The sequence below is a fragment of the Callorhinchus milii genome, unplaced genomic scaffold, assembly GCF_018977255.1.
Source record: "Callorhinchus milii isolate IMCB2004 unplaced genomic scaffold, IMCB_Cmil_1.0 Scaffold5, whole genome shotgun sequence".
NCBI classification, from domain to species: Eukaryota; Metazoa; Chordata; class Chondrichthyes; order Chimaeriformes; family Callorhinchidae; genus Callorhinchus; species Callorhinchus milii.
The window spans coordinates 12541860-12686038 of NW_024704746.1; the positions used below are offsets into that span (position 1 = coordinate 12541860).

Here is a 144179-nt window from a genome sequence, read left to right on the forward strand (position 1 = left end):
GGAAACTTATTTGTGAGTTAGAAAGTCCAGCACCACTAGTCTATATTCACACTCAGAGGAAAAAAATGTAATCCAACATTGTACAATGGGATTTTCATTGATCCATGCTCCAAATTAGGTGAGTTTTAAAGCCTAGTGAAAAAGTGCCACATATTATAAGCCTTAAAGTGTTCTTTCAGTTTTTTTTACACACACACACACTGTAATGCATTGCACTACCTGAAGCAATGGTTCTTGGGAACTGTTTTACTCGCCAATTCTATTGCCAGATTCAATTGATTACCTGATTGTGCAAAGTTAGCATTGCAGTTTCTCAGACCATTTATAAGATGGAACTCAGCGACCAGATGTGCATGTGAGGAAATGCGACGTCTCTATCGTCTCCATCAATTCTATACTTCTTAAATATTCAATTTGACAAATAGCAAATACTGCACATCACAAAACTTGAACCCATATATTTTGAAGTCGTAAATGCAAACCTATTCTCTTATGAAGCTTTTACAGAAATCCTGTTTTAGGCATGATCTCCCTGGCATGTGATAACAGTGCTGTACATTGCGAAGTTACAGTTGTTAATGAAGAAAATCTCATGCAGGTTAGAATTCAGACCATCCAACACCATATTTGGGATTCTTCCCCTAGAAAGCAATAAACAATTAATTCGTTTTTATAAGACCCTTTTGAAGTCTGAACACTATCCGTTTTTTTTCTTAATTCATGAACAAGCCCACTGGATATCACTCCAAAATAAACATTACAGCTTTGTAATTCCTCTCTTTCACAGACAGAATTATTTGGTTTTAAACATAAAACCTATTTTAACTCTGATGTCCATGAAGCCTATCTGGAAGTGGACATTCACCGTTTTGGCCCATGAAACAGTTGCCAGAGGACAGGGAAACAGCCTTCTTCAATATACACCAACTCCAAAGATTTTTATTTTTTCAAAGAACTTTCTGTTCATGGATTAGATCTAGTCCACATCAACCAAGGCTACCGATTTATAAACTATTCAAAATAGCCACATTTTCAGAATTCACTGCCTATCCCTTTCTTCCCAATATGCATCTTGAACAGCACTCAGTTATCAAACCCACAGGGATATATTTAAGGGCAAATGTTTAGGTTTGTTTTTCTAGTTTTTGCTATCCATTTTTACATCAACATGGACTGTTTTCATTGAAGTCACATAGGTGATTACATGATCATAATTCTACTCTGTGCAAGATTCTTCCTACCCTTCTATCCACCCACTGGATCTGCCTACATTTCCAGGATAGCTCGGCTCTATGCCCAGCACCACAGGAGGATGTATCTGGGATGCGCGTAAGAGACCTGCCAACAACAAGATGTCCCTGCATGCGAGGAGAAGCAGATCGTCCAACCTCTTCATCATGAGTACAACAAAGTGTTTGTTACAGTGGCTCAGATGAGAGTGACATGTCCTGAGTTCTGACCCATTTGGCATTGCTGTGTGGAAGTTGTGTTGGAGATAAGAAACGTAGACTTGAATTTTGCTCTCTGCACTTACCGAAGATGCTAACTCATAAACAGTTGTGTTTTGAACGCAGCTTTCATGGTTTGGCAAATACGTTTCAGATGCCAGTAAGTCGCCTGAAGTTTATATTTCTTGCATTTTTTTTAAAAAAATTGCCAGTGGAAGGAATGCACGTTCCTCCCCACTGACAATCACCTACTAAAAAATATCTGATCCCAAATGTAGAATAAATAGAGTAGAAATGTAGACCTTCCGACAGTACACGTGTCAAAGAAATTGCATCCCTATGTTGCCATCCAGCTGCAGTCTAACCTGTCGTCCCCCCCCCCACCCCAGTGGTTGGTGTGGAGGCAGATGTTAGGGGGTATCATTGCTAATATTCCAGTTGTTGTGTTCAATCGGACTGGACCAAGAAATCAACAACACAAATGCTCGCCCCTCTCTCGCATGGTTCGGCATGTAATATATATTAATATAGAAACTGCAGCCTTAATAATAATAATAATAATAATCCTTGCATTTGATATGTTGATCTGCTGCGCTCGTCACACATTCATTCCTATTTCCCATTCCACTCTCAAGCCAAGACAACTTCCACTCGAGCACTTTTACTTTCACGATCGTTAAGAAAGTCAAGTTGTCCAATATAATCACTGAAGTCTGAGGTCAAGCCCAACTCAACTCTGCACTCAACATCAGAAGAGATGAGAAAGAAAGTCCATGCTAAACTTTTCTCTTTTCTCTCTTTCTTTCGGGGTGGGTGGGGTGGGTGGGGGGAGATTTCCTCTGCAACTTGATGTGAGATTAAAATCGTCTCCACTGTAGTTTTAATTAAAAAAAAACACCCAACAGCAAACAAGAAATCCACCTGAGAGTGAGGGAGAGTCCGGACACTTACCCTTCTTAGCCTCCTCTAACCTCTCTTTGGCTCGTTTCTCTGCTTGCAGCAGCTGATGGATCCCCAGGGACTGACTGGTCATGTTCTCCAGGGTGCAGAGCCCTGATCTGCTGTCCTCTGGTGGGTGGGGTGGTGGGTGGGGGGGGGGGGTTTAGAGTCAGCAACCACCCCCACCCCCACCCCCACACCCACCCACTCCCACCCCCATCACCTCCCCGGCTTCTGCTGTGTTGGCACAGGCACTCCATCCCCTCTCCACATTGCAGCTGTAACCTGCAGATTGCAGTCCTCAGCCGCTCGAGTCGGTTTCCCAACACCCAACGCCTTCCCTCCAACGTTGTTTTGCAATTTTGCAATTTTACGCACTGCACAATCTGAACCCTCCGCTTCTTTTTTTATATATAAAAAAAAGTCAATCAAATCAAATCATATCGAATCAAAGTCTGCGCCTTTATCTTTCGGTCGTTCTTATTCCCTCGTTACATCGAGATCTCTCCCTCTGTAGCGCTGCATCTATCTATTTGCAGATGTTTTTTTCCTAACGTGTGTTTTTCTCTCTCTCTCTCTCTCTCTCTCTGGCTTTGCTTGTGGGCAAAAAAAAATCTTGTTCATTTTTTTTCCCCAAAAAAAATAAGCGGATGAATTATACTTTCTATTCTCTGTCGAGTTATGTCATCATTGTGTGTGTGTGGTGGTTGTATTAGGAGCATATTTGCTGGGGTGTAAGATTACTTTGCTAAGGGGATGTGTGGGATTTAAATATATATATATATATGAAGGTAATTAACACGTGAAATCTCAATTCATTTTCAGACATTGTGATTTTTCACCTAAAGAGAGCCCAGGACGACTCACACTGGATTAGTTTTCAAACAATTCAGCACCTAGTAATGTAAGGTTTCTTGAAAAGAACATCACTGAGATAGATCATAGCTGTTTCATAACAAATGCCATTCGAAATAATAGCATCGGTTTCTTACAAGGCCGCCTTCACGGATCAGTATTAACGCCTTGGCAGATTTGTGAGGCTTCATCTACTTTTTTTTAATATAAAAAAAATATTTCCGTCAGTCTGCGGTTGTTGGGACAAGACTCCAGCTGTGTGCGAACTCGGATGACATTGGAGGAAACCTCATTGCAAATTGGCCCCTGTCTGCAGCTTGGGCTGACTTCTGTTCTCCAACTCGAATACTTCAGCATTATAATCTGGTGTGTACCAGAGCATTGCTTAATATCTGTCACTCTTCCTTTCTAAACCCTCTAAATGTTCCACCGAACACATTTGAACGGCAAAGAAAAAAGATGACCACGGAATGAATAGTAGCCTTTAAATCATTTTATGTCTGAAGGAGAGTTGAAGAAATGTTCAGTCTTCAGAATGTTAACATTTTCTGTTCTGCACTTGAACTGCGTTCAATCCCTGCTATGCCAAGTGTTTGAATATTGTCAAGACACTGTGTTTGATGTTGTATGTCATGGTATTATGGTGGTAAGAGAAGGAAGAGGAATGGAATAAATAAAAGTTTTAATATGCTTTTTGCTGTAGAATGAGAAAAGTCATTGATGCTATAATGTACAATCTATGCAAAACTTACCCGACCATGCATCTTACTGCAATGACTCTATATCCCAGGGGCAAGGTTTGCATGCAGACTCTGAGGTCCAAAGGTACTCAAATCCACTTCAAATACAGTCACTACACTTTACAGTAAATTCTGTGAAGCGCTTTGGGACTTCCTCCCAATGTGAAAGGCGCTATACCAACTGCAAGGATTATTATTATCTCCACTATTCATATTTCTCTGTGGCTCCCTCCCTCATGGCTCTGACTGTTTATTGGCTTCATGGTGGCAGCTTGCTACTGTTCTCACTTTGGATCACAATGTTGTGAGTTCAAGCCTCTCTCTCTCATGACTTGAAGTTACAACTTGTACATTAACACTCCAGTACACGCAGGAAGTAATAACCAAAATGGTTGCCAGGCCTTTTGTAAGGAATAGCTTGATGCTGTGAGGGAGCACAGTAGATTAGGTATTCTGGAAGAGTGTGATAAAATGAGTTGAAGGGCTTTCTTCACCAACCAAAGCTCCCACTCTGATGGTTTATCTGCTGACTGTTTGGGACACCAGGCGAGATCAGAATTGGCTCAAATATTCCACTTATATCAACCTCATTTGTTCCTTCCATCACTTCAATGACCTGCATCAATCCTCAAACATCATTTTATCATTGAGAACAAGTACCGATCTATGAGACATCTTGCCACGAATTAGAGCTCAGTTACTCCTCTTTGAACTTTACAAATGGTTCAATGTCCTTTGGAAGATAAGATGCCAAAGCCTGCATAACAATGTTGCAATTAAAACCCATGGTTAGAATAACTTATTTTATCTGATACAGTTTGCACTTACATAGTGCCTTTCATGTCGGGAGGACATCCCATTGCGCTTAAAAATTCTGTCTGGGCACCAGAGCTGAGGATGAGACCTGAGGAGAGTGACAGGCTGTCACTGACAGCTGAGGAGGGTGAGGAATGGAAAGGTGACTAAAAGGTATGTTTTGAAATGCACCAGTTCAACTCTTTCAGCTCTGATATAGGCTGTGATTGTGTCTGATTTAGATTCTTATGTAACTTTATTTACATTTCTTCTGCTCCTCTACCAGCATCAATTTGTTTATTCCCTTTAGGATTATACAAGTCCTTGCACATTTTTATTAACCCAGATTGTAGTGCACTGGAATTGGGAGCTTTGATCGTAGAAGAATGAGTGGGCAGCCATTACATCATCTTTTAGTTGTGCTATGAACACAAGATGATGCAGGATTGGAAACGACCATCACGGTCTTCCTGTCATTCCATTTTTAACTGTGTGTGTATTTCGATACATTCATGCAATTGTTTGTTGATTGCTGATTTCCAGTGAAATATTTAATGTTAGAAAGAATTGATGGGAGAATCAGGGAGCTATTTTCTAAACGTGTGTGTGTTTAGCTCCACAGTTGTATTACAGTAAATGTGCAGCATTAAGCCATTAGTTTTAATTTAATTTTGGTCATAATGTGTAGATTAGACTAGTACGCAATGGAACATCATATTAGCTTTAGAACATTACATAAGTAATACAAAACATTAAATTAAAGGTGTTTCAATACCGGGGATGTATCAAAAATACATGTATTGTACTGGGAAATTGCTTAAGAAACAGACAAGAAAAAACTGTAGTGTTTGTACACAAAAACGTGTTTCGCCCACAAAATATAGTCACCTTACAGTATATTCTATGAAGCACTTTGAGACCTGATATGATCAGGAGCTATATCTAATATCTAAAGTATTATTATAAAAACATGTCTCACCGTGTGTGTATATGAGTACGTACATATACATAAGATGCCTAAAACTCAATTGTCATCAGGCAGTTGAAAGTCACCAAAAGAAGAAGCTCCTATGTATTTGTAGTGTAAATATTTACTGAGCTCAGTATTTAACACAAGCCTAGTGTGAATCTAGGTGCAGATAGGAAAATGTGAGTGGCATTTAAGTTGCTCCTTTCTTTCTACCTTACTGCTGGCTCTACCTGACTAACTGATGAATCAAGTGATTCCATAGGATACCTGCCTAGACATTGGGTCTCACCACTGATAATGGTTGTAGGGCACTATGTCTGAACACTATTGAAATCAGGCAAAAAATAAAGGCAACAAAAAAACTCTGCAGTGCAGAAAGGTTTGTAGTTTTGTGAATTAGGATGAGAGAGGAAAAGCATCATCATAACAAACAACTGTCTGTATATGCATGGTAGCTGTTTCAGAACATTTTCAGTGTGTATAAGTAATTTTGTGCCTACACTGGGATGAATGTATATTCACCACATTTAATTAAAAAAACTAATCAATCATTAGCAGCATTTTCATAACACTATACTTGGTTTGGGTGTAAACTGATGCCTTTACTTGTGTCACAAGAGCAACTTCTAACAATACAGCACAAATTGTAAAATCTGTGCTGATAAACCAATTACTCATGAACCCCATTGGGTACAATGAATGACTTCTGACCTGTTAAAATCATTCACTTGCAATCTAAACAGAAAAGCACCATTTGGTTCACAGTTTCTTCCAACTTAATTGTTGCAGTTCAGAAGACATTGTCCATAGCTTGGATCACAAATGGGTTTCTGTGAATGCTGTTCCACTGTTTCACCTTTGTAGTCCTATTGATTCTGTTGTTGCTGCCCATTCTTTTGGATCTTGGTGGTGTGTGAAGTTGCTTCTCTTTATTCTGCAGCCTAGCAGTTGGATTCTTTCTGTTGATTTTTCTCTTGATGTTATGCTTCATCATTATTGCTTGTCTTGTGGCATTCAATGTTTCTCATTTAGGTCTGCTCCCTTTGCAAATTGTCACTTACCAACTTCTGTTCAGCTTTTAATCTCTGTTTTGTCAGTTCTGTTTCAGCTGTCAGGCTGTCCAGCATCCAATAACCTAAAGAGCTTTTACTGTATTAATTTTATCTTTTCCAGACCTATCACACCCTTATCTTTGTGTTGTCTTTTCATATCATGTGTGCATATGTTACACACCACCTCATTAAAGCTGCCTTTGCAGGATTTTATCAAACCTTATGTTTAAAGTTTTGTGTCTTTTCATTAATTATTCTGTCTTCGTGTTGCCTTTGCCTTATTTTTTCTGTAGTACTTCAGCATTTACTTCCATTTTAACATCCCAACTTCTGTATTTATTTCATTCCCTCCAATTTGAGTTCTCTGTAAAGCGTTCTGACCATAATTTCCTGCTTCTAAACAACTTGTAGCTTTGCTAATAACCATAAAAATTTACATCTCAGAAGGAAGACATTTGGCCCATCATGCATGTGCTGGATTTCTGAAAGAGTTATCAGTTTAGTCACATTTTCCAACCCTTTCCCCAAACACTTTTAAGGATGTTATACCTCCTTTTTCAGGAGGTATAACATTTACACCAATGATAATTTATGAATGATATACTACTAAGAAATCAGAGCACTTGTAATAATCCTTGCACTTGATATAGCACCTTTCAAGTTGGAAAGACGCTTCAGGATTTCCAGTAGAGTGGAGTGACTGCATTTTGAGGATGAATACAGAAGCCAAATTAAACACATCGATATCACACTTCATGTTCCATGAAGTCAATAACCATTTTATTGGGGGGGATTGTTGTCCAGGAGAAACTCTCTTCCCTTTTCAAATTGTGACACGGAATCCTTAACATCTACCTGAATAGATAGATACGACCTTGGCTCAATGTCTTATCCAAAGGGCACAGCCCACAACACAGCATCCCCTTAGCACTGCATTAGAGTGTCACAGCAGACTGTAGAAGTTCAAAGCCATGAGTGGGGCTTGAAACTACAACCTTCTCACACAGAGGCGAGGGTGCTACCAACTGAGCTGCCATAGAGTTTTTACAGGGAATGTCATTATTAAATACCTTTTCAGTTTGAGTCATAGATGGAACCAAACGATATGATTCATCTGCCACAAATCAGCAGATGTTGAAGAATGGAACATGGAATGTCGATTATACGAAGCAGCATAGTTAGATAGCATTAACAATCTCTTTGGTCTGTATTTAATACATTGCTGAATGAAATATGACTCTGAAAGAGAGTAGCTTTGTTAGAGCACTCGCCTCGCAAGCATAAGAACCTGGGTTTGATTTCTAGGCAGGGTGAAATGTTAGGAAAGTTTCTTTACTCCACACGCCCCCGTTTACTTAGCAGCAAGTAGGAACCCAGTTGTGAGTTGATTGGCGGATTGCTTTTCCGGGAGTAATAATCCTTTCAAAACAATTTAATTATAAAAATAATTGGGTCACTCAATTGAGTGAGACCCTGCTGTGCACAATTGGCTGCTGCGTTTCGCCCACAAGATACACAGTCAATTCACTTTACAATATATTCTGTGAAGCACTTTGAAATATCTCGATGACATGATAAGGCATGATGTCAAATGCAAGGATTATTATTATTATTGTTAACTACATGGGCAAATAACACGAAAGCAAATGTCCTGCAGTGATCTTCCTTGCCGCTATGCCCTCTTGATCAATTCAATGTTTTAGGAACTACGGAGGAGCTACTTATAATTAGTTTGTTGCATGATGAGAACCATCTGGAACACAGTGAGTAATCATTCCTTTCCATGTACAAATGATTACCTTTACATTTCTCAATATGGGAGTGTTTTTAAGCAGAAAATGAATCAATTTGCATTGCCTACGTTTATACGTTTATACTTTAGAGATATGAAAAGACAGTACAAAGATAAGGGTGTGATAGGGCTGGAAAAGATAAAATTAATACAGTATCTATGGAGATTTATTCCTCACACAGACCCACTACAGTATATTCCGTGAAGCACTTTGGGATATCTAGAAGACATGAAAAGCGCTATATCAAATGCAAGGATTATTATTATTATTTCTCAATTCCCTCACTGCTCTTCCTTTTAGCTTCTCTATTATTACTCATTATAATCCTTGCATTTATTATAGCATCTTATCAAGTCATCAAAACATCTCAAAGAGCTTCACAGGATTTACACATAATTGTTGAGTGGAGTGACTGTGTATATTTGTAGGTAAACTATTGTTTACCTGAGTTATACGTTCCACTATCCCTTCCCTGAGTTCTTGGATCTCCATCATTAATCTTGCTGTTATAATGTCCGATGTCAAATAACACAACTAATTTCTTTTGCAGGTCCAGGAACAGAAATAAGATGGAACGGCACTTGGTTCATGTCACATACAGTGAGCGATGCACAAGAAGGTTATTTAAGTTCAAGTTCTTGACAGAGTGGTGGATATGAAGATATGGTGTACTTCAGTTAAAGCTAAATGGCTTAAAAAAAAAGCCCTTCACTTCATATTTTAGGCTGAATAAATAAAAATAAATTTGGCAATTTCCCTCTCAAAAGAAGTTTTCATTAAGCAAATATTTAGTTCTACTTCATAAGCAGAATTAATTTTACTTCCTTAATCGTGTGAATGTTCAAGAAGTCAATGCAATAAAATTGCATGCAATAAAATTCCTATGCCAGATAGCAACAGAGAAGATAATTACCTTAGAATACGTTAGAATATGCAGCACAGAAACAGGCCATTCGGTGCAACTGGTGTATGCCCGTGTTTAGGCTCCACATGAGCCTCCTCCTGCCCTTCCTCAACTAAACCTTCCTTTCAAGCAATACCTTTCTCCCTCATGTCTAGCTATCTAGCTTCCCCTTTGCTATTTACTATGCTATTTGCCTCAACAACCCCTTGTGGTAGGTAGCATGTTTCACATTCCCACTACTCTCTGTGTGAAGAAATGTCTTCTAACTTCCCTATTTGATCTATTTATGACTATTTTATATTGATGGCTCCTGGTTTTGGTCTCCCCACAAGTGGAAACATCTTCCCTATGTCTACCCTATTAAAAATCTTCCAATTGGTTTTCACTGTGTGGGAAAAGCTGAATCTCCAAGCAATTAGGTGTAGCAATGTGGAGGAGTGGAAAGGATGTGGTCATTGGTGGTGGAGCCGAGCCTGAGGTCAGAACCATTCGAATAGATTAGAGTGAGAACATTGAAGTATCAAGTGTGCCAGATGCATGGGCAAGGCCTATTGCATTTTAAGTGAACAGCTAGGATTGTAGTATGCAAAAGAACTTGACATGTCAGTGCAGGAGTGACATTTCAGGTAAGTTGGAAAAACATAATTCAGATGCTGAGGCAGAAGTGGGCCAATAAAAGCAGAAGTTAGAAGAAAAAATGAACTTAAACTTTGGTGAGCAAAATGCTAACTTCCCATTTATAGTTGCAAATCTGCCCACTGTTAAATACCTGTGGTGTGGCTTTGACTGTTCTGTTAAAATTGTTTTTTACCAAGAAGAATTTGGATTTCTAAATTTAGAAAACAAATGCAAAGAGCATTGCAAAATGAGAAAAGTATTTACTGCCTCTTAGCCTTTCTCTTTCTCTCTCAATCACACCAAACATCATTCTATTTCAGCAGTATTGGGGAGGGCAAAAGCATTTCAGGAGTCTGCCCAATGACAAAATTTGCAGGAGGTGTGTTAGGATAAAATGACTTGTATCCTCCAAAGATATTTTGGCTTGCAAAAATTCATTTTTTGTTGTCTTATGCGTGCGTGTATGCGTTAAATAATATAACTTGACAACACTGACAGGCTGTGCGACCAGTATTTAATGCTTTCAGCACTGCACTAACATGTCTTGATTAAAATCTGAAAAAAACAATCTGAAACTGAGGAATGTTTATATTTCTGTATGTTTTTAATTCTGGTTCGTGCTTATTGTCATAAAGCTTACAGAATGTTTGCATATTATATCTATATATATATATATATATACGTTCCAAAATGTGCTTTCTACAGGCTGAGGGAGTTTTCAGTTCTCCCAGGCTGATAATGGACTGGCATCACATGTTATATACAGCTGTCTTGGAGGAATGATTTCATGGTGAGTAATACTAAACTACAATTGAAAGCGGTAACAAGATGATTCCTATACTACGGGGATGCATGTCTGGCCCAGATTATTACCTGGGTTAAATGATTCTGTTGTTTTTCAATACCTGAAGTGAAATCCTTGCTAACTAATCGTGAACAATATTGGTTTTATTAACACTAATGGCCATCCACTGATGTGCTTGTGGAAGAATGAGCTGTTGTCCATGATTGCTTTGTTTGATTGGTGGCTGCCACGATTAATTTCCACCACAATATGAGGTCAGACAGCAGTGCAAGCAGCAATTTGAAGCATGCAGTTACATCTCGGGGCATGTTCTTGTGCCGTGCTGTAGATGGCAGAACAGATTACATTTTGACCTACATAACGTGTGTGAAAGCAACATTTATCATTTCACACTATATAACGCAGGAGCCTTCAAATCCCAAAGTAAGTGTCTGACCAATGTAGAAATGAAATGTAAAATGGCTGTGGGACAATAACTTCATTCTTTGAACAGATGATGGAACAAATAAAATACAAACATTTCACTTTCTCTCTGAAACTCTTATGCAAAGGGTATCACTGGAGCTCGTGACTTAAGCCTTACCCAGTGCTCCTGTGCAGATTCCGTCTGGTAAACACTCAATTTCCTTCTTCATCTCTCTCCTGAAAGCATTCTTTATATCCTATTAGACTGCACTTTCTGGCAACATCATCATAAGGAAAAAAAAATGCATGGATTTGTTTTGCGAACTGTTATAGTATTACCGTAAAATCAAACAATATGCCCTTTCAGTAGTAACCGACTGGAAAGAACAGCTCTTGGCCTGGTACCTTGTGCATGCAGTGAAAATGTTCTCTAATTGCCATCCTTAGGAAGGTGCCTTTCCTGCTGTTAAAGTGGAGATGCCGTGGGCTTGGTGGAAGGCTGTGGTTTCAGGCTAAATTCACAGCTTTGCCACCGCTGTGATTAGACCCAAGTCTTCATTCCTGGCATGGTTATAACTTTTGGCAGTTGATTAATTTATAACATGACTAGTTAATGAGTGATAGCCACGAGCCATTGGTCCTCTTTTTGTGGTTGCGTGAGTGATTGATACTCCTCCTTTTTCTCTCTCTTTCTCTCTCTCTCTCTCTCTCTCCCTCCTCACTCCCACATTTGGGTCTCCCCAAATTGTACCTGTTCCTGATATGTTCGACCTGCCCCGTTTCCCCCCCGTTCCTGTCGTGACCTGTGTGCTTGTGATGCTGACATGTTGAAATTGAAAGCCAGTGTCACACTCTGTACAGCAAACCCGCACTTCTAAAGAGGGGAAAGGGGATCACTGCAAACTCTTTCCAGTTTGAAATTGCACGCTACAGAGAGTGGAGATTTTGTGAGACTGTCTCCCACTTGTGTTCAGCCACAAATGCAAGATGCTCTGTGAAGCTGGTTTAAGAATTTATTCTACATCTTAACTCTCCATCCCACCTCCCTGAGCGTCTCTCTGACCACCCCCCCAGTATAATAATATAATAATAATTATTGAATTTGATATAGCGCTTTTCACGTCTTCTCGACATCTCAAAGCGCTTCACAAAATGGACTGTAAAGTCAATTGACTGTATATTTGTGGGCGAAACGCGACAGCCAATTGCGCACATCAGTGTCCCACAAACAGTCGTGGATTGAAAATGACCAATTTATTATTGTTACTAAAGTAATGGTGTAAGCATCAATCTCCTGCATCTTGCTGCTGATTGCGTACAGGTTTATTTTCTCTTCAGTACTGAATGGGATTTTTCTCCCCAATGTTTCGAAAGAAAGCTTCATTAAAATATTGTTGCTATGAACTGTAAAGGAAGTTTGCTGACGTGCTGGTAACAGTATTGAACTTCATATTTTAGGAGGTGCCGTTGTTTGATGTTGAATATTATTTTGGAAATGAATTTCAACATTGTCAAAGAACTCTTTTAAAGGGGTTTAAAATGACATTTCTTACATTCTTCTTGTCTTTTTGTACCAGCAAAGGAATATGCAATGTGCTGTCATGTTGTTCCCAGTACACGTAGTACTTCTTAAAATTATTAGGTGAAACTGCTGGAGTCTCTTGTGATGGTAAAACGCAACATTTCATACTTCTGAATAAAATAATCCAAATGCAAGCCAGGAGTGGGCACAAATACACTTTGAAAGAATAAAATCCTTTTCTACGTAAGTTAAATCTCAAAGCATAACTGGTGGTAAGTAATTCAATCTCCGTTTAGCTGATGTTCCAGTTCTAAATCATCCACGCAATTACTGCCATTCAACTTCCTGACGCCCATAAAAGGACTGCAGAGAATATTGTAAACATCCAAGGGCATTCGGCCCACTGATAGTATTCCTTCCAATACTGCATCTACAATGTGCAAATTGTGAACTCTACACAATTTAGTTATCTCTTGAAGGAGGTCGCAAAGATAAGCAACACATCCAAGATGAAGCTTTGTGCAGCATCTCTCTGATCCCCTAAACTAATGATGTGAGCATCAATCTCCTGCACCTTGCTATTACATATAGGTATGTTTCCCTCTTCAGCACAGTTTGGGATTCCCCGCAACCCCACCCCAATGTTTTGAAGCATAGCTTCATGCCACTTTCACATGGGATTCCAGGAATGGTGTATCTGAAATGCAGCAGCAAGCTTTAAAACAAAGGGGTCTTTGGCCAGGAAACCAAGAGAAATTCCATTCTCTTTTCAGATGGTGCCATGGGATCTAAAACGTCCACCTGAACATCCAGATGGGATCCTAGTTTGAAGTATGGTGCGAAGGACAGTATCTCGACAATGCAGTGTTTTTCCAGCACGGTTACTAGAGTGTCAGTCCAGACTGTGTGAATTCAGGGTCCTGATGTGGGGCTTGAAGCCACAATTTTCTTACTCAGAGGTTAGAGTGCTAATGAACCTGAGTCAATAATACACGTAATGCAACTATGGAAAGCCTGCTTTAAACAAGATGAATTTTTTTAAAGAATTCAGAAAAAGAATTAATCTAGACCCAGTGGAATTTCTCTCCCTTCTTGTCTTGTAGCTCTTTTAAACAGTAGGCTCTAATCCAATAACTCCAATTTATAGCTGTAAACGGACCTCTCAGGTGTGTGATCCTGAATTATACGGAACTTTTCTGAATTATTTTCAGGTACAGTGCTCGGCACACTAGAACACTATGGATTCCACAGGGATGTTCAAATATTTCATTGTAATTTGTTATCATAAAACATGACCTAAGGATTTCAATAATCCGAGCTAACTGCTCAGAGCCTTGGCCTCCTGCTGCATGTTTAACATTTCAGGTGGTATCCTTCATCAATACCCCACATCCTTGTTTCAAATGCCAATTAACCTGCTATGCATTGTCGGCATGTTCTGCTTTTGTTTAACAAAGTGCATTGGGCTTCGAAGGTTTCTGAGATTTTCAGTATTAATAATATCAGACTTCAAAAGAAAACTGTATTGTTCATTGTTTCAAACCTCTGCAGATTGGTTGATAAAAAGAGTAATTATTGAGACAGTCTAAGGTCAGGCTGCAGAGTTCAAAATGCACGCTTGCTTTTCGTGGAAACTGTTGAGTTGGCAGGAAGTAGAACTGACAAAACTACAAGCCTTCTCCTTTCAACTGATTGCGTGATTGAAAATAACTTTTCAATGCTTGAAGCGTCCTGTTTGTTCTCAGGCTAGACAGTTATTACATTACCTGACCACTGCTTGAGTACACAGAGATCATGCTAAAACTGCCTTCTGCCTGTGCTCTATTTTCTTACACTTCAGAAAGGTGCATATTTTTCATTATGTTCAGAACACGTATATAACAGCATATAATTTACATTTATATAGCGCCTTTCACATCAGGAGGAAGTCTCAAAACCAACTCAATATCCTGTGTGAATATTGAAAAGATTGTTATTTGAAACTTAGCCTTGAAACACATTAATTACAACATTGATTCTGACACACAATCAAATCATAAACTGTTTTGAGGGCCCACAGCTCAAAGCATATTATATACATAAAAATACTGAATATCTGTATTATGTTCATAATTTACTGGTACTCTCCGAAGAACACTAAAGTTCAAATAGACATTTTTTTTAAAAAAAGGAACAAAAAAAGTTAATATTAGCTTCTTTTTTTCAGATGCTGTGGATTTCTAGCAAGTCTGCCTTTGTTACTTCAAATTTCCAATGTTTGTATTTTATTTTCATTTTAGTGAAACTGTTTGATATATCTGTGTATTTTATTTTTACTGAATTTACTGACGTTGTTCCAAGAAAAAGGAAAAGGGAGTCCATTCTGTCAGTAATTATCCTGGTTAGTCAGTTATTCTGCTTATGGCTGTTTATAGGACTTTACTGTTCAAAATGGCTGCCATGTTTACAGTCATGTGTGAGAAAGTGTTTATCTTATCAAGAGCTCTGACTTCTATTGCACAATTGGTTGATCCCAATTTACTCGTTAATTGGTCATTCACATGGTAAGCTATCCAGTTTTAGCTGGTTAGACTCCAACAGCACCCCAACACACTCTGGAGCCTTGGCTCTTGCCAAAGTGCACCTTATACTTTCCAGTAAAAAATCTGTAAAGTGTTTTGAGATGTTTTGATGGTGTGCTCAGGTGCTGTACCAATCGTGAGGATCTTTAAGGATTAAAGAAGTCCTTAAAATTGAACAGACTGAAACGAAGGACACGCCTCTTGGGTCTCAGAGCTCTTTAAACCGGATGCCCAACTATTTGTGGCAAGAGGAAATGACGGCACACGTTGCAATGTGTTGCTAAAGTTCGCAGCTACTAAGTTGTGAATAATATAGAATACGGGAATTTTGGAGGAACTTCTTTACGTAGAAGGAGGGTGAGAATGTAGAACTTAGTGCCAGAAGCTGTGGTCGACAGCAAAAAGCGTCAATGTATTTAAGGGGAAATTTGATGCATGAGTAAGCAGAAGGGGAGAGAGAGGCACAGGAAAGAGATTTAGGAAGGGTAGTGGCTCGTGTCAAGTATAGACACCACCATGAACTAGTCGGGTCTGTGCCTATTCCATGTCATATCAAAGTAAAAATAAAATGCACAAATATATCAGAGTGTGATGACAATACAACACAATACAAAATATTCAAGTAAGGAGGATATCTCAAGGCGCTGGATAGTCAGGGATTTGGATTTGAGCAGTGGGTTGGGATCAGGGAGGGTTGAGGGCAAGGAGGGTAGGAAAGTGGCCGAAGAAGCGATCGAAGAGGAGGGTCTTGAGATGTACCTTGAAGGAGGCAAGGGAATGTGGGATGGAGTTTTGATCCATCCCGTCGAGCTGAAGGCTCGACTGCTGATAGTGGGGCTGGCTGGACGGGATTGTGGAGCACGCTGAGCGAAGGGAGCGGACAGGTTGATATGGGGTTAGCAGGTCACAGAGCTAGGAAGAAGAGAGGCCGTGGAGGGCCTTGAAAGCAACCACGAGGATTTTGAACTCTATCCCTGGATAGAAAATAAAATAAACTGCTGATTCTGTGCCAGTGTTTGAGTTCTTAATGCACTAGTGTAGCAATGTGTTCTGGGTGTTGTTCATGTGTATATAAAAAGTTGTCTGCTCATCATCTTTGAAATTGCTTAAATGGGACTGAGATTCATCATTAAATTGAGAGAGCCATTTCTATTCTAAATTTTAATTCAATCCACAATGAGTTATGTAGCTGGTGATGAATGTACAAACTGAAAATGGTGCAAAAGTTGGACACTTTATACAGCACCTTATCACGTCTTTGAGACATCTTAAAGTGCTTCACAGAATATACTGTAAAGGGAATTGACTGAATATTTTGTGGGTGAAATGTGACAGTCAACTGTGCACAGAAGGGGCCCACAAGCAGTTGTTCACTGAGTGGCACAATTTTTTTTAAGGGATTATTAGCCCCAGAAAAGCGATCTGCCAATCGACTACTTACTGCTACAGAGGCATGTAGAGTAAGGAAACTTGCCTCAAGCTTTGCCCTGCCCAGGAATTGAATCTAGGTCCTCCCGCTTGCGAGTCGAGTGCTCTAACCAATATGCTACAGGACTGCACTGTTACTGAGTGGAGGGACACAATTTTATATACAGATAAATTGGTGGAAGTGAAACGTGATGAATATCTCCATCAATTAAAACAACTGCACTTTAAAGTAATAGTCCTTGCTAAGATAGAAAATAATTATCATATCCTATTTCTCTACTTGTGCCACTATCTATACAGACACTGAATCCAAGCTGATTATTTTGACAGATGAAGTCAAGGGATACAGAATGAATTAAATATAATTTATCAGTGACAAGATATCTGTCCTAGCTGAACAAGCAGTGGGAAGCTTGCCAGACACTGCTATCAATGGCAAGCTGTGCGGTTTTAGCTGGTTAGATTCCAGCAGCACCTCAACGCACACTCCAGAGTATCTTAGCCTTTGGCTCTTGCCAACTTGCCCCTAATACTCTCCGGAATTAGGTAAGCAGGGTGCATCTCTCCAGGGAGAGAATACACATTTGCAGACACAGTAACATTTCCATGTTTGAATGGCGTACATATGTGGAACTACCAGTCTGGTTGGGATACACCTAAGCATGGGATAGGTTTCTGCCTCAGACACCCAACTAACCAAAAGTAAGGTTATCTGAAAATGAAACCAATGTATATCAAATCCTCCTGTGCTGGTGAGAGCAAAAGCTGTTATGATTAAACAAAAGAAAACAACCAGGTACCACATTTAATATCAACTATTTTATATATGTGCATGGTCCAAGTGAAGTAAGAATTCAACTATAGGTTGGGATATAAAGATGGGAAGCTTTGGAGAAGCTTTAATGAAGCCTTAAGTCATCCTCCTACCCCCAACCTCCTTTTCTTTCACTCCTCCTGATCCCAACCCCCTTGGCACATTCTCCCAACTTGCTAAGGCAAAAACAGCCTTCATCACCCCCATTCTCCAAAATTCTTCCCTGGACCCATCCCTGGTCTCCAATTACTGCCCCATCTCCAACCTCCTTTTCCTTTCCAAGGTCCTGGAATGAGTCGTTGCTTCCCAGCTTTGCTCCTTCCTCTCCCATCACTCCCTCTACGAACCTCTGCCACTGCTCTTTGCTCAAGTAATTGAAACCCTCATCCACGCATTTATTACATTTAGGCTCCACTACGCTAACTCCCTGCTTGACAGCCTTCCCAACTCTTCCCTTTACAAGCTGCAGATCATCTAGAATTCTGCAGCTTGTGTCCTCTCCCACACCAGACCCTATCACCCCCACCTTTTGCATGGCTCCACTGGCTCTCCATCCCCCAGAGAATAGAGTTCAAAATCCTCATCCTCACCATCAATGCCCTCCAAGGTCTTGTTACTTCCTACCTCTGTGACCTGCTAACCACATATCAACATTTCCGATGCCCATCACCCACTCAGCAGGCTCCAGCATGCTCCATGTCCCCTGCCTGGCCTGCCCCACCATCAGCTGTCAGGGCTTCAGTCTCTCTGCCTCCAACGTTTGGATCTCCATCTCACAGTCTCTTTGCCTTGCTTCTTCCTTTGCTTCCTTCAAGGCACGCCCAAGACCCACCTCTTTGGCTGCCCTCTTTCCCCTACCCTCCCTGCCCTCCACCCATCCTGATCCCAATCCACTGCCCGGGTCCAAATCCCTCACTGTTTAGAGCCTTGGGACATCTTCCCGACTTGAAAGGTGCTGTACAAATGTAATGTTGTTGTTGGCTCAGTGTCAGGCTCTGCCATTGTTAAGTACTCCCGAGATACTACCCTGTGTGAAGGGTGTATATAAATGCAAGTTGCTGTTGAAGAATAATGTAACACCGGAGAACGTACAGTGTTGATTTGAAATGATGTTACCAGGGATGAGTGGATACAACTATCAAGATTGGACAGATGGGAACTTTTCTCTCTGGAGCTGAGACAACTGAGAGGGGAGCTGATGGAAGGATCTGATAAGGTGGTCATTTGTTGGTGAGTCCAAAATGAACGAATATAAGGTAGGTAGCAGTTGATCTAATGAAGAATTTAGGAGGAACTTCATGTAGGGTGCTGAGACTTCACAGGAAATCCTTCAAAGTGCCTTAAGATGTCCTCCTGACGAGAAAGGCGTTATACAAGGATTATTATCATTGATTTGCATAGCTTCTTAAGGACCCCCAAAATACAAAAAGTCCACTTGTGCCAAATGCATGTATTGTATCTTAAGGTTTCTTTTCATTATGATTTTTGAAAAAAAACATTATCTCACAAAGTGGAATGAAAGATTTAAAGCCTGCTTTTACAGCGCCTTTCACTGCAGGGTCCACTTAGATCTGGAGAATGAACATTTGGTGTTTGGTTAATGCAATGTTGGTAGCAGTTACCTCCTGAATGGTTCGAATTGTAATAATAAACCTTACATTTGATATAGCACTTTTCATGTGGGGGTAGCGGTTGGTATGTCTCCAAGCGTTTCATAGATAATAATAATAATAATAATAATCGTTGCATTTGATATAGCACCTTATTGCGTCTTTGAGACGCCTCAAAGCGCTTCACAGAAATAACTGTAAAATGGAATGGCTGCTCAAGTCAGCTTCAGTCAACCGGATTTCAGTGTATAACTGGGTTTACGTGTCCTAAACCCCGTAAAACATCAGGTTTACATTTGGGACTGGATGTCATCCACACTGCAAATAAAAATGTCCTTTTTTGGGGGACAGGCATTGACACTGCGGTTTCACAGCACCTGACCACCCCCTCAAGGTCAAATATCACTGGACTGAATTCACCGTTTTGTGTGTTTTTTTTCTGTTTTTTTTAAATTAAATAAAAAAGACAACTCGCAGTGAGGATCTAAATCCAGACTGACAGAATCCGGACAGTTTGCAATGGACGGGGAAACCCTCAAACCAGCGACAGAAAGCAGCGCTCGGATGCCAGGGGGGGTGGTGGGGGGGGGGGGGGGGTGTGTGTGGGGTGTGGGGGCGCAGGGAAAAGGCAGCGATGGTATCCGACCTTTGCATCGCATAGGATTTCATTTGGGGAAGTCAAAGAGAGTGGTTGTTATTTTTTTTTTGCGCAACGTGTTTCTGCTGCAGCTGCTGACTTCCTGGAGCCCAGCGATAGGGGCAAACCTGCACAGAGAGAGAGAGAGAGAGAGAGAGCGACTCAGAAAAGCGCAGGAGGTTTGCAACTTTGCATCACCGGGAGAGATAACCATTAAACCATGACAGTCGCTGAGTGGTTGAAGTTCGGGTAAAACTCTCGAAAAAAAGGAAGTTGCACTGCAAAGCTCACACACCACTCACTGTACGGCGTCCTTTTATTACCAACTCTCTCTCTCTCTTTCTCTCTCTCTCTCTGGGTGTTCAGTAGGGGATGGGATGGGATGGGATGGGAGGAGGGAGGAGGGAGCAAAGGAAAAACAAAATAGTTGAAACACTTTTTTTTTTGTTGTTGCCCCTCTCTCAACCCCCGCCCCATAAAGAATAATAGTTGTATTATTTCTCGACAGGACGCATGGTGCTGCTTCATCGAATTATTTTCGGTCACCGTTAGGAACATGGCCAAGTTGTCTTGGCTGAAATTCTGGGCTCTCGCCTCTGCTCTGTTGGGTGCAACTGTTGGCGTCCAAGGTAAAGTGACCCACGTCCATCCCCTCCCTTAAAGTTACCTGAAATGGTTCATCTTTTGTTTTTTTTGGGGTTTTTTTTTTTCTCTCTCTCTCTCGATGAAAAAAGCTCAATTCTATTTTCAATGCGAAGGTTCATGTCCTTGTGTCACTCTGTCATCATCTGTTGGAAGAAGATTGTCCAGTGGCAGAAGCTGTTAACAATGAAACAAATTGATCACCAAAAGGCTGCAACAGACTTCTGGTCACAGGGCAGTTTTTATTTGGTACTTGGTCGTACTTATTTGGGAACATCTTATCTGTGCATTTATCCATCTATCTCTCTATCTGTCTGATAGCTTCCTTGATGTGCTCTATTTTCTCACGTGAAAAATAATCTTTGCTGTAGGAAGTGTTATCTCAGTAAAACTTGGTGTATTTATTTTAGATGTGTAGATGCAACTGTGACCCCAATTTAGACTTTGAAGTTGAATAGCTTTTTTTAGAGAGAATCTGAACAAAAATCGAGAACATTTCTAATTTTCAATTCGTGGACCGTAAAGTTTTCCTTCATGTTTTCCAATTGACGTGGAAGTTTGCATTTTTATTGAATATTTGACATTTTTATTTATCTTTTTCTTAATTTATAAAATATCGAATGTTTGAAGCTTCTTGGTGGAGAGACTAAGCTAAAATCTTGATTTCGCTGAAGGTTAACTACATTTACTTTGACCTTTAAGTTAACCTGGTTCCCCAAAACATAATGTTTTATTTCGGAATTCATGATTTTTGATGGTTTTACATCTTTAAGTTTTTTTTGGTGAATATCATAATTTCCACTTAGCTAAATACGTTTAATTTCACATCTAATGTTGTCAAAATGTTGGGCTGAAAACAGAACTATTGATTATTGGAAAAGAACTGTTTCATAATGATTTTTTATAGAATTGCATAGAACGGTCCATTCAGCCCAACTAGACTGTGCCGGTATTTTATCCTCCACATCTCTTATTTTGGAGGTATGCAGTGAATGATTAAATAAGTATTTTGAACAGATGAAGCGAGTGGAAAATCTCAGGGGATTGTTTTATTCTTTTGTACCTGACATTTTGTTCTGATGTGTTCTGACATTCTCTTTCGCCTTGGTTTGATTATTCTGGTAAATAGTTAGCTTCTATTCAACTTCTTTGAATTAATGCTATATTGGTGATTTTTAAAAAAATGATTATTCCAGATAATGTTCGCTTTGGTTGAATTGTACTTTAGGTGCACTTTCGCAATATCTAAAAACACATTTCACTGGCTTCTTTTAAGAGGGGGAAGAGCATTTGAAATCTATACATTTCTGAACTTCAGAAAAGGAAGAAGTCCGTGACACACCCTAAAATCTGCTTGCACTATTACAAGAATTCTACTACACTAATACACATACATCCATTATCAAAAGATTAAGCTAAATAGATTCAGCAGTTCATTGACGCATGATTTAAATGATTAAGTTCCATTCTCATGAAACACGTTGCAGGTAGTTGAGTTGGTTGAGCACCAAATGTGGGACCAGAGATTCTGCATTTGTACCTTAATGAATTCACTAAATTCACTTTGCTCTTTTTGAGGTCAATAAAATTAGTACTACATGACATCTTTAAAACAAAGTCTGCAAAGGGAATGATAGAGGCAATTAGGATCTCACTGGAGCTGAACTGGGTCCGGGAGATATGTTTGGGAAAATCAGATAACAGCAAGAAATCCAAAGTACTGATGATGGCTCACCCACCTGTCTACTTTGTCAATGAGCCTTGGAATTATAGACCTTATCTTTAGCCTTCCAAGACAAAGATTTACTCAGTTCACGCTCGGTAAGCACTGTGTTACATGGTTGCTATTTTGCAGAGCAAACCATACTTGTGAATTCCTGCTGCTCACTACACATAATGCGGGTTGCATTATTCGAAACTATTCTTATTTGTACTGGATCTCTGTGCAATATGATGTAAGATATCAGTGAACACCTTTAGTTTTCAGTCCGTACAATGTACTCATGTTCGTAATATCGAAAGTGTTTATGTTTTGCTGTTGGTATCAGGAGTGAGTAAGAATGCACTATTGAATATCAATTAATGTCTAATCCAGTGGACTGTGCGGATATTAACAGTTCCCAGTTTTAGACCAGATACCCAAATAATTTGAAAATATTGTTGAGGAATAATAGGCCCAATACAGATTATCAGGTCTGCTTCCCCCACAGTAGAATAACCTTAGGCCAGAAATGATACCCGAACATGAGTTATGAAGTTAAGGGAGAAAAGGCTAAATTGGTGTAAAATAATATCAGTTACACACCAATGTTAGCAGCTTTCTATTTCTATCTTTCTTGTATTTTGTAATAAATTTAGTTTGGGTTCTTATTTCTGCAGCAACGAACTGCAAAATATATTATTTCTGGACCGACTGAATTCCAACTCTCTCATCTCCTACCGAGAGACCACTTGAAAGACGTTAAATGTCTTTACATTGATCAGGTTTAATTTGTGACTATTTCTTATGGGATTCTTTAATTAAAGAAGCTGGAAGTAGGTTACATCAACTAGAAGGAAGTGTATAGTAAAGTAGAATAAAATTCACATTTATATTGTGCCTTTCATGTCAGGAGGATGTCTCAAACGCTTGATACTGCGGGCTGGGCACTTGAGCTGGGTATGGAGATAAAACGTGATCAAAGAAGTAAGTCCTGAGGCAGGCCTTGAATAAGGGGAGGGAGGGCAAGAGTCCAGGATGGAGTTCCAGAGAGCGGGGCAGATTGACTGAAAGATGCCTGCCGATGGTGGGGCGGATAGAGCAGGGGCATGAAGCAGGCCAGTGTTCGCTGAGCGAAAGGAGTAGTCCGATCAGAAGAATTAATGCTCAAGGGTGATAGGCTCACAGAACCTGGTGTGGGAGAGGACACAGGTTGCAGAGTTCTGGACAGTCTGCAGCTTGTGTAGCAAATAGCTGGAGAGTCTGGTGAGCAGAGCATTAGCACTATCAAGCATGGATGTGATGAAAGCGAGTATGAGGATCTCGGGGTCGGGCAGTGGCGAAGGCGAGCAGCATTATTGATCAAATTGAAAGAAGAATTCCACAGATGAAGTAACTTACATCTGTACTTGAAGGAATTCCTACAAAGATTCCTTAATTCAGAAATCCTGTTAGAATTTGATAGGTGTCGCTCATGACATCGATGTGTTCACCTGTCTTTTATTGTACAGTTACTGTATATAATGCACTAATGCTGCAAATTCACATTGCAGAATACAGTGAGAAAACTCTACTTAGTTCACCCATGAGATGGTCTACTGTGATTCACTGCATAACCTGCTAATATTGATTGTGGATCACTAGTTATCATATAAATGCTGGTGAAATCCTCCATATTTGTCACACAAACTTAGCAGAGGCCTTAGATTACCCCGGCACTGTGCTCCGAGGCCTTACGTTACCCCAGTATTGATTTATATCAAAAAGAGCACTCAAAATAATAGTTTTTATATTCTATTAAATACATTAGATGCCCATCATAGGATTTCTAATGCTAATTCACAGTTCAACTGAGAAACAAGATAAGGTGCAACTTCTTTTTGTACTCCATTTTGTAACCAGGCAGTTTGCTTTCAGAGCCTTTTAATAATTTAATGTGGCCTTTATTTCGGCTTTATTAATGTGCTTTACACAGGCTTAGTTTAATGAGTTGTTTACTCCAGGGAACACTGTCCTGCAATAGAGCTCCTAGTGATGTGAAAGGCGATTTACAAATGTAATTTGTTGTTGTTGTAGTGTACTTTTAAATACGGAGCTGCCAGTTTTGAAGTGAGCTCCGTGAGCTGTTTGTGTAAACTTTTGTTTCAGGTTCAATTTGCTGCCTAGAATACTTGTGATAGAGTAAAGCCCTTTTGTCAGCTCATAATCTTGTTTTCAAGTGATTTCTTGTAAGTTGTCAGGAGTGAGTGTTAGCGATATCCTCCGCAAGACACAACGTTACAAAGTCTACACAGAAGAAAATGAGTCACTTCTGCATTTTCGCTGCTGTTCCTTTGTGATTGAGAAAAGAGAAGTAACTAATTTTAAGAAGAATTAAGTCATTTTAGAATTTTAGATAAAGGTAGGTCTGCTTATGTGCCTTATTGTCACTGACAAGCTAATCGTTGAGGGATTGGTAAGGTAAAAGTATTTTATCTGTTTGGTGTTTTTTCCCCCAAAATTTAATAGGAATAAAATAAGTAAAAGAGAATATATTGCTTTTTTACTGGTTAAGTAAATTCATTGAACTTTCTACTTATTTCAAATAGTTCTTGTTTTCTTCAATTATTTTCAAACCTTTGTGTGTTTTGTGTGTAAAAATCCATTTTTTCAATTTTATTTACTTTCTATTCCTAGTCGTTGAGCCACAGGAAGTCTTCACTTCACCACTGTTTTTAATGCATCACACAATTAGGTGGTGGGAGCTGGACTTGCAACAAGAACACTCAGTGTTAATTTCTCCGTCTCTGTGCAGTGCAGCTTGCATGCTATTTAGAGGCTGCATGAGAACCAATAACAACGCTTCCTCTTGTTTGCGGCAGGCCCATGTGAGTTGAGGCATGGGTTATACTGGAAATATCAGACCCTGTGAATTTCTGTCATTCCTTCCCCTTATCATTACTCTTTTTTTTCTGAAAAAAATGTTTGAATACGAGCTAACTGAATAGAGAATTAATGTCTAAGAATTGTGGGCAGATGGGGTGATGAAGCACTTACCCCACTCTGTCTATTCGCTGTGACCACTCTGTGCTACCAACGGCATTAAACTCCTATTGGATCTCAGGAACTCCCTGCCAGCCTCTCCGCTTTGCCCCCTTTTTGCCCATCTTTAGATCACACCTGAAAACCTTCTTCTTCAACAGCCCCTATAGTCACCTCCTTTTCTCACTCCAGCTTGGTGTCAAACCATGCCATTGTTTAGTGCTCTGAGATCCTGCATGAAGGGAGCAATATTCATACTACTTGAAGATGTTGTAGACACACTGTCAAGATCACTATGCCAAGCGATACCTTTGTCATGCTCAAATGCAAAATACAGAAAAATATTGTGCATGTTTAAATGGCAGAATGTAAAAAATAAAGCATTATAATTTTGTAGAAAGCCCAAGGAATTGTAATATTCTAAATGTAATATAAATAAATAACACACAAAAAGGTCCAGATTTCAGTTGTTAGCTGTCTTGAGGCTACATTGCTTCAATGCTGCTCCTTAATAGTTGAGTTGTTGATTGACAGAAAGCCAACTTGATGCAGTCAGTAACGGGAGGAGGGTAAGTGGGTTTTCTGGAGTAATGAGATCAGATGATCTGATTCTTCATCCAAACCAATGTTATGATCTTGCATGTAGCTGGAAGGGACCAACACTGAAATAATCAGGTGCAGTTAACAATCCATTTGTAACGTGTATATTTTTGCATTGGATATTGATTTCAGGGAGCACACATGTCACTTACCATTTCGCTTTGCTCTGGAAATCCAAAGTGACTGCAGAGGGAAAGCTAGTGCAAGAGAACTGCCAATTTTCTCCATTGTTAATACTCAGTGGCTTTAACTTTAATTTGTTAATTTATGCAAGGAACAAGTTGGATGATATTGGGTGTGAATATCCTACAAGGGCATTGCACAGTATCAGCGTCCTCTTGCATTGGTGTAACTAGTGGAACTGTTCCTATTTTCAGGTCTCTGCTGAAGACCTTTCTTTTCGACCGCGCCTTTGGTCACCTTCCTCCCCCTCCCCCTGGCTACTGTGAAGTGCTCTGAGATGCCATCAGGCGTGGAGGGCGCTATATAAATCCAAGTTGTTGTAATGGAATTGTATGATTGTGTTTTACCTTTTGATACCCAGTGCAGTAATTGTATTCCCATGACTTTTGCTTAACTGGCAAGATTCTCCCTTGCATAAAAGTTCTTAAATGTTCAAATCACAAACCTTCCAATGCCACAGCAAGCCACATTTGACCAGTTATCGTATTCTCTGCCTCCAGCTTCACCAGTACCAAACCACAAAGCGCACCATTGAACCAGTCTTACTTAACTTTTTGCCTAATTCGTCACCAAATCATGTGTCTAATGTGTAGTTAAAAAACAAAATATACTTGTCGACTAAAAATTATGTCCCATGAGCCATTTTAATGTGCTCTTTTCAATGAGAATTACAGATTTGTTCTGTGTGACGAAACGGCACAAAACTACTACAAAGAGTATTAAGGATCCTGATAAAGATTAGAATAATAATGATAATCCTTGCATTTGATATAGCGCCTCATTAAGTCTTCGAGACGTCTCAAAGCGCTTCACAGAATAAACTGTAAAGTGAATTGACTGTATATTTTGTGAGCGAAATGTGATAGCCAATTTCGCACAGCAGTGTCCCCCAAATTACAACAAAATTACATTTGTATAGCGCCTTTCACATCAGGGTAGTCGTCCCAAGTGAGGACGTCCCAATATGCTGGACAATCTGTTATCCAGACCCAAGTTGGGGGTCGGGATCAGGGACTGAGTAACCAAATTATTTTTATTTTGGAGGAATTATTACCTACTGAAGTTCTAAACTGTTGTTGGATGGAGAGTTTGCACAACAAGCTACAACTATACTTGCTATTTAACCACTAAATACTGAACACTATGTACTCCTGACTCATCTGATGTAACAGATTTATCTTCAAGAGCGTAAATGCGTAAATGGGAGAAGTTTGCACTGAGTATTTCGGTCTGCTCCACGTCCCCCCGCACCGTTCTACACCCACCCACCCCCACCGCCTGATATATTAAACAGCAAAGCATTCTGCTGCAGTGGTGATATAAATACAACATATGTAGACTTCCCCGATATATTGGCTGACGTTATGTTGGTTCCCATCTGTAGCATTTTACAAGTGCTGTGAAGCCTGTTGAGTGGGTGCTATTATAATACAATTCAACACAATAAGACACCCATATGCCTTTGACAGACATTTTATCTGGCGCTGTGTAACCACCTGCTTTGTCAGCACAGTCACTGGTATAAAGATACCAACGTGCTCTATAGAATGCAGTGTGGCCTGCACTCGCATTCAGGAACTTGAAACATTATTGTTAGTACTTTTATGGTTTAATGTACTTTGTATGTCTTAAGTACATTATCTACTATTATGGATCCGTGAGGGGTGGGAGGAAACTGCCTGGTGGAAAATTTAAATTGGGAGATGATCAATTTTTTTTGTGAATATCTAAGCAAAAGCAAATAGGATATTTGTCAAAGTAGCACAAAAGAGAACCTGATAAATTAGAATGAAATCACATCGAACAGGACCAAAAACCACACCTATATTATGCTTGGGACTAGGGCAGGGATATTTTTCTTTTTGTCAGTCAGGTATCTGACCAAAAACTACCTGGGATCCTTTACTCCAGGTATCTCCAGGGAAATCCATCACCATGTTTAAGTACACACAGACACCACTTTACATTATATCCTCCAGAGCGCTTTGAGATGTCTCAATAACATGATAAGGCACTATATCAAATGCAAGGATGATTATTATTATGTCATTGTTAAGAATTTACAAACTAAACAACAGAGAGTTCCATGTACAGTATGTATGATTTCCCCTTGTTTGATATGCAGTGTGCATTCTCTTCAGGAGGGATTTACTCCATTTTACCTAATGCCAGAGAATTTAGGCAAGAGTCAAGGTTATGGGACCACAGAGTATGCACTGGTGGACTGCTGGAGTGCCAGTGAAAACCACGCAACTTACCATTGTGAACATTGGCACGCTTCCTGCTGTTTATCTGAGACTATCCCTACCTGGCCTATATGATTAACAAGAGAAGAATGGGAAGAACCCCAGCACCCAGTGCCGGGGGTAGAGTTGAGAAAGGGAAGTGAGTATAGAATCAGCAGAGCACAGTGTTAGGAAGATGAGAGTAAACTGAATGCGAGCTGGGAGCTGAGTTCGGGATTTTGAGTTTTGCAGGAGCTGATGGAATTGGATTTGAATCTGCATTGAGGAGATGTGTGGAGCGAGAACCGGGGGAGATGAGGCTGAGCTTCATCAAGGAGATGTTGGTGTGGCATGTGAAATGGAGGGAAAATCTAACTTTAAGTAACAAGATGAGTCAAGAAGTAATGGTTGTTTGATGCCAAGCGTAGGTTTCGAAAGCCTGTAGTTGTAGATAATTGTTGGAGGCAAGGAGTTCCAAAGCTTGAAAGACTGAGTTAAGAGACGATCTTTGATTTCAGTGGTGAAGTTTGAGGGGTGGAGGAAGAGCATGGGACATGGCATATTTGTACAGTGGAGGAGCAAAATGGAAAGGTTCAAAGGAGCAATAGCCTTAAGTGGCATTAATAAAAGAGAGGAACCAGAAAGGTTGTGATGGAGAAAGGGAAGGAAACCAGAGCTGAGAGGGAACGTACGACCAGCCTTCTATTGCATTCTGTCAAGCAATGTGAGGGGGGTGCGACAGGATCCTCCCCAAAAATAAAATAAGGTAGAATAGAACATCACCTCTGCAATGTTCATTTAATTCCTGTGGGGACATTTACTCCGAGTATTAACTTAGCTTTCTCTTTGAATGCCGATTGACCTTTCCAGCATTTTTATGCTTTTTCAGCTTTTTCACCTGCAATTCTTTTTACTTGGTCAATTTAATCCATTGTTTAATCACAAGGCATTCAATGGTTAGTTCAGCAGAGCAAGGTGTTAAGCAGTAAAAAGGGAATCTCTCAGCCTATTCCCAGATGGTCCTGTACTTTCAGTCAGTTGATAACAGCAGTGGTATTTCAATCTGGTGTTTGACATTCAAAGTATTTATTACCATGTTGTCAAAATGTCCAAAAGGCTGGAATATATGCCTCTGAGCTGTGTGAAAATGACATCAGCTGTCATCCACTGGGGTTTGTATACATGTTTGCTTTGGGGGCAGCAGAAGAAAAAGCCAGGATCCTTCAGAACACAACAAAAGTACAGAATTTGATTGACCAAAAACAAGTTTATGTTCAATTTTTATGGGATATTGACATGCAGTACATTTTGATGCATTGGCAATAGGTATCAGTCTGGTTCATTTAGTAACATTCTTGCTTCAGAGTTAGAATATTGTGGGTTGAAGCTCCACATTGGGATTTTGAGCTCACAGTCCAAGCTGACACTCCAAAAGCAGGGTTGAGGGAGTGCTGCATTGACTGAAATGTGGTCCTTCAGAAGAAGTGCTAAACTGCTATCCTGTCTTCCCAGTCAGGTGATCGTTATTTAGTCTAGGCTATTTAGCACTAGGCTCCGTGACCCTATCACCCTCATCGTTGGCCAACTCCACTGGCTTCCCATCACACAGAGGATACAGTTCAAGATCCTGGTCCTCACCTTCAAAGCCCTCCATGGTCTTGCTACCCCCTACCTCTGCAACCTCCTAACCCCCTACCATCCTGTTCGCTCCCTCCGCTCAGCAGTTCTGGCCTGCTTCACGTCCCCCACCTTGCTTGCTCCACTATCGGTCCGCGGGCCTTCCGCCACTCTGCACCCACCCTTTAGAACTCCATCCCGCAGTCCCTCCGTCTCGCCCCCTCTCTCGCCATCTTCAAGACACACTTCAAGACCCTCCTCTTCGACTATGCTTTTGATCTCCTTGCTTTCCCCCCTGCCCTCCCCCCTCCCCCACCCCAACCCTCAGCTCAGGTCTGAAACTCTGTCTGTCCAGCGCCTTTGGACATCCTCCCGGCGTGAAAGGCGCTAGACACATGTCATTTTGTTCTTGTTGTTATTAGTCTATTCGGACTATATTGAAAGAGAAAAGAATTTCTTCCAGTCTCCTGGCCAACCATCCTGATTGATAATGCTAATTAAATTAATTTGACAGATTTTGTTTCTTGTGGGTATTCACAAGTATTATTTCTAATAGAATTGTTTTTGGTGCAGTAGAGACCTTAATGATTATAATTATTCTTTCTGACTTTGTACAATAAAAGTGTCACTTATGGATTGTCCAGATCATGATCTTTGGTGCGATTCCCTGACTGTCCAGCGCCTTGAGGCATCCTCCTGATGTGAAAGACACTATACAAATGTAATTTGTTGTTGGTGTCATACAGTACCTGTCAGTGATGCTGAAGCAGCACTGTATCAGTGGGTGACATGCATTCGTACAATCTCTATGCTTTACATCTTCAAACATGTTTGCAACCTGTTGGATTGTACCCCATTACAAGGAGGCTTTCCCTTAAACTCAGAGCAAAGACAATAATAACTTATGTCAGGAAGCATTTCTTCACAGAGAATGTGATATGGAATGCTCTGCCTCAGAAAGCTGTAGAGGCAGAATCAATAGGGATTTTAAAAGAAAGATAAATACAATACTTGGGTGGTGGAGCTATAAAGGCATTTAGCGAAAGAGCAGGGCATTAGGATTAAAAGACCTACCAAGATCTTATAAAATGGTGAAACAGGTTCAATGGGCTGAATAGCCTCTTCCTGTTTACCTGCTCTAGAAACACATGGAGTTCTCACTGTTGTTGCTAGTGTCACAAAAGTTGATTTTTCCCCTCATTTTTTAATGTGTCCACAGTTCATTTCTATTGTTCTCCCCCTCTGCAGCTGGTACCCTGCCTTCTCATGCTGGGGTTTGGGTCTGTGGAGCCTGGTTGGCCTCTGGCACCCCAGACAATAGACCATTGTTCATTTGTCACTGGGAGTAAGTCTCAGAAGACTTGCATTACTTCTCCTTACGTCCTACTTACCAGTAGAGGATGCTGAAGATGGACTGGAAACACGAACCCTGGATGGGTTCCTTCTACACTAATCCTGGGAAGACTGGGGCCACTTTCACCTCCCCACTCAGTACAGCAAACTCAACAAAGACCTGATTTGAACAACAAGTTTACAACAGTTTACAACCAGCAAGCTCCCAATCTGTGAATTGCAGCTTTATCTACTACTCCATCAGGACAGCCCAGAAGTTTAATTTTAAAATACAGTCAGAGTTGTCTTTCAGATACCTTTTTCTTTTCGACGTCTTTTTGCTGCTGCCTACCAATTCCCACCTTCAGGAAGTATTTTAATATTGCGGCTGAACCAAAAGGACGCAGCAAAGTGTAGTGGTGGAATAGATTGGAAAGCAGAAGTAATGATGCTCTGTGGATGATTTATCACAGAACTCCTTTGACTTTGACTCCAGAGATGCTTGTGGCCCAAAGTGTGCTGCTTTCTTGGTTGGAAGAGGAAGTATGGTAATGTACATCCATTACATTAATGGGGGAAGGAAAAAGAAAATTAAAAAATGGTATTTTTATACTTGCTGAGTATCAATACACAAAGAGCCAGTGACGTGTACATTGTGGGTTGCAAGTTGTTCAAAATCAAAGCAATTGCAGGGAGTAAAGAAAATCTTTTATCATACAAATCTTCCATTAATATACAGGGCGGTTTTAGCCATGTTGCAAAATATTAATCATCGTGGAAACAATGACTTTGTTTTTACATTTTAGGGCAGTGGTTAACCACGAGTAATCATTTGCACCTTTACCAGCAAAGACAATGACAGCCAGCTCCTGGGTGAAGGCACGTTGCCTTCAAAGAGTATATGAAAGTGCGCACAAAAGGTTTGAGTCCTAACTGGATCTTGGATAATGGATTGAATCAATCTTTGCAGATATTTCATCATGTGCTCAGTTGCAATTTGTATGTGGAAACTTAACTGATCCAGCCAGCAGTATTGCAGGGTTTATCAGAGTTTTGCTTGGGCAAAACAAAGGAATAAAGATAATAATAATAATCGTTGAATTTGATATAGTGCCTTTTCCACATTTGCCCTTCGTAAAGGAATATCAGTTGATAATACATCGTGAATATATTGCTTCTGAAAATTTCATGTTTTTCAAACCAAAACCACGCATATAAAATGTTTGAAGAACTCTTTCTTCCCCTTTAACATTTTTATTTCCTGTTTAAAGGAGTGCTTGTTTTACCCTCTGTTTTCCTAATGACTTCTGCTGTGTGCTGTGGACTGAGCTGCCATATTTAAATTTTCACTAAAAGTAGCAACGCAGGTTAATCAGGCTATAAAAAAGGCAAACCAGGCATTGGGGTTAATTTCTAGAGGAATAGAAATGAAAAGCAGGGAAGTTATGGTACACTTTTATAGAACCTTGGTTAGACCACACTTAGAATACTGTGTGTAGTTCTGGTCCCCACATTATAGAAGGGATGGAGAGGCACTGGAGAGGGTGGAGAGGAGATTCACAAGGATGATCCCAGAACTGAGGTTGTACCTATCAGGAAAGGCTGAACATGCTTGGACTCTTTTCTCTTGAAATGAGAAGGGTAAGGGATGACTTTTGTTAGGGTAGACATAGGGAAGATGTTTCCACTTGTGGGGGAGACCAAAACCAGGAGCCATCAATATAGAATAGTCACAAATAGACCAAATTGGGAAGTTGGAAGAAATGTCTTCACACAGAGAGTAGTGGGAATGTGGAACATGCTACCACAAGGAGTTGTTGAGGCAAATAGCATAGATGTATTTAAGGGAAAGCTGGATAGGTACATGAGGGAGAAAGGAATTGAAGGTTATGTTAGAAGGCTTAGTTGGGGAAGGGCAGGAGGAGGCTCATGTGGATTATAAACACCGGCATAGACCAGTTGCGCCGAATGGCCTGTGTCTGTGCTGTATATTCTAATGTATAGCAGGTTTAGGACAGTGGCAATCTTCCTTTATCTGTCTTCCTTTCTTACGAGAGAAGTAAATGCTGTTTACTGTGGCATTAAAAGGCTGGGGGAGGGAGGGGAAGGGGATAAAAGGAGAATCATATTCTGTTCGGCTTTCTCTCATATTCTTTTCACCTTCTCACTTCCTCAAGTCAAGCCATGTAGCCAAAGTAGATAGGATGTCTGCTGCCAGATCTCTGCTATTGCCACTGTTTAGCCAATAATTGCATGGCCAGTGACAATGAATCTCTTACAAGCTGTGAGGTTTTCCCATCTCAACCGTAATACTATGCAAAGAAAGTATCTGCCTTCATGGAGGCAGTGAGGTTGAGATGGAATCATTTGCATAGCAATGAGGTTGAGATGGGAAAACCTCACAGTGTAAGACCTCGTTATAACACACTGAAAAGGATCCCACTTCTCCATTTCTCTATCACCTCTTAATCTTGTACAATTTCTCGTTTAGCTCTGGGAATAGGCAATAACCTGACAACATCTCTCTGCGCATCCTGTCATCAAAACTGCTTCAAGCTCCTCTGATGGGCATTGTGATGTTAAGGGTCAGGTGGCTGGATCATGACGCAATGCAATGATCGATAACTTGGCTGAGATCTGCACTTTCACGTCCACAGAGGGAGCAGTGATAACCACTGCATGACTGGTTACTTTACCAAAGCCTTTACTTAAACATGGATTCACTGATTCCCAAGTACAAATGGCGAATAGCTGTGTCGTCAGTTCCCTATGATGTAGAAAAGTACAAAGATACTAATTTTTATATACAAATAATGTTTCTGGGAAAAGAATGTGGAATATAAGGTGATCCTATTTGTAATCCAGTTCCCTGGTACACTTCATTCTTTGGTCATTGGATTAATTCTGCTGTACAATTTACATTTTAGCACATACTCCTGAAAGCATGCTTTGAAATGAACAAATGCATTTTTTTTCAACCCATAGCGATGCTTATTTTACACGTGATGTCATCTCAAAAGGGGAGGTTGGTTCATGCTCATAGCATAAGTAAGGCTGAATTATAGCTTTGATTGGAGTAAAGCCTCATTAAGATCAATTTGAGCACATGCCCCTATCTATTAATTTTCATATGGTTCTACTCTTGCTAAGATCAAGCTACAGTATTTTGCTTAATAAGTGGCATCAAATACTTGCTGGTTCATTAATTAGATTTTGGCAACAAGCAGATGCAGTAGCTTTTTTTATTGGCAGCAAAGTTACTTAGTAACTGTGTTGCTGTGCAGCAGAGTTTCTATGTAGTTTGGTAACTGATTTTTGGTTTTTCTCTTTGGAGTACGTTACCTGGATTGGTTTTGGTGTTTATTCCTGCTGTTCACTCCAAAACAAATTAGTAAGTAAGTGTGTGTGTTAGTATGCACCACAAACAGTAACATCTAATGTTCTGCATCTGAAAGCTTTATGGCTGGCTTCATTTTAAACCACATTTTTAGTTTGGACAAATCAGCTAGGTTGCGTATAAAGTGTTTAATTGACACTCTGTGGCTAAAAAAGACTTTGCTTCAGTTTTAATATGGTATCTCAATGCATGCATCAACATTTAGTCTGTTTTTTTGCTAATATGGTACATGTTAAATTGATGTTTCATTTAGCAGTTAAATTCGACATTCACTTCCTGGCTGCTTGTGGGAAACTTTACTGTGTGTAAATTGTCTGCCGCGTTGCCTACAAATATACTGTCTGGTCTACCATAGTCTAGTCGAGACTTCACAGCCTTTACTGTTAAACACTTTGACATGCTTTGAAGTGATAAGATCCAAATGCAAAGTTTATTATTATTATTATTATTATTATAAATTATCAATGAAAAGAAAGCTGGCTTTGGGCCTCACTCGCATTCAGACTTGTGTTGTTACATGCCCAACCGAGTAAAAGAGCTTAACAGTCCGGATGTGGGTACTCCTTTTTTTATCTCAGCTCTGCAGTACTCAGCGCACTTTTAGTTATGCGTGGTCCATCCCCAAGATGTAGGTTGTTGCACAAAACCCACAGTGCTGAATCTATTTCCTGTGGGAGCCAAGTGGGTCATACTAGTCAACACTGACTTTAGAAAGAGCTTCTGCATTTCTCTGAGAATTCAGAAATAGAATTATCTAATTTGGCTCCTTGAGTCGTTATGGACTTTATTTGAGAAAATGGAAAAAAGTAGAAAGTGTCTTTTGTTTCAAGGGTGACTCACCGTTGATTTCTATAAAATTGAGACATATTGACAAGTTTCTGCAACTTGTAACTGTTTTAGGAACTGAACAGTCGTCACTGTCAAATATACGAGAACTTAAAAGCGTAAAAACTTATTTCCAACCTAACCTGTTTTGTTTTAAATATGTTTTATGGTGGTGTTCCAAGGGTAAGGTGCATCTCACCTTTTACCTCTTGAAGCTGGAGTAGAGAACAGCAAGGTTACATTTGATATAGCACCTTATCATGTCTTTGATTAGTTGCTGTCCATACACAATCCGACAATCTGACTTCCTCACTGGATCACTGGTCATGTCACCCCCCTTTTCCCCAATGCAGTTGTGTCCACCATTCACAAGGCCAGACAGACAGGACTGAGTACTGTACATCACATTTCTTTCAAATTCAAAAATGGAGGTTATTGTATGTTTGATGCTTTCACAACATATTGCATACAGTGAAGCATTCTCAATTCTGGATTGAATTGCAATTTTTTAGTGCAGAAGTTAAAAAACATGAATATTTACAATTCTTGCATTTGATATAGTGCCTTATCATGTTGTTGAGACGTCTCAAAGTTCTTCACAGGATACACTGCAAAGTGGATTGACTGAGTTTGTGGGTGAAACGCTGCACCCAATTGCGTACATCAGTGTCCCACAAACAGATGGTAGGCTTGGTATCCTTGCATTTGATATAGCGCCTTTCACACTAGGAGGTATATTTTTGTAGGTGAAGACAGCAGGCAATTTGCACACTGCAATGTCCCATAGATTGAGTGACCAATTTTATTCAGGGGATTTGTTGGCCAGGACACTAGGAGAAACTCCCTTCTCTTTTTGAATAGTGCCATGATACATTTAACAGGCATCTGAACAGGTGAATCACTATGTGATTCCAAGTCCCAACATAGAGCTTGAACCCGCAACCCCTGACTCAAAGGTGAATGTGCTACCATGGAGCCAGGCTGACACATTATAATATATTATATTATATATTATTGTGGTTATAAAGGACTGTGTGTAGTAATTGTATTTGTTGTTGCTGTTCAACAAAAGTCCCAGCTCTGTGTACTGGTAATGTTACTCTATTCATTCCTCTTCCATTTTAGCGCAGTAAATCATCATGTCTTACCATTGAGTTACTTGTTGGCAGTAATAAAATAAATCCAAGATTAAGGCTTTGTATTCACCTAATTTATTTCCTTGTATTGCAAATAGGTTTTAATATAAAATGAAGCAGCAAAATTTGTGCAGAACCTGCTTTAAAATACAGTAATCTTAGTTTAGTATTTTTGATATATTAGCCTATCTCAGGTCTCAGTGGAGTTTTAGTGTTAGAAAAAATAGTTTAAAAAATCCCAGTATAACAAAGTCGTTCAGTCAACTCAGATCCCAAATAAACAGACTGTACACTTAACAGTAAATCCTGCGAAGCACTTTTAAGACATTCTCCTGGCTTGAAAGGTAGTGTATTTCTTTACCCAGAGGATAATTAACAACTGGAACATGTTGCCAGGAAAGGTGGTTGAGGCCAGGATTCTGGATTCATTTAAGTAACAGCAACATCAAATGGGGTGAGGGCCTTCTTCATCCAATCTGGTCTTGTGATATCAAATGGAGGGTTTGTAGTTTTTTATCAGTAATTTTAAAGATTAACCAAATGTATATAAAAGAGCTGGTCTCAAAAGACCATTTGCGAAAAAATTTGAAGATTTCTGTGAGATGCTTTACACAATATTTTGCCGTGACTTTCAAGAGAACAGATGCACATAAATGTGACTTGCTACATTTCAAGAGTTGGGGTTGAGGTGTGTAACTGCCCTTGTTCTTGCCCTTTCAAATCTCTTGAAGTCTTCTTGTGAGTAACTGCTTCTGGTCTCATGTGACAACTTGAACTTCTTATAAGGCATGTGGCAGGTGGGGTTTGACATTTGTCAAATTTAGCTACCCGATGCAAGCTGACTGATCAGCACAAAGTATTAAGGATCTGATGAGTCTGGGTAGCTCAGTGGATTCCTAGTTAAAGCAAAAGTCGTAGGCGGTTGAGCTGGACAACTTACTGTAGCATTTTCAGTCCTTGCATGCCTGGCTTCAGGAGATGAATACCACACGTTCACGGAATTAGAATTTATATCAATGAGTCACAAACATGTGGCTCTGTCAACACAGTCCCAAACTATACTAGGAAAAAAAATTGTCAGTACAGCATTGAGAGTTAAACCTTCATCAATTCAATCTGCTTTTAAAATTGTTTCCCGAAATCTCTCACAATCCAAGGTTGAGATTGAATTCTCAGATCCATGATAGAATAGGAATGATCATTGGACATAACCTTTTTATGGTCAGTTGAGGATGCACAGGCTCTCTGTAGATGGTCGGCTTGCTATTCTGAAAAGCTAAATGTTTTAGCCCAGCTCGCCGAGGTGAAAAGACAGACTTCTCACCCACTGCACCACTTTATTCCTGTTAACACTACTGTTAACAGTCTGCACATATTTTGTTCAAAGAACTTAGAGCAGGTGGGACATTTTGTTGTTTACGCCAGAATGCAAGTTACACTAGCTAAGCAAACTAGGTCAAAATCATCTGCAGTGTAGTTTATTTAAACCCATATATTGGTTGTGCTGATGAAGGAGCTTCATTACAGCCTAATATGCATATCTCCTTCCCAATTTATAATGATATAGTGCTTTATCACGTCTTTACGTATTAGTATTATATTTCCCAAAAAGATAACTTGTGCTGATAACAGAAACCTAGGCCTTGCTTGCAGTGTAAGGATTAAACTTGTCCACAGGACTCAAAAGGTTAATCTCAAAATCCCTGTGGATCTCAACGTACTTTTGGCTCAGCCACTGCGTTAAAGGAGGAAATTGTTACAATATGTTGCTAAGTACTGAATAAAACATTCCTAGCTCATTCAACATATATTCGGGAGTGCGAAACATATAAAGGTGATCATATAGTGAGGATACTATGCTGTGGAAATGAAACATTTTCCCCTTTTGACCACCAATGTCAGCATCATGCTCTCCCAAATCAGGTAAAGCAACCATGACGACAACAACTTGCACTTATTTAGCAACCTCCATGCAGGGTAGCGTCAGAGAACTTAACAGTGGCGGAGCCTGAATGCGAGCCAGGGGTGGGGAGTGGGGAGGCGGCTATAGGCACGGTTGAAGAGGAACGTTTTCAGGCGGGACTTGAAAGAGGGGAAAGAGGGGGCAAGACAAAGGGATTGACTTGAAGATCCTCAGAAAGAGTGGTAAATTATCGGGCCCATGTGTAAACTCCTTCTTTCCTTTTTGTAATCTGACTCAACTGCGTACTTAAAGAGTGCACTGGTGTGCATTTTTCCATTTTCTACATTATAATGACAGTAATCCTTTTGTTTGATATAATGACTTATCATGTCTTCGAGATGTCTCAAAGAGTTTCACAGAGTATACTGTAAAGTGAATTGACTGCATATTTTGTGGGCGAAACGCAAATGGCATTTCCATCTGCAAATTTATATCACATTGGATCAAGTTTTGTGTCATGAATCAACATCCATTATTCAACCAAATGGAATTTCCATCTGCAAATTTATATCATATTGGGTCCATTTTTGTGCCATGAATCAACACCCACTACTAACTAGATTGAAAGTGCACAAACTACAGTAATTTTACTTCAAATCCTTAAAACTGGCAGTAAACATAGACGTTCATTCCATGTGTGTGTGTTCCTCCCACCGAGTCTCTGATTCACAAGATCACTAATCACTGCAGGACATGTACTTTGCTGTTAGTTACCCATGTAGTTAACAATAATAATAATCCTTGCATTTGATATAGTGCCTTATCACGTTGTTGAGATGTCGCAAAGCGCTTACAGAATATACTGTAAATTGGATTGACTGTATTTTCTGGGTGAAAATGGCTTCTGAAGTTGACTTGGTAAATCCTATCGTGGTCATTTCTGCCTTCAATATTTTAACTTTCATTGCCTGGAACAAATGGTCGAGAGGAATTTTTTTGCTAATAAAAATACAATTAAAAAAATTAATGATACTGCCACCATTCCACACAGGAGCTGGGAGAAAGAAGAATAAACCCTTTTTGTTTAACGTTAGCAAAAGGTAATTTAGACTAGGTACAAAATACAGTTGTAACAATATTTAAAATAAAGTGATTACAGGAGGAATAGGAGTCACGCTTTTCATACAGTTTAGTTTTTATTTTAAAAGCATTTGAATCAGCATGTTTACAGCACAGAAAGAGAAAAAAAAAATTCTAATAAGTGTTCATTCAGTTACATTTCAAGTGTAGTTATGGACTCGCCTTCAACAGATATTTGTGGGAACACGGCCTGTATTCTAACAATTCTCTGTGTAAACACATTTCTTCTAACCTCTTCTTCCTTCTCGTAATAAGCCTCAGTTTACTCCCCAATGTTGACACGATCAGAGAGAAAAAAAACATTTTTTGCCCTGAGTAGTTATTTTCAGGTGTGTTACATCACACTCGAAGACCTTCCTCTTCAACCGTGCCTACGGTCACCTCCCCTTTCTTTCTGGCTCAGGACGTCAAGCTCCATCACTGTTAAATATTCTGAGATGCCACCCCAAGCGAAGGGCTATATATAAATGCAAGTTGCTGTTATGTTTTAGTGAGTTAGTGTTTATATAGTAATAAAGCTGTTGTGATGTTTGAGTATTTTTATTACTGCAATGTGAATGTTTTTTACAGTGCAACTATCAATGAGCTGCAAATGATCATAAACCAGAGATGGGAGTCTGGTGTTGCCTTTTTGGTGGCCTGAGACTTAGTATATCTTTTCCTGATGGAGAACACACATTAGGTCTTGAAACAGCAAGGAGGCTATTTAATTTCATTATGCTTCGGACATCCCAGATTATTCTATCATAGTTATTGCTGAAAAGAGATGGTACCCAGAGTTGTGGGGTTTATGGCACTTTCTATCTTGTCCTGAAGGCATCCCAAAGATTCTAATCATCTGCAAATAATTCTGAAGCAACTCGGAGATTTCTCTATAATTAAATTGGGACGCTTAGTTAAAATTTTGTCAAATTGTTTGCTCAGAACAGAAATTAATCCTTTAGTTATTTTAATGGCCAATTGACAGCAATATGTACGCTGGTCGCTAACCCAATCGTTTGGCAGTTCGATGAGACTTGGAAATGTTAGGGCAAGGATTATATTGAAGAAATGAATATGTGCTCTTAATTGTTCCAAGTATATGTGGAAATTCAGTTTATTTATTCAACATGATAGTGGAATGAGACACATACATTGTCACAAACATTAAACCTATGTTAGCTATGACTTTTGGTAGTAAAGAGGAATATGAATAATTTACATAGATTTACATTGACTGTACAGTACAGAAACAGACCATTCGACCCAACCAGTACGTGTTGTTGCTTATACTCCACATGAGTCTCCATCCATTCCTTACTCCTATCCGCGCCATTCTATTCCCTTCTCTCCCATGTTGCTTTCTCTGAGTTGAGGTGCTGTTAAGATTATCTGCTCCACAGTGTGATTCACCATCAGATAAATCAGAATATGCGGCAGGATTTCTCCCGTGTTATCATAGGCAGTTGCCGTGAAGGACGCAGTTATAAGAGATCCACTACGATTGAATACTTTGGGATATACTTTAGCTTATACACGACACAAGTTTAGCTTAGATTTACTTTCCCTGTTGCTGGAGAGTATCATGAGAAGAGTGGCAGGGTTCAATTTAGGGGGAGACTTTTGTCCTGGAGGTCATATTTAAATACACTGAGTGATTTTCTCTAATTTTATTGTTAGCACTTTACACTTCTGATGAAATGCATCTAGTGTTGAGGAACTGAGGGTTAGTTTTGGGAAGCTGTGGCTCATTGTGCAATGACATAGAAAAGTGAGTAGAATGATCACTATGACAATAACAAAGTAGCACTTTTGGAAGAGGTTAATTTTGACCACATTGAGCTGCACCTTTTCCTTCTCTGCAAACTTAAGAAGAAAAATAAGTAAACAGAAGTAGGAGAAACCACAAAAAGACACTCACTAAGTGGTGTCTATCATGCGAAATTCAATTGTGAATTGAATGTGAACTTGATGATTTAAAGGATATTATTTCAGCTTCTATAATTAGTTTGCAATTTTGGACTGATCAGTCTTCAGAACTGCAGAATTTACCCCAAGTCTATGGCCTGGAACTGTAGTTAAACACTTCTATTTTCAGTCGTTCCATGCTAAGCTTTCAGGTAGAGAAATTGAGAGTTTGGAGAGGATTGAGAAAAGAAAAAAAAGGTATTTGAAATTGAGTCTTATCAAGTCTAAATGTCTCAAAGCATGAGTTATTTTGAAATGCAGTGACTGATGTCATGTGAGCAGCTATGGCAGCTAATCTTTACATGCAATGTCTCCTGAATAGCAATGAGATGAATGATGGGACTGAATCTTTTGTTTTTGACGAAACTGAATGAGAGCATGATCATGATCCTGGGAAATCCTGTTCTTCATAATAGTACCTTGCAATATTTAACATCCACCTGAATCACCAGAACAGGTGGACATTTGGATGAAATGCTGAACAAATATTGAAACCTTTTACGAACTGCAGCTTCAAGCATGCTGTTGGAATCTGTGTGAAGTCTGGTCAGTTTTATTAGGGTTGAACAACAAAGAAAGCGCAACCCCAAAAAACAAAGCGAATCATGCAGTACATCTATTACAATAGATATGCAGAGGAAGAGTACCATGGCTCAGATAACATCTCGAGCTATAAAAACAAAGTTCAAGCAATTTAAGTATACATCTGAACACAACGGCAAAGTCTATCCTTAAACCCCATTTTCTGTTTTGATACTAAATAACAATACTTAGTTTGTATAATTGAAATATATTGCCTAACTCTAATAATGGAGCTGCCAGTTGATCGAATCATCTTTTGATTAAAAAAATGTTGTTGCTCCTTTGAACACCATGAATGAGATAAGAAATCTTTGACTTTTTAATCTAATGTAGACCATTTAGAATTTGATTATCACTTCTATTTTCAAAATCATGGCCCTTTAGCTTTTATAGTGTTTGCTTTTATAGTGGCACATTTAGCAAAAATAACTTGATGTAAAGTGAATGATGGCAGAAATGGTATTGTAACCTTCTACAATGCACCCACTGAAGTAAGAAAGAATAAACAGACACCAGGAATTGGAAAGAGAATTCAGAGAAGCCCTTATGTACGGGGCCATTTGGAATCTATATTTAAGATATTTATAACATTTAAATATGTATTTGCCTTTGCAAGTCTCTTGACTATTTATCCCATCAAGAGGCTCGTAAAGGCAAATAAAGCAAGCTAGAAATTAACTAAAAATAAGGATTGCTATTTGTAATATTTTATTCACTAATTTATAATATATGTGGATAGACTTCATACATCTTGCATGCAGTGATTAATCAAATTTAACGTCGAGACTGCAGGAGTACATAAATACTGACTGATATTTATTTATGTAATGACATTGGCAATATATTTAGTGCAATTTAGGTTATTGCACAGAAATCGTTGGGAGTACTGTGCTGTGTTTATTGTGAGAATGTATGGTGATTCCTCTAATGGTGTGTGTTTTGTGACCTGTCTGTGCTGGATTGGAAGGATAGACTCATTGAGTAAGATGCATCTAAATTATTATTCGGAGGAAATGGGCTGAGGTTCTCAGATGAGACCCCACCGATGTTACTTGTGTCTCATGGTCAGTAAAGAGATTTGCTATCAAATTCACTTGTAGCATTACATTATGTGTTTGAAAATATGGTGATCAGAGACTCCATGGTTTTCCAAATTAAATATTCAAGAAAATGCAACAGATTTTTCTGAGCTGTCAATCTTCCAGTTGGTTCCCTGGGTAGCATCCCGATTCCCTATGAAATACCCTTCACGTCACGAAGACCACAACCAGATTATAATATCATTCACGTCAGTACATGGAGCATAATAACCTCAGTGTCCAAAAGGATCCAATGTCGATTGTAGTTCAGTACTTTGGTCATCGAAATCAGTGTTGCAAGCATAAACTAAACCAGGTTGCATTGAATCTAGTGCCCTGGTGTATTTTTGTGTTTACATCCATCCATCTCGGCAGTTGGAACCAGAATAGGGACCATAATACCACCATCCTGTGGAATCCAAAATCCTGTAGAACCCTGTTGAGATGGTTGATGTTGTTTTCCTGACTGTCTCTGCCACCCGTATGCTAAGTGGAGTTCAGTTCCTGTATGCAGGGTGTTGACTGTTATGCTGCCAAATTATTTTTTCCCTAAAGGTAGTGGGAAGCAAACCTACTTGCTCCTCTTCTTCATCCTGTCAATACCACTAAATAAATTTGAAGTGCAGGGCGCAATCAGCAGTTATTCTTCCTGTGCTAATGTTGCTTAGTCCAGCACTGGCAATGCTACGAATAGCTCTGGAGTCCATTCTTCTATTCTACAAATTCCAGTTTCCTTGATCCTGTTTCATTGTTAGTTATTTCTGCTTGTGTGAGATGTTGGCATTTCTGCCTGCTAACATTCAGGAGGTGAGAAAGCATAAAACTGCCAATAATTTGACGTCAAATAGGCTAACCCTGCAGAAAGGCACAAGGATGGTTGTTGGTACACAACATTGAAAATGTCAAATTAGCTGGTGCTCTTCTAAGGTTAGGATGAAGGTACAATGTGTCGGCCGTGTTGGAGGAGCGTTTCGTGAAACTGAGCTGTGTGTGATTAATCATGATGCTGGTGTGTGGAAAAAAAAGACACTACAGACCATTCTTTAGTATTGGAATCTCTCCGTTCAAAAACGAGAGCAAATTCAACAGAAAAAAAGTAAAAGGAAGGAAAAAACAAGTAATCACAGTGAGAAAGCATTGCGTGAAGGAAAAGGAGCATTTCATTAAGATGTGTTCGTCACCAGCATATTCACCATGTTGTGCTTGTGTGAAGGATAACCAACAAAGTTATACAGTGGCAACCAGCAAAGAGCCTGTTGATTACATATGAGAAGACCTTATAGGTTAAGATTGAAAAAGTCATGAATGCTGATGAGCAAACTGAATCTGTTTTAAATTAAATCAAAAAATCTTATAACACTGCTCAATGTGGTTTGTGAAGCTTCGTTTCATCTCCTTCCAGATGTGATTGGCCCCATCTCAAAAGCCTGTCGGTACTATATTCAGTAATACAGATACTGGACCATCTGAGCCCCAGATGGTATTTTTTTCATCAATTAACCAAAATACAAATCAAGAACACTAATATTTAATTAGTTGCTGGTCACTATATGGAAAAAGACGTGCTCTTAATATCTCAATGCCTTACAGCAAGCTGTAGTGTGGTATTGTTTTTAATATTAGAGTATAACAAAAACTTGCACTTATATAGCACTTTGTTGTGCGAGGAAAGAAAGGGCTAAAGGACATCACAGAAGTTGGATGGGGCAAAGCCATGAAATCGTGTGAAGGTGAGACTGACAATATTAAAGTCAATCCAATGCAGGATTGGGAGTCAGTGGAGTTGGGCGAGGATAGGGTTGATGGCTTGATGTGAGAGAGAATGCAGACAGGGTCATTCTGATTGATTGGAGTTTGTGGTGATTAGAGCAGATTTGCTGTTAGTAATTGGGGATTGAGGGGTTCTTACAGTTGTGATGTACTATGTGATAAATTTTGTGTTACAGTGGAGTCTGATATTATCTTTTACTCTATTGGATTTTGTGTAATTTTTTACATGTTGATATGAAGCCTAAGGAGAACAATCCGTCTTTTCCACTTCACGAAGGCGGTATTTGAGGTTGAGAGGCAATTTTAACTGGGGTTAGTTCTTTAAATATCTGTCGCCCTTTCCTCCTCGGTGCTCACTTGTAAATTCACCAGAAGTAAATTGGGGATTAAATTTGAAAACTGAGATTAGGAGATATGCTGAATGAAATGGAATTAAGGTCTGTGATGTTTGGAATTATATCATCACAAAAAGGACAGATCACACCATTTAGTTTGCTCAGTAATTGATGTGAACGCCATAATCACGCATGTTCCAAAAGGCTCTGCGTTGTAAGGTCCAAAACCATTTTTGACAGGATTTAGGGACTGAGCAAAGTTGCAACAGGCATAAGAATAATAGAAGTTCCCCTTCGTGACTGAGAATTCTAATTTTATACTCGTTTTTTTTCTTGTACATTTGCAGGCACAAGTTTACTCGGCACTAATTATCTAAAACACTGTATGCAATTAACAGATTTAATTAAACTAAATAGAGAGAGACCTTGGGAACAGATTTTGTTGAAGATCAACAGTGTTCCTCAATGGTTGTCTGTCTAAGACACAAACTACATTCGTGGAAAGAAGCTGAATGTGTTGTGACTGATTGAGCTTGCTCCAACTCTAGTGGTGTAGCAATGACAAACAGCCACAAGGGGGCAGGAGAAGCCACAATATTTGTCACATTCTTTTAGAAGTCTCACAATTTATACGAAAGCAAGTGATTTTACTAGTTCAAAGTTGACCAATTGCCAACTTATTGAACTTAAATTATTACTGATAATTTAATAATAATAGTAATAATAATCTTTGCATTTGCAGTTTTCAAGTGAGGACGACATTCACAAGATTGTGAGGTGTTGTGATTGTGCAAATTGGCAATAATCAACTAAAATATAAACTATACAAAATATAAACTAGCTGCCCTCAAAGACACAACTATAACAAAGTAATAATAATTCTTGTATTTGATATAGCACCGCAACACAATTTTAAAACTCAAGGTGCCTCACGGGAATTACAGTGATGTTTAGTGACTTTCAGGCGAACTCAACAACAACAAGTTAAATTTGTATACAACAACAACAACAACAAGATTCCATTTATAGAGCGACTTTCACGTCGAGAGGACGTCCCAAGGCGCTGTACAGTTGGGTCAGGACCTGAGCAGGGGGGAAATGGTCAGGGTGAGGGGAGGGAAGGGAGGGAGCGAGGAGGGGGTAGAGAGTCAAGAGAGGAGCTGAAGGCACGGTCAAAGAGAAAGGTCTTGAGACCGGCCTTGAAGGAGGAAAGGGAGGAGGCAAGGCGAAGGCACTGGGGGATAGAGTTCCAGAGCCTAGGGGCTGAGAGGCTGAAGGCCCGGCCACCGATGGTAGGGCAGTTGATGTGGAACAGACCGGAGCCAGAGGAATGGAGGGTACGGGCAGGTAGGTAGGGGGATAGTAGGTCAGAGAGGTAGGAGGGAGCGAGGCCGTGAATGGCCTTGTAGGTGAGGATGAGGATCTTGAATTTGATCCTCTGGGGGATGGGGAGCCAGTGGAGGCGAGCGAGGGTGGGAGTGATGTGGTCCCGAAGCCTGGTGTGGGACAGTATACGAGCTGCAGAGTTCTGAATGACCTGCAGCTTGTGGAGGGAGGTGCCGGGAAGGCCGGCGAGGAGAGAGTTCCCATCGTCCAGCCTTGAGGTGATAAAGGCGTGGACCAGAGTTTCAGCAGCGTGAGGGGTGAGGTAGTGCCGTAGTCTGGCGATATTCCGGAGGTGATGGAAGGTGGTGCCAGTTGTGGCGCGGATATGAGGGAGAAAGGACAGCTCAGGGTCGAACAGAACACCAAGGTTCCTGACTGGCTTTGAGAGGTGGAGAGTGCAGCCTTGGATGCTGATGTTGTCAGCGCCAGAGGTGCGGAGGCACTGACGCGAGCCTTTCACGTTTGGAGGACGTCCCAAGGCGCTCGATAATCAGTGTTTCAGGGCTGAGTTGGGACTGGGGACTTGGTCAAATTAAAACTTGTCACACATCTTGCTAAATATGGGAAATGCCATTATATAAACATATTAATAATCTTTGCATTTGATAAAGAACCTTTTATGTCGGGAGGATGTGTCAAAACTCTTCACAAAATTTGCTGTAAAGTGCAGTAACTATGTTTTGTTTTAGATAAACAAGTGACTGGAAGGTTGATATCACTGTGAAGGAGATTGCAAATGTGAATATAATGCTGACACCATTGTGCTTTGGGGTTATTGCTCCGACTGGTATTTTAGAAGACTGTAAATGGTTTGTGATGCTGCGCACACTTGGAAAATTATCACTGATCTATTTCAATCTTCTTTTAGGCTCAAATTCCACTTCAAGCATACCTTCCACCACGGCTCCAACAGAAACGACTGCATCCACTGGCATAAGTATGTGCACAAAAACACTTTGCATTCTGTACACAGTTTCTCATTCACAGTTATGGCTCTGTTTTACCAGTGCCAATACCAAATAACTTGCAGAATTGAAAAGCATCATGCTGCTAAGTGAAGGGAGATCGTTAATGAACACTTGTAAGGTGCAAGGCTGGATTTAAATAAAGATTTAAGTCTGCATTGTCAATGATCTTACAGTAGGAATATTCCACCTCAGAAGGTTCTCTTTCAGTAGTAGCCAGTTAAGATTCATTAACCCATCTGAAGGTTAGAGAACCTATTGCTTGATTCTTTAAGGTATTAAACTTCGATTGCGCTGTTACTGTTCAATGTCAATTCAAAGAGCAACACAGTCCTTGTGATGCAGAAATGTTTCTTTACCAGTAGCTGGAGCTTTGTTTGTGCAACTGAATTAATATTTCAGTTATTAAAGGGTAGAAAGGATAGTTGAGGGTCAAACAAGACTCCAAGGTTCCGGACTGGCTTAGTAAGGTGAAGTGTGCATCCATGGATGGTGATGCTGTCAGCACCTGAGGTGTCGAGGTACTGACGGCAGCCAATCAGGAGAGCCTCGGTCTTGTTGACGGTCAACTGAAGAAAGTTAGCTCTCATCCAGGACTTGATGTCTGATAGACATTCTGTCAGGACAGCAGTGGTCCTGGAGTCAAGGGTGGAGGCAGAGAGGTACAGTTGGGTGTAATTCCGCATACATGTGGAAGTTGACCCCATGTCTGTGGATGATGTCACCAAGAGGGAGCATATAGATGTTGAAGAGGAGGGGACCAAGGACAGAACCCTGAGAAATGCCGCATGAGACGGTGCAGGGCCTAGAGGAGAAACCGTTTGTGAAGATGAAGTGGAGGCGGTGTGAGAGGTACAATCTGAACCAGTCAAGGACAGAGCCGTGAAGGTTGAGGTGAGAGGAGAGGCAATGGATGAGGATAGAGTGGTTGACAGTGTCGAAGGCTGCAGAGAGGTCAAGGAGGCTGAGGAGGCAGAGGGAGCCCTGGTCGTAGATGGACAGAATGTCATTTGTCACTTTGACCAGGGCTGTTTCTGTGCTGTGGGTGGCATGGAAACCCGATTGGAAGGGTTTGTGAAGGGAGTGGCATGAGAGGACGGAACAAAGCTGGGAAGCAACAACTTGTTCCAGGACCTTGGCAAGGAAAGGGAGGTTGGAGATGGGGTGGTAGTTTGAGAGTAGTGATGGGTCCAAAGAGGGTTTTTTAAGGATAGGAGTGATGATGGCCATTTTTAATGGGGTGGGGGGGAACAGTACCAGTGGACAGGGAGAGGTTTATAATGTGTGTGAGTAGAGGGGCAGGAGGTGGAGCTGCAAGGGAGGGAAGGAGAGGGGTAGGGATGGGGTCAAAGCAGTCGGTGGTCGGTTTCATGCGTGTTCTAGTGGTGATGAGAGAGGAGTGGGAGACAGGTTTGAATGTGTGGAGGGAGGGATGATTAGGGACCGGGGTGGGAGAGGGAGATGGGGAGGGTGTAGTAGATGGAATGGCAGAGGCAGCTGAGCGGATCCCCTCGACTTTGAATTCGAGGAAGTCCAGCATCGCCTCGCAGTTGGCATTAGAGTTGAGGATGGGCGAGGCGTGAGAGGGTGGGAGGAGGAGCCGGTTGGTGATGGAGGAGAGGAGTCTGGCGTTGTCCTTGGGCTCCAAGATTGTAGAACGACGATTTATCAGAGGCAAGAATGGAGCGGTAGGATTTGATAAGTTCAAGCCAAATCATCTGATGGACCTTTGAGTTTGATTTAGGAAAGGTGCGCTCAGCGGTACACAACTGTTCTTTAAGGGAGCGGGGGTGGCTGGTGTACCATGGTGACTTACTTGAATAGGAGACGGTTTAGGAAGAGAGTGGAGCAAGGGAATTGATAGTGGAGGAGTTGTGAAGAAGATTGACTGAGGAGGATAAGTCATTGCAGGAGGAAGCCCAGAGGGAAAGCAGTTCAGATGACTCCAAGGCAGCCGCAAGGGAGCGGGAGGCAGATTTTTTTCCAGGGTTAGTAGGAGATGGAGGTGGGTTGGGTGGTGGTGGGGAGAGGGATTGAGGAGTTAAGGGAGATGAAGTGATAGCCCAAGATCGCTTGTTGATGAAGGTGAGATCCGAGACGGTGAGGCCCCGAGTGATCACCAGGACAAGGGGATGACCGCGGATGTGGGTGGTGGAGTGGATGTCAAGGGAGAGGTTGAGGGAGGAGATAAGGAAGGAGAAGTCAGCAGAGGTAGAGCAGGAGGGGGTGAAGGGAAGGTTGAAATCGCCTAGGATGAGGAGGCATTCAGAGCAGGGGGAGAGGGAAGATAGGAGGGTTGAGATGTTGAAGATAAAGGTGGGAGAGAGCTTGGGGAGGTGATAGATAAGGAGAATTTTGAGGGAAAGGTTGGAGGGGTATAAAGGATAAGGTGCTCAAAGGAGGAGAAGGTTCCAGAGGAGTAAGGGGATAGGCCAAGTGGGGACTGGGAGGTGAGAGCCATCCCGCCATCACGGCAATTAGGTTGAGGGGTATGATGGAAGATGTAGCCGGGTGCTGTTGCCTGTATCAGGGGGAAGGTGTCACCTGGAGTGATACAGGTTTCAGTGAGGACGAGAATGTCAATGTTTTCGTCGACAACGAGGTCTTGGATGGTAACCAAGGGTCTGATGGACTTACCATCTGAATTTCCCCTTGTTCAACTGGACTGAATCCAGCCTCTCTGTCTCTGCAGAATCCACAAACTCTGCTCTCATTATCATAGATGCTACTGTCTGTGCCCCTAGTTCCTTCAAACAAAACTTTAGCTTTTAAACCTGCCATATGGACATGTTGGGCAAAATTCACAGCCAAGATTTTATTTTTGAACTATAAAAAGAAATTTAAATGATAAATTTCTGCTGCAATAGGAGCACTTTAAAATTCCAATCATTTGATAAAGCATGTATTAAAATCAACAACAGAACTGCACAACAGAAGTGTTCAGGCAAATGGACCACGATTCCAAGGGAAGGATATTTTGAAATCATATTTCTTCTGCTGCGAATGTCCAAGACATTGTTTCTATACGAAGTTCACTGGTTTCATGATGAAATCATCATTGAGGTTTGTATTGTATAAAGTGCATATTATCTTGCACTCACTGTTTTCCTTTTCCAACAGGTATCACTCACAATTCACCACTCACAAACTCCAACACGGCTTCAAAATCAGTGATTCCTTCTAGCCATTCAAACTCAAGTATGTCCACAGGCACTGCACTTGCTCATTTGAATGTTGAGATGGCCTTATTAGTATCAGCAGCACCCACGGGCACTTACAGCACAGCTTTCTTCACTTGTCTTTCAAGATCTTATCTGTGGGAATTTTGCCATAAAGTCTCAGTATGTGTAAGCAGCCATGTGTAATAGATATTAAGGTGTCACCTTTTTGTTAAGTTATAAAAACTTATGTGAATAATTATTTAAGAGCTGGGCATGTTTCAAGTGTAACTATATCTGCTACAAAGCATTTTAATTTGCCATTCAAAAGATTTATGTGTTTTGATGCACTTCAGAATTGCATTCACCTCTTTATTTTGATCTTGATTTTTCTCCGTATAAACGAAATGCACCAATCACAGTCTCAAGCACAGCTCCACCAACAGCAATTTCTACAACCAATAAAATGACACAGACTACAGGTATGTTCACCGACTTTGACTTTGGTTTTACAGCTGTAATCTCCCAATGTTCTGCGGGTTACCAGATCTAATAACAATGAATATAAGCAAAGAATGTGGATGGTTGTAGCATGGTGCTGTAGCTAAGCTCTCCATCCAATGGTAACTGTAAAGAGATTGTTGACCAGAGTCAATTGAATTCTTCGGTGAACTAAGATAATGGTATTGTTGCATTTTTATAATATTTTGGTTTCTAAAGTCTGTATAATGGGGGAGAAAATGAAGATGGAGGGAGGAAAAGAAGATATTGAGGGATTTTGACACAATGGAAATCTTGAGAATGAAAGAAATAGTGTGTGAACCTTGAATTTCAAATTGTAAGAAAACACGGAGAAGGATATTAGGGCAGAATAAATGAAACATTAAGTGAACAATAACCATAACGGTTTCAATAAAACAGAAAAGATACGAGCATTTGACAGATGAACATATTGAAATGTTTATGGCTTGAACATAGATTGATCATTGGAACTATACTTTACTCCTTTACTTTAATATTTTTGCTGAGAAAACAAACATGCAAATCACATTACATCAGCATGGCTTCACCAGTTATGACTCCTGCAAACATTCAAGCTACACCAAATTTAAGTATATTTTACTGGGAAAAGCTCCAAACTTGAACCTGGAACCAAATAGAAAAACAACATCTTCCAATGTTGTAAATCTACTCCTACCAAATTCAGCAACAGTAAACTATCACAGACAGAGATTGGGGTTGTTGAAGTTCTGTGATATACCTAAATGTATATTAAACTATAAAGAGATTAGAGTCAATGGAATTCTTCGGTCATATAAGATATTGATATTGTTGCAGCTTCATGATATTTGGGTTTCTAAAGTCTATAGAATTGGGGAGGAAAGGAAGATAGAGGGAGGAAGGGAAGACTGAGGATGGAAAGGAAAATAGAGAGATGCAGGGAGTTCGACAGATTGGAGAACTTGGGAAGAAAAACAATGATGTGCGAGTCCTCGATTTCAAATTCTGAAAATACAGGGAGAAGATTAGGATAGAAATAAATGAAAGTTTAGAAGAATGAAGCTGACGAAATGTTTAAGGTTGAACATAAGCCTCATTGATTATTGTAACTACGCTTCATTGTTTTTCTTTAACCTTTCTACAGACATAACAAGCACACAAACCACAGACACCAGCACGGCTTCACCAGTAATGACTTCTGCAAACACTCAAGCTACATCAGATTTAAGTATGTTTTACTGAGAGAAGCTCCCAGCTTGGACATGGCACCAAATATAAAGTGAAAAACATCTCCGATTGTTGTAATTCTGCTCCTACCAGGTTCAACAACAGTGAACTACTACAGGCAGAGATTGGGGATGCTTATAGTATCGTACTATAACTACCTATTTCATCTAATTGTAAATGGTGACCAGAGTCAAGAGAAATCCTTGTTTGACAAAGACAATGATGTTGTTGTATTTTCAGCATATTTGGGCTTAAAAAGCCTGTTGAATGGGGAAGAAAATGAAGATAGAGGGAAGAAAGGAAGATATTGCGGGAAGCAGGAAGTTCGACAGATTGGAGATACAATACCAAATTACATTTGTATAGGGTTTTTCATGTCAGGAGGACATCCCAAGGCACTGGACAGTCAGGGATTTGGCCGCAAGCAGGGGGGGTTGGAATCAGGGAGGGTAGGAGAGGCCTAAAGGTACGGTTGAAGAGGAGGTTTTGAGACTTGCCTTGAAGGAGGCAAGGGAGGGAACGTTGTGAAGGGAATGTGGTATTGAGTTCCAAAGGGTGGGGCAGAGAGGGTGAAGCTCGACAGCCAATGTTGAGGGGGACAGGCAGGGCCTTGAAATGAAACAATCTTGAGAAGAAAATAAATACTATATGAGTCCTGAATTTCAAACTGTGAGAAAACAGGGAGAGAAGGAAAATAGGGTAGAAATAAATCAAAAATTAGGAAAACAATAACCATAAGGGTTTCAATAAAACAAGAAAAGAAGATTTGACAGATGAAGCTAATGAAATGTTTAAGGTTTGAGCATAGGGCTTAATGATCATACGAACTACACTTCATTGCTTTACTTTAATCTTTTGTGGATAAAACACAGATGCAATACACAAACACCAGCACGCCTTCACCAGTAATCTTTTCTGCAGCCACTCAAGCTGCACCAGATTCAAGTATGTTTTACTGAGAAAAGCTCCCAGCTTGGACCAGACACAAAATATAAAGACGGCAACATCTGTCACAGTAACACACCTTTCTGATACTGGGTCGAATGGCAGGCAACCACCAAAGGTTCTGGAGCTCAGTGGTTAGAGTGCTCACCTCGCAAGCAAGAGATCTGGGTTTAATTCCCAGCAGAGCAAAACCTTGGGCAACTTTCCTCACTCCACATGCCTGATAATAATCCCTCAAGAAAAAAAGAACAATAATAATTTGGTCACTCAATCCACGACTGTTTGTGGGACACTGCTGTGTGCAATTGGCTGCCGCGTTTTGCCCACAGGTATAGTCAATCCATCAATTCACTTTACAGTATATTCTGGGAAGCACTTTGAGACGTCTAGAAGACGTGAAAAGCGCTATATCACATGCAAGGATTACTATTTTATTATTAAAAGAAAATAATGGGTTGTGGGGTCAGGGCTATATATTTGCTATGGTAGTTGTGCAGAACTGGAAATAAACATCTCTATGTTGATAGCAAGATAAATGAACACAGGTAGGTTCTGATTTTCCCTATCTCTAGAAATAGAAAATGGTGAAATAGATACAATTGTTAAAATAGAATCAAAGAATTATACAGCACAGAAGGAGGCCACTCGTGTCTGTGCTGAATGAACATGGTGGTGGATTTACAGAAACACCAATCTGTTGTCCAAATTCCTATCTTTATTGTGGGCGACTGCTGGCTTGGCATGGCTGGAGAGAATCCTTATCGCCAATCAAAATCTTTAAAGGTGGAATAATGTTCTGGACGCCTATTTTGACCAACATGAGTAGGAGTCTTTCAAAGTACCTTCGGCATTCGTTGACCCTATATTGAGTAGTCCTGAGCCCTATACATCACGAAGATCCACTCCCAATTTCTTGTCTGTTTTGAGAAGCCTAATATTCAGTGGAGCAACATCAAAATATGTGACGTTGTTTCCCAGGTCTAGTCATGAGATGTAATCTGTGTTTGCCTGTTATCCCTTGTTTCTGTTGGTTATTGTGAACCTGGCCACAGTCGAGGTAAAAATTACTTTTTAAAATGAGCCTGGAACTACTGGAATCTCGAATTCCATCTTTACCAGAATATGAATGACACAAAAGCAGTCGTTGTGATATACGGTGGGTCTGCGGCAGTTATTAATGCACAGAAATGCAGATTATCAGTGGATCATCTCAATATTTTATTCTTCCAACAGGTAACACATCATTCACAAACTCCAGCACGGCTTCAACAGCAATGACTGTATCCTCCAGTGCAATCACAAGTATGTCCACATACACAGCACTTCCTCATTTAGGTATTGAGAGGTAACAATTTGCCCATGGTCATGTGATGCGCTCATCAATACCGGCACCACCACATTTGTAGTTGACGTATAATAGGGAGAGGGTCTAAATTGCTAGAGTAATAAAGGATCAGAAATAAGATCATCCCCTATTGTCCTCATTGTCGCAGCCTTAAAATCTTTCGGTTAGAGAGAATCTTTATCTTTACCAATAACCAAAAATCTGAAGCTATTATTATGGCTTGGATTTCTACCTTGAATAGGATATGAAATTTGCTCATCTTAAAGAAAAATCAAGAGCTGTCTGATGGGTTAGTCTGTACCATATTAGGTAGTACTGAGCCATACACATCAGGAGCATCCACACTCAGTTTCTTGTCTGTTTTCAGAAGGTTAATGACAGGTGGAGCAGCTGTCACAGAGTCACAAAATGGAACTTGATTTCCCAAGTCTGGGCAAGAGAAAATATCTTTCTCGTTTTTGCCTATCATCATGTCGGTTGTGTGAATGTGGCCAGTTTTGACACCTGCAAATTAAAGACCATAATCCCTTTAACCTGGTCTGCAAATGGTCTGCAGTTCATCTTAACCAGAAGATGAAAGAAACATAGTCCCGCTGTGTGATATATGCCTTACAGAGAGTTACTGTGTTCATTTCAAATGAGAAATTCAGATTAATCTTGAATTCTTTCTTGATATTTTATCGTTCCAACAGGTGCACCATTCACAAACTCCAGCACGGCTTCACCAGCAGTGACAAGTACAGCACCACTCACAAACTCCAGCACGGCTTCACCAGCAGTGACAAGTACAGTACCACTCAGAAACTCCAGCACGGCTTCACCAGCAGTGACAAGTACAGCACCACTCACAAACTCCAGCACGGCTTCACCAGCAGTGACAAGTACAGCACCACTCAGAAACTCCAGCACAGCTTCACCAGCAGTGACAAGTACAGCACCACTCACAAACTCCAGCACGGCTTCACCACCACTCACAAACTCCAGCACGGCTTCACCAGCAGTGACAAGTACAGCACCACTCACAAACTCCAGCACGGCTTCACCAGCAGTGACAAATACAGCACCACTCCAAAACTCCAGCACGGCTTCACCAGCAATGACAAGTACAGCACCACTCACAAACTCCAGCACGGCTTCACCAGCAGTGACAAGTACAGTACCACTCACAAACTCCAGCACGGCTTCACCAGCAGTGACAAATACAGCACCACTCCAAAACTCCAGCACGGCTTCACCAGCAATGACAAGTACAGCACCACTCACAAACTCCAGCACGGCTTCACCAGCAGTGACAAGTACAGCACCATTCACAAACTCCAGCACGGCTTCACCAGCAGTGACAACTACAGCACCATTCACAAACTCCAGCACGGCTTCACCACCACTCACAAACTCCAGCACGGCTTCACCAGCAGTGACAAATACAGCACCGCTCACAAACTCCAGCACGGCTTCACCACCACTCACAAACTCCAGCACGGCTTCACCAGCAGTGACAAGTACAGCACCACTCACAAACTCCAGCACGGCTTCACCACCACTCACAAACTCCAGCACGGCTTCACCAGCAGTGACAAGTACAGCACCACTCACAAACTCCAGCACGGCTTCACCAGCAGTGACAAGTACAGCACCACTCACAAACTCCAGCACGGCCTCACCAGCAGTGACAAGTACAGTATCACTCATAAACTCCAGCACAGCTTCACCAGCAGTGACAAGTACAGTATCACTCATAAACTCCAGCACAGCTTCACCAACACTGACACCACACTCCAGTCCAGACTCAAGTATGTCTACATACACAACAAAATGGACACTTTTAATCCAAAATAAATCTTTCACCATGTGGCTTGATCATGTGTGAAAACTCCAGGGAGAGCAAAAGCAAATTTCAGTACTCTACAGAAGAACATCCATCTACCTGACACTTAGCATATCAGTACACTCTTCTCCCTGCTTTCCACTGTAGGGTAATAGTGAAAGAGGGTGTACCAGTAGTAGATTTAAGGCTTGGTATGAATGGACCATTTATTTTGCCAGTGTATTTCAAATACCAAAGTGGCATTTCGCTTGTTTGAAATTTTGCAGCCAAACAAATACTTTTTAACAAGAGCATTACTTCTATGCCATCCAGTTATCCAGTTGTAATTACATTCATGGCTCTTTTAATCTGGTAACAAACTTAATGGTGATATTCACACAGTCAAGCAGACCATATATGAAGAACCATGTCCCATTTCCTGTACCTTTGCTGATTGTGCAAACTCTCCAAACGGTTCATTTGTATTAAACATCTGTTCTTGATGGCTTCTCTTTCAGAGTAATAGATTTTCATGCATTTATTTTGATCTTTTTACAGACACAAGCACAGCAGCATCAGTGACTTCTGCATCCAGTAGCACCATAGCATATACAAGTATGTTGCAAAGCCACTTGTATACCAGTTGAAGGATATCATGCATTCTGACTGAGCTAGCACCTACAAACAGCACGCACAGTTCAAATTGTCTAATATTGCTGTGCGAAACTACCACGAAAATCAATGCAAATATGAATGATAAATATTGTAAAGTGATATTCTGTGTTAAGTTGACCTTGGTTGGTGGAGAAAATCGCAATTCCCATCGTTCTGATATTTTTATTTCAAAATATTTTTGAGGTGTTAAACAAGGTATATAAAAAGTTCACATATTGTTGGTTTGGATCTTTCCATGGAGTATTTATGGAGACTTCAGGTAAACTTTCCGAATAATTTGTCAATTTATAATTAAGAGCTTGCGGGGAGCTGAAAAAACAGGTTTTGTCTCAACACGACTCCTCTAAGGACAGCTGAAATTCCTTCATCACAGATTTGATAAAAATTACAGAAAACAAGAGTGAGCTCATGCACATTTGAATGGTAATGTGTCCATTGTGTGGCTGTGGTCTGCAACAACCAGCATTGCCATTTCTTTAACGAATGGGAAAACAGACATTGCCATTCTTTTCCATACAAAAAAATGATAATTTTCTGTAAAGAAAAGAATCCTACTAGCTCTGCCTGCATGGAGCTATTGCATGTATTTCTTGTGCACTGTTCGGTGAAGTGCAGTAAGCTTATGCATTTCTTATTTTTAAAGTAAGTGTGTCTTAATTCAGTGCTTCTCAGCTACCCAGCTGATCAGCTAATTTATCTGGTAGAATTTTGCCTGTGTGACGTTATATCTTTAGATCTTTAAAAAGGTCCAATCATACTTCATACTCAATTTTTTTCTGGACTCAAGACGGTGTTTAGATAAGAGTGTAGATATTGAGAGTATGACACTATTAACAAGATCACCCTAAACAATGTTTGTAAAGTTACGCAAATTGAAATGAAAATATTGTAAAATTCCTCTGATGTGTGTTTTTTAATCTTAGGTGCAACACCAGCAAGCAAGAGTTGTGGTAAGAAATGTTTGTGTATTTACAATAGATCTCTTAATGTGTTGAAATGTTTTACAGTGTAATATAAGCAATTTAACATATTTTCAAATAGAGTTCTGTCTGTTGCACAGATGATTTTTTTGTTTTCTAACCGCTGCCTGGTTTGATAAACATTTAAAACTTGTGGTCTCAAATCCTGATTAAACAGAAGAAAGTTTATTTCAGTGTCAGTTGACAAGGAATAAAACAAACGCATTATCCCCATCCTCAAAAAACCTTTTCCTGGATCCAGCCCTGTTCTTCAATTACCGCCCCATCTCCAATCTCCCTTTTCTTTCCAAGATCCTGGAATGTGTCATTGCTTCCCAGCTATGCTCTTTCCTTTCCCGCCACTCACTCTACATACCCCTGATATCGGATTACCATGCTGCCCACAGTACAGAAAAAGCCTTGGTCAAAGTCACAAATAACAAGTTGTTCAACTGTAAATAGGGCTCTCTCTGTCTCCTTGTCCTCCTTGATCTTTCTGCTGCCTTCGACACTGTCACCCATTCTATCCTTCTCCATCGCCTCTCTTAGCTCAATCTTCATAGTCCTGCCCTTGCTTGGTTCAAATCTTACCTTTCCCATTGTTTCCATTTTGTGTCCATGATTGGCTTCTCCTCCAGCCCCCGCACCATCAAGTGTGGAGTTCTTCAGGGTTCTGTCCTTGGTCCTCTCCTCTTCAATATTTACATGCCCCCACTTGGTGACATCCTCCGCAGACACGGCGTCAAGTTGAACATGTATGCGGATGACACCCAACTCTATCTCTCTGCCTCCATCCTTGACTCCAGAACCACCGGTATTCTGACGGAATGTCTGTCAGACACCAATTCCTGAATGAGAGCTAACTTTCTCCAGTTGAATGTCAACAAGACCAAGGCTCTCCACACTTCAGGCACTGACAGCATCACCATCCAGGGATGCACACTCCGCCTCACTGAGCCAGTCCAGAACCTTGACATCTTATTGGACACTCAACTGTCCTTTCCACACTGTATCCATTCTATGACCCTCTCTGCCTTCCCCTACCTCCACATCATCCCCACTGCCTCTCCCCTCAGGCCGCTACGAAGCTCATCCATGCTTTTGTTACATCTAGGCTCGACTACTCCAACTCTCTGCTTGCTGGTCTCCTCAATTCTTCCCACCACAGTAATAATCCTTGCATTTGATATAGCCCCTTATCACGTCTTCGAGACCTCTCAAAGCACTTCACAGAGTATACTGTAAAGTGAATTGACTGTATATTTTGTGGGTTAAAATATATAAAAGTTGCAGATCATTCAGAACTCTGCAGCTCTTGTCCTCTCCCACACCAAGCTCCGTGACCCTATCACCCCCATCCTTGCCCAGCTCTATTGGCTCCCCATCCTCCAGAGAATAGAATCCCCAAATCCTCATCCTCGCCTTCAAAGCCCTCTACTACCTTGCTCCTTTCTACCTCTGCGACCTGTTAACATCTTATCAACCTGTCCGCGCTCTCCACTCAGCAGGCTCCGGCCTGCTCCAAGTCCCCCACCCAGTCCACCCCACCATCAGCAGTCACCCCTTCAGCCTCTCTGCCCCACCCTTTTCAACTCCATCCCACAGTCCCTTCGCCTTGCTTCCTCTCTTGCCTTTGGTCACCCTCCTACTCCTCCTGCCCTCCACCTCTCCTGATCCCAACCCCTTCCTTTGGTCCAAATCCCTGACTATCCAGTGCTTTTGGACTTCTTCCCGACTTGAAAGGCACTATACTAATGTAATTTGTTATTGCTGCTGTTGTATGCCGAGTGGCCGAATGACCTACTCCTAATTTCCTGCTCAAAAAAAGGTAAACATGTTATCATAGAAGAGGTGACTGTGGGAGACTTTATCCTCGGTTTAATTAAGTAATTTGCTCATTACACCCATTTCTTGTGTTAATTAAGACAAGGAATGATAAAGGAACATTGAAAATTTTACCTTATAGAATTATTTTTGTAAATAAATAAACATTCACACGTCAACATTATATTGCATGATTGTTTGACATGTTTTCCTTTTTGTTTCAGACTATACGCTTACTGAAATTAAATCTAAAGAAAACATTCTAACTCTGCAACTAAATGACACAACTGGACAATATCTTCATGTTTATTGCAACAATACCAATGGGACAAAGCTGGAGACAAACAGATTTCAGTTTTTTAATTTCTTACCGTGTACCACTTACTCCTGTTCTGCAAATACGACCAAATGTAACCAAACAAGGGATTTCAGTCGTGACCCACCATCACATGATCGTCAGTAGGATTCATATGATACTTTTTTTAATCTATTGTAACAATAATGTCTTGTGCTTCTGCTGAAAAAAGTTCCTGAAAACTGAGGTTATCATCTTTTAGGAAGGCCTTCCCGACCTTTGGATAAAATGTTAAACCGAGGCCTCGTCTGCCTGTTCAGGTGGACGTTAAAGATCCCACGGCACTATTTGAAAAGAGATTGGAATTTCTCCCAGGCTCGAGGCAACAATCCCCCCAAATAAAATAAAACTGGGTCACTCATTCCACGACTGTTTGTGGGACATTGCTGTGCGCAATTGTGTTGTCACATTTTGCCTACAAACGAAGTCACCCCATTTCACAGTAAATTCTTCCTACTTGTAAGACCCCTCCAGTTGATCACACCAATCTTACAAAATCCCTCCTTTCCCTGCATCCAACCCTGCCAATTGAAAGCGATCCCACATGAAGGAACGCTATACAAATGCAAGCTGTGTTGTTGTTCATCTGGGTTCTGATTTATTTCTCTTTCTCCCCATCCCTGCAGGATCTCACATTTCTGATTCTACCTCACGCTCCCCTCCCCCCCCCCCCCCCACCGTAGGCACACACCAAAACCTCACCCATACTTTTCCACCATCAAATTCGACTTTTCCAATGCTTTGCTCACTCTCCCCAGCTCCACCCTCCATATGCTCCCTCTTGACCATCCAGACTTTCGCAGGCTGAATCCTCTCCCAAACTAGCTTCAGTGAGTCCATCAATCTCATCCTCGCCTGGATTCACTGAGTTTCCCTGTAGGTTAACTTTAATATCTTCATTCTTACTGTCAAATGCCTCCAAGGGTCTTGCCTCTCCTTCGCTGCTCTTTTGTGATCCTTCCACCGGTGACTTCCTCCACTCTGCCAGCTCAGGCCTGCATCTAGGACCAACGAGTTTTGAGCCACTTTGTCCCCGCCCTCTGGACCTCTATTCTGAAATCCCTCGACCTCCCTCCCTCCCTCCACCGTTTTTGCTTACAAATACCATCTAAATACCATCTATGTATTTCTGTTTTTTTCTGGAAGCTGTGCTAAGGCTAACTATGAATCTTTTTTGTTAAACAATTGAAGAGAAAAAAAACTTTAGTTGTAAGCTGTGTAAGTTTAAGAAATGTAACAAATTATAATTTATCATGCTTTGTTTCCTTACTAGAACTTAACTTCACTATTACGACGAAAGAGAATGACGATAACATTGATTTCAAAGTAGAAGGAAATAAAGTAAATCACAGTTGCAAACTGGCTTATCAATGGAACTGTTCTGCACCTTCAGGTATTTATGAGGAAGAACATAACATTATAATAGATACAGTTTTAACTTAAAGCTTTTATATATATTCACATAGCTATAGTAAAATGAGAGCTCTGGTTTGAAAAGGTCATGATGATAATAATCCTTGCATCTTTGATGCAACACCTTATCACGTCTTCGAGACGTCTCAAAGCACTTCACAAAACATACTGCAAAGTGAATTGACTGTATAATTTGTGGGTGTCCCACAAACAGTCGTGGATTGAGTGACAAAATTGTTTTTTTTTGAACAAATTATTACCCCCGGAAAAGCGATCCGCGAATCGGCCAACAACCGGGTTCAAACCCAAGTCTCTCCCTTGCTACAGGACTCCACATGATGAAATTAGAAGAATTGTAAATAACTCACAATTACATGCGAGTTAGTTTTGTACAGCCCTCCACCATTCTACCAAGTAGGGTAGTGAGTCGGCAGAGAAATTTTGGACCTCATTGAAGAGCTGAGATGCTCCTACTGTCTGTCAACTGCTGGTTGTTTGTCCAACAGCTGTGGCAGTAGTTGAGAATTACCTGTTCTGCTCTTGTAGAGCTTCTCAGCTCCACAAGAGCAGAAGCCAGAGGCAAGTTATTGAAGGGAGAAGGGTGGATGAGAGGGAGGTTTGTGAAAGAAATGCATTATTTTAAAATGATATTGTTTCTTAAGTAAATAATAGGAAAAATAATCTGAAAATCAACTTTTCTTTTAATAAAACTCACCATGTCAGCTATATAACCATGTCTCCAGTACTTCAACAACCGTATTTGAATTAACTCACAATGTCCTTGCATCTCTCTTGAGGTTATGTCATATCCCATGAACTTGAACTATACCAGTTTGTTAATTCCCCACATTAACCAAATACGCAACCAGAGCCTGTAGGCCAGGCAGCACTCCCACCATGTGCCAAGCTAGCTGTGTCCTTGGGTGATGGAACCATCTATACTTGCCAACAGAGTGCTCTCTGCAAATCAGCTCTTTAGTAGAGCCAGAGCCATTGTGATTCACAAAATGGCTGAAGCTTTGTGCAATCTGGTCAGATCTGCCAGAATTTACTTTTGGCCAGCAGCCTACAATGTTACCACTGAACAGGTGCCCAGAGTACAAGGTTTTCTGTGTGTGCAACTAAATTTGCACCACACATGCTTTCATAATGTGGTACTAATGGGATGAAGGAATAGAGTTTCACGAATAATGTTTAATCCAACTGCAGAAGGGGGAGCTTTCAGGACTTTATGAGCCGGGTATGATGCTTCCTTTTCATTTTCTTCTAATTTCACTCTGTGATTTGTTTCTTAACAATCATGCTTGTAACAGAATGTATACCTGGTACAATAGTACTAGAACTGTTTGCATGAATCTGGATAATGTTAATCATTTTGTTATGTGTTGTTTTCATTTCAGTTATCAAAAATGAAAATCCAGAGCCAACGGACAATTACACAGTTCAGAAAAATAAAACATTGACATCGTGCATTGAATATCGATGCTCCATCATAGTCTCTCTTCAAAATAACCAAAGTTATATTTTTTTCAATGGATTCAAGTCAGTCTTTCCCAAAAAATCAAGTAAGAATAGAATCCATCAGAACAATTAGAAATCTTAAGTATGTTAAGTATCTTAAGTATGGCCATGAGATATACAGACCAGGTTAACTGATCTCACACAGTGCTTCAACAAGTCACAGTGTTTCCCCAGGAAAAGGATATGGAGTAAAGGCGGGTAACTGGAGTTGATCAGCCATGATGTAGTAGAATGGCGGAACAGGCTCGAGGGGTTGATTGGCCTCCCCCTGTTCCTATGTTTTCTATATTTCCTATGTAAAAGGAGGAGATGCATTCATCTTGGGAGTAGGTTCCTTTTCCCTGCATTAAAGTGCAAGGAAATATTGGGTGACTCTGGATTTAGTCTGTTTGTGTGCATAAGCGTGTCTTGTGTCTGTGTGTGTGCGTATGCTGTGCATGCCAGTGCATGTGTACTGGAACTGTGGGGTGAGATATGAAGGTTGTCACCAGATGCAGAAGTTGGTACTGTGAGAGAGAAGCGTTTTCACTGTTTGTGAGGAGAGAGAAAAGGCTTAGTACTGCATTGGAGACCCTGTGGGTGGGGAAAGGATGGTGGGAACTTTGAGACGAGAAGGGCTGGCACTGTGCTGGGGGTAGGGGGTGGGGATGGGGTAGGAGAAAGAAAGACAGGCACTGTGTGGGGGATCTGGGGAAAAGAAAGGTTGGCACTGAGGAATAGAGAAGGAGAAGTATTAGCACTATGGAGAGAAAGAAAGACTTATACTGTAACAATACAAATCCTAGTGGATTATTTTTGGTGACTCATGTCCACCTATCAAATTTACAATGGGTCCGCTTCAACTTAATATAGACATTGGAGTCTCAACTGTTTTGCTAATATCCTAAATGTGTTTCTATTATAGCACTTGAAACACCTTTTAATGTTTCAAATCGAACAAATACGACTATTTCTGGTCACCTGGCTTTTAATAATTTAAATATTCGGACAAACTTCTCTTATGTTGGTAAGAAATATACTTTGTATTTGTTCTTTGCAATGTTTGTTTCTCTTATCTGCGAGTACTGTTTTTCTTCTATTATCAGCTTGGATCAGTTGGAATTACTCTTGCTTCTGAGTCAGAAGGTCAAGTCCCACATTATGACTTTGAACTCATCATCTCGGCTGATTCTACAGTTCAATGCTGCTTCAGTGCTGCATTGTTGGAGGTGCAATTCGTCAGGCGAGACGTTCAGGTGTTCATTAGAAATCCCATGGCATTATTGAAAAGAGAAGGGAATTTCTCCCAGTGTTCAGTCTGACAATCCCCCAAAATTAAAATTGATCATTCATTTCATGGTTGTTTATGGGACATTGCCGTGCCCAAAATTCCTGTCGCATTTGTACAAGATACAAAGTCACTACACTTTACAATATATTCTGTAAAGCATTTTGACATGTTCTCATGACGTGAAAGGCACTATAATATATGCAGGAATTATTATTATCACAGAATTGAAACCTTTCAAAGCACTTCACAGGATTACTGTAAAGTGTTGTGACGGCACCTTTATAGGTGAATACAGCAGCTTATTTTTGCGTAGCAATATCTCACCAAAAGTCCTTAAATGGCCAATTTTATTTTGAGAATTGTTGGCTGGAACACTAGAAGAAACTCCCTTTTTTGTAATAATCCCAAGGGATGTTTAACATCCATCTGAACAGGCAGGTGGGACCTTGGTTTAACATCTCATGTGAAGGTCAGCACCTCCAACAATGCAGCTGTCTTCCAGCACTTCACTGAAGTGCCAGCCTAGCCTAGTTCTGACGTGAGGCTTAAATCTTCCATCTCACAACTGAGTGTTACTAACTGAGACAGACTGTTACCTTTTATTATTAAGAATAAATAAGAACTGACGAAAGGCTAATTTGTATGTATTTACGGCATTTCCGTCTGCTGAACCTTCTGAAAGAGAAGCAGCTGTGAAGGTAATCCAAGATCCTGTAGGTTCACTCCATTCACCCTGCATAATAGGATCCACAGCAGCAGTAGTAATACAGAAATCCAGCTCAGTTTGCTCACAGCCAAAGATAATGCTAACACTCTGCACCTTTACCTTGCTGCCACATGTTGCATGATACATATCTACCTGGAGAAAGCAAATAAAAAGATAAACTGGAAATGCTGAAGATTTGAAATAAAACCAGAAAGGATGTCACAGAAGATCAATTAGCACCTGAAAGAGTGTTGATACTTCAGATGGGATCATAGTTTGGTGAAAAAAACTAACAAACTAACTAACTAATATTAGTTTCTTTCTTTTACAGACGAGAACGGAAATGAAACATCCTGCGAATCCACCGATACAACATTTAATTGTCAGGGATTAACTCCATTCACATCGTATAATATCTGTCTGAAGGCCTCCTTGATGTGCAACATCAACTCCATAAATACAAAAAAGTGTTCCGATTATAATACAACAGAAGGAGGTAAGTAATATCATCTAATATTGCAAAGTTCATAGATGTTAAGTATTCAATTATTGGAGTCATAACTGACTAAACTTATTTCCCACAAATCTATATTTAATTAATTTAGTTGTTTGCAAGATTTTATTTGGAGAATTTGTTTCCTATTTATGCAAAAATATTCCGCAATGATTTATTCAAGAACATTATTCATTGAAGTTGCATCTTGTTCTACTTCAATGGAAACCCTGAGTGTTGCTGCATTAGTTGTAGTTGCAGTATTTCTGGTTTCCTTTAATCAACCTCCACAGAAGGGAAATAAAATGCTTAGGAGGAATATAGAGAGAAGTTTGAATTGTACTTTCACGAAAGAAAGAACTTTCACAAGTTCACAAGAGAGGTTTGGATGAAGTTGCACCTCAAGCCATTTGATCTAATTTTTCCGGAATACCCATCCTAAATTCCTCCCATTACACAAGCAAACTGTTTCTGAAACGTTTGAATTCAATAACCATTCCTGGTAACAAGTCTTCTTGGTATCTACCCTGTTCTCCCCTCTCCCCTATTGTGACTGGAACATGTTATCTGAGGAAGCGTGACCTGTTAACACAGTGGCTCAAAATAATTATAATAATAAAAATAATCCTTGCGTTTGATATAGCGCCTTATCACATCATTTAGACAACTCAAAACGCTTCAGACATGTCTCACACAAAATTGTTGGCTAGGACAGACAGGAGACCCTCCCTTCCCACTTTTGAATAGTGCCACGGGATCTTTAACAGTCACCTGAACAGGTAGATGGGACCTCGGTTTAATATCTCATCCGAATGACGGCACCTCTGACAATGCAGCATCTCCCCAGCATTGCATTGGAGTGTCAGCTTCAATTATGTGATTCCATATCCCGATGTGGGGCTTGAATCCACAACCATTTGACTCAGGGGCAAGAGTGCTATGACTACTCCAGTCGTAGCTGACACAATATACCAGCATATCAAAGCTCTGGCTCACAGTATTACCCACTAGTCTCATTTTAAAGCAATATTATGATCAGATATACTGAATTTCTGTTCACTTATAATCAGATGGCTCAACTTGTATCACAGTACACCAAATTCCATTAAAACAACTGGAACTTTGTCGCTTCAGTTTGAGGGAACCCTGCTCTATAAATAGATTGAGTTAAATGCGGTATTGCCGACAAAAGCTCAATAAGACATCAGTAACTAGTTATTTATGGCCCAGCACAACTTTAGTTTGTGAATTCCTTCTATTGGAGAAGGTGAGTTACTTTTACTGTTCAATTTAATTCAATGGCATAAAGTGGTAAATTATGATGGTTTCTTTTTTCCTAAAGTACCAGGAAATATCATTATTAGAAATCAACAGCTTAACGCCAACAATGAAATTCAAATCGATTGTGTCCCACCAAAGGACTTGAACGGCCCACCTGGATTGTTTTACGCAAAACTCGAAAATTCTGGTGAATTGCAAAATAAAGAAAAATGTCATTTTAAATTTCCGGGCTTGAATTACCACACCATTTATACGATACAGGTAATTATCTTTCAAGTTTCTGTTGTCTGACATAAAACAAACATTATACTTTGTATTATTTTATTAATAATATTGTCTTTTAGGTGTGGGCAAGCAATTCCAAACATAACGGGTCTAGGGTGAAAGTAACATTTGCTACATCATGTAAGTGGAAATGCTTATTTCAACTTTTGACTGAATCGTAGGGATTTCGGTGACCACTTACAATGCAGTGAAATCCGGATAATTGAATAGTTTGGTTTATTGAATAGAATTTAGAATTCCCAAACCATTTGCACACCTAATCTAAGAGTATAGATCAGCTAATTGAATTCCAGATATACAAATTCTTTGGTTTATTTAATATTTTTTCCCGTGATCATTCGTATAAAAACCTGAGTTTTTAACCTGAGTCCAAATAAACACAGTCCCAAATTATTATCTTCTACACTAAAGTATGGACATCATCAGGGTCCTATACTCCTTCCCCCTTCCCTTGCCTCACTCCCCAAAGCGATGCTGAGTCTCCTCTTATGTTTTGTCTGGTTATATGAATAGTTCAGTTTGTTGAATATTTTTTGCTGTCAAATTGAGTATTCAATTAATAAACAGGGATTCAGGTTGCACAAATAATAATAGAGGAAATAGTGTTAGGAGCAGTGTAATTTCACCTATGCAATAGAAACATGTCAGGTTCAAACCACACTGGATTCTGTACCTCGTGGGTCCTTGTGAAGCCTGAAAGATTTTGGTGGACTATTTTTTAATATTATTAAAGAAACTATTATGTGACCATTTCTTTAATAAGATTGAAAAGCAAACACCTGATGTTCATGTCCTACAAATGTCCTTGGTGCAAGCTTAGAACAACACAATTAGGTGATTCTTGTTTAACAGCTTGCATTGATGCAATGTGGGGTTGCAGGAAGCATCAACTGGGCCTCCTGCTCCACATCGCTGGCCCTCCGAGAGTGAAGCCAGAATAAATGCAGAATAATAGGGTCATCCCTATCATTTCTTCTCATTATTTGAAAACTCTTCAGTCACACAATATAACCTTCTCAGCTTTGCAGAATATAATCAAAGTTATCCAGCTTCTTATCATAATTCAAGCCCTTCATTATCAAATGTGAATCATGGCGGGAATCCCAATTTAGCCAATATATCCTTCCTAAGATTGATGTTAGGATTATTGAGATCACGTGCTAACCAATTGATGGGAACAGGATCAGAGTATAAAAGAATGACCACCATCTGAAGTTGGGGAAGGTGTTGGAAGATGGATTGTAGATAGCAGATTTGGAGGATGATGAATTAACCAGCTAGGAATACATTCAAAGTGTGGTGTATTTTATTCCTCATAGAATCACAAGTCGGGTGCCTAAAATCAAGCACAATACTAAGATTACTATTAAACCCATAAAATGATTAAATATGTGAAATAAATATTTTTTGTTTATTTTTGGTTTAAATAAGGTACAGGAAATTCTGGTTTGATCATAGATTTCAATGCAACTATTTCTAACACCCTTTATACTGCATTTATCACATGAATACTTTTGATTATTGAGGGCTGAGTTGTTCATTATTTCTTTCCTTTTTCGTAAATGATTGAAACATTGTATATTTCAGACAATGAAAATGCATTAATTGGATTCCTGGTGTTCCTGATTATTCTAACTTCAGTAGCTCTGATCGTAGTCCTTTGGAAAATCTACAGTCTGCAGAAGAAATCTTCAAGGTATTTATGTGCAACACTTGTTGAACTGGGGGCTTAAGATTGGAAATAAATTAAATCAAGCAGCAGTGAGTGTCAAAGGCTGAATATTTAGGTATTTAGTTGGATAGCATGATACAAAAACAATTACACAGAATGTTACAACATGAAAACAGACCAACCATTCAATCCAACTACTCTGCGTCATTTCCACATAATAGGATTATGGTCATTATTAAGGGATGTTATTACAAGGCGCATTCACGAATGAAATATTGTCTTACACTTGTTATTGACTTTCTTACTTTCTTATTCTTGTTTCCCATTCCAAACCAGAGATTGTGATGAAGATGTGGAACTTATCGAGCATGGTTTGTAAACTTTTTTTTGTCTTGGAACAAATACAATTAATGCACCTTATTTAAAACAAAAAATAACACCAGAAATGCCTATGAATTCTCACTTGATCTCTGCTCAATCTACTCACTGTCAACCATTTCAGATGATGAAAAGCAGCTGCTCCATGTGGAACCAATCCTTGCGGAGCACCTGCTTGATGCATTCAGGAGTAAACAGGCTGATGAAGCAAGACTGTTTTTAGCTGAATTCCAGGTATGTATATTTTGTGGAATCCTGTAGCGTAGTGGTAAGAGCACTCGCCTCCCAAGTGAGAGGACCTGGGTTCAATAATCGCATAAATAAAATAAAATAATAAATAATTTGGTCTATTGATCCACAAAATATACAGTCACTTCACTTTACAGTATATTCTGTGAAGCACTTTGATACATCTCGAAGATGTGATAAGGTGCTATATCAAATGCAAGGATTATTATTATTTGTTATCTGAATTGCTAATGTCATAAAAACTGCACCTTGCTGTGTGCAAATTGGCCGCCATGTTCCCCCACAAAACACACAGTCACACCACTCTACAGCATATCCCGTGAGGTGCTTTGGGACAAGGCACTATATCAACAACAATAACATGCATTTTATATAGCACCCTTCACGTGGGGCAGAGTCTGGGAGTGCTTATCTAATGTAAGTATTATTATAAATTCAGTACAGTATCAATAAATAAATCAATAAATAAGCAATTTACAGACTAAAACCAAACCCAGAACTCAAGCAGAATTACACTATTAGTTTCAAAAGTTGTAAATGAGAGGTTCTGCTCATTTCCAGGATGTCCATACTGGGTTCATTAGATCAAAGTAGCTGGTTCACTGATGTTGTTCCATTTCTTCATGTTTATTTAGGCTTTTCTCTTCCCTCGCACCCATCTGTAGTTATTTTTGTCCATTTCTCGGTTATTATCAGTTAGGTGTCTACACCCATCTCTTTGCAGCCAATAACTGTACAAGAGCAATCTGGTTTCACTCCTTTCTCTATCCTTTAATTCAAGAAATGTCTTCTCTCCACATCCTAACCTCTCCTACGATTCAGTGTGTCTCACCATTACACAAATGACTACTATGCTTTATTTTATTGCATTGAGTGACTTTTAAGAATATACAGCTGGATCCTTTATTGTCTGACTAAAACCAAAGCTGATTTTTCTCTGGAAGATTCATAGTTAGAATATCTTTACATTGATATGATACAATATCTATTTTTAAAGTTTAAGGGTGCTTCACAGAATTGAAAGTTGTTTAGAGATGTGACTAGAGATGATTGTGGACTTTCAGAGAGAATCCAAGTCTAGAACCTGCCAAATAAGAAATGTCGCTTTAAAAGTGAGACAAGAATGATTTGATTTTAAAAATTACGCATTAAAAATTACAGAGCATTCCAAGGGTTTTCAACAAATTTCCTGTCAAGGAGGCACGCAAACCTTACAATTCAATCAAGAATCGATATGTTGACATCCTGCCATGTAAGTAACAGGATCAACTGATCAATGTAAAAGCTATGGGGTATATTGCATTTATTCCTAAATAATTACAGGTATGTGTATACGTAGCACAATGCCAGAAAGTGATTTGGTGATTTTAAAAAAATCACAAACCAAGGCCTAAATAAAAGTAACATTGTATAAAGAATACAATAGCGGGGGTATGTGTGTGTGGATTAGATAGTACTTGTTTGAATGAACTCTCTGAAGATTTGATCAACAAATTATCTTTTGTTGAACATAATCTGGAAATAGAGCTCTTTGTACCTGTAGCACAGTACTTTGCCTTGCATTTGAATTTCACAAATACATTTATTAAAGTGAACATTTCTACTTGTCAAAGATACTCAATTTTATATCCTAAATTGAATACGAAATATAATATCGACAAACATAAGAGTGCTGTGAGCCTGGAGTTTATTCAGTTTATTCAGTCTTTTGTTGCCTCTGGGCACAATGATGCCTCACTTATGTGGAAATCAGCCTGTTTACCTTTTTCAGGGTGGGGGTGTGGGGAAGCAGTTATCATGACCAATAAAATGTTACAGCCAGTGAACACAGGGCAAATTTCCATCTGGGTCAAGATTCATTCTATTTTTGTAGCATTTCAGAGCATCCAGTATTTTGCATATTCATAAATACAGCCTTAACTTGGAGCCACATTTCTTTCCGATCTTTTAAGAACTACAGAGAACGAACTTGAAAAGTTGAGAGGGAATTCAACAATTTGACAAATTCTGAATGCTCTATAAAAATTGAATAAATCTACATCCAGATGAAAATTCTGCCCCAAAGTGCATGATAACCAACTTAATTTGCCTGATTATGGCATATTACTCTTTATTATATTTCTCATGTATTATATGAATTATGGCACATAGTGTATGAGTTGTTGCATATACATGACTTAGGGGATGTTTTATATGAGTTGAACACTTCTCTCTTACAGTAATTTAAATGTTATATAGCATTCTACTACAGTACTGGACATTATTATTCATTGTTGGTACTAAACATTGTGTTCCGGATTAAATTGAACAGTAACACTAACATGAAACATATTTATATACTCAATAAACTGTAAATACAGTTTTATTGTTACTTGTTTTAGATCTTTGTCATTGATTAAAGAATCTTAACTTTGGAAAGAAGAAAGAAACACAATCCTTTAACGGAAACAATTTGAGAGGTCTTAGCGACATGATAAGGCACTCTATTAAAATGCAAAGATTATTATATAACTGGGCTTAAAACTTTCCTGTTGGTTGAAAGTATTGAATTGTTGTATATTGAAAAGCCGTTGCCTTGTTATTTTAAATCTACTTTGAAATTAAGCTCCAGTAACTAGCTCTGTTTTCACGACAGACGATCACAACCGTGTCTCACTGTCGCCTGAGTCTGGAGTGCAAGGCTCAGACTATATCAACGCCAGTTACATTGATGTAAGTGAATACTTCGAACATGGCAGCTCACACAAGTTCTTTTCTGTCCTTTTGAAGCTTCAAGTAAAATACCTTGTGAGGAAAATGTGCGATTTTTAATGTTAAGTGTAAAACTAGTACTACGAGCAAGTATTATACCTGGATCAAAAGTTTTAAGTGACAGTTCTGTGCATAAGTCTGCACAATAGGAGTCACATTATTAAATTAATTAAATGGATATTTAAATGAAGCAGTGTTTTTTAGCTATTAAGGATCTCATCAGTAACCACTCTATCTTTCATAGGGCTTCAACGAACTCAGGAAATACATTGCTGCCCAAGGTAAATTCAGTTCTGTGCAAAAATGCTGTTTCAGTTGCCAATAAAGTTGAATAATAGGGGCAACTTAGTGAATGAATCATTGGTAGTTATACTCCATTCTCATGCCCACCTTTCTCAGGTCCGAAGGAGGAGACAAGCAATGACTTCTGGAAAATGGTCTGGGAGCAGAAGACAACGATCATTGTCATGGTGACTCGTTGTGAGGAAGGAAACCGGGTAAATTTCAGGTTCCACACATCTTCTCTTTGTAATTCACGTCACCAGTCTTCAATATGGCAGCCGAAGATTTCGAATTGGATATTTAACCATTGAACCATAGACAGCACAGAAGAAGGCCATCCATCGTAGCTATGCTGGCTCTTTTAAGAGCAATTCTTTCAGTCCCATTTACCTGTCCTATTTCCCCATACCCTCAAGGTTGATGTATTTTTATGTATTTATCTAGTTCACTTCAGTTCCCCATTTCTCAAGCATTTACTGCTTCCAAGAGTTTTGTGCCAGTGAATATCTAGAGCCGCTCTTGACTGCAGTGGGAACAATATCAGAATATTGGAGTCCTGTAGTTCAGTGGTTAGAGCACTCGCCCTGCAAGCAAGAAACCTGGGTTCAAATTCCAGCAGGGTGAAATGTTGGGCAAGTTTCCTTACTCCACACGCCTCTGTTTACCTAGCAGTAAGTAGGAACCTGGTTGTTAGTCAAGTGGCAAATCACTTTTCCGGGGGTAATAATTCCTTCTCCTCAAAATAATAATAATAAATTGGTCACTTCAATCCACGACTGTTTGTGAGACACTGCTGTGTGCAATTGGCTGCCACATTTCTCCCACAAAATATACAGTTATTTCACATTACAGTATATTCTGTGAAGCGCTTTGATGCATCTAGAAGATGTGATAAGGTGCTATATCAAATGTAGGGATTATTATTATTGAAATTTCTGATATATCTCAGTAAGACTGAATGGAGGAATTCACCGCTCCAAACTCCATTCCGCTTTGTCATAAACTTCTTTGTAATGTGAAATTATTTAATGTCAAAATATTGTTTAATTGTTCTGCCAGATAAAATCTATGGAATCCAGTTAGCACAATAATCTATGTTTTCTATTTAAAAAAAGCCCAAATGCGCTCATTATTGGCCATCTATGGACGAACAGAATAAATCCTTCGGGGATTTGGTCATAAGAATCAATGAAGAAAAGTGGTGCCCTGACTATGTTGTCCGCAAACTTTTCATTTCACACGTAAGTTCAAATAAGCTCCTTATGATTTCTGTGCTGTGGAAATTCTTTTAATGAAGGTTCTGCGATCACCGTTACTTCGCTCCTTGCTGAGAGATGAGATAACTAATTGATTGCCTTGCTGTTATTCTTCAGAAGAAGGAGAAGCCCACCGACAGAGAAGTTACTCACATCCAGTTCATTAGCTGGCCAGACCATGGAGTCCCAGAGGATCCACAACTCCTCCTGAAATTACGTCGGAGAGTTAACGCATTCAGCAACTTTTTTAGTGGTCCAATAATTGTGCACTGCAGGTAATGAGGAACATGAAATATGCAGCTTTGTTTCAATGTCTGAAAATAATTTCTTAAATTAACTTGCATTTAATTATCTCATGTCTCAGAGTTGTTTTGTGGCACACCACCTGATTTCTTCTTTGTTCAGAGATATTGTTGGCGCAACAGTACACAAACCTTTAAACCAACTAGCCTAAGCATAACAGGTCCTTTGATTTGCATCAGGTTTCACTATCCCTTGCACTGAAGTTATACTCCAGTTATCAGTTTGAAACAAGAACGTATTTTGGGAGCAGAGCTAGTAACCAGTGCTTTGTTACATTACATTGCTGTGCCCCCAAGCAGGGTAGAGCTGTGCATTTTGTACTCAAGACACACAGAAAATCCTGCTCATCATCCTGGTTATCAAACAACAGGGGAACAAACTCCCGTCTTGTAAACGTACAGTCTGTCAAAGGAAACATTTACATTTTGCCTTTCACAAGTGAAATAGAGTATGACTAAGCATTATTGTTTGCAATAATGTGCATAATAGTGATTGTTACACAGTGGGGTCCTGTAGCATATTGGTTAGAGCATGCACCTCACAAGCAAGAGGATCTAGGTTCGATTCTAGATGGGGCAAAACCTTGGGCAAGTTTCCTATACTCCAAACGCCACTGTTTGCCTAGCAGTAAGTAGGATCCCGGTTGCAGTTGTTAGTTGATTGGTGTATTGCTTTACAGGAGTAATAATCCCTACAAATAAATAAATAAATAAATAATAATTTGATCACTCAATCCTCCACTGCTTGTGGGACACTGCTATGTGTGATTGGCTTTTGCATTTAAGGGTTTCTAACTGAACGCTAATGCTTCACAGCGCTGGAGTGGGACGCACTGGCAGCTACATTGGGATTGATGCTATGATGCAAGGCCTTGAGGCTGAAGGTCACGTGGATATCTATGGCTATATTGTTGGGCTTCGTCGACAACGCTGTCTCATGGTCCAAGTTGAGGTACGTGCATCTCCTGCCGCCCCTTGAGAAAAATCCCCCTCCATGCTCTCTCCGCTGCATCTGAATTCCTACCTCTCTGGCCCTCCTCCTGCAATGACCTACCCTCCTTGGTCACCCTTCTAAACAACTCCCCTCTTGGCCATCAACAACACTCTTGCCTCCTTCAGCTCCCACACTGCCTCCTATTCACTCAAATCCCCCTGGTACACTAGCCAGATGCGAGGAGATGATGGATTTCCTCAAGGCCAAAGTCGAGGTGATCTGCTCTGCCGCCTCTAGACCCTTTACCGGCACCCTGTCCCCACCTCCCACTCTCCTTCCAGCCCCCCACCATCCATTCCTCCACACTTTTGACCCTGTCTCCCCCTCCTCGCTCACCTCCATCATTTCCCATATGAAACCCACCACCTGCTCCCTTGACTCCATCCCTACACCTCTCCTCACCTCCCAGCTCCACCTCCTTGCCCCCCTACTCTGCAGCTCATGCCCTCTCCAGCACCAGGCTTGTTCTTGTTTGGCTTCACTGGCTTCCCATTCCTCAGAGAATCGAGTACAAAACCCTCGTTCTTACCTTCAAGGCCCTCCATGGTCTTGCTCGTCCCTACCTCTCCAACCTCATAACCTCATATCAGCCTGTCCGCTCCCTTCGCTCAGCGGACAACGGCCTGCTTCAGGTCCCTTGGTGGTCAGGCATTCGGTATTTCTGCCCCCACAGTCTGGAACTCTATCCCACAATCCCTCTGCTTCACTCCCTCTCTTGCCTCCTTCAAGTCCCAACTGAAGACATTCCCTTTTGACCTTGCCTTCGGCCAGAAGTTGATCGTAAAGATAACTGAGCGCTTCCCCAGCACCGCACTGAAGCATCAGCTTTGACTATGACCTCAATGTCCGAAAGTAAGGCTTGAACCCACAACCGTCCAACTTAGAGACGTTAATATATAAAGTGCTCCCAAGAAGTGAAGGGCACAATATAAATGCAGCTGGTGGTGGTTGTTGTTGTATAGGAATTATTTACATAGTGTAAACCAGTTCATTTTTGGAATTTGATGATCTTCACTCATGCATAAGTGTTTCAACAAATGTTTGTTGCATTGCAGGCTCAGTATATCCTCATCCATCAGGCTTTGCTGGAGCACTATATCTTTGGAGAAACCGAAATCTGCTTGTCTGAGCTGCCCAAGGAACTAATTAATTTGAAAAGGGAAGACCCGGCTTCTGAGCCATCCATGCTGGTTGCAGAATTCCAGGTTAGTCAATTGCAAGTAACATCTAAACCTATAGAGTTCATACGAACGCTGTTATCCAAAAGACAGCAGGCTGCATATGTGTGTCACGGGAATTGAGGCACAGCCTACGATCTGCTTAGATGAATTTCAGGAGGTAATTCCAATTGTCTATAGAAAGACAATACAATAGCAAAACAAGACTGAAGTACGTTGTAACACAAAAGAACACGCTAACAAAATAACTGTCGACTATTTTACGGTTCCTGAACTATGTGAGGGGAGAGCAATGTAAAGCAATATTGAAATATATTCTAACAGAATTAGAAAGATTATTGTTAGAGTGTTTGAGAGGCAATGAAAAGGGCAACAGCTACAGTTGCCTATAGTAACAGCTATAGTAACTGTTAGCTGTTACTATAGGCAAACAACCTATAGTCTCACAGTCAAACACTGATGAATTATTTTGTGTTTGGATGTTTGCTAGTTAGGCTTAACCATCCAGTGCCTTGGGACATCCTTCCAACGTGAAAGGCGCTATGTAAATGTAATTTGTTGTTGTTTCTGTGGATGCGATGCAAAGCTTTGGAAGAACTATTCATTGGAGCCACATATGGTTAGAGTGAACAGGGTGGGAGTGTTAAATCTTTTTCATATTATTCAGTGATATAAACAAACTGTTGTATTTCTTTATATGTGAAATTATAAGGATTGAATCCCAAATTTAATCTTTCAGAGAATCCCATCTTATGATGCAAAATCAAAGAAGACTGGAAAATTGCCCGAAAATCAAAGTAAAAATCATTCCGTTTCAGTGATTCCATGTGAGTATCAAGTTTGCCTCTTGCTTTTTCTAAGGTTCATTTGTTGTGCTTCTTCTGGTCAGTAGCAAGAGGACTGTTCTTCTTAGTGATCAGCTCGTCTTGACATCTCATCAAAACTGAAAGAGGTGCATGTAAGGCAGCTGAGAGCTGCTTATGAATAAAGCCCCAAGTTGCCTCATTAACCTTGAAGCTGATTAATTTATTTAATTTTCTTTTCATGCCTGTAGCAACCGTAGAAAATATAACTTCTACAAGCTTTGCAAAATTGTGCTTCTTGCTTCTGCCAAAGGGGTGGGATGCATTGGGACCATTTGCTTCTCCACAAGCTGCTTCCAGTGCCATTTCATAACCAGGCAAATCAAGGATGACTTAGACAGGTTTGTCCTTAGGGATAATCAAGGCTGGGATTCAAACGTGCAACTGGGAGCCAAGTAACCACCAGCATAGTTGCTGGCTTAGCCCAGTCAATGTTTGTGAAGAAAATACTTTGAAACAAATGATCTTAATGATGTAATTTACTGTGGAGATTAAAATTGTACATTAATAAATTAGTATATAGAATATGCAAATAAAATATGAATACATTCATCTTCTGTTCTCATTCATGGCACTAATCTATTTGCACCAGACTAAATAGTGCTGCTCATGAATCCCCTCTTAGAATTTCCAGCAAGGATCCACTTCCAGCAGGCAGTGTGCATCCTAAGGGAAAACATTTGATTTCCCTCCCCCCACCATGTTTTCAAAGCCTTCCCCCATCTCCCTGGTCAATGCACTTTCAGAAAAATAGCTTTAAAGGTGGTGCAAAATCTGTTAAAATTTCCCACAGTTGTTTTGTCAGGGCTTACTACCTGGCTTTTACCTTACCTGCTAAGTACTGCTTGCATTCTTTTACCACCTTACCAACAGCTTGCATTTATATAGTGCCCCTCATACAGGGTAGCGTCCCAGAATGTATCATATTGAAATATGTCATGTTGTGTCATATTGAAATGCCTCAAAGGATTTCACGTAATTTACTCAGAACCAGGAAATGTTTGGTGTAGTTCTGTGTAGCTCTTTATGTCAAATGCTAAGGTGCGCAGTGTTCCTGTGGACAGTTGATTACTTACAGAAAGTTACAGAGAGAGGGCATTGTGCTTTATTTCCAGGCTTTGCTTGAATGATGAACATATGCTTTGTAATAACTCCCATTTTACAGTTGAATACAACAGAGTGACCGTCAAGCTGGCTGATGAGAAAAGCAAAGAAAGTGAAAACGACTCTGAACTGTCCTCCTCTGATGATGATGACGATGATGAATGCACTAAATACATCAATGCTTCCTTTATAGATGTATGTACTGGTGCAAGAAATGCATGTTTTACAGACCAAAAGAGGCAGTGTGCAAAAAGCATTCCCTTGCCCTTCAGGACTAAAGTCATTTTTATTACCCCAAGTGCCACCCCGGTTAAGAACAACTGACTGCACAGACCAGTAGATGAGTTTGGTATTTTCCAACTGTGTGTGGCTCCATTCCACTGCTTCCCATTTCAGGCAGTCAAATCTCAGAGATCTCACCTTTCCTTTTTTCCCCCATGAACAAACGGCATTCCATGAACAAACCACAAATTCTTTTGTTGACCTGTACTCAGGAATGGAGCATCTTCCAATGGGATGGGCTGCAATCCCAGCCTTAATTTTACTGCATTAAAAAGTGGGACTTTGCTGGGACAGAACGGAAATGTCAAGGCCATTTGCACTTTCTCTTTGCAAGACAGCCCAAAGATTTTTATTTAATGTGTATTGGTATCTGAAACAAAAGGAGCTGATTGAAATGTAGAATAAATGGACTAATTCATAACATGTTTTCAGTGTACTTGGTATTTGAATGAACATAGAAATAACATCTACAGGATTACAGAATTACCTCCTCTCTTTCTCCCCTTCAACCATATATTTTACCTTTTAGGGATATTGGTATACAGAAGCATTGATTGCCACTCAGACTCCACTGCAGGAAACCATTGCTGATTTTTGGCAAATGGTATTTCAGAGAAAGACTGCCTTCATTGTCATGTTGTCTAAATTAAAAGAGGATACTGAGGTAAGTGTCAAAGATGAACTCTGCATTTTTTATTAACAGTTACAAGTCTCAGGAGTACAGTCCATTCTAAACCAAAGGTGCTAACATTTCACTGGTGAGCAAGAGATGATGTTATGAGTAAAAAGGAGCACTTGTAAATCTGAATTGTCCCAGTGCAATATTTGTTTCTCCCATTGATATCAAATCTATGCAAAATACATGGCATTGTGTTTCATTACTTTTGTCGTAAGTTCATATTTTTAATCATTTAGGACTTTACAGAGTACTGGGGAGAGGAGGACAAAACCTACGACGATATAGAAGTTAAGCTGACTGAATGCAATAATGGTCCAGAATTTATCGTTCGTACCTTTGAAATAAAACACGGAAAGGTAAAGCTCACAGTCTTATACGTACGACTAGTATAACTTCCTGTTTTTGAAATAATCTGCACAATTAATCCAATTTGAATACTGCAACCTATAAACCTATTTGTGGTCCTATGAACAAACAAGATATGGCCCCACATTGGGACTTTTTGCTTATATAGCACTAGACTGACATTCCAGTCAATACTGGTGGAGCACTGCATTGTCGGAGGTCCCATATATCAGATGAAAGATTAAAGCAAAGTCCCGTCTGCCAGTTCAGGTGGAAGTTAAAGATCCCATGACACTATCCTGGCCAAAAATCTCCAGTTAACATTGATCATTCATTTCATGGCTGTTTGCGGGACATTGCTGTGTGTAAATTGATCTTTACATTCACCTCCAAAGTATACAGTAACTTCATTTTGCAGTAAATCCTGAGAAGCACTTTGAGATGTTTTGACGATGTGATAAGGTGCTATCTCAAAAGCAAGGGTTATTATAGTTATAATATCTTATTGAATTTCCATCAGTCTATTTGATTGAATTGATAAAACTACTTTCAGCTGTATAAGAAGGTTCAAATAAATGAAATAAATATAATCTCTTTCAAAACCAATTGCCAAGAACTGAGTGAAGTCCTTACAGGGGAATATTTACCACCTTTTACTGTTGCAAAGTATCGGACTAGCATGAGAGATGGCATTGAATATAAGGTGTAAATTGCAACAAAGATTGGGCCTTGAAAAATCTGTTGAATATTGTCTGTTTAGCCTAATTATCAGTTTGCCAATGAAAGCTTCCTGAGAAAGAAGCAGTTTTGGAAATGTATTAGGTGTCATTGGAGGAAGGTGTTATATAGGCAATAATGAGGAGTCAACGGCATTTGGAGATTCACAGGTCAGGGAATGCCTGAAAAAATTAATTCACACAGCTGAGAATTTACACTTCAACTAGGTCAGAATATCATTAAGGTTCCATTTTAAGAGCTATTAAAACCCGGAACTTAAAGGAGGGAGAATAGAAAATAGGAACATGTTGATAGTGTATATAATGCTCTGAAATACAAAAGTGGCTGGCATTTTGCAGTAATGAATAGATTAGCAAAGAAAAACATGTAGAACTCCTTTGATTTGCTTAGGAGTCTTTTAACTCATGCTTAGAACTCATGAATATTACCTGGAGGAATACATTGAGAACATATTGCCCAGGTTGTCAAGAGCCAAGGTATTAGAGACCTCAAAGTGTTTAACCAGCTAAAACAAGGCATTGGTAAACTTCCTGCTCTGGACCGTTCTACTCTTTGGAGTGCTCTGTGCCATGCTCCCACTCCCTCCCTAAATTGGTGAATGATCAGTGCCCAGGTAACCCATCCTGCGTGAGTATATATAGTGCTGTGAACCTTCGAAGCTCAATTATAATAATAATAATCCTTGCATCTGTACAGTGCCTTTCACGTCAGAAAGACATCTCAGGATTTATTGTGAAGTGAGCCAGGCTAACTGGCTTATCGAAGTCCTAGTTCCACCATAGAGAGTATGTGGGAAGATAGAATGACAAACATTGCATACAATTTTCCAGATGTAGTGCAACAGGATTAGAAGCATTTATTTTGCTTTATTGCATCCTTGTAATAGATTAGCTTTGCCGACAGCAGCCTAACATTTCTGGAAGCAGTCAGTTAACGGGGAGCTGTTAATAGTGTGCTGTTTATTTTCCCAAGCATGAATACAATTACAATACAATGTATATAAGTGGCCTTTCACATCTGGGGGTGTCTCAAAGCACTTTGTACAACTGGTGGTGTGGGTGGGGGGTGAGGGGAGGTGGAGCGAGGGAACTGAAGAGGGTATGGGGAAGAGTGAGGGAGTGGGACTGATTGGGTAGCTCTTCCAAAGAGCCGGCACAGGCACGATGGGCCAAATGGTCTCCTTCTGTGCTGTAATATTCTATGTTTCTCAGAGGGAAAAGTTGAGAGGTTGAAGAGATCAATCTGGTTTTAAAAGTGGGGAAGTAGGGTCCAAGCTAGAGGGATTCCAGGATGGAGTGGGGGTCAAATGGCTAAAAGCTTGCTCGTTAATGATGTGAGCAGATCGGGCGGCCAACAGATGGACGTAAAGCCGGCTGGTGTTTGCTTGAGCGGAGGAGGAATGTCTGGCTCCTTATTGTCTCCTGTGATAAACAACGTCTCGTGGTCCGAGATTAGCTGCTGAGGCGCTATTTATTTCTTTCAGAGAAAAGATGCTCATAAAGTTTATCAGTACCATTATCACAAGTGGACTGACTCAGACCTTCCCGAGAATCCCAGCAGTTTCATCGAGGTGATAAGGACCTTGAAGGAAAAGCTGCCGAAGCCCAATGGGCCCAACAGAGCCATTGCACCACCTATTGTTGTGCACTGCAGGTAACCCATTCCTCTGCGAGTTACGTGCTGTACTGATTCTCATTGTATTCCTAGTACTGCTGCATGCTCTTATTGAGCATCAGATTTTCATAAGACAATGAGCATCAATATAAGGTTGCTGTTCTTTTTTTGGGTGGGGGCGTTAGGTAACATTTTGCTTAACATGGGTAGATGCTAATTCTGGGAAAAGTACCATTCTCCCAATTTAGGCACTCAATGTTAGCTTCACTAATTCCCAAATAAATGAATCAAATTCAACCTTATCATTCCATTTCCCTACCCTCAGCCTCAGAAAAACACACTGGGCCTTGTGATTTCTCCTACCCTCTCCCTCACCTACATTTGCCATCTCTCTGAATGGGATTGTAAACGTTCGCTCACTCGGCATTGAGTTCCGACAGGACAAGGCTGTTTCACGCAGGATCTTGGGATCCAGTAGAGGGAAGAAGTGTTCAGCGTAAATATGTGATGACTTCATGCACATCATGATACTGTGGTGTGTGCTGTGTGTTAACATCATTGTGTGTTCCATTGCCAGAACCCCCAGGGAACCGATGATGTCAATCACATAATAGCAGATGACACCATGAGTACACACACTGCCGACAGCTCCTGTTGTGTGACGTGTAATGTGAGCAGGCAATATGCCCGCCATCCTGTTTTACTTGGAACAGTGTCAAGGTTGCCCTCAGCTGTAATCTGAACCCAGGTCAAATTTATGGCCTGACTATTTCTACCTCCTGCTGGTTCAAATCAACTGTTAGACCCCATTTTTCATTTTAATATTTGAAAGACATCCACTGATCCCACACTGCAGATGTAATATATGTATCTATTGTAAAATATCATCCTTATGTTCTGAATGGTGGGAAGAATGCTATCATACAGCCATAGATTATGACCTGTAACCACATTGTACAAGAATGTATAGTAATCGGAACATGTGGTCTAATGCAAAGGTGCGTTTTACGATTGTTGTACAGTAAAATTCTCATTTCTTACAGTGATGGAGCCAAGCTAACGGGAATATTCTGTGCTCTGTGGAATCTCCTGGACAGTGCAGATACTGAAAATATAATAGATGTTTTCTACATGGTCAAATTACTGCGTAAACAGCGGTCAGGAATGATCCTTACCTTCGTAAGTAGCATAGTCCGCATATTCGTCTTGGCTTGTTAGATACCAGTGCACCTAGTCCCCGTTGTACTACAACCAAACACATTATATTTAGATGTATCCATGCAGAGAGACTCTCAAAGCTGCTAAATATAAAATTTTAAATAAAAAGAATTACTTTACTCAAATCAATTTATTTGCCAAATTGCTTTCTAATTCCCTAATGAATTTACTGACACAATCTGGCTAATTTATTCAACATAGATGTCCACTCTCTGTGTCAAGTAATCTGAAGTGTCAAGATATCTTCTCTCTCCTGATCTTGAGTCTCTAAATCTCCTTGTTCCAAATGTATCATTTGGATTTAGTTCATCTATATCATTTACGATCTTAAATATGATCAATAAGATTGTTCTTCTTCAGAAAACACTCCTTGTCATTGAAGTTAAGGGGGAATTTAAAGCAGGTAAAAAAAAATAGAAATTGAAAGAGAAAAATATCAACTAACTTTTGTTTGATTCTGTGTGTGTATGTGTCTTTGTTTGTTTGTTTGTTTGTTTAACAGGAACAATTTGAGTTCCTGTATGATACCATTGCTAGCACTTACCCAGTGCAGAATGGGACATTAAAATCCAGTGAAAGCCCCCTGCAAACCACTGTAGAAATAATCTCCGAAACACCTCAGGAAGAGTCTAAACAAGTTTCAGATGGGAAAAGCGAAGAGGTGTCTGAGGTGCCTGCAGAGGAACAAAAGCCAGAGGCTGACACACTAATGATAAGCAATCAGCAAAAAATCCTGTTAATGGACCCTTAACTCCCACTGAAACCGAGTGATGACAATTTGAGCTCTATAAATGTAACTACTAATGTTCAATCTGTATTTCAAAGAGATTTATGCAGTGTCGATTTCAATTGTCAGATGTTAAATTTCTTTTTTACATGTACAAAATCTATGGTAGTACAATTCTATGTTTTTTTACTGGAAGTTTTACAAAATGTGGACTTGTATACATACCGTTTAAGAAAGAGTGTATACGTGAACATAAGTATGAATGTATTTTAATGGAAAAAGGATGGCGTTTTAGATAATTTAAAATTCAATTGAGAGGCTTTTAGTAGTTGGAGGTGAGTTCAGTATTTTCAAAATTAAAAACAAGAAAAAAAATTTTTTGAGACTTTTTAAAACTTTTTTGTTCCTAAAGCTAAATATTTGCTTCTGAAATGTATGTGTATGTGTATTGGTATTTTAAAATGTGATTTTTTTATCAAATGCACAGGGAGTTGGATTAATTTGAAGGACATTACTATGTTTGTCAGATCTGTTTAGTTTGTTCTTTCAGTGTTACTGAAAACATACTTTTTTTATGATGCTGCAATTTTATACTGTATTTTGCAATTTATTTTTATAATTCTGTCCCTAAAAGTTACACAGTTGATCTGTTTAAAATATTGTACAGTGATATATTTTAACTACCTGAAATTATTTCCCACCAGCACAGGTGAGTAGACCAAATTGATTTCTGGTTTAGCAGGCAATTGATTGAAAATGTCAGTCAGTGGATTGTCTTTTGTAAATAAAGTAGCATAGGTCTCACAAATAGAAACCAAAAGTGGCCCTTTATGCTGGCTGTAAAATGAAAGATGGTTTCACGATTAAGTCAGGCTACTTAGAGAACGACTGAAAATGAAGTACGCACGTGGTAGCACAAGAAAAGAGTGTTCGGGATCAGTCGGATAGAGACGGAAATTCCAATGGCAAAAGCATACACAGTGGGATACATTGACTCGGATAGATTGGGATCTGGAGAGATTCAATCCGGTTCGTGGCAGGATCATTGTGCTTGATTCTGGGATTGGTTGAACTGGTGTAAAAGGTTGGTCTGACACTTTACAAACTTTGTCATTACTCTTCTAGCTGATTGTATGAGGATAGAAAGGCAAGTTGTCAAATTGTGATGAAAATCCCCTCACCAAGTCATTGCTGGAACACCAATTGTAAGGTTTAAGAAAGATCCCTCTTCTCCAAGCATCAGTAGATTGTTCGCAGCGAATGGGAAATTTGGAATAACTTGGTTACAGCTCCAGAGTTCAGTAAACTCTTCACCTCCCCCTTGCCGTGGGCAGCAGATGGCTATTTATGGTTATTTGAATAAGGATTTGTCCCTTTAATATTGTTTGGGCTATAGATGTTGGTCAATCTGTTGTACCGTGGAGTCCAGTAGCTCAGTGGTTAGAGCATTCGTCTCGCAAGTGAGATACCTGGGTTCGATTCCTGGCAAGGTGAAATTTTGGGCAAGTTTCCTTACCCCACACACCTTATAATAATCCCCAAGGAAAAAAACAATAACAAATTGGTCACTTCAATCCACAACTGTTTCTGGGACACTGCTTTGCACAATTGGCTGCCGCGTTTCGCCCACAAACATAGTCAATTCACTTAACAGTATATTCTGTGAAATGCTTTGAGACGTCTAGCAAACGTGAAAAGCACTAATCAAATGCAAGGATTATTATTTTTACAAGTATTTTAATTCAGTATTTTGTTTATCACTCAATGTAAACTATTTCTGAGATCAGCTTAAATGTGAGTGAATGAATGAACAAAAACACAGATGTGTTTTCCAGTCTCTGAAGAAGTTGTGTACTTGCAGTAATATTCTCTTCATAGGACAGAACATTGATCACAATTTTTTTTATGTTCCTGTCAAAAGCTAGGAAGAAATGTACCTGGCTTTACAGTATAGAGTGGTAGGAACCAGAAATCTGTTTGGTCTGTGAGGTTGGGTTTGCACCCAGCAAGTTAATGTAAGATGATTTGCTATTTCAAATGTGAATTTCAATTCCAAAGCTTATTTTTTTGTTGTGCCCTTTTTTTAACAAGATATTGTGTGTAAAAAAAATTTGAGAATAAAAAATAGAATATATACATTTTTGTATGAATGGTGCTTTTGAATAAATGCAAAAATACTCGAGTCTGTGCAGACTCAATGGGCCGAACGGCCATCTTCTACACTGGAGATTTCTATTTTTAAAATAAAGATCATGTATAGTAAAGGTTTAATTAGTATCCGCTCCAGGGTAAGTCAATAGAGCAAGTAAAATACTAATCAGGAAAAGTCCAATCCTAACTAGGCACGAGATTGCTCCTGTCATGAACATTGGTCTATCCAAGTGAACCATCTGCAAACCAGGTTATGGGATGTTGTAGGTTCTGCACAATACAATTTTAATTTAGATAGTGCCTTTCACGTCAGGAGAATGTCTTAAAGTACTTTACATGACTGGCTGGCAGCTGTGGGTGTTGGGGAGGGAACCAAAGAGGGTATGGGAGAAAGATAACCAGAATCGAAAAGGTATGTTTTAAGAAAGGCTAATCTTCTAGAATGGCTTGCGTGCCACTTTGTTGTTGTATACTGGGTGGAAAATACTGTATATGTTCACACAGCAACAATTTTCTTTTTTCTACAGCACTTTCCACGTAGGTATGAATGAAGCTTTCTGAAGTTGTGGGCGACAGAGCTAGAATACAGAGTTAGAATAACTTTTCAGTCTGTTGTTAATTCAGCACCAATTGTACCTGATTAATGAAGCTTTTCATTTAATGGTAACTGGGTAGATATTTTTATAGTGTCCAGTTAAATCCAAATATATAATAGTGTCTTAAATCAAGATTCAGCGCAGGATATTATCACCTGTTGCACGTGACTGAACATAAATCCTTTTAAGGTTTATCTCTTTCTATTGCTAGCTAGCTTTAGTTACAACAGTCTGTGGAGGATTTCAATTGGTAAGACTGAAAAGTTATAATTTGTTAAAAACAACACAACAAACAAGGTTCAATGACACAAGCAGACAAATCTGCTGAAGAGATTTTAAACGTCTACACCTGTGTTCATCAAAAGAAGTGTTAAATGAACAGATAACTGATTTGCTAATCATGGAATACTATCAAATCCCTATCATTTATACAATTTGTGATTCAATGTGCTCATCACATTATCTTTATATTGCAAGATAGAAATCAGCTTCTGTTTCTTTGTCTTATTTATTACTAATGGGTTGGTAAAACCTTGCTACCTTGGCACATATTGATTCCAGTTAACATCTCTATTAAAGGCATATGTTTCCAGTTAGGAAACGCCCAACTTCTCTCAATGAAAATCAGATCCTAAGGCACTTTGAGAGGGAACTATTTTGTTTTTCTTTCTATGTTCTCTCAGGGCTGCAGCAATCACACAATATTGAATCTGTGAAGAAGAGTCATGAATTAATGAAAACCAATTCAGGTTAGTTTGATGATTTCTCACAGGCAATGTTCTACATATTGAATGTATTTATTCTGTTCTGGACTAGATGAGTTAAGGTGTACTCTGAGAAGAGAGCTGGGAGTGAAAAGTGGAGTTGTGAGTAGGATGGTCAATCCAGAGTTTTTGTTTGTTTGCCTGTGGAGATCAGATAATATCTGTGGTATGACTTTTACCTTCCAACTCATGGAGCGGTTGGGTGGGTGAATGATTTTTGTGCATTCTGTGGAAGGAGCTGGTTTGCTGGACTGATTGGCCTTTCTTCATTTTATACTTTATGTTCTCTCAAATTTCCTCACAGTTTGCCACACAATTCCACAACTTGCTGTGTTCTCATTGTCCTTTTATTTAAGCAAAAGGTAGATATCCATCAGAAATGTTAACCAGATGAAGATGTGTATTTATTATAGCCAATGTGTAATACAAAACCATATAGTTGTTTAGAGGAACTTTTACAATAACTTTCATTTTAGGTAAGCTCATAGCTCCTTTGTCTGCATCTAACTGGGTCCACAATATGGTAATCAGAAATCTTTTAATTCTAGGCACACACTACCTGAGATTCTGAAAATCGACAATAAATGGATGTGCTTATTTCTGTAAGACTCGGCTGTTTACTTCAGCAGTGTACTTGCAGTTTATCAAGGATTCAGTGTGTTTATAATGGCAAGGCCTGGACTAACAAATCTTATGAGATGACCCAAGGGAGAACCCAGTAATTTACAGCAATGGCCTAACTGATCTCTTGATCTGTTTATACAAATCAATGAACAAATCCCCGCAATGCTGCACATACTATTCCCCAGGAACACAGAAAATGAGCCCACTGGGCAGAAGCAGACAAAGGTAATTTCATGTCACTGTTAGCAGTGGTTGACAAAGTGCCGATCATTACCTGGAAATGCAAAGGATATGGAGCGAGCTTGCTCCCCTATGTCCTATTGTATTTTATCATTCTCTATTTGGAAGAAGATCCAGGATAGTAAATAATGTAAATCAAAACTATTCATTTTATTTAAAGCAACAAATGCCCTGTTTTCCTCCATCAATCTCCTTTTCATTGAAGAGTCTTAGATCAGAGCCTTGGGACGTCCTCCCAACGTGAAAGGCACTATACAAATGTAATTTTGTTGTTAGGTATGACTGTTATTGTAGGTATGCAATGTGTTTCAAGAGAATATTTTTTATCTTATGTTTGAGTTTTGATGAGTCTAGAGTTATCATACAGTACAATTCTATAGTATCTTTATAAATGTATTATGAGTGTATTGGGGCATGTGCCTGTTTTAATATCAAAGTGAACAGGGCAGTCCTTCCTTTTAGTTCTGGTATAAATTAGAAAGCCAAAAAGTCACTGCATTTTATCTATTTGATAACTGAAAATGGTCCATTCAAAATTCACAAGGCTGTGCTATGGTGAAATTACAATCCTCCTGAGACCACTGCATCTAGATAGTGTCTGGAGCAGGACTCCAGCAGGATTCTTGTTCTCTGAGACCCTACATACTCTACGTTTTGGCCAAAATTAGTGAATCAATGCCAAAAGTGCAATGTGTGTATATATAAGCATGTGTGTTTGTACACAATTGACCATCAACTATACATATAGGATTCTCCAGTCTCCCCTCTGGTGCAAGGTTTTACTTTAAGCTTATGCAATGTTGTAAGTGATTAAAACCTTTCAGTTTTTTTTAATGATTTCTTGCAGTCGGTGACCTTCACAAGCAGTCAGAGTCGACCGCTATGAGAATCCAGGAGTCCAGCAGGATGTTGGGAATCATTTTAGAAATTAGAGAACATGTAATCAAGCTTCACAATCTGAACATTTAACTGTAAAAGGGAACTGACAATGTCGAGTATTAGTTGTGCCCAATTAGTATCAAGCTTCACTATGAGACCAGAAGAGTGTATGATCATTGTGGAGGGGAAGGAGAGAGGTGGCAGTAGGCGCATTCATTGAAGTGGAACTTGGACAGAAAGCAGAAAGAGAGAGTGAAACAGAATGGTGGAGTTTCAGAGGTTAGCAGCATAGGAACTGAAAGCACTTTGCACACTTGATCTCTGCGTGCCTAACAGTGTGCTTTAATATTTATAGTGGATGCTTACATTGCTATGTGAATGCATTTTATCTTTGTGATGCTATTTATCCTTCACAGTGTTATTTACCTTGACTTTGAAATAAAAGTTCTTGTGTTTTTTTTGAAATTTCAAAACACAGTCATGAATTAGCAAGTTTTGAATTGGACTTTTTTCCCTTTGAGAAATTGCAATGTGTGGATATTGAGCTTATGAATTTATACTTTATTGTACTTCAATCTCTCTCCCCAAATTAAGTGCTACTTCCTCTTGCGATTGGCGTTAACTATGTCCTGGTGCTTGATGCAACTGGCCCAGTCCAAAGGCCTTAGGAAGAGGCACAGCACAAAGGTCTTCCACACAATGACCACTGCTGGAGGACTGGGCTTTGTTACATGTGTGAAGTGTAGAAGCAGCATCCACATTCCTCGTTGGGGAACACCCATTATTCTCCCTTCTCCTCGCAGCTGGTTTTAAATCGGGATTGGAAAGATAAGGTTTAGGTCTTGTTTCCCTTTTTACATCAAGTGAAAATGGATAAATAGAACTTTAAAAACAGGCACGGATATGAAAACAGCAGTGCCTACTCCCTTTGTGTCAAGTACAGACAGTTGGAAGCTTTTGCGTGCAACTTGTAGAGAAAGGATAGTTGAATCAAATTGTCCCTTCTAACTTTTATGTCTGCTCTTTGATGTCCTTCCCCTTTTATATCTACGAACCCTCCTTCCCCCATCTTTGCAATGCCTACATATGAGACAACTTCCTGTAGTTACATTCAATAGAGAACCTTGAACACCATTGCAATGCTTCAAAGTGCTTTACGGAATTTACTGTAATGTCGTGACTACATTTATTAGGCAGAATATTTGTCAGCCAATTTGTCCCACAAACAACCATGAAGTGAATTCTCAATTTTATCTGGGAATTTATTGGGCAGGTCACGAGGAGAAATTCCCTTTTTTTGAATGATGGCATTAGATCTTTAACGTCCAAGGCAGACAGGACCTCGGTTTAACATCTAATCTGAAGGATGGACTCTTAAGTAGTCACGGTGTCCTTTGGGATAATTTCAAGGATATGGATTATGCTTTAGGTATAAGAATTTGATTCCAGCAGCACTGTAAATCAATGTAACCTATAATTTGAGAATAGGGGGATGGGAAAGAAATCTAAATGCTTAATTGTATTATTGTGCACTAAAAACAAAATGAATGCAGCTCTTATTATTTGACTACTGCGCTTGCTTTAGGTGCTGTCAGCACAGAAGAACTCTGCATACGAATAATTATGCACAAAAGAATAGGCACAAATATGACTCACAAATGCAATGCAAGTTGTTTTGACAGTGGGAAAGCCTTTCCCCTTCTCCTGCCTTTATGCTGAGACTGACTGTTTTTTACTGTTTCATTGAATGCTATCAAGGAGAATTAATTGTGGACAGGGAAATGTTTCCCTTTGTGGAGAAAGCTACAGGGGTATGGGGTTAAACGAACAGGTCAATGATCCTGAAAAGATTGCTCTTAAAAGAAAGCACAAATGTGATGAGCCATATAGCCTTCTCTGCTGTAAATTTCTATGATTTTATGGGTTCATGCCCCATGTCACATACTATGAAGTCTGACCTTCATCGTGAAGCATGTGTGTGTGACCTTCATAGTGATGTGTATGTGACATTCATACTGGTGTGTATGTGACATTCATACTGGTGTGTGTGTGACATTCATACTGGTGTGTGTGTGTGACCTTCATACTGGTGTGTGTGTGTGACCTTCATACTGGTGTGTGTGTGTGTGTGACCTTCATACTGGTGTGTGTGTGTGTGACTTTCATACTGGTGTGTGTGTGTGTGACTTTCATACTGGTGTGTGTGTGTGACCTTCATACTGGTGTGTGTGTGTGTGACCTTCATACTGGTGTGTGTGTGTGACCTTCATACTGGTGTGTGTGTGTGACCTTCATACTGGTGTGTGTGTGTGACCTTCATACTGGTGTGTGTGTGTGACCTTCATACTGGTGTGTGTGTGTGACCTTCATACTGGTGTGTGTGTGTGACCTTCATACTGGTGTGTGTGTGTGACTTTCACAGTGATGTGTGTGTGACTTTCATAGTGGTGGGTATTTGGATGTGTGTGTCCTTCAGAGGGATGGGTGGGTGTGTGTGTCCTTTAGAGGGATGGCCGTGTGTGAGTTTCAATAAGTTTCTGTGAGCAAGTGTCTGTATGTCTCGTCTTCGAGTGAAGGTTCAATGGAGTCTGATTATCAATGGAGTTCTAAACATTGATGCCTCCATGGGCTGCTGAATACAGCAACTGAGCTCCATAATTGCACTTCTTAAAATGCATATGGCTTCTCATACAAGCAAAATGTGAGTAGTTGAAGTCCATATTTCCATGACTTCAATGATGTTTCAAGTGGAATGATTTACTTGAAATTTCATAATTTTTTTGTCAGTCCAGTCCACTTACATATAAGCTGTCAAAAGGATTCAGGTTCAACGTTAGATACAATGAAGGAATGAAGAAACCTTGCTGGAAAATGGAAGGGAAAGCTTCATGATGGTCCTGCTACTCCTGCCTGAAAATATTGTATGTAATGACACAAGGATTTAGTCAAGCAGATGAATTTTTCAATAGTTCCCAAATTTTATTAAATATCAAGAATTTATGAAGCCTGAATAAGTTGTGTTTTTGGGGGACACACATCATTGTGTTAGTGTCCGACATTAATTTGAAATACATGAACAAAGCCTGCAGGTATCCATTGTCTGATAAATCGTTCCGTAATGTCATTTCATAGAATTCACCGACAGCAAACCTTTGCCATTGCAGCAGAAATTTCTGGGGAAGGACGGAAAATATCATCGACCAGTTGATAAGCAATTATTTTAAACAAAACTGAATAAAAATGAGACCAAGATTTCAATTCAGTGGTGGGAGTAAATATTTTGAAGTTAATTTCAGCTTTCAGGGAATTGGTGTCAGCCTGTCTCAAATTGGTAGCACTCGTAGTCTAGGATGCCACTCCAAAACAATGCCGGGGGTGTTTTTACGGAAGTGGTGTTCTTTGGATGTTGCGTTAAACCTGTCTGCTTATTTAGGTGGGCATTAAAGATCCTGTGGCACTATTTGAAAAGAGAATGGGCTTTCTCTGAATGTCCTGGCCAACAGGCCCCAAGTAAAATCACTTACTACAACAACAAATTACACTTGTATAACGCCCTTCATGTCGGAAAGACTTTGTGGCTGTTTGTGGAACTTTGCTGTAGACAAATTGTCCGCCACTTTTGTCTTTGATAATGGGGTAAGGTCTCAAATCGCTTCACACAGCAGGTTCACTGGTTCATCCAAATGATGGCACCTCCAATAATGCGACTCTCGCAGCACTACATTGGAATGTAGCCTGGATTGTGAACTCAAATTCCCAATATCTGGTTTGAACCCGAAACCTAATCCAGATGGGAGAGAACTACAAGCTTAGGCAAACTAACAAATAGCTCGGAGAATGCAGTGGAAGAGTTGGGTGGCACATTAATTGGATCATTAGACCTTTCTCTGCTAATGTGGGAGTAAAACAGCTGTTTAAAACTACGCTATGGTTCCAAGGTATAATTTGACCATATTGTTTTAGCTGCAAAAATGTCTCTTTTGTGCCTGTAATGGAATGAATGGGCTGACTTTTGGTATCAAAGTCACTTTATCAGATTTCTGTTCTTACTTAATGAGGATGAACCTTTGGACTATATAGATCATCCAATGAGTATGAGAGCCCAGGGGAGATGTAGCTAAAATTAGATAAACCTGGAAGTCCAAAGGAAGTTTTTTAATGTTCTTCAAAGGTCTTGGGTGTTATTTATGGCAGCACATTGCAAATCTAATGTGTGAAGCCACATTAATCCATTAGCATTTGTGATGAGGATTCTAATGGAGGATCAAGCCCAAGTTATTGTCTGAATGTTAGATGCTGGTCTGGCCTTAAAACACCATAAGGACAAGGCACCAAAGTGTAGATGTTGGTCCCACAGTAATCTGTTGAAACCATCAAAAATGTGAGTTGAAATGGCAGAAACAAAATCAAGCAGCAGCAATCTTAATATCTCTTGAGTCATTCAATTATGAGCAACTCGTTTTTTTAAAAAACAGGACCTTAGGCAATGATGGGAATGATGTGGAAATACACAAAGCCAAATGTTCATTCGTGTAGTTTCATTCAATCGGTCTTTCACATCAACTACTTAACTACATTTTTTTGTTGTGCCAACTGAAGCTTCATTATCATGATTTGAAGCAAATATTAACCTATTAGTCATGCTTGGTAGGAAGTGTGTGTGTCAGAGTAAGAAAGGAGAGGATGCAGATTGGCTGTGTTGCCACCTTTGCAGTTTAAGTCTTCTCCTGACACTCAGTGACAGTAGGTGTCCAGGCTTCCACATGAACAATAGCCTCTTGGTTAGATAGGGCAGTGGTGGGTCTCCCTAAACAATGATTTTCTGCTTCGTTTCGCTGTCAATTGGTTTTGAGCAAATTTCAAAACTTGGTGGGTGACTCCACCACTTTGTTAATTTGTGATATCATGATATTACTATGTAATCTTATATTTGCCAGATATCGCTGCCACATGTTTTCTTTCTATATGTTTTTCTGTGTCATAAGTTTATTTAACCCAAGCTTTGTTGCTTTGCTGGCCAAAAGATTGAGCCCCTGACTGACTGGGAAACTCCAAGCCTCACAGAAGAATCCTCCCATCCTCAAAGGTGACATATCAAAGAATGAGTCTAAATAACCTCTCCATTCTGTGGGGCTAACATTGGGCTATAAAATTGAGAACACCTGCCATTCTAATAGTGATATTGCTTGTTCGACTCCAATGCATCTTGTGTTATGAATGTATTAGAAATGAATAACAATAAAATTACTGTTGTGCAGTATACAAGGTTTGTCTCATGACTTGTGGTTGCATTCTCACTAAATACGTAGAGCTATTTGCATGTGTGTGTTGGTTACGAATTGCGCTTCTTGTTTTTGGTCTTCGTACTACTGCATCATAAGGGTGTTGTGTTGCAATTAAAGAGTTCAGGAAGTTGTAGAAATAAGAAGCAAAGTTTGTTCCTTATTCTCGCAATTTTTNATGTGGCTGCTGAGTGACTAATCCAGAGCACAGCCTCTGGTGTAATTGGTGGCAGTTCCTCCCATAGCTCTGTAATAAGGATTGACCTATTTTGGAATTCTTATAGAAATGGAAATATTGAAGCTGGTAAACATGGAAATAAGGCCACCCACTGACATTCAACCAACATGTAATGTACAAGAGTTTAGTAACGAGTGCAGAGGCCTTACTGCACCACATCTCCTAAATCGCATTTTAGCTTTGTATCTTTTACCTATAAAAGCCAGAGCTATCAACGGCAGCAAAGTATTGAAAACCTGCACATATGATGATTTATATCAGCATTAATAGATTAATCAAAGGTCTCGGCATCTTATTGCATTGTAACAAATCTCTCTACAGACATGTATCAAGTAAGTAGAGATGGTGTTATTTATACTGCAGCTATATATATATCCTGACCTTCGCTGTGGTTAAATTTTTCTTTAGTGGTGTGGTCAGTAAGTAACAAAGCTGTAAAATTGAGATGATGCCGTCAGCTGATGTTGGAATGGTTTGTGACCCCAGCTGTGTTGGTAAAATTAGTTGAGATGAAGTTCTTTGAAATAAAAGGTAATCTTGGCACCCGTGGGTGTTGAGCACAAATTATTGCACCTCTGCCCCAATTACATGTCCAAGCTTGACTTTGAAACTATTGGTGCAAGTCTTTCAAAGGATCGAAGAATAATTTGATTGGAGTGAACCATTTGCTAGAGCAAGTTAGTTATAAACGAGTGGAGGTCAGATGAGGAACTGCGGATCTTGGAATGCCCTTCAAAATGTAACTCAACATCTACTACTTTATTAAACAATAGCTGGACCTATTCACAATACAAGCCTTTGCAGACATCTCATTAATGCAAAATCGTGTTTATATTAATCCAAGATGTGTCAGTTGAAGTTCTTTGTTAACAATCAGATATGTGAGAAAACTGACCGGTGAGCTGCTCGGGAGAATCTAGCAAGACAACTTGTTTGACAGATCTTGGTGGGGGGGTGGGGATTGAACTGAAATAAAACAGCTGATTGTTCCGTGTTGTGCATGATCATGTATGATTTATGATTTATGCATTTTTTTTGGATACAATGCATCCACAGTATATATTTTTTAAAAACCCTAATGCGATCTCTGTTTTTATAACCTGCACTCCAACTCCAGCCTCGGGAACACTGATACAACCAGCTTACCGGTAAACCTTCAATAAATTGCATTTTATTAAGAAACCATCTGTTAACTCCTCCCATTTTAATTTTCAGGACATAATGTAACATTTTAAGTATATATGTTTAAACAAAGATTTAGATCTTATTTCAATCACTTCCTTCCTCCTAAATAGGGCATCTTTTTAAAGTGGTTGTTCTTTGTGAGTGATACAAAATGGATCTTTGGTTATACAGTGGGAATGGGCCTAGATTTGAATTGAAATCCCATATTCCACTCCTCTCATTCTCCCGATTAATGGGATTGATGTTTTAATGGACTGATCAGGATTTTAATTTGGCTGGATAATGGCAAGGTTGCTTTGATAGGAAGAAACGATTAATTTAATATCCACAATGTTTCACCACAAAATGAAATAAAGACTAGATTGGTGAGTATTACGATTAGCCCATATAATCTAATTCTTCTAGAATACCTACCGAATCGTCTTCTCCTTGCAGCCAGAAACTTTTTTTAAAATTAGTCCAGTGTCCTGGCCTTCCCCACCATGAGACTGTGATGACTGAAGAACCCTAGCTTGTCTAATTGTTTTACACAGTTCATTCCTCTAACACTGGAGGTCATCCTCATTGCTGTCCTCTGCACTTCCTATAGCACCTGGACAGCCCCCTTATTACTTGGTAACCAGGACTGTATGGAGTACTCTACGTATGGCCTAACCAAAGAATTACATAGCTGTGCCAGGTAACAGAACAGTTGTACATGACTTTGTTCAAAAGAACTCATCTGTAGATGCAGCAATGTTTGTCAGCAGCTTTGCCTCATGGGGACACCAAGATTTATAAGGTTTTTCTTTAACTGAAGAACCACAATTATTTGGAATCTCCCCCTGAGAGAGAAGCCCACACAGCATCTTCAATCTGCTCAAACTTCTTTTGAAAGCATTTGCCAGTATTTCCACAATATGGCACTTTACACAGGAGAGCTCTGCGGATTGAACACTTCATTAAGCATAAGACAGCTCTGTGGAATGAATACTACATTCCGCAGAAGACATTTGTGGATTGAAAAGCGTAAAATTATACAATGAATTGTGCATCTGTCAAGGGACTGGATGGATCGGAAGTGACTGTGCTGGAAGTTATTTACCTCCCTCTCATGGAATAAAACCCATGTTTGCATCCTTCCGTATGCTTATACACAATGATCAATTGTCATACAGATGTGAAGCTTGTTAATAAATATCCATCCATTGTCTAATTCAATGTACAAGATTACTAATGCCTTGCACACATTCCAAGTAGGAAATATCTCTATTTTGAGTCTAGATATCCATAATTGAATCTGACAGCACTTATTATATATTCATAACTGAATTGTGAATTGAGGCATTAACTTCCATCACAAGTGCATATTTGGGGGTTTTACCACAATGATTGTTCTACCAATTTGTTTTTTTTCAAGCTCGTAATACACAGAGATAAGAGCAACTTTCTTTGTCATTTGTAAACTTCCATTCCTGCTCAAAGCCTACCTAAAATATTTTGACTAAAAATGACCTTATTCCAATGCTTCATGTGTAATTTTTTCATGGGTGAAAATTGCGTCTGTTTGAATTTTGTGTTTTTTTTTAAATTTCAGCTCGCTGAAGTGAAGGAATAGAACATTTTTTGGCATTGGAACACCCCTGGGTCTGGTTAGCACAATCTGATTCAAACTCTCCTGACCTGTCGTGCCATATGACTTGATCTGATATTCCAAAGAGCATCCCTTGTTGCACAATTGTGAATATCAGTTTCTAATACCAGCCATCTTTATAGTCCTTCTGAGTTATGTCAATTTGTGCTAAGAGTCTTTTGAGCATTATGGCAGAACAACTTTGCCTTGATAAGGCAAAGATCCAACAAAGCACCTTGATAAACTGGTGGAGAGAGAACTCTTTCATCCGAACTGAACACACATCATGTACCTGAACTTAAAATGTAGTTGTCTTAATCCAGTGTACCATACAGTTATGTTCATAACTAAAACTTGGATATGGTGAAGAATAGGATGATAGTTCAGCCATCAAAACCCACTTTAGAAATTTGAATGATCAGATGTATGAGTCGGGAAGCTTCGAGTTGGAATACTCAGCTATGCTTCTCATGTTTTGTGTGTACTGCCAGTTTCATATTTAGTGGTCAAAATCACCAATGACATTCTGAACATCTGTAATCAGGACTCTCTCTGCCTCTTTGTCCTCCTCGAACTCTCTGCCGCCTTCTATACTGTCGACCCCTCCATTCTCATACACCGCCTCCTCTTTACTTAATCTTCGCGGACCTGTCCTTGCCTGGTTCGATTCCTATCCCTCTCGCCGTCTACATTTTGTTGCCACTAACAGTTTCTCCTCCAGCCCCCGCACTGTCATGTCTGGCGTCCCCCAGGGCTCTGACCTTGGCCCTCTCCTCTTTAATATCTACATGCTCCCCTTTGGTAACATCATCCGCAGACATGGGGACAAATTCCATATGTATGTCGATGACACCCAACTATCTTTCTGTCTCCACCCCCAACTCCAGGACCAGTGCTGTCCTGACAGACTGTGTGTCAGACATCAAATCCTGGATGAGGGTAAATTTCCTACAGTTGAATGTGAACAAGACTGACGCCCAGCGCCTGCAATTCAGGCTCTGGCAGCATCAACCTCCATGGTTGCACACTTCAACTCACCAAGTCAGTCAGGAATCTAGGTGTCTTGTTTGACCCTCTTCTTCCCCACATCCCCACATCCAAGCCATGACCTGCTCTGCCTTCCCTCACCTCCATAACATTGCCTGACTCTGCTACTACCTCACCCCTCAGGCCGCTGAGAAACTCTTGTTCATGCCTTCATCACCTCCAGACTCGACTATGCAAACACCCTGCTTGTCAGCCTTCCCAACCCCTCCCTCCACAGGCTGCAGATAATCCAGAATTCTGCAACCTGTGTCCTCTCCATCAATCAAACTCCGTGACCCCATCTCCCCCATTCTCGCCTGATTCCATTGGCTCCCTATTCTTTAGGGGATCCAGTTCAAGATCCTGGTCCTCACGTACAAAGCCCTCCATGGCCTCGCCCCACCCTATCTCTGCGAACTCCTAACCCCCTATCAACCCGCCTGCTCCCTCCGCTCAGCCCGCTCTGGCCTGCTCCACGTCCCCCTACCCACCCGCCCCACCATTGGCGGGAGAGCCTTCAGCCACTCTGCCCCCAACCTCTGGAATTCCATCCCCCAGTTACTTCGCCTCGCCCCCTCCTTAGCCTCCTTCAAGCCCCGCCTCAAAACCCTCCTCTTCGACCATGCCATCGGCCACCCCCTTTCTCCTCCCTCCCCGACCCCAACTCGGGTCTGAAATGCTGTACACTGTCCAGCAACTTGGGATGTCCTCCTGATGTGAAAGGCGCTATACAAGTGTAATCTTGTTGTTATCAAAAATACAGACAAACATCTGGCTCCGATCCAGCTCTGGCATCTGTGTGGAAAGATATTCCATTTTTGAATCTGAAAATCTGATCCCATCAGTTACTCTAGTTGCTACACTATCCTGTCATTGCCGATAGAGTGGTCAGGATTGAGATTGGCTTGTCATGCCAAGGCTCCCACCTTCAAAATGGCCATATAGAGTGTGCCCGTAGACCTGTATCAACCCTTTGGAAAAGGAAGGGAGAAACTTGAAAATGTGGATGGAGAGAGCCAACTGACTTCCTGTGTTTAGTGTTGCATATCAGCTGAATTTGTGCGTTGGGTTACTGAGTTCTTTATAATCATTGTCTTAGTTGCTCACTTGTCGATTAATCTATCAAGTATTGAGATTTTAAAACCATTTCACTGTATCAGTACATTTAGAAGAGGATAGCACAAACCTGAGCTTTTCTTTCTTGTAAAGTGCTTCAATATGATCTCAGGAAAAGTAGTGACTGGGATTTTAGTTGTGCATTAATGATCCTGGAAACCTTAAAATAAGTTTAAAGTAAAATAAAAATAGATTTGTTTCTGTGAGCACTACTTAATCCTGATAACTCTCCTTCCTTCAGTGTGTGGCTGCTGTTTCCTTTCACAAAGGATAAGTGCAGCTTTAACCTGAAGTGCTATAAATTTGAGCCCTATCCGGGTCTCTGTAAATGAAAATAACATTTTATCTTTTAATTGGCATTCAATCCTGTGGTTGATACTTTATCATAAGTGCTACATGTATTTCTCCAAAAGCTCTCAGTTCTGTGTTAATGTTATTCTCTTCTATATGTATTGATACAGTGAAATTCTCAATTTGTCTCGTCTCCTAATGGTCCACAGAATACTGATTTTTCAATTGCCTTGACTTACTTCCAGGTTTCAAATAACTGCTATCAAGATTGACTGGAACTGCTTTAAGAATCAATTGGATAGGTTAGGCCTTTTGGCTATAGAAGAGACGGTAAAAGAGGAACTGAATATATATGTTCATAATTTAAAAAAGGGTTCAAAAAGGTTAATATAAATGGGCTACTTCCACTGGTTGCGGAGTCAGTAACCTGGGGACACACATAGAAGATAGCAACTATGGTATCTAACAGAGAATTTAGGAGAAACTATTTCACACTGAGAGAAGCGAGATTGTGGAACATTTGCCTAAAGGGGTGATATTATACTACTAATAATTAATAATCCTTCCATGTGATATAGTGCTTTATCATGTTGTTGAGAGTCTTAAAGCGCTTCATAGAATATACTGCAAAGTCAATTGATTGACTATATTTTGTGGGCGAAATGCGGCAGCCAATTGCGCAGTGTCCCATAAACAGTCATAGATTGAGTAACTACATTTTTTTAAGAGACTATTAATAGAATCAGATAGTATTGATTCCTTCAAGGAGATCCTACACCTTTATATGAGGGCGAGAGGAATAGAAAGTATTGGAGAGAATAAATACTCCTGCAGAAGATTTGTGTGAAATATAATCACTGGCAAGGTTTGGTTGGACCAAGTGGCCGATTTCCATGCTGTACATTCTTAGTAAACATGTTAGTAAAGACTCTCAGTTAGCTCCTCTTGTTTTGAAAACCTACATAGTACAATACAATTTACATTTTACATAGCGCCTTTCACATCAGGAGGATGTCCCAAAGCACATACACGTACAAATGTTCCTGCATCTGTTAGCCACATCTGAAAGGCATGGACTGTTGATGCTCCTCTACCCAGCAGAACACCTGTGTCTACTTTCATCTGATAAAGCCCTGCAGTACATTTAAGAAAATGAGAAGCTATTTCCCTTCCACCTGCTTTGCACACAACCACAGAATGAAGATAGGACCGTCAGCAGCAAGCTAAAAACATTGAACCCAATAACATTGCCAATTTGTATCTTGGGAAGCTTAATTATTTTTAAAAAATCAAAATGCATTAAGGCAAATATCTGATTCAGAATTAAAAGTGGCTGCAGTTGTCCGGGGTATTACTGAACTTAACAAGTTTAAGAATCAACCGGATATTCTCAACTTGATAAGAGTGGGTGGTTCATTTCCTTTAGACTTTGTTTCTGGGTATTGTGTGCTCCTGATATACATATTATGCTACTCCAGTTTGCAGCATTAAGTGGAACAAATGACAAAAAAAGTTCTATGTGGACTGTTTGGAGAGGTGCCTGTGAGCTACATAAAAATTGTTGGATCGTGCCTCAAATATTAGACAGAATACTTTACTCTGAGCTCAATTCATTAAATGATGCACCGAGCACTTATCCGATTCCCAGCTAACTACTCTAGTTACTACTCTCTTAATCTGATGATGCATCAAAGAATTAGATGTCTATTGAAAGTTTTCAAAATTCTACATGTCAGCAATGTATGTCGGATGCAAATGCTAAAATGTTGGTTGCTTCACCTTGCTTTGAGTCTTTGACCCTGAAATATACACGATAGGTTGCCTTTTTAAAAGGCAGCTTTATCCATTTTTATAAAATTCAAAAGCATAACTTTTCTGAAAATCTGCAGGCTCCGTTTTTCTCCCCTCCTCCCAGTACAGCACAGAAAGAATAATTTCCTTGTTTTAACTCTGAAGGCTTTCTTCACATGACTTTCTGTATTTGCTCAATCTTCCTCAAGGCTAACGTAAGGTTGGATCTTGCAGGAAATGTTGCTTGTATTTTTTAAGTAGTCTTATTTGTCTTCTTTCATAGTGATGGACCAGCAGCCTTTTGCTTGGTGCTCTATTATCCACTTGGGCAATTTAAAATTTTAAAATGCTTTTTGAGGGGTTGCATTAATGTGACTGTGATCCGCAAACTAAAACCTCCCCCAGGACACGAGGAAAAGGGTGATGAGCCACATTCAAATAATACCTTGTGGTTCATTTTCCTCCAATCACTGAATGATGTGCAGTTGCAGGCCACCTGCCAGCCTTCAACAATGTTGAGAGATCTGTTATGAGGGAATCTCCATAAATCCTTGTTAGAATAAGGGGATCTAAAACATTTTCTTTTTAATTTTACTTATTAATTCAACAATATTGCAAGGAGTGTTTTTGTAAAAATATTTCTGGAAGGATGACTGGGTACCTTGCAAGAGGCCACAAGCATTCAGAGACTCTGTCCAGCATGAAGGGTGCTATATAAATGCAAGTTGCTGTTGTTACAAAAGATGGATGAATGTTTAAAAGAAAACTGGACATACACTTAGAAGTAGAGGTTTCAATTGGGTTTAAAAGGTCTGCCAAGATCTAGTAACCTGGAGGAACTGGCTCAATGGGTTGAACAGCCTCCCTTTTTTTCCCTGTGTTCCTAAGAGTTGCAACTGTCCTTGGTTATGAAAATTGATTTCCTTTTGGGGTAGGCATTTTACATTCTGATTTTCTATATTTTCAGAAACGGAGATGAAAAATAGTTTCATAAGTGTTTTATTTAACTAGAAAAACAAAGTAAATAACTGAGTAATGGAAGAGGGGACTAGCATGACTTTGGAACTTGACACTCCCAATACGTTTTGTAAAGCTGATTTGGTTAATAGATACAGTTGTTTTTGTAAAGCTTTGAGAACTTGTCTTGTAACCCTTTTTGTACGCAGCAGGACCAATGAACTAAGCCTCTATAATTGGATCACACCGCATCTAGTCTGTGATTCAGGTAATAACCTATTGGTTAAGTTTACCTTGTTTTGTTGGGATGTTGCACTTTCCTCAGGGGAACCTGCCCAATATGTAGTTAATTGCTGTGCACCAGTAAACATTCCTGACAGTGACTTACAACAAAGGTCACGACTTGTGACCTTGGAGCTTTAATTGGTCGTACAAAGGTAGCAGCTGTTAGTTTTATGTCTACAGTGACCCTTTTAACGGCCAATATTTCACAATTAAGAGCTTATGGAGGCCATTTTAAATTGATGACCTGGTACCGTTAATAGTATTATTCAACATGTTTTCAAGAAAAAGTACAAATGCAAAAATGGTGCAAACAGCTTAAAATGTTGCACAGAGGAGGAGTGTTTGAGGATGGTTAGAAAAGATTTTTTAAAATCTGAATAAGCTTACGTGAAGTAATTAAAAGATGCATAAGGAACAGAACATTCTGTTATATGAATTTTGTTCTAACAACCCATTCTGTTTGTCAAGACTGGCTTGTGTTGAAAGGTTCTAATTGATTTTCAGCAATAATTTTCCACTGCCTTTTCTTCAAGATTTGTGAAATCCAGTTTAATACATGGCTTCAGCCTTTGGCTATGAGCTGCTGTTCAGAATTTGCCAGTAGCCATTAAAACGAGACCAGTTAAATCCTGCTGAGTTTTTCCCCCCAATCTTTTTATTGTAAGGAGGTTTCAAATGCTTTGAAATTATTGCATCTCACCACTATGCTTCCCCCTACAACCTCTTCTAAAAGCATTTGGCCTCATTTTGGTTCCCCTACTATTATAGTTCCCATGGCACCAGTTACTTTCTGGCACCTCACCCAAACAGCTATTGTTCACAAAGCTAACCCTATTAGAGGTATGTATGATTTAAAATAGGATTGGGAAAGTAAACTCAGAACAGTACTTTCAGATTCATCGAGACAACAGAAGACACATGCAAAAAACAATTTCAGGACAGAAACCAGGAAGTAATTCTCCGCCGATAAGAGATGGGTAATTAATGATTGGAACAGGTTACGGGGGAAGGGTGGTTAAACATTGAACTTAATTTTTTAAAAAAATATAGCTTGATGCTCTGACGAGTGAATACTCGGAAAGGATAATCATAATAATCCTTGCGTTTGATATAGCGCCCTATCACGTCATCGAGACATCTCAAAGCACTTCACAGAATATACTGTAAAGTGAATTAACTGTTTATTTTGTGGGAGAAACACGGCAGCCAATTGCGGTGTCCACACAAATAGTCGTGGATTGATCAAATGGGCAGAAGGACCTTCTTCATCCAAATTGATGAGTGAGCATTGATTCTATTTGAGGAAGCTAAAAATTCTAAATCCTCCTGCAAGTGTGCAGATTCAATTTGTTTAATTCTAATCCGATTATCAATATATACCTATTTATTCTGCAAATCTGGACACCCTGAACTCAGTATGTTCTGTGACTGAAACATAGTAATATGCAGATAAATCTCCCAAATTGACAGGTTACAGCTGATGTCTGATGGTGATTTTTGTTCTCTCTTTCACAAATGGGATTTTCCATGACTCTCGTCATCTGAACACATGATTTTTTTTGTATCTGCCTTGTCATGCTCTGCATTACTCATTTACTGAAACATGCACCAGTATGTCATAATTTCTGATTTAGATTCTTCATTTAATAGCTATAGATGTACACTTTAAGTTGACTTTGCGAAATGTCTGCTTGTCTTTATACTCGTGTTTTCTAACTTTACTATTTCGTTAGCTAATCTATACAATGCCTTACTCCCTCTATAACTCATGAATTTAAGGATCATCTCAAATTCTCACTCTTATCCCAGATGTTAGTGTTAAATTAATACATAAATTCTCTATCTGTAGGGGTGGTAGAATACATTATATACAGGATATTCTGATAATTCCACATATTTAACATTATTTTCTCAGTGCAGTATTTTTGGTTTGTACCAGTCTTTTTACACTTGATCCTATCTGATGTTATTTGGAAAGTGGTTGCACTGCATAATATCATAGTCTAATAACATCATCCCCAATGGTAGTTCAGTGGTTTGAACAGTCAGGGAACAAAGAGTTCTTTGTTTGACTTGTCATGGGTCTTCAACCTTTTATGCTTGATTAATATAAGTACTAATTTTTTTTTAAAAAACTGTCAGGTGGTAGGAGAGTGGAGGTAAGCAGAGTCTCTCTGGCGGTGAAGTGACTCTGAGGACATTTGTCTGGTCAAGCTGTAGCTAACCAGTCTATGTGGTTGATTGATGAGATTTGGGGGTATAGACGTGCAGGCTACAGGCAAACTAGGCAGATGTCCAGGGTAGTTGGTTTTCTGCAAGCAATTGCTTTTTAACCTCTCGACCAGGGCTACAATGATTGCTGCAGGTGACCTGTAGGCATTTAAAGGTAAATTCATTTCTCGTGCTAAAACTATCAAACTTTAACACACTGAAGTTTTGCCGAGGGCAGCAAATTGTCTTGAGTGGCTTCTCTGTAGAGGTGAGTGTTCTAGAATGATTAGATCAAATGAGCTGAAGGGCCTTCTTCATACAAATCAATCTTGCAATATGTCCTCATCTCTATGAGGCTAAGTGCGAATGAGTATGGTAATCCATTGGAGAAATATTGTTATACCTACCACTGCTTTGACCATGGTTAGCATTGTATAAACTGTGAGGGCAGCACCTACCACTATTCAGGTGTGTTTAAACAAATTTAAAACAGAAACGTATTGTTGAGTATCCCTTTTTTTGTCAATGTTTTTTTTCTGCAATGCTTGTCTCTTTGACAATGAACTCAGATTGTTGACAATGAGTACGAAAATAAACTGATGATGAATAGAGAAAAGGATTGAAAGGAGCAAGGCTAATGTGTCAAGAAAAAGAACAAAGCTCACATTGTCATGTGAATACATGAGCTCTTGCAGACAAGCTGCACATCAAACTCACAGCTGCACAGTGTGTTAGCATTTTTGAAAAAAAAAATGTGGTGATGGTGCAAAGTTTTCCCTAGGTCTCTGCAATCCTGACTGATCTTTGTTTAGAATTGGAAAGAGTTTCCTTAAAAAATTGGTGCAGATTTTATGGAATTGGATGTGATGTGTTCTTTGGCAGTACAGTGAAGCAATTATGGAATAGTAGACTTGTTCCTGTAAAGCTTGAGTTTGAATTCTAGTTCAATGGGTTTTATTTAGGTTCTCTGAGAGTTGAGGATTAAGTCTGGTGGAGGGAGAGGGATGCAGTCCTGTAGCTCAGTAGTTAGAGCACTCGCTTTGCAAGTGAGAGACCTGAGTTCAATTCCAGGCAGGGCGAAACCTTGGGCAAGTTTCCTTACTCCACACAGAGCCTAATAATAATCCCTCCAAAACCAAAAACAATAATAAATAATAATAAATTGGTCATTTTCAATCTACGACTGTTTGTGGGACATTGCTGTGCGCAATTGGCTGCCGCGTTCGCCCACAAATATACAGTCAATTCACTTTACAGTGTGTTCTGTGAAGTACTTTGGGACATCCTCTCGACGTGAAAAGCGCTATATCAAATGCAAGGATTATTATTATTATTTCTTACTCCACCACTCTTTTCACATTAAACATAGGGATATTAACAATCCCATTGAAATGCTGCTCAGACCCTCGACAGAGAGAAGAGAAAACAAAGCTGGTTTCTAGTGGGAAGAGCTATGAAGAATGAGATAAATTAGGCTTCGTCAGCCTTGAAAACCAAGGACAGGTGTCCCGTTTCCTTGTGCTCACTCCTTACGTTGATTATCATTTAAAAGCTCACCACCTGCATTTCTTTAAGGTAAAGATCCTTGATTTTTACTTCAGTACTTACTTACACCAGACTCTCTAAATTTTAGAACAACCTGAACTTCATTTTACAGCAATCTATACAGAACAGGCCCTTCCACAAAACATTCTCCCCATAATTAAACAAGAGGTGATGCATAATGAAAGGAAACTAAATGTCAACACTGTTTAACTTTTTCCAGCCCACTCAGCAGGATGAAAGAGTTTGCAGTAGTCTAGACTGTTGGATCAATCTCCAAACATAACCAGCCATTTCAGCCCACACAGTTCAAATTGTGCTTGAATAAATGTCTCGTCAGAATGTGATTAGCAAACAAACTTATCTTCTTAAAACTGCAATTTTTCATTTCTAAGGACGTAGGCAGAGAAAAATGTAAAGATATGCTGACAATTTAACCAGTAATTTTGTGGTTTAGAGTATGGACAAGCATAATACCAGTTGCTGAGCAGTACAATTCACCAGTGGTCCCATATTCAAATACAGTGGTGTCCAGACTTCTCACTACACGTATGACTATCCAGGATCTGCATTTGCCTGGAAATATAGTTACTATCTTTTAGCTATTTTAGTTGTTTTTAACATACATTGAATTCTGAGAGAGAGACAGTTGTAGAGAGCCCCGATGAAGGAATGCACTATTATCAGCATCATGCATTGGGAGGGTGGCCCACTGCTTGAGAAGGATTAACTTTGCAGCAGCAGATCTAATGCATAATGTAATATCGTACAGTACCGAGTAAACAGTGCAACAGTTTCTTCACACTTACACTAACAGTGCCATGTGTCTGTGACAATACCAAGACACATTCTGGTTCCTTATTTCATTGTGCTACATTAGGATGGAAAATGCGTTGTTTGCAATCTAGAAATTACTGATAGGTTAGTGAAAACTGCTCTTTCAATCTCGTTGTATTTAGACAAGTTTTGAAGTCTACTTCATGCAAACTAGATAGTAAAAGGGTGGGGGTGGGGGGAATAAATGTGACAGATGGATGTTTGGCTTGTGCACCCAGCTGTCTACTCAACTTCATTTGTGCTCAGTAGAAGCAGCTTGGCGCACTATCACAGCACCCTAAACTGCTGGCTGCTTGTGCGTTTACCAAACCACTTGCTTTGTGGGAGATGAGTACTGCAGCATTGTGCAGAATTGTTGCACATTCTAGTTCAGGGTGTGACTTCTGCATATAGTTCAAATGATTGTTTTTTAAACAAGTGATCCTTGTAAGTGGGGGATTTTAGTGTGGTTTCCTTGTGCCTTGCAGCTATTTCAAGCATTTTCCCGAGTTCATTTAAAAATGTAATTCTCTTCTGCAATGACCTCTGTACATTAGGTCCAAAAATAATACAGGATTAACAGTCCGAGAAAAAAATATTATTCTTAAAATGAAAAATGATTCCAAACCACAGCATGAAATTAAAAGCATGGAATATATTAAAGGCTCCCTTGTCAAAAGTAATTACTTGTAAATATGAAATTAATGTTGGTAAATCTGGAGAATTATGATTTATACAGAGTATAACTGTTTTTATATTTCTCAGTACAAATGCCACCAAGCACTGACTCAGAACCATTTCTATATCTTTAGAAATGTGCCAATGGAGGTGGGTCAATTTGTTTTTATCTGTAGCCAAATGTAGAATAGCCCCTGAAGTTAAAAGCTTATGGAATACGTGATGCATATGAGTAAGATCCCAGTCTTGTATGTGGTACTTTAATTTAGATTTTTCGAAGCTTCTCTACCTTCCTGTAACGATTTGGACATAAAGAGCATTTGTTTTAAATTTTAAAAGAACCAAGAATGTGTGCATAGAATGCGTGTCAATTTGGGGAACGGTGGTGGGGGCACTGACTTTGTTGCATCATATATCAGCTGGTTTGTAGCAAGCTCTACAGTGCAGGGATTGGATGCTATTTAAGGCTTGGGCCAACTCTTGCTTCTGACTGTAAAAACACATTGACATTGGTTTCTGAGAAACCCAAGGCTCAGACTGCTCATCCCTGCATTTCAGAGGATACCATCAGATGGTAGAAGAAATAGTAAAAAAAATTTAAGATTATGTTTTTAAGAATTCAATCTTTTAAGCAGTGCAGTTATTTCTGTAATCAATACTTATTGTTGTATACTAGGCGTTCTTGATCTTGCAAGTGCAAGTTCCGCTGAGTAATATCCTGTTAAACATTCTGCTGATAGATACCAGCAGTATTAAGAAACCATTTGCACCATATGCATATTTTCATCTACATTACTTGTGCAATACATAAAAACTACGAGATCCACAAATCTCACTGTTGTAAACTAATTTGAGTTAAGAGCCGCCCTTTGCAGAGAAACAGGTGTATTGTAGTGGTTTGTGGACTCTTTTATTTGGCAAATATCTGAGTTCTTTTAAAAAAAAGTATGTCTTGGTTTTGTCAAAAAAAAACACCTCGTCTGTTTTGTCTTTACAGCAGATGAAGATTTATCAAACAGCTGTTCAAAAACAGGGTGGGACCCAGACTGCAAGTTTTCTTTACAAAACTACATTGTTTGGCTCTGTTCAAAAATGCTTCTTTCTGAGTGTTAATTTGTTTGCAGTTGCAAGCATGGGTATTTATAGAATTGTACTTGTTAACCCTTTGAAAGCTGGGTCTCGTGGTGCAATTTTATCAAAACAGTTTTATTCTACTTATTCTGAGTAAAGGTTTTGCTCTGTGTTAATCCTTCTGTGACTGGCTGCTGGATTATTCACCTGAGCACATCTTGTTCACATGTCGATATTCTCAGTCCCACTCATTATGAACACACCAGTGTCACCTGAGCACCATCATAAATGTTTGCAACAATTTCTATTTGTAAACGGCAAGAGATTTCTTTCCCAACAAATTGCAGGGAGCTTTTGATTCATTGCTCATTGAAAAAATATTCATGTTTGCCGAGAAACAGCCATTACATTTACACTAAATCCTGTTAAGCAATCCTTTGAGACATTTTGACTGTGATAAGGCGCTACATCAAATACAAGGATTATTAACAGTCAATGTGCCATAATGGTGTGATAGACTGAGTTCTGTGTTCTAATTTGTATTAATTTTCTTTGATCTCTCTTAAAAGGGAAATAAATAATAGGTGTCAAAACTACTCCTGAGCAAACAAATTACAATTATTGTTTGAGGAAATGTATTAAAAAGTGTTTAGAAATTATTCAAACTGTTTTTTGATGTAGCAATTGACTATATGATATTGCCATATTGAATTCCTCTAATATGTCTCCATAATCACGGAGCCAATTGACCCTAACCTGTGCTGAAGAATAGTTCTTGGACAAGATGCAGGAAGGCTGTTGACTCTTGTAGCATGTCAACAATGTCAGGAGAAAAAATGGAAACCTTGCTAAAATAAACATGAAATATCTGCCATATTTCCAAATGGGCACTTTCCCTGTTCCCAGTCCCATTCCGAGTGCTTATCCAATACTGTGATACACTTTGAGATGTCCTCCTGACATGAAAGGCGCTATGTAAATTGCCTTGTATCTTGGAGAGTTTCAGTAGCATTTCCAGATGTAATATTTTGAGTCTATTTCTGTGGCAGGAGTGAACACTCTTGTGCTGTTCATGTAATAATACCCCATTCTTACCCCCCCCCACCACCTTCTCTAATGTGTCTCTCAAGTTTCCTTTTGAATTTGCAAGCAAACCCCATTTTTTTTTTGCTTTCAGACATATGTGACTTTAGCTCTTCTCCTGCTGCCTCGACTTTTTATTGCAAGTGCAACTTTTTTAAAAAACATATGTATGTACATTATATATGTGGAGTCCTGTAGCTCAGTGGTTAGAGCACTCGCTTTGCAAGTGAGAGACCTGAGTTCAATTCCAGGCAGAGGGCGAAACCTTGGGCAAGTTTCCTTACTCCACACAGAGCCTAATAATAATCCCTCCAAAAACCAAAAAAAACAATAATAAAATTGGTCATTTTCAATCTACGACTGTTTGTGGGACATTGCTGTGCGCAATTGGCTGCCGCTTTCGCCCACAAATATACAGTCAATTCACTTTACAGTATATTCTGTGAAGCGCTTTGGGACGTCCTCCCGACGTGAAAAGCGCTATATCAAATGCAAGGATTATTATTATTATTATTATTATATTCCCAAGTGTCCAGAATCATTCACAGGACTACCAAATAGCTGTGACAGAAAATCAAGTTACAGCCGGAATAATGTGCAGTATACTTTATGATTTAGATAATTGCTTCATTATGAGCTCTGTGTTGAAAGAGCAACAGACTTTTTTGGAGTTGGGTTTTATTCTTTATAAAATAAATATTTTAAAGTAAGTTGAAATTCTTTTGGCCCTGTGAGGGATGGGGAAACTTATTTTCTCTGCTTGTAAGTCATGTGATGCATTGTGGTTTGCCAGGCTTCCTTTTTATTCAAACATCACAACCACAACTGTTACAGAATAGCTCAGTACAATATTTTCGCGTGCTTTAGGCGGTGAAAACCAAGAATAAAATAACTGTGAAATCCATAATTGTTTAAACTGTAAATGTCAGCTCAAATTACTTTTTAAAGTCGGAAGGAAAATGTCCTTCCTCCAGATTTTTTTAGAATTTCACTTTAATCCATTTTGACTTGCAAATTGGAAATCAGGAGTCTGAGTGTGATCATTCACCATTAATAAAGATAAGAGTCACTTCCCCAGTGAATCTGTTGTTTTTTTTTCTTCCCTCCCACTTCCCCAATGATGGATCTAATGTAATCCAATCCTCCACCCGTGCTCATTCCTCATAACTTTCAGTATTCCAATATCCTGACGTGAGTTTCCACACGTGCGTCTGTGAAGCACAAGGAATCTCTTCCTTCAACTCTCATTGCTACTTGAACAATGTGTCGTTCTACTGGCTGTGCATGGAGTTCCGAAATGTAACCAGTTTGAAGACTTTTAATTAAAATTTGTCACTGAGCTGATACAATTCTTTTTCTTATTATTTTTGTCCTGAGCAGAAAGTTGTCAGTCTTTGAACAATTGCACTCTCTTCTCTTCCTCTCCCTCCCCCATTTACAACTTCTGTCTACAGTCTCTGCACTTTACAGTGAAACACACTATATCAAATACAAGGATTTTATCAAATGTCAGCCCAGTTGACAACTGATGAAATACCTCACATCTGTCTCATCACCAAAGTTAAAATGACTAGCCTGAGAATGGAGCACTGTCATACCTTCTACAGGACTAGTTGTTGACTACTATTTTTTCTTAGATGATCATCTAAATGCTGTAATTCTGCCTGCTCAAGGTGGGTTGTAAATTGCTATTTGTGTAGTAAGTGTGAGATGGGTAGCACTCTTCCTTGAATCGAGAGCTCCATCTGGTGAAATAACTGGATCACCTGAAAATTTTACAAGCTGTACTGCTGCATTTGGTTCTGTGGCTTGTTTTTGATGCCTTTCTTTAATATTAACCCATCTAAGTCACTTGGTTCCTGTTGATCAGTGAGGTTGGATTCTTCAGCTTCATGCTACTGTTCTGAAAGGCTTTGCCTCTGTAGGGAACTATTTTAAGAACTCTTGTTAGTCATTTCTGCTTCTGGGCTATGATGAACAGTGTAAAAACTGCTCCAACAACCATACGCCCAAATTGTACATAGTTTTGGCCTGTAATCCTGTTTTCCATGGTTCTTAAAAAAAGATGGCTTCCAAAATTAACAATGAAATTTAAGATTTGCTTTACAAATATGCACAATCTCAAATTGTAAGGCAGAATAGTCTTGCATGCCAAGAGTAAGTAACATTTTGAGCTTCTTGTTGTCCTCAAATGAATGACACCCATACTTGGAGTATTCAATCTTGTTTGCTGCTTATGTGCAAAAGCTACATAACTGTGTCTTGTCCTGCTGCCCATTCCATCATCGTGACTTGGCCAGGCTGTTATGTTTTCCTGCAGATCTTTCTCAAACTTCAAATTTCCCAAGAAATACTGCAGATGAAATGACAATCAAAGAGCTTGATAAATACTATTGCCTAAATAAATATTTTATTTATAAAAATAATTACTATTATTATTAAGATTAACTCTTCATAGATTTTAAAAGTGACTTATTTAGTCGCATCAAAGTTTTAGATCTAGTGCTTAAAGTGGGACTGTATTGGTTTATTTTAGATATGTTTCCCTGGTACTATTTCATACCTTATTTTAAAACGCAATGTAAGTTAGGTTTATTTTAGATATGTTTCCCTAGTACTGTCTCATGCCTTATTTATTCAGTGCTTTTCATATCCCATTGATGATAAGAGTACTGCCAAAGTATCTATTAAAACAAGTATGCAAGTCAAGAAAGCTGGTTCTGCTAGAAAAGTGGACTGTATCGCTTCAGTAATAATAATAATACTTGCATTTGATATACTGGACGATGTCTCAAAGAGCTTCACAGGACTTTACTGTGAAGTAGAGTGACTATTTGTATGCAGTATAATTAGACATGTAATTTGATTGGGAGTCCAAACTAGAAATGATCCAATGGCCTGACTTTAAGCCTTTTCATGTCCGACTAACGTGGCTTTTTTTTAAAAAACAATTAAAGACCTGGCAGAAGTTTTCCTTGCATTTTATTAAAAAAAACTGTTAAAAACAAATGAACCAGAGAAAAAGTGTTGAACTAGGGAAATAGTTTTGAAGGACACTAAATTTAAGTTTAATTTTCCGTTTGAATCCGAACGATTCCTGTCCCCTTCAATACAAGGGCCTGTGTCACGGTTTGTGCATGCAGCAGTGACCTCCAGTGGGCAGTATAATATTCAACTCTGCAGATGACTTATGGCAGGCAAATGTAACCGAGATCTATTCATGCTCCACGACTCCTGAACGAGCTCTTAGTAGAGTGTTCTGTGCTTAAGTGAAGTTCAAAGGTCTGATATCTAGATCATGCTTGAACAATCGAGTGATTTTGAATGGATTAATATTGTTGTCGAGCAACCTCCCACTGAGTCCAGAAAATGAATTTCATCTTACACTGTTTCAACCTGGTAGCACTCAGAAGGCTGTGGGTTCGAGCCCCACATCAGGACTTTGAGAATAGTTCTTTGCTGCCGCTCCAATCCAGTGCCGAGGAAGTGCTGCATTGTTGGAGATGTCGTCCTTCGGATGAGATATTAAACGTCCTCCCGATGTGAAAGGCACAATACAAATGTAATTTGTCGTTGTTAAACAGAAGTCCCATCTGCCTGTTCAGGTGGCTGTTAAAAATCCAATGCCGCTGTTTGAGGAGTTTTCTCTGTTTGGGGATTTAGTTGTAGGAAAAAATTAATGTTACTGGAAAATCGCATTGCATTGATCTTTCCATTGAGTTAGAAGGGCCTCATTTACAGTACAATACAATATATTCTGTGAAGAGCTTTGAGGTGTCTAGAAGACATGATAAGGCTCTATATCAAATGCAAGGATTATTATATAATTTACACTTGTATAATGCTTTTTATGTCGGGAGGATGACCCAAAGTGCTTGACAAATCCTAATGCACAGCTGAACTTGAGGGTAGGAGCTGAGGGAGGTGAGCCGGGATTTAGGGTTTGGCTATGGTTATGGCATACAGATCACTTTAAATCCTGTTTGTCACTCAAACTTGTTGGTAGGTATGATAACTCTGTGGAGTCCATCAGTACCTTCACTCATTCCTATTTCCCACTTCCTGGTTCAGTCAAGCTGTGATTAACCTGATTAATCCCAGCCCCTTGTGATGTGAAAAGCACTAAACAATGTAATTTTGTTGTTTTTAAACCTGTGGAGCGCTCTCAATCGATTGTGTTTCATATTTCTATTGGCCGCAAATTGACTTCGTAAATAGCCAGGGTGAGGCAGAAGAAAGATCTGTAAAAATTCTTATATTAAAAATGGGGGGAGGGATGATGTTAAATGTATAAAAAAAATTGACTGAGGATGGTAGAAAGCATGACGAGATGAGTATCAATAATCCTTTTAATTTTTTTCAGGGTTCATATTAAAGCAATAAATCCTGATGTTCTGAGTAGCTTATTACACAACAGGAGTCTGTTGCAGTAACTATCTCACAGTTTGTGCTCCTATTACAGTAGCTACATCATACTTTGAAATCTGTCTCTTATTGATTTCCTTCTATGCCCACATTTTCTTTTCAGTACCTGAGCCTGTCATTTCCCTGGGATGATACATGATGATGAATATTGTTCTAATGGTTCAGCAGTCCTTTGGCACTATTCACGCAAGTTTTATCATCTTCCTTCATAGTTGTCCATCACTTCCTGTGAAATGAGAGAGCTTTTACATATAAATCAACATGCTTAGTCTTCATATCTGATCTCAAAACACACCACTTTGATGCAACTCATCTTTTTCCTTTTCTCCCATGTCTTGTAACTTCCTCAATATGGGACAGTGGATGGGTAAGAGTGACATTCTCATAAATTCAATGTCCCTGAGCTTCATGCAGGTGCCACTTCTGCTTTCTTGAAAGGGAACTGCCCAGCTGTGGTGAAGTATTCATCTCGTGGTTCAGCTGAGAATTTACAAAACCCATGATAACACCCAACTTAGTGGTTCAAGCTGTTTGGCTAATGTCTCTTTTTATATGCAGTACATATAATTAATTGGTGCGTATGGGTCTATATAATGTATACGTGTACTATTTGAGTGTGTGTCGGTATATATAATATAATAATAATCCTTGCATTTGATATAACGTTTTTCACGTCCTCTAGACGTCTCATGGCACTTCACAGAATATACTGTAAAGTGAATTGACTGTATATTAACTCTTTACAACCAAATTTAGATCATAGATGCACAATTTACATAAGACAAACTCTTGTTGGGTGGGATGAAAGCTGTAACAAATATAAATTTGAGGACATTTTACAAGAAAATGAAAACACTCAATAATGTCTTAATGTGTCTCTCTCCACATTATCCTTCAATAATACACAATTAGATTTCAGTTTGTTATCTTCAGTGTAAATCTAAGCAGTTGAGAGTTTCATTAAAAGTTAACCATGTACGAATGTGATTACATGGAGTTTTACAATCCGTGTTTGTAATTGATTCACTGAAGTACACCAGAGTCACTGCTCTGGAGAAGCATTCCCAAGGGGAATATTTCATAAAACAGAACCTATTTTCTATAGTCTTATGGACAGTTTTGTTACTTTATCACTTGAATTGTTTATTTTCCATTAACTCAGCTGAGCTTTATAAGTTGACTTATTTCGCTGGCTTTACAAGCCTTGAGAGAATTGTTAACAGAAAAAACAATATTTCAGTGCATTTCAGTTTCCGAAAATTCAAATAACTGGTTGGTCGGGGACAATGGCTGTAACAGAACTCAAATTGAAACATTCTATAGACTATTTCTGTCTAACCATGCAATATTTCTCCCATCTTTATTAGTTTTAGATCAAGGTAAAGTTAATTATATTTTCATTAGAATTTATTGAAAACATCTACAACTCTGTGGGGGCCATTTCCTTCAAATGTTAATCTCACTTGAAAATGTTAAGTGTTTGTAGCTAGTTCTACAGCCACGGTTTAAATTGGACCCTGTTGTACACTTAAATACATCCTTTTTTTTTTGCGATGACCCAAACTCAATTCTGAAGACTTGTTAAGACCAATAAAAAGACTGCACCACATCAGAATTGATCCTAAATTTCAGTTCCTATTTGCTGTTTTTGGAGGTGAAGCCTGAGAAACTGGTTCTGTGGTGATGAATTTCTGGCTTGACAACTGGTTTTAATAAACAGTAGCCAGTATTCTCTTAATCGGATGTTCAACAACAACAAAAATTACTTTCGTATAGCGCCTTTCACATCGAGAGGACGTCCCAAGGCGTTGGACAGACAGAGTTTAGGACACGAGCTGGGATTCGGGGTCAGGCAGGATGGAGGCCAGTGGGGGAAGCAGGGCGATCAAAAACACAGTCAAAGAGGAAGGTCTTGAAGGAGGCAAGGGAAGGGGCGAGGGGGAGGGACTGCGGGATGGAGTTCCAGGGGGTGGGGGCAGAGTGGCAGAAGGCCCCCCGCCAATTTTGAACTGTATCATCCGTGTCATGGGAAGCCAGTGGAGTCGGGCAAGGATGGGGGTGATAGGGTCATGGAGCCTGGTGCGGGAGAGGACGCAGGCTGCGGAGTTCTGGATGATCTCCAGCCTATGGAGGGAGCAGTTGGGGAGGCCGACAAGCAATAAGTTTGCATAGTCAAGCGGTGATGTAATTAAAGCATGTATGAGGCTTTCGGCGGCCTGCAGTGTGAGACAGTGGCAGAGTCGGGTGATGTTGTGGAGGTGGGGGAAGACAGAGCAGCTCGTGGCGCAGATGTGGGGTAGAAACTATAGTTGAGGGTCAAACAAGATGCCAAGGTTACAGACTGGCTTAGGAAGGTGGAGTGTGATGGATGGTGATGCTGTCAGCACCTGTGGTGAGGAGTTGTTGACCAGAGCCAATCAGGAGAGTGTCGGTCTTGTTGACGTTCAACTGAAGAAATTTAACTCTCATCCAGGACTTGATATCCGACAGACATTCTGTCAGGACAGCAGTGGCTTTTTTCTGCAAGTGAGCTGGTGTTTGCCCACAGTCCCACCTCTTTACAGTGCTTCTTTGGGATGTACTCCTGACGTGAAAGGTGCTCTACCAAATATTATTTATTATTAAGTCCAACATTCACATTTTTTTTCTTTAAGCTTTGGAGTCCTGTGGCTCAGTGGTTAGAGCACTCGCTTTGCAAGCGAGAGACCTGAGTTCAATTCCAGGCAGGGCGAACCTTGGGCAAGTTTCCTTACTCCACATGCCTAATAATAATCCCTCCAAAACTAAAGACAATAATAAATTGGTCATTTTCAATCTACGACTGTTTGTGGGACATTGCTGTGCGCAATTGGCTGCCGCGTTCGCCCACAAATATACAGTCAATTCACTTTACAGTGTGTTTTGTGAAGCGCTTTGGGACGTCCTCCCGACGTGAAAAGCGCTATATCAAATGCAAGGATTATTATTATTATTATTTACTTCAATATTGTGAATGGTGTTGAGGTTCTGCCTCAGGCCCATTCACTGTGATAAATATCATTTGAACCACAAGCTTATTATAGACTTTTCCAGCAAGGTCGTTAAGTCTGGGATCTTTCTGTTCTTTACAGTTTGTTATTGCACCACATCATTCCAATCTGGGTCTAGAGTTACTCTATGTATGCAGCATTTCATGGCATCCAGAACTTGGTAAATTTGTTGAATTCAGGCCTAATTATAATTTGGTTTTCTGCATTTTCTAAAAAAGTTGAGGAATTTGAACCTACAACCTTCCTGTAGATTTAGCATTGTGCTCACTTTTAACAAAGATTTGTTTTCACCATGTTGCTTCGGGACACTTTGTAATAGATTCAAAGCTGGGTTGCCAACAAAAATAGTCTTTCATTCTAATTCTTGTCCCTTTTTTAGCCTTTATGTTTATCCAACTGGTCTCACCCAGTCTCCACTGATTATTTCTTCCCAGCTCTTTTAGTCTTATTTAAACATAAAAACCAAAAAATCTTATCCTCTCATCAGAGGTCCCTGTAGTACACATTCAGAACTGGGCTCGCATTGCAAATGTTTGAGCTCAATAACAGTCAGTGGGAGCGAGAGGAGACTTTTGAACCTATCATTCTGTCTGGATTGAAACCCAGGTTTACATAGATTTACATTAACTCTACAGAATGGGATCAGACCATTTGGCACAATCAGTCCATCCTAGTGTTATACTTCACGTAAGTCTCCACCCCCACCTTACTCCCTCCCACATTCCTCTATTCCCTTCTCCCTCGTGTATATCCAGCTTCCTCTTAAATGCATTTATACTGTCTGTTTCAATCACCACTTCAGGCAGGTTGTAATCTATATGGAACAGTGTTCTAAAACATTGCTGCTCTCTGAATCCATTATAGAAAATTCTTTTAAATTGAATCGGGAAATCGTAGGCCTAAAAGTAAAATGCCCTTTTTTGTATTCAATATTATCTGTCGGTAGAATGAGCGGGTCAATTTAAATGATTGTTTCAGAGTACAGCAAGCTTATAAAAATTGCAGATGTTTCATTTTTAGTTTAAAATTTAATTTTCCTGGGGTTTTAGTGCAGCAGTCGTTGTTCATTTTGAAGCACGGAGATTTTGTTGGAAGGTGGTGAAATGTTGTATTTATTGTTAACTGGGGGCTCAGCCATGTCACTCTTGATCATCAGCTGGATTGTTGGCATGGGTTTGTAATTTTGAAGGAACCCTCATAACCTAGCTTACAGTAGAGAGTCCAATATATAATCTGCCATTGTTTTGACCCATTTTGTTGTCTACCCATCTATCGTACTTACATGAACTGGGATTTCCAAACCATGTTATTCAGAACAGATACCTCCATTGAAGGAACTTTCCACCATTGTCACAAAAGTAATGGGGTTGTATGGCTTTCTTTGCTTTACTAAAAATTCCAAAGAATTTATGGTTATATCTATACTGTTTTTATAAGGGTGTACACGATTCACTGTTTCATTTTCAAGTTATCCTATCTGACTATCGTGCCACTTTTGACCGTATTATTTTCGCCTGAACTTTGGTTAACCTTTACTGGTAAAGCAGATGATACCGCCTTATGGTGCTGAGTTTGCAATAAGGTCAAATGGACAAATAGCTTAATAGATTGTCTGTCTGTTGCTGAAGTGAGTTGCATTGTTAATAGTTAACGTGTGACAGCATTGTGGATTGCTAGTCTGAGGCTGGGAAAGATTCATTCTTCACATGTGTATTGTGCAGGCCAGAGGGAGAACTTTATGTGTAATAATCCTTGCATTTGTATAGCCCCTTAAGGTATCAGTGTTTTATATGGTTACTAATGCATGTCGTGACTCTCAGTCAATGAATACAAATCTTGCAGCAATTTTCTAAAGGAATTTTCAGTTTTGTGTATACTTTGCTTGAACTTTACCCTAGGCACACAATCTTTAGTCTAATATCTAGATTGTGCTCTTTGGCATTTACAATTCAGCTCACAACCACTTCTGATCCAGTGTAATCATTTCTTTAGTCTTGATTTTGCTGGAACATTCTGTTTTTGTGGTGTTTGCCTTATATGTGCATCAGTTCCACCTACATTCCCTAAAAGTACATTCTCCATTACTGTAATAATCCTTTAGAGTTACAAAGAGAAATATCTGTACACTTATCTGTGTCTGTCTCCCCTTGTTGATCTATTTTATGATTCAGTGCTGCTATGTGGATGCAGTTTAAGGGCACACATTGTGTGTAGAGCTATCTCAAGGCAACAGAATTATAGAATGTTTGCAGCACTGAAACCGTCCAAGGATCCAACATCCAAGGATGCCAATGTTTGTACTCTACATCAGGCCCTCTGAGATGCTACCCTGTGTGGAGGGCACTATGTAAGTGCAAGCTGTTGTTGTACATGAGCCTCCGCTGCTCCTAATCCACTATCCTATACTCTTCCATTCTCTCCTCCCTCATGTACGTGTCCTCTTAAACATAATGATAACCGAAAGCTCAGCTCCAGTATCATAATGAGAATTGAGTATTGTGACAATTCTTTTAGAATGTTATTTTTAATTGTTTCATTTTAGTTTTCTTAGACAGATGTTTTGAAACTCTTTTTTGTCAGCTGACATTGTGTTCACACAGTAGTCCACATTCATTTTACACATGTGCATTGAGTGTGTAGTTATCAAGTTGCACTTAATGAATTGTATCACACATGCCTGACAGTTGGAGCGGAGAACTTAGTAAAAACTTAGTATCACACTAGTCGAAAGGCGAAAGCCGTAATTCATGATACTGGAGTTCAGTGTCACTTCACAGACTTGCCAGTCACAATTGTAAGGTAAAAGGGGAATCTTCCCCCTGTTAATTTGAGTATTTTATATAAGATAAATATTGAATGTTTTACTAAATTGATCCCATTGTTGATTTTATTCTTACAAATCTTTTCAGTCCTCGATTAGATAAGCAGGATGTGTCAGGGAAAGATTATACATTTCACTCTAGATGGGAAAATTTCAACTCGGGCATGGGGTATGCGGAACTTTGTCTGGTTTGGGTAATCTTAAGAATGTTGATTAGTGTCTACGTCAGTAGACAATTGTTTTTAAATCTTAAGAGCCTCTGTGAGCCCCTTAAAGAGCAGAATTTTCTTGGTTTTTGACAGGTTCAAACTTGAGTTTGACTTTCTGGCCCAAATCCACAGTGCCCCTATTATTTACACCAGCCAGCAAAAGCTGTATTGCCTTTGTGGTAGGTTATCCTTAAGTGGGTGGGGTGTGAGGGGAGGTGGGGTGGTCGTCTAAAGTAAAACCTAGCATTGTGTTTCACTATAATGGATATAAATTGAATCCAGTGGTTTTTAAGCAATGACTGGACCCTGATATTTGGAGGAGATTAATTTCCTTACTTCAATTCTCTGTTCAAAATGCCATTACTGCTTTTTTTTTGATATTTGGACAGATCAAAATCTGAATTTCATGACTACCTGAGAATTTAAGCTTTTTGAAGCAATAAAGGTTTTGATTAAAAAGCAAAGTATGATTTAAAAGGCTTCTCGAGCAGACATTTGGACGTTTGATCATTGCCATGTTGTCTGGAGTCACAACATGATAATGATTATAGAAAATGCCTTTGGATAATATTGTTCCCATTCACTGTTCAAATGGGAAATGCATTTCTAAATGCTTTGTTGCGTGCAAAACATCTGAAAATATGCAGCATGTTTTTAGGAGATTGGCAAACAATGTTTCAGGAATTATAATTGTACGAGCTTCTCGGAGAGATTTTCAAAGTCCATTTGATTATTTGTTAAATTTGACTATGGACAGCACTTTTTTTTCTTAATCGGAATGTAGACAGCAATCCTTTCGGGTAGAGAACATAGAATCAGTCAGTTTGACAGTGGTTGCTGGGGCTTGTAAACACTTTATTTTGTCCACTAGGCTGCACTGTGCTATTATGATATTAGTTCTGTGATTACTGCTACAGGATGTATTCAAAAAATGAACTGAGTGAAGTTAGAACATGTGGATTTTAAACACCTTCTCTTTGTGCTTAACTCTGTTTCTGTAAAACAACAAGTTTTGAAAATGAGCCAACAAGCATTTTCTAGATCATGAAAGAGCTAAAGCGTTCTACCTCGTATCCCTTGATTACATTAAATTGCTCTTAAGAACGCATTGAATAATAGTGGATGCCCTATTCTTTATTTAGGGTTGAGGTGAATTTAACAACTTAAGGCGATGCGGTCACCAACAGTTAAATAAATCTTAACATGTTTGGTTTAACCCTCAGATCACCAGCTTCAAAATGAATCAGAAAGAAGCAAAGTAAGCGTGATGAACAAAAATAGGAAGAAAGCGAGCATTGGAACAATGGTAAGAGATGCTCAATGCAGAGATCGACTTCTTGTATATAATAATGTATATTGGAAACCAATGGAAATACATTATATATTCAGAAGAAACCTTTGTAATGTAAAGCTTTTTTTTAACCTACATGCTTGTACCACGTGCTAATTTTAAAAAAAAAGGTACTTTAGATGTAGCCTTCAAATCTTTGGAACAAAATCCAATTGCCAAAAAAAACTCTGCTTTGTAATTTTGTGGGTTACTCCAGGAGTTCATGTAAAAAGGTTCAATTAATATTCTGTAAAAATGTATCCATACTGTGACCTGGAAAAATAAGGTTAACATTGCATTGCTTAGACTAGTATGAAATGTTTCTTCAAAATGCTCAGTTCTGGCCTTTACCAGAGAAATGATTTCTGTAACATAGCATCCAGGAACAGCAGTGCAAATCCCTGTAATCCATCAATCATTGTGAGGCAGCAACTGGGCCAAGGACTGCGTGTTGCAGTGCCAGCAATGACATTCTTGCCAATGACTGAGCAAACCAATGATAAAGCCTTTATTAAATAGCCAAAGCTCATAAAAGCTTCCAGTCTCAAATATGTATAGAAATGTTAATGAATCTCAGCTTTATACCCTTGGGGCTGTCCATTGGAAAAGAGTGGAGGATTGGCATAGCAAGCTGGGAATGTTGGCTTGAGAGTCCTGCAATGTTAGCAATGGGGAAGCCTGGAGCTCACTATTATTACAAGCATGGGATGTCTGATTCCTTACTGAGCCTGTTGGGGAAGGCAGGAGCATTGGTTGATAGGAAGCCAAAATTTCAAGCAAAGCCATCAGGAAAATCAAATGCTTTAGGGGCATCAGGAGCATTTGGAGAGGGAAGTCTAATATCTGGACCTGTTGCAGGGACACTTGCGAGTTGATCCTTGAATTCTGAAAATCCACTGCAGTGTGAAATATAAAATTCTGAGTAGCCAAATCTATCCAACTGTGATGTAAAAAGAGATCTAAGAGCCTTGTGGTTCCAATATGAGGGTGAACATGTAAATGGGGGAGGGGATCACTTATTAGAAAAATTAAAATAAAGGTAAAACTTTCCTTTTTAATAAAAATGTTAACTTTGCAGAAAGATTCACCATCAAACTATCCATCGATATAGATTTTGAAACATTATATAAGGGACATGCTGTTTTGAATCTGAATAGTCCTTGAGCCAAAATATAAAACATCCAATATTTGGGTTTGGAATTACTTGGAATCATTCTATTTGTGGTTGTGGCTTAATAAGTTAAATTTAATAATATTTGACAATAGTTTGGGAAATCTGAAATACTTTGGTCCAGCTCAGAGTTATTGAATTCAGACTCTGGTGAATTCCAATCCAATTACCAGTCTTTGCCAGTTCACGTTATGCCTCCTACCATGCTAAAGACAGTTGTCTGTTGAATAGCTGATAAAGAAACTCAGGGGCTTGGGACTACAGCTGCTGGAAGGCATTCCTTGGATTATAATTATTCACTCGTATATCCAGAGCTTGGTTGGTTGGTATGCAGAGAGCTCAGAAGCTGCTGCTGAAGCTACATCTAGTGGAAGGGCTTCTGAGCTGTGGGGAGGTGGTGGTACCAATGCTCTCATTTGTGCTGCACACCAGGAAACTAGAGACTATTCATCTTGGGGGAGAGGTGAGCAGGGTCTCCTTGAAGCTGACCTGGCTTCAAGGTGATGTGCTTGGCACCAGATTGTCAGAGTTAAGTCAACCCTCTGTCAGTCTCGGTATTCTGGTTCCTGAGGCAGACTGGTCACTGCATTCCAAAATACTACTGATGGCAGATGGGAGACCAACCAGCCAGGCTCATCAACAGAACTTGGAGAGGCCAACTGAGAGCAAGGATGCTTCTCTCTGCTCAGTTAACACTGCAAGCTAAAATCTAATGATTATGGTAATCCTAGCTGGACAAGCAATGAGATGCCCTGGAAACAGTGCAGCGCAGGTTCACAGAATGTTACCAGGCCTAAAAGGGTTAAGTTACAAGGTTGCATAAACTTGGATTGTATTCCCTTGAGTTTAGAAGGTTGAGGGGTGATTTGATTGAGGTGTTTAAGATGATAAAGGGATTCAATAGCGTAGATACAGAGCAGCTATTTCCTCTGGTTAAGACTATGCCCCCAAAACAAGGGGGCATAATCTTAAAATTAGAACCAGGCCATTTAAGAGTGAAATAAGGAAGCATTTTTTCACTTAAAGGGTGGTAGAAATCTGTAACTGTCTCACCCAAAAAGGCTGTGGATGCTGGATCCATCCACACCTTCAAGAGTGAGGTTAATAGATTTTTGGTAGGTCAGGATGTCAAGGGATATTGGGAAAAAGCGGGAAATTGGAATTGACAGGATTAGTTGAGGTACACATCAGCCAAGATCTAATTGAATGACAGAACAGGCTCGAAGGGCTGAATGGCCTACATCTCTTCCTATGTTTCCTATGGTTGTGCTCCCAATAAAAATATAAGAAACACTAGACGAAAAAGACCAATATCCATCTAGTTCGCCTTCCACCTTCCTGGCAGTTGCATGCACATATGTCCCAAACTACCTACGTTCTATATCCCATAATGTTATTTCCTAAAAGAAAACTATCTAATCTGTTTGAAAGAATCAACACTTCCTTCTTCAACGGTTTCCCTAGGGAGCCTGTTCCACAGGTTCACTATTCGCTCACTGAAATAGTGGGTTTGCATAGATTCATTCTGAATTTACCCCCCTTCAATCGCAGGCCGTGTCCTTTGGTTTTACTATTCTGGACAAGTTGAAATAGCCTGTCATGATTTATAGTAAACTATGTGGTTTTAGCTGGTTAAACTCCAACACTCACTCTCGGATTTCCAAGCCTTGACTCTCACCAATTTATGCCTAATAGTCTGGAATTAGATAAGCAGTGTGTGGAACTCTGTCTGGTTTGAATACTCTTAAGCATAGGGATTGATTTCTGCATTTGTCAAGCTGAAAAAAAATAAATTCATGCTTCTTTGGCCATTTTGTCCAATTTACAAACGATAGGCAATTGGAACTAAAATATTTTCTGCAAATGAAAACAAACCAGAATAACTCTACAGAATGCACATCGACCAACTACTTAGGCCGAATGGCCTATTTTCTTGCCGTATCACTCTGTATAACTCTATGTTGCGTGCAGTGTATATTCTTTAATTCTGGAATTAATTTATTTGCCATCTGACTGGAAGGTCCTGCAGCAAATTCCTATGAGATTTGCATGATATATGTATACGGCGCTTGATGCTAATTTTACTACTATTCCCTGATCAGGGAATGTGCTCTCAACCCAAATTATCGTTTACAAGTTTCAAGTGATCAAGATGATTCTCCAGAGCAGTACAAAGAACATTGTGAAATAAAGTGCTGTTTTTAATGAGAATGTGTGAGAAGATAAATCACCCAACCAAGTTAAAATTGCGAAAGCTATGCCGGGGTTTTAATGAGGTCAGAGACATTGTTTACGTCCTGATTGACATCAGCCGCTCATTCAAGCATTGAGTTGTTTCACAGTTACAAGATTCGATCTCAAAATCAAGTTGTCATGACTTTCAGAGTGTATCAGTATTACGGGATGCTCATTCTGCAAAGTAGTTTGCCTGATCTCTGATAATGCTACAGTGTTGGATGATCAGAAATTAGTTCCTTTTCTATTGGAGAATCATAATATCGCTGTATCGCCACAGTTGATTAACTTTAAGAAATGTGATGTTGGCCATTTTAATATTAAAATCACAGGGGATATAGGCCATTCTGGTTTAACTAGTCAAGGTGGAATTTTAGGCCGTTCGATTGCTGGTTTGAATCTGTTTATGCCAAGATAGCTGATCTCACTCAAAGCAGTGGTTGGGGAACTACTGTTACTGCTGGTTCAGGGAGGGGGAAAAACCAACCAGAATTCCCATTCCTGCTAGCTATCTTGGGATTTCTCCTGTGTGGATGGATGTTGGATGAGGACAAGATTGAGTTTGGCTGTGATGTGATGTCCCTACGGTTGAACATCGGGCCAGCATGCACTGTCACAGCAAGCGTGTCAGTAATGGCTGCTTGACTGAGGTACTGGAGAGCAACCACCAATGGGACTGTGCCCCAGTAGAAGGAGAAAGGACTCTCGTGCCCCCAGGAGAGGAAGTGTGGAGGAAGAGAACATTGGGGAGATGATATCAGAGTAAACAGTGACAGGTGTTTGTGGTGGTGTCATTGTTGCCCAAAATTGGATAACTTGAAACTTGTAAAGTATCTGCAGAAAATACTAATTCTTATATTTGGTAATAGCACCTTCTATTTTTATGGGTGAGGGGTGGAAGAGAAGTATCTCAAAACACTTAACAGGATATATTGTAAAGTGGAGAGACTGTGTTTTATGGGCAAACTCTACAGCCAACCTGTGCGCAGCAAAGTCCCACAAACATCCTTGAAGTGGCTGACCATTTTAATGGTCTGTAGAAGTGTTGGAATAAAATCACCATAACCATGTTGGGGGAACTGCTAAGTTTTTCGAGTATTTGAATTGCTTTCTTTTAACATTAACAAAGAGGGTGGCCACGTTTGAGGTGGTCTGTTATTATTTCCATGCAGCTTACGTAGGTAATAGAGGGGGATGTCTCTTTAAATCCGTTTGCTCAATGTGTTCTTTGTATAACAAATACTTTGCCACGCTGCAGGTGTCGCACATTTCCTTTGACCGTTAATTCTTCACCCTCTCAGAAGCGCACAGCAGGTTTTGCCATCCTGCTATATATTGCCCACAGAGTATTTATATAAATGGCTGCATTATATTTGGTAACCATAACTTGGTAACTACAGAACTATGGAATGCTGATGAAGGAGGAGACCTTTCTAGGGGACTGTATAGCCTTGTGCTAAACAAAAAAAATCGTGATATGATAAAGGAGCAAAAATGCAAATGAGTAAGCATCTCGCAGATGTTTCTGCTGTGCCTCTTTTATTACTGTAGCAGACACATGCCTCGGGGTGAAAGCAGACACAGATATGTTCCCTCTGTTGCATGGTTGGTATTTATCATTCATCAAGCTCCAACTGCCTGTCTTACTGAAGAATTTTCTTCCAGTGGTTGCAAAAGATTAAATTCTCAAAAGAAAAAGGTGGAGGGAGGAGCAGAAAATTGCATTGTATTATTCAGAATAAGCTGCTTTTGGTGAGGGTTTTCATTTCACCACTGCAGTTGCAATAGATTTCTATCAGTGTGCGACTGTATTGTCTCATACAACTGTACTGTCGCCCATTCTGCAGGAAAATTCCTCCATGGCAGATGCATGAAAAGTTCAAACAACTATGAAATGTGATCCTTCTCGTTCTTGTCTGGTGTGTTTCAGTGGGAGTTAGGGTCACATTCCAATTATAAATGGTAAAGCAAATACAGAACATTACAAATTCACATGATTATACTACACACTAAATTCCTCTTTAGGATACACAGGATTTACCACTTTTTTTCAGAAATGCTGCTTTTTGTTTCGTTAAAACCTTATTTGCAAATTATTCTGTCACTGCAGCTGAATGGTTAAAGGGACAAGTTTAAAAAGCAATCCTAGCCATATTCAATGTTCATTCTGTGTAGATTATGCATTTTATTGCCTTTTAATGCATTGAACAGTAAATTGAGATTAGTTTTTTAAGATGGTAACTCGGCTGTAAAGTGATCAACTCCCAAGTAGAAATGTTGTGAGTTGAAGTCTCTGCACTGCCTTGCACTTGAACTTGCATGTCTCGTTTGGATCTGTTTTGTCTGTTCTCGAATGGGCCTCCAGATGAAATAGCATAAAGAAGTGAGTGTTTCATCTGGGGGGCAGAAGTGGGGGAGGGAGAGAAAGACTGTCTGACTTATCCATCTTGAATCATGTTTCCTGCTAGCCAGTCCTTGCTTCATGGTAAGGGTGAAGCTGAGAGCTTAATGTGCAAAAGTATATTTCATGTTAACTGCAGTAAGAGAATGGGTTACAACTGGACTGGATAAAAATGAGCCCATAATAAAATAAAAGAAATTGCTTCATTCCATTATTATTCTAATTTGAATCGCATTTTCTTTTCAAGCAATGTTCCATCATTTCTCTAGAGCTAAGGAAAGGCTTGCGCTAATGAAGCTTAATTACTAAAACGTTTATTTTTAAATGCCATCTGGCATTACTTTGTATTCTGTATGAGGGCTCAAAACTATAGAGATGTGTGTGTGTGTATATATATATATATATATATAGTGTTAACTTCAGTTCACCACTTTGTTTTGTGTTCCTGAGATGGGGCATAAAAATTGTGGGTAGAGAGTGGTCAGTCAGCATCAGTTGTCGGGTATACAAAGACTGTCCCACTCAATTCTTATCTCAGCTTATCAAAAAAATCAAATTTGTGTGTGGATTAAGTCTTTTTTAATCTAACACATTACTTCATACAGTGAAGACAGTGACTTAAGGACACTGTCGACACTGTAGACCTATTTTCAGGTCTCGGCTGAAGACCTTTCTTTTTGACTGCGCCTTTGGTCACCTTTCTCCTTCTCCCCCTGGCTCGGCCTGGGATCCGTTACTGTGAAGCGCTCTGAGATGCCGTCCGGTGTGGAGGGTACTATATAAATCCAAGTTGTTGTTGTAGCTTTGAATATGCTTATCAATATTGTCTGAACACTTACTTTATCAATCTCTTACTTCAAGCTTGACTCCAGTACACTTCATTCGGCGTTTAAGAAACTGAGCTGAAATTAACCGGATGCTGATTGAATAACGGACACTTGTCTTCCTGATAACTGAATGCATGTTTTAATGTGACTGATTCCCTTAATTGGAATAAGCACAAAGTGATGAGCTGAATAGGACTGATGTAGTATCTATTTGTGGTGAAGCAAAACAAAAGCTGGTCTCACCCATTAGTTGCAATAAATTGTGGTTAAACGGTTAATCTCTCACTGACAAGATTCAACAATATGACAGTTTGTGACGGGGCGAATTCTCTTTTAACCCTTTCAACATTGTTGGTGTACATTACAGCATCCCTTTTTGTTACTGATCAGTACTCCTCTGGTTATATTGCAGATACTAGTGTCAAACTGTCCATTTGTTTGTGGTCAGCACAGGGGAGCACTAGGAGAGGGCATCGCACAGTGCCTGCACCATAAACCATGTAAAGTGAACTTTTAAGATTAAAAGGTGGAAGCCCAAGCTGACAAAGCCGTTTCTTATTTTTTAAATGTTAATGAAATTCTTGGTTTTATAAATAGTCACATAAAATATTAAATTATAGAGGTACTGCTTAAACTATAGGAAAGATTTCAAGGCCGTAGAGAGGGTGCGGAGGAGATTCCCCAATTCCTAAAATGTTACCAGGGTTGAAGTATTTTGCTTGCAAGAGACTGGGGCTATTTTGCCTCGAGCAGAAAAGACCTCATCGAGATCTTTTAATTATGGGAGGGGGTGGGGAGGGGGGTGCGGTGGTTGATGATTTAAGCGGATAGAAATTATTTCCATTGCCTGGTAATATGGAAACTAGAAGGCAAAAGTTTTGGCTAAATACCCAAAAAAAATCTGAGGCTAGGAGAGGTTTTTTTTAGACCAATCATGTTTACAATGTTGTTGCACTACTTGGTGGTGGAGATAGAATCCATCAGTTTATTGGAAAGAATTTAGCAATTACCTGAAAATAAAAAAGTATATGGGTAAAACGCTGAAGAATTGGACTAAATGGTGAGCTCAGTCAAAAGGCCAGCAGAGCCATTGCAATAGACATCAAACATTTATTTTAAAATAACCAGCCTCACGTAGGTGAGGGCCCCTTTGGTGTGTGAGATGAGGGTTCTGTCGCTGTGTGGGGTGAGGAGAAGGCTATTTTGCTCTTTGTGGTAGTTTAGAAGCTACGACTGTAAGATTTTTTTTGTACTGCAAGCTCTTGAAGCCCTGAAAAATAAATGTTAGTATTTTGACTGTAATAAAGGTATTTAGGTAGAAATAGTTCAAGAACAAGTTGGTTTAATCTGCCATGTTATGATGTCCTCACAAAACCTTGTTTAAAATGAAATTTCTGCTTTAGTTGGTAATGTTACCAATGGAATGAAATCAAGTGTCTCAAGGCCTCTTCGTGCTTAACTGCTTCTTCTGCACAATCTAGTTGACTGCTTTTTTTTGCAGAATAACTCTGAATGTAAAGTAGGCAGAATGTAAATGTGTGTGATTCAGGATGTGAGCACAATGATTTCTCTGATGCAAGCAAGACGTTTCTCATTAAATAGCAGCTTACAGCCTGCAGCAGTTACTACCCAGTTACAGAATCTCTTCACAGAGATGATCAGGTACCCTGACACACTCTTGTGGTGCAAGTTGGAGGAGTTTTATATCTGTTCTTGTTAATAAAAATATTTGTTTTCAACTCAATTTATAAAAAAAAATCTGGTTCCCTTTGAAAAATGCTTTTATGGAAATAATTTTGTCCATCCATGCTGGGTCTGATAGGTATTGGATCTGACATCTAGAACTTTTATCAAAATCATCTTCGTTCCCATTGATTTTTTTTAAAAAGCTATAAATTGAGATGTGTTCTCATTCAAGTAGATTCTGTTTGAATTTCCCATTGAGAAACTACATTAAGACGGAGCATGACACAGAATAATAGTCTTGTCACCACTTCTTAGTTATGTTACAAGCATAATCCATTTAAGGAAAGACATCTGATTCCAGGACTGATAAGATTGCCAATCTCTCCCAGCTCAGGCACAGATCCAGTGAAATTGGATTGCTTCAGCCTCATTATTCTGACCTTTTCACTTACTATCATAATGCAGGAAAATGAACCATTTTTGCATGGTTAATATTTCCCATTCAGAATGTTTCTCGTGTCTAAGACTATCCATGCTTCAATGAAGCATGGTAAATAGTACTGATGGGATGTTGCAAGATAGATTCAATTCTTATTAAAATTGTAATTTTGTATAAAAAGAGTGAAATCTGAAATTCTTGCAGCAAGCTCAGATGAAATCGAGGTGTACCAGTTGCTCTGGTTTTGCCAGCCTTTATAGAATAAAAGTGGTAACCGCAGTTTTACGATTTTCAATTCTGAAATGAATAGTTGGAAGCTCCAGCACATCTTAGAGAGAGATGCAGAAAACCTCAATCCATGACTGTTTGTGGGACACTACTGTGTGCAATTGGCTGCCGCGTTTTGCCCACAAAATATACAGTCAATTCACTTTACAGTATATGATCTGAAGCGCTTTGAGACATCTCGAAAGTGTGATAAGGCGCTATATCAACTACAAGGATTATTATGTAAATGAATTAAAATATCATGCAATTTATGGCCTTCCTTCCTTCATTCCTTTTCAGAAGGCTTTGCATGTAAAATGCTTTCCTTCACTTCATTAACACCCAGTTTTTTTTACTATACATTTTATTTTAAAAAAAGCTGGGTGTTAATGAAGTGAGGGAAAGTTGTAAGTTTTCATTTCTGACTGCATTTCAAACACAGTTGCTTGAGTTGCTATTGATGCATGTCAGAAAACTTCACCTTCAACAAATATGACCTCTCAATGTATGCATCATGCTTTACTTTACATAAAGGGTAATTGTATTAAATAGTGAATGATAAAGGATGAATTTAACAGGGCAATTGGTGCTTGTGGAGCTGTATGGTAGCAAGAGATTGGGGGTGGGAGGTGGAGAGGGAAGAGAGAAAAACAAACAAACCTTGTTTTTCTTTCTGTCACTATTCAGTTGGATTTGAAGCCTCAGCGTTAAATAGAGCCGAAAATGATTTGTCACGCTCATTGTTCTACGCAATCCCAAATTTACACATGTTGCCTGAGTGTTACTCAAGTCTAATGGGTCGAAATTTGATCCCCTGAATGTGCTATTATAAAGTTTGACACCTAAAGATTTTAGACTCTGTTCCAAAGTACCAGCAAGGCACATTTTCATTATCAGCAATGCCCATTTGAAAGGTTACAGCCATTCTCCACAAACACTTCATTATCATGTTCAGATATGAGCTGTAAAGCCATCTGGCACTTGCTATAAGTGAGGAATACTGGAGAAATTTTAAGGCAATCTAAAATGTCATTTTCTGCAGCCTCTTCATTATATCATTCAGAATATCTCTTAAGAAACCGCCACCACTGCTTCTCAGAGATGATGATTACCTACTTTGATGCTCAGGATTGAAGGAGTTTTGAAAATACAAGAGGCCAAACTCTGAAAATAGTCAGATATGATAGCTGTAAGCCAAGCTCGTGAAAATCCGGTGAAATAATACAAATCAGAAAGCATTGCAATTTGACCCAACTGGGATCTTTGGGCACTTAATTTGGTTCAGTCGAACATTTGCTTTATCCTTCAGGGCTGTTCAGGTTGCAGAAACACCTGGTACTTTTTTTAAGTATTCACCCCGGTTTGTGAGCGATGTGGCATTTTAGTGGGGATCTTTATTTTTTTCCTTATGGTGAAATATTTCGAGAATGGGAGTAAAAATGATGCAAGTGAGACTGCACATGACAGTATGTATAAATTCTAGGGGCATTATTCTAGTCATTCTGCATTCAACATGTCTGCACTTCACTGCAGAGTGGAAATTTAAGGGTTTCGTTGAGTGGATTATAGTATAGAAAATGGCACTTTACAAGCAATTATTTTTTTAAAAAAACATATTTTATTGAGTTTTCTACATTAAAACTTCAGTACAGAGCAGTGGAGAATAAGTCATTCAATTTCAAACCCAGTTTAGCTTAATTTATAGTAATGTACAGACTTCTTAATAAACACTTTCTCTCATGTTTCATACAGAAATATATCACCAATCTCTCTCTGCACAGACATCCCTGTATTGCTCACGATAGTTCTGGAATTGTCCAACATTGGATTCGACGAAGCAGTTGCTAAAATCTGGGCCGCAGTTGCATTCATTGTTCAGCGAGCTTTACCTCATAGTTAAACCCACCGACAGCAATGAATGTTGATTGTGACCTTTGCTGGGACTTGTTTTTGCATTCCCTTAAATTACCTGTAATGATTGTGTAACCATCTGGCACAACAGATAGGCACAGGGCAAATCTGCCCAACTGTCGTTTGCCCAGAAGCAGGTGAAGGCTGGATACAAGGTACAATCAACGGTCGATGGTTTCTCCAATAGCATCAAACTCACCGACAGCGTTGAATGTTCCCTGAAACCACCAGTACATTTCTGACGTCTTAAAGGTTAAAAAAGAAACTGTTTGTGAGAATGATTGAAGCTTTCTCATTCACATCTGATCTGAGCTGTCTATTTCCTTTCCAGTTTTCTAAGAGAATTGTCTATTGCTAAAAGAGCTGTACATACATTGAGGATCCTGAGTTAAGAGTGATGTACAGAAACTTGGCTGACTTCATCACCAGTATTTATGTCGAAGTGTAGCCCTGGAATTTTTGCAAAAATCTTTTGGTGTGGAAATATCTCCTTTTGCAGTCTTTACAACATTAGTGTTCTGCTTGCAGTCTTGAAATGATTGATTTCATTATATGAAGGCATGTTTTCACCAAAAAAATTGGTTAAAGTGGAAAGTTTGTTGGAAAAGGCAATTAAATGTACAAAGGATGACAAATAAAATCTCTTTGAAATGACATATTTTGTTGTATTTGTTTAAAAATGTCACTGACTGTGGATAAGTCTTGAATCTGCACACAGGGAAAAAGAATTAATCATAGACTGTATAAAATACTGTATATATAACAAAGCAAATTCCATATCAAATATTTCAAACCAAGCAGTTTTTGTAAAGTTGTTTTTGTCTCTGCATCTGGAATAAGTTCAGGCTCACCGCAGCACATGTAAAATATGTTATTTTGCGTGATTATAGTGTTTATGATAAAGCCAGTTTGCATGACCGATTCAGTTTCTGGGTTCTACATTATAGCATGGTATCTATCTTAAATAGTTCCAAATACTCTGCCTGTAGCGAGCAAAACATAAAACTACAAATTATCATTTTGCAACTCAAAGCTAAATACAGAAGAATCTTGAATGCAGTTCAAGAATAAAAGATCATTTTATGATGTGTGGAAGAGATTGGAATAGTTTTGTACATCTATGCATCAGTGTGAATTTTTAAAAATGTTAGATCTATGAAAGCAGACAAGAATTATATATGGTGCAGGAAGTCATCAAGTTGGAGAGAAGGTGAAATAAGCAATTTTTAAAAAAGAAATAGCATTTGAAATAGCACCTTTCACATCGGCAAAAGGTCTCAAAGTGCTTGAGAGGATTTGCTGTAAAGCACAATAACTATTTTGTAGGTGAACTCAGCAGTCAATATGCACACAATAATGTCCCACAAACAGCCATAAAGTGAGTGATTTTTATTTGGGGAATTGTTGGCCAGGACACCAGGAGAAACTCCCTTCTCTTTTGGACCTTAGTTTAATGTCTTATCTGAAGAACTGCACATCCAATGCAGCACTTCCTCCTCCGCCATCCCCCTCTCCCCCCCTGCACTCACACCCCCCGCATAACCGGCATGGAAGTTGGTGAATGCTGGCAGCAAATGAAGTTGAAAGAAAAGAGGAATACATGTGATCAATAGAGTGACTGAACTATTATTGATGGGGAAATTGACTTCCATTATTTTTCTTACTGTTCCATTCCAATACTGGGCACAGATTGTGTAAAATGCACAGTATGAAAAGTGCCCAGTGGTATACTAAGCAATAGTGTTCATGCTCCATTTTGCAGAGGATGGTGTATGTTTTCAACTTTCATATTAATGTATAATTTTCAAAAGTGTATAATTATATCAGATTGTTGGGCTGTAGCTTGCATAACATGGATTTTTGGGTTATGATGACCCAGACAGACTGATTGTTATAATCTCACTACACAATTGGCCTGGAGGTCATTTCAAGGCCAAATCACCACCACAGTGAGGCAAAATGCGTCAAAAAGTTTACGTCAGTCAGTTGGTTTGTTTTTACAAATGCAGCCATAAAGTCGCAATTATTTGTTTGCTTATTTTACTTTGAATTGCTGAAGATAGGAAGACTCTGAATTGCCTTTTCAAGCTAAAATTCAAAAGAATGTTGAATTATTCCCATTTGAATTTCTTTAAAGATATTATAAAAGTTAATCCTCAATCACTGCACGTTACAGTAAATCCTGTGAAACGCTTTGAGATGCACTCCTGATATGATATGAAACGGTCTATATAAGGTGCAAAATATTTTTTATATTAGAAAAAAAAATGGATTTTGACAGTCTTTTGGATTCGTGTTTTCTCAAAGTTGTTCAGAAGTTTTAACTCGTCAATAGAAGTTCAGCAGGTAGTTTCCAACAACAGCAGCCATCTTACTCCAGCGTCATTCCTAAAGTGTGTGGGTGTGCAGCAGATAATGAGAGTGTCTGCTCACCATTGTTATCATCACACCAAGATTGTTACTGTCCATTTCCTGCCAGACACCATTTTAAATCCACCCAGAACAGATAAACAAAGGACATCATATTTGTGCAACTACTGGTTTTGCACATAAGCCTTGAGTAGTTATCTGCATATGGGTCTCTCCACGTGGGAGCGAAATCCAGAACTGCTGAAAAGATATTCTGCTTGGCCCATGTATTCCAAAGGTTTATATTTGGCTGCAGCTATGCTGCCAAGGTAATTTATAGATGCCATTTCCCCTTCTTGTTTGTATAGGCACAGGTACAGTATGTCAATGACTTATTTTTTGATCCATTTGAACATTTCCAATGATCTCTCAGACATCAAATAGAACAACAGCTTCTGATCTGCTCACAAGTTTGTTTTGGAAGATAAAAGCAGTAAACTAAAGTGTCCTCTGACTTGAGGCTTTCACCCTCAGGGACAGAATTAATCAATTTGTTATAAGAGGGAAACGATCATTTCTAATTACCTTTTGCTGAAATTGGTTTTCTTCCTCCGCATGAAATGTGGCAAATGGTGAAACAGAAATTTAAAAAAATATATTTTCAGGAACAAAAGCACTGATTCATCCTGTTCTGACGTAACAAATACTGCGACCTGCTCTCATGTTAGAATTAGAGGGTGGTGAGTTTGGAGAGGAGCCTAAATGTAAGTGCCAGTGGCAAAATGCCTAAGTAGGCCAGAGCTCCAGGGCAGCCAACGTCTCCTCAAGTTACGAGGAATTTAAAAGGTATCTGCTGCAGCTCAAGTAAAATTAGACCTTTTAAACATGGATATGGATATTGTTGCTTTGGTCAGGAAAAAATGAAAATATCTAAGACTTGCATTTGAAACTGCACCTTCACTTCAAAACATCTCAGCTGATCACACATTGCGTTACTCTGAATTGTAGTGACTTTTGTTACGTACGGAAACACAACAGTTAATCTGTACCACAAACAACAATGAGACAAATAACCAATTCATCTGTCTTGGTAAATTTGTAGGAGTTAAACACATGCGTGTGCAAAGACAATTGCACTGAAGCAAAAAAACTCTTACTGTATGGACTGCGACAATGATTATAGATGGTGGTGAGACTCCAGACAATTTCGCTTTGCTGGAAAATGTTCAGTAGTGAAGACCTAAAAACACAGGGAATTGAATCATGAAATAATTATTAAATTGATCAGCTTAAATAGATAACAAAATACTGTATGCAAATTCAAGTATGAACAGTGGGTCAGATGATCAAGGGTCCAATAAGTGTGATTTAGTTTTGCTTTCATGATCATATCCACCAAACCATTACGATTGACTACCAATTGTGATTATCAAAGTAGAAAGCCATCAAATGTTTCAAGTCAGCATAATGAGGGACTTCTTGCTGCTAACTTTCCAGGCAAGTTGCAGAACTCTGTTCTTCAGGATCATGTTCTTCAAGATTCCACACTCTGAATGATCGTGGGCATCAAAAAGAACTTTGCTAAATGCGTCAATATAGACAACGATTGCCTCTATGTGATGAAGCCTTTCTATTTGATCTTTTCGTATTAGTTGGACTAAAACCGTTAACCAGCAACTAATTCATTTTGGATCAGCAAAATAAATTGCAACAAACTGATGATTCATTCTATGAGTCGAGAGGTCGTTTTGTTCTCTGTTTCAGTCAGCTCCAACTGACCTTCGCAAATGTTGTTGCATTTAGTTTGAGACTTGGTGATTGCAAACATTCGCCACATCCGAGGCACATAAAACCTGCCTCATCATGCTAGTTGCTAATAATTCTGAGATTACAAAGAGGTATGAAATGAATCTGAACTTGAGTGCAATGTATTCTTTTGAGTGAATGCAGCAAGATCCTGCACTCTTTTAATCTACAGTGCAAATTTAGTTTGCTGGGTAAGCAGAAATGTAAAGTCCTGGAAGAAAAACAAAGAAAAGCTATTACTGACTATGTGAAATCCACATATCAGTGTGAAATTATAGCAAAAGATTTGAACTGTGAGAAACTTTAATAATAATCCGTTTGATTACTATCAGGTCTTTGCGATGTTTCACAATGCTTCACAGAGTATACTGTATATTTTGTGGGTGTTATAAAGAGGGAACTTTCTCCTTCATATAGATGTTGTGATTACCTCTGGTTATTCAGCGTAATGAAAGTAAAATAAATGTATGTGCATCTACGTTGGCATTTATACCTTAAGTCCACATATTCTCTGTTTGCTTAGATTTTCAGTATTCAATTAGTGTGTGATGGAAATTAACCCATAAGGAAAGCAAACTGCAAGTAAATTTTCTTTGTGCACATTTCTCAAAGATTGGTGGTTCTACAAAATATAGTGTCAGCTAGTGTCTTCTCCCAAAAAGGTTTTATAAGCAACTACCAAGATACAGCCCATCTTGTCATCTCAGCCCAGAAATTTGACATCAAAGTATAAGTGACAGAAGTAGGCCTGGAAATAGTTTGTGTTCCTTGCTGATGTCCTCAAGGAACTTAGTTGCTGAGCTTCAAGAGGCATTCATCATGGGAACGGACAGTATCTCTTGGCTGAAGACTAGTCCTAAATTTAAGTAACTGTCTTCACCAACCCATCTGGAGGGCAAGTGTGTGAATTAGAGCATTGTCTTCTTGGATCACCTATTTTGCCTGTCCTAGTCGATCTGACCTAAATTTACTGCACAGCTCTAGCTGCGAGGGAGATGAGGTTTTGTTCCAAGAAGGAATACAACCTGACTTCTTTCCCTGACTGTCTGTTTACTTACATGAATCAAATTGATCTCTCTGCTCTTTAATTATTAAGAGGATATTGTGCACAAAGCTCAGGTCCTTTCTTTCAGGTAATCCTTTCAAGTGACAAACAGCAGTGGTAAATGCAACAAGAGTAGTGCTCTGCTAGATCATCAGCTCAATACAAAGACACTCAACAGTGTCAGCAGAGAATTGCAGAGCAGTTTGCCCCTGTGAGCAAGGTCCATTTTTGCCAGCTTTTTCCTCCTCTTCCCTTGCTGATGTGCTCTGGCTGAGAATTGGTTGAAACCTATTCACTGAGGCATGTAAGGCTAAGTCTGTCATTTGGACTTAGAAATTCTAGTTGGGAATCGCACTTTACGGTGGAGTTGGGTCACCCCCAACAGCAAATGTTTTTAATTTTAAAAGTGCCAACGTTATATAAAAAATTATTTTTTAAAAGTGCTGTGTTCAATTTCATGTTCCTTTGGGAACATTTTGATTGATGTATTTCCATAAAAAATACCCCAGATGAAACGAGCTGGAGCTATATTAACAATACAGATTCCACCCACGCTCAATGAGCGTGGTTTGTACTTAATGTGGTTGTGCTATTTCAGGAGATCCAATCCGGCAATGAGGAGGGTCATTGTTGAGTTAATACACTCCATACTGTGAGGTGGTTATTGTTGAATGTTCTGTCCAGATTCAATTGACTTTGCAATGTTGTGGTATCGCAGATGCCAGATCATGAGTAGTAACATTAACTTGGTAGGAAAAACCCAAAGTTCCCAGGCCAGCACATACCTACTGTAAATTAAACCATCTGCAAACAAAAAGACCTTTGCTTATCATCTTTCAGGAGACAGAAATTCAACCGCAAGTAAACTTTCCACCCAACCGAATGGTAACTGTTCTTATATTTGTCCAATCTGAGTTTTTTCAGAGAAGAGGGATTCTGATCTGTTCTGCGTTCTACATACAGTCGCTTCCAACACGTGTCATGCTGACTGAAATACAGCTCTGGCAGAAGTTAATCTTTACCAAGTTGAAACTGATTTCCCTTGAAGTACAGTTGCATACAATTTTTTACTCTAGAAAATTTTTAGAGGTCTTGCATGATATTATACCACTTTATAACAATTAGCTGCTATGAAGGCTATTATGATTATTATGGAGCTCAATTGCTAGTATATTGAATACTATGAAGCATTTTAACAACAGAAGAATTAAATTGTAATTCCTACATCTTGATGTTGCCTTAAATTAATGTAGTGAGTGGGAGTCTCTTATTTGCATTTTCTTTCACTCATCTACATGATCTGAAATTAAATTGAAAGATATACAATTGCTATGTAAACTGTTAACCAGGATTTAAAGTACCAAATATATTCTAATGCATCTTCTGAATTCAGACACAAGATACATTTAAGTTCGATATGGAATGTTTCAATCCAACATGCAACCAATAAGATTAACTTTACATGAAACCAACAGTGGAATTTCCCCCTCAATTTTCTATTAATAAGGCAGAATTTACTCTTTCTCCCCTCCCCACCTTATTCACTTCATGGCAGACATCACTGTACACAAATTGACAGCAGTTCACCCACGTAGTCACTATGCCGTTAAACCCTGTGAAGCAATTTGAGGCATCTTACTGAGGCAAAAGATGCTATACCAAATGCAAGTAGTTTTAAATAATTATTATTTTTGGTACTGATAAGATCTACCTGGAATGTACCCGCTGGTCCACACACCTTTTGGTGCTTAACTCCGTTTGTTCATAAACCTGTAACATAAAGAATAACTCTGATCCATCCACTCTCTTGAAAATGCAATTTGAAATTTAAAAGTTCCCAAATTGATTGATTTTATTAAACTTTTATTATATTCCTCGCAGTTCCTACTGAGTGGAAAACAAGATCACACATTCTTTCTCCCACCCCCGCCCTCATTTGCAGTTTAAAAATCTTCCATTATAAATCAGAAAAGGATTGCTTGTTTGTTGGAGCCAATTCTACCAAATTAAATACCTGATGAGTTCAGATTGCAGAAAGGATCATTAATATTTCATGGAGGTGTATTAAAAGACTCCCCACCTATGATGAACTATTCATTTCAAACAATGAAAAGTTGCACCAGGTCCATTATAAAGTACAACCAGTGCATTGCAAAGAGAGCTGAACTAACCTCCATTATATGCATTGATGGTGATCCTGTTGTGTTGGCTGGAGATGGCGTTAAACCTTGAAGCGTTGTAGCTGCGTGGCCGTGCCATGAAACGAGTACACTGGGGACTTAGAATTGGCTCAAATACACTCGAATTGCGCAGCAATGTAGAAATAATGTGCAACAAGCCTTTTTGTACAGTTGTATAGGTGAATCATAATGAGTTTGTTTCCATGTGGGGAGAGGGGAGGGATTTAATGATGCCTCACCCACCCACCCCCAAAAAAATAAGCTACTAAAGGTTTGCTTGCCTTTATGAAAAGAAATCTGAGCATTCTGTAGTTGTTTGGCTTTTTTTGTAAGGAAAGGACACGACTGAAATTATTAAATGTTTCTTAGTAGCTCAGAAAATGTTAGTGCACTAGTGAAATATAGTGCTTGGCTGCTCTTAGTGTTTGTTTGCTCTAGTCATGGTGCATGCGTTAGGTCTGAAAATAAAATTATAAAAAAGCATTTGCAACACCAAAATTATCTAAATTTATTTCAGTTCTGAGCTTTGGTAATGGTGAATCCTGTAAAGAGTTCTGACCATTAATCTTCATGGTTTTCGATCAGTGAGACATTAACTGATTATTTTATTGTGCCCAGTTATATTCTGTGAGGTCAGTTCAGTTATAGAAATAAAAAACTTTTTTTTTTACAGAAATGTCAGACAGAAATCGACTTCTTGCAATAATCTAATCTCCAGTAATGTTGGTCCTTGGCACACCCAAGCTTTGGCTTAGTCCCTAATGATACACTGGGTTCATGTCACAGAGTACGAATTAAGCAAATAAGGTAATAGTCTCATAGTCAATTTGCTTCATTTCTGGTTTTGGTTTTCTCCCAAAATTTTATACGTTTGTTTATTCAGCCTTGAAATCAGGCTTGTTTCCTCCTCCCTGACAAGGGTGTACACAGAGTAAATGATGAAAGGCACAAGAAACATATCTCAAAACAATACAATGTGTTTCATTACCCGACAAAAGAAATAAGAAAACTAGACACACCATTGACAACTTTTTGGTTTAATAACTATCCAAAGGGTTAAAGGGATTGTCAATATATTAATCTTAAAGGTGTGAATTTTTCCTAAACATTATTTATTATAAATCTATCTTAATCCATTTAAAAAATATTTTCTTAATCCTGAAAATCAATGTGGAGGGGAAGTTTCTTTTTAAAAAAAGTCATCCGTGTTCTTTGAACAGTATAACTCGTCCTCTTTAATGAAAGGGTGGACGAATGGTACTGAACCCTTTAATGGAATAAAAATGGAGGGAACGGACCTATTTTGCTGTGGAACTCAACTTCAAAGTACAAAGAAATGGTTTCAGACGGAAGAGTAATTTCTGAAGTGGATTTACTGCCCATCATTAACTGCACCCTGGGCTTTCTCTCTCCAGCAGTCTGCTTCCTTTGATCTGAGAGATTAGACTAATTGCTACTGTAAGATGTGGCAGAGCACACTTTACGCCTGAACATGGAAATCTGTGTTGAAATTAAGCCTGTCAAGCAGCACGATGCAACTGGAGTAGGCTCTAACTGAGGAGTGGGGCATCGGTTGGACCCTCTAAATGCTGGATGATATAAGTAGCTGACATTGTCTGAATCTCACGGATTTCCTTGGAATACAATTGCTAATTCCCCAAGGGATCATCAGAGAGCCATCGGGCAATCCAAATGTAAAATCTCAATACTGCTAGTTCATCCTGTTTATGATGATTGCTTAGCACTTTCCTGCTGCTTTTCCGGAGGTGCTTTCATGTTTTTAAACTGGATTTGTTTTAACTGACGGGCAGTTTCAACACACTGAGGAAACCATGATCATCCCTTCGTGTAACAATAGACAATGAAAATTATTTTTTCAAATTCTGTTTGTTTCTCTCTCCTCCCAACACTGCAAAGGATGTTAGTGCTACTCAGAACATCCGTGGATATCTATGTATTTCTGGTTTGATCCCAAATAGTAAATGAGCTGGGGAGATTCATAGAATCTAATTTTGATGGGTGGGGTGGGGGGGGCTAAAGGATCAAAGACCAAATTGTTAATTAGAGATTGAATGGCCACTGACTACATCACTTCCTGCCCTGTTTACCCATGACTTTGTCATCCTTAAGGCAACAACAGAAAGATTTGGATATTTAACTAAAAGAATTTAAAAGTCGCGGCAAAATATACCGATTGTGTTTTGATACAAGAATGAGCACTGATCACCTCTTAGTATTAACTAGTGGCGTTTCCAACTTTATGCTGACTTCGCTGGACTGTTTTATTTACACATCACAAAACATTGGGCTTTTATGTATACATCACAATTAAGAAGTTGATCATAATAATTTTTATTTCTCTATTGTCATAAGATCGCATTCAGCACTCTTGTAACAGTAGTGATTCTATTTTAGCTGTCAGTCTGGTTCAATTGGTAGCATTCTAGCCTGGGACAGAAGGCTGTGGATTGATGCCTCATATCAGGACTTTGAGCTCCTAGTCCAGGCTGGCTTTATGCAGTGTTAGGGGAGCGCCTCACTGTCAGACGACAATGTCATCCTTCATTGCCAACCCAAGGCCCTGAGTCTGTTCAAATGGCCATTAAAGATGAAATAACACTATCTGAAAACATAAGGGAGTTTCTCCTGGCCAACAGTCCTCCAGTGTGAAAAAAATAGAAGTCAAATGATGCCATGCCACCCAGATACTGGACTTGAAACATTTCGACAATTTGAAATTGTGAATTTCTCAAAACAAAACTTCAAAATATAGGGAGTCGAGGCCCAATAGCACTGTGACAACCCATTCACATTTATATTTCCGACAATCTTCCCTCAAAGATTGTAACTGAAACTCTGCTGACTAAGATTACAATGCTACAGCATTAAGCTTAGTGTTCAATCAGAACATTAATGACTGAACAATAGGTCTAAAGCTATAGGTTTGTCACCTGTCAGCACGCCTGTGTTTGATCCTTTTCACATTCGGGCTTTCCATTGGAGGTGATATTGAATCTACCCCTAGTTTCCTCTGTTTAAGGGTGGAGAGGTCCAGCCCATGGATGATTTGATCAATGTTTGTCCTTGGTTAAGCCACCAAGAGGTTACGTTTGATGCAATAATAGATTCCACCCCCATTATGTTCCTCTCCCTCCTCCAGATTGACCAAAATGTCAACTTTGCTCCTCCAATGTGAAAGCCAAAGAGGTCAATTTAATTTACTTTATGTCATTGGTAAAATGTTTCCCTGTGCACATTACATATGCTATTTTGCACTCTTAGCCCCTTTATACTGTGCCACATTTCAACTTGCAGTATCTGACCTGCCTCGAATGGAATTGTGTTTCCGTTTCCAAAAGTTTCATAAAAGTGGATTTCACATCCATCCCGGGTCAGAATGGTTCTCTGTACATTCTGATGCATCGACCTGAATGTGGTGGAGCTATGACATGAAAGTGTGGCAGAAATACATTAATGTCCCAAGTGTAATGTCAGATTTACATTTTGTTTCAATGTTTCTCCCTGAGTCTCCTCAA

General features: G+C 39.4%; 2 protein-coding genes across 2 annotated transcripts in view; one reads left to right on the forward strand and one right to left on the reverse strand.

The window, feature by feature from the left end:
- The window catches only part of LOC103174772 (V-type proton ATPase subunit G 3), a 6085-nt gene extending 3592 nt beyond the window's left edge, over positions 1 to 2493 (reverse strand). Inside the window, exon 1 of the mRNA XM_007887319.2 lies at positions 2400 to 2493. Within this exon, the coding sequence (XP_007885510.1) occupies positions 2400 to 2481 (82 nt within the window). The 5' untranslated portion in view covers positions 2482 to 2493. The remainder of the gene's footprint in view (positions 1 to 2399) is intronic.
- Positions 2494 to 19867: 17374 nt separating this feature from the next.
- Positions 19868 to 84437, forward strand: ptprc (protein tyrosine phosphatase receptor type C). The gene is made up of 35 exons (XM_042335934.1): positions 19868 to 20199; positions 20405 to 20525; positions 47584 to 47652; positions 50801 to 50878; positions 51261 to 51320; positions 52484 to 52567; positions 54745 to 54813; positions 55549 to 56529; positions 57219 to 57275; positions 58259 to 58285; positions 60343 to 60573; positions 61747 to 61866; positions 63287 to 63451; positions 64312 to 64413; positions 65715 to 65879; positions 67219 to 67418; positions 67502 to 67562; positions 69030 to 69138; positions 69451 to 69485; positions 69617 to 69726; positions 70903 to 70993; positions 72377 to 72453; positions 72737 to 72773; positions 72892 to 72989; positions 73890 to 74015; positions 74148 to 74305; positions 75149 to 75284; positions 76382 to 76531; positions 77244 to 77331; positions 78533 to 78666; positions 79283 to 79417; positions 79669 to 79788; positions 81999 to 82168; positions 83173 to 83308; positions 83850 to 84437. The coding sequence occupies exons 2-35, from the start codon at positions 20453 to 20455 to the stop codon at positions 84096 to 84098; spliced, it is 4701 nt and encodes a 1566-aa protein (XP_042191868.1). The 5' UTR covers positions 19868 to 20199; positions 20405 to 20452; the 3' UTR covers positions 84099 to 84437.
- Positions 84438 to 144179: the final 59742 nt, after the last annotated feature.

What these genes read in the sequence shown, in the direction of transcription:
- ptprc (XM_042335934.1), top strand. Translation starts at nt 20,453, where the DNA reads ATGGCCAAGTTGTCTTGGCTGAAATTCTGGGCTCTCGCCTCTGCTCTG. An exon ending in GTTGTGAGGAAGGAAACCGG is followed by an intron (nt 72,990 to 73,889) that starts GTAAATTTCAGG and finishes ATTTAAAAAAAG; the next exon opens with CCCAAATGCGCTCATTATTG. An exon ending in GTCTCATGGTCCAAGTTGAG is followed by an intron (nt 75,285 to 76,381) that starts GTACGTGCATCT and finishes GTTGCATTGCAG; the next exon opens with GCTCAGTATATCCTCATCCA.